General features: G+C 39.8%; 1 protein-coding gene across 1 annotated transcript; it reads left to right on the plus strand.

The window, feature by feature from the left end:
* Positions 1 to 32,395: 32,395 nt before the first annotated feature.
* SAMD5 (sterile alpha motif domain containing 5) lies at positions 32,396 to 94,609 on the plus strand. Its single transcript, XM_003255854.4, has 2 exons — positions 32,396 to 33,087; positions 89,006 to 94,609. The coding sequence occupies exons 1-2, from the start codon at positions 32,629 to 32,631 to the stop codon at positions 89,066 to 89,068; spliced, it is 522 nt and encodes a 173-aa protein (XP_003255902.1). The 5' UTR covers positions 32,396 to 32,628; the 3' UTR covers positions 89,069 to 94,609.
* The last annotated feature ends 49,570 nt before the right edge of the window (positions 94,610 to 144,179 follow it).

Here is a 144,179-nt window from a genome sequence, read left to right on the forward strand (position 1 = left end):
ATATTTATTTTCTTGTGTTTTAAAAAATGCATGAGACATTCAATTCATTAATGAAATATTTTCCACATCATCAAAGCACTGGCTTTGTTTCTGAAATTCTGATTATATCCAAATTTATAACATGGGTCTATTATTTTTTTTGAGCATTGACGTCTAGTGTGATAGCAGAAAACCAGGCCAAAATCTTTATAATGTAAAAAATACATTAGGCAATATTTTATGAGACTACTATAAGGAAATAACATACTAGATTGTGGCATTATTAAGACTGCTTAACAATCTACCACACAGAGGGCCTCATTTAACTTTAAGCTCCTTCCTGCCATTAATAATAATGGCAATCACTTTTTGAGTGCCCAGGAAGTTCTTCAGCTCAAAAGAACTCTCTTTTCACAGTGGATCCACAGAAATGCAGACAGCACATGAGAAGCCATTTATCTCCGCTATTACTATCATTGTTTCTGTTATGTCTCTGGTTTTTACTTTATTTTGACATTTCTTTTCATTTTGACACTGACCATTGGTTTCCTTCCTATATCTCGACCTCTTCCTTTTACTTAAAATTATTATACAAGCCCTCCTGTTTGCAAGGTTTTGTGCTATCTCTTTTACTGCTTTTGCACTGCTTTTTAAAAAGCAGTTTATTTTAGACACTTTAATAATTTTTGATCAAGGATCAATTAGTATGTGAACCTAATGCAGTGAAAAGGGCATATAATTTAGAGCTGGTGGACGTGGAGTTGGTAATCCTTTGTCACTTAATAGTTATGTGGCTATTAAGGACTCACAGCCTCTGTGAGCTTTAGTTCCCACATCTTTAAAGGGATAAAAATGCTTATTTCAAAGAGTGAATGAGGCTCACAAAAGATAAAGTTCTCAAAAGTGCTTTGTACAGTGAAATACTAACACTATTGTTATTTTAAGTCTGAATGTTTCTTTGTCTTCCCTTCCTCCTAGTGTCTCTGAGGCTTTCCACATCTATAATTGAATCTGCTATTTTGTCTTTGTTAATATTCTCAGTTTATGCTAAAACCCAGATTCAACCATGCTCTGGAGCCCACACATTAGTACCTCATTCTATTCCAGTTTATCTGTGGGGTACAGGTGCAGTTCTAGGCAGAGGAGCATGCAACGTGGCACACTGAACTCTGAACAATGAAGTGACTGAGATAAGCATTTTCTTTAATAAGAATTTGTGGAAATTGTACAAACTCTTTCACACTAGCCTCTTAGGTCTAGACGTGCCTTATGGATTTCTCCACCAAACATATCTCTCCTGATCTATTTAAGAACATCTACATGGCTAATCACCCCTCATTAACTCAAAAAATATTCATCGAACACTTACCACGTGCTAGTGTTCTAGGCCGTGAGTGTATAGCAATACACAAAACAGTCACTTTCCTCCCACCCCGAAGAAATCTCTGCTGTCATTGAACCTACATTAAATATTATGTTAGATGATAGTAAGTTCCAGTAAGAAAAACAAAAGCCAAGAAGGGACAAAGTGTGTGAGGTGGTGGGCTAGGGATTTTGTTTATTTATTTGTTTGTTTGGTAATTTAATTAGGGTGGCTAGGGAAAGCCCTTTTAAGAAAAGACTTGAAGGAGTGGGTGCTGCAGATACCTGGGGGAAGAACATTCCAGGCAGTGGAAGCAGCAAGAGTAAAGGTCCTGAGGGGGCAGCATGTGTGCATTTGTGGATTAGCAGTGAGACAAGTGTACCTGGGTGGAATAAGGATGTGAGAAGGTTGGTGGAGCTAGATGTGGTAGCATCTTTTATGGCTTTGTAGAACTTTGTGAGACCATTGGCTTCTACTCTGAAAGAAAAGCAAAAATGGTGGGCATTGAGCAGAAGATAGACATGGCATGACTTCCATCTTAAGAGGATCACCATGGCTGCTGGATCAGAACATATGGTACGGTAGCAAGGGCAGAAGCAAGGAGACGAATGAAGAGCTACTGTCGTCATCTTGGCAGGAGATGATGAAAGGTCGGGGCAGAACAGTGATTCTGAGGTCACCTAAAAGTGTTAAAAACCATGCATAAGGTACTATCATGACAATCACCCAAAGGAGTGGTAGTTGAGCATGCAATTCAGAAAGTCTTTATTTAATAAGGTAGGAGGAGGAACAGGAATCCTCAGAGCAAACCAAATCTAGCTTCAAAGTTGTAGGAGACGTAGGCCTCTGCTGTACTTAGCAAGAGGAACCAAGAAGCTGTTCTCTTCTCTTGAGGCAGCAAGGCAAGGATGTTTGCTTTCACCCCTTATGTTCAACCTTATACTAGATGGCCTACCCAGAGCAATAAAACCAGAAGAAATGACATAATTTGCAAAAGAAGTAAAGCTTCATTTATTCTCAAGTAACATGATTGTCTATGTAAAAATTCGAGGAAACCTGCAAACAAACAAATAAAAATCCCTACTCAAACTAAGAAGTGAATTTAGCAAGGTCACGGGATACCAGGTCAATGTGAAAAAATCAATTGTATTTCTTTCTAAGGCCAATAAATTATCAGAAGTTGGAATTTTTTAAAGCAATGTTTACAATATCTAAATATGAAATACTTAGGAATAAACTTTTACTAAAGTTTACAGAAACTGTACATTGAAGACTACATTTATTGAAAAGATTATTCTTTCTCCATTAAAATGTCATGATTTTTTGTTGAAAATCAATTGATCATATACATGTGGGTTCATTTCTGAACTATCTGTTCTGTCCCATTGAGCTATATGTCTGTATCTAGGCCAATACTAAACTTTTTTTTTTATTGCTGTTGCTGTATGGAAAGTCTTGAAATCAGATATACTTCTGGTTTATTCTTCTTTTTCTAAGTTGTTATGGCTATTCGAAATTTTTTGCAATTTTATGTACATGTTAGAATGAGCTTGTCAGTCTCTACATATAATAATAACAATAGTAATAAAGCCTGGATCTATAGATCAAATTGGGGAAAATTGAAGTTTAACATATTGAGGTTTTCAATCTATGAGAACCAGGAGCTATAATGTTTAAAGGCAGGAAAAGGATGTCCCAGCTCACGCAGAGTGTGTTCTATTTAGGCCCTCAACAGATTGGATCATGCCCACATTAGTGAGGTGTATATTCTTCACTCAGTTTATTGATGTAAATGCTAATTTCTCCCAGAAACACCCTCACAGACACACCAGAAATAATATTTTCCCAGCTATCTGGGAATCCCTTAGCCCAGTCCAGTTGATGCATAAAATTAACCATCACAGCTGGGCATAGTGGCTCATGCCTATAATCTCAGCACTTTGGGAGGCCGAGGTGGGTGGATCACCTAAGGTCAAGAGTTCAAGACCAGCCTGGGCAACATGGTGAAACGCTGTCTCTATTAAAAATACAAAAATTAGCCAGGCATGGTGGCGCATGCCTGTAATCACAACTGCTCGGGAGGCTGAAGCACGGGAATCACTTGAATCCTGGAGGCGGAGGTCTCAGTGAGCTGAGATCGTGCCATTGCACTCCAGCCTGGGTGACAGAGTGAGAAACCCCGTCTCTACTAAAAATACAAAAAAATTAGCCGGGCGTGGTGGCGGGCGCCTGTAGTCCCAGCTACTCGGAGAGGCTGAGGCAGGAGAATGGCGTGAACCCGGGAGGCGGAGCTTGCAGTGAGCCGAGATCGGGCCACTGCACTCCAGCCTGGGTGACAGAGTGAGACTCCATCTCAAAAAAAAAAAAAAAAAAAAAAAAAAAAAAGAAAGTAACCATCACAAGACACAAAAAATATGAACCCCAAGGGAAAAACATGGATAAATTAAACAAAATTTAAGAATTTTGTCCTAAAAAAACTATGTAAAGAAAGTGAAAAGACAAACCACATACTGAGAAAAATTATTCATGATGTATAAATATCTGATAAAAATCATGTATCCAGATTTTCTAAGAACTTTTGTTACCTCATATTAAAAAAACTTGATAAAATAAAATGGGCAAAAATTTGACACTTCACCAAAAAAGATATAAGCACAGGTAAGTATGGTCAATATCATTAATCACAACAGAAATGCAACTGCACATCCAGTTGAAATTAAATACATTCAGTGAAAGTTAAAAGGGCTGACAATGGTGAGTGCTGTGGATGATGTGTAGCAAATCAAACTCTCCCACATCACGTGTCGGAATGCAAAGTCATTCAGTCACTCTGGAAAACATTTTGACAGTTTCTTATTCTTATCGTATGACTCAGCAATTTCACTCCTAGGTTTTTACCCAAGATAAATGAAAGCATAGCATCAATTCATGGAAAGATTAGTGCTCAAATGTTCATAGCAGCAGCATTCATAAAAGCCAAGAACTAGAAAGAACATCAATTTTTTCCTTTGGGGTTGACACAAACGTCCATCAGCTATTACATGGATAAACAGTGGCCTATTCTTTTTTTTTCAAATTATACTTTAAGTTCTGGGGTACACGTGCAGGTTTTTTATATAGGTATACATGTGCCATGGTGGTTTGCTGCACCAATCAACCCATCATCTACATTAGGTATTTCTCCTAATGCTATCCCTCCGCCAGCCCCCAACCCCACCACAGGCCCCGGTGTGTGATGTTCCCCTCCCTGTGTCCATGTGTTCTTATTGTTCAGCTCCCACTTATGAGTGAGAACATGTGGTGTTTGGTTTTCTGTTCTTGTGTTAGTTTGCTGAGAATGATGGTTTCCAGCTTCATCCACGTTCCCAGAAAAGGACATGAATTCATCCTTTTTTATGGTTCCATAGTATTCCATGGTGTATATGTGCCACATTTTCTTTATCCAGTCTATCTTTGATGGGCATTTGGGTTGGTTCCAAGTCTTTGCTATTGTGAGTAGTGCCACAATAAACATACGTGTGCATGTGTCTTTGTAGTCGAATGATTTATAATCCTTTGGGTATATACCCAGTAATGGGATTGCTGGGTCAAATGGTATTTCTAGTTCTAGATCCTTGAGGAATTGCCACACTGTCTTCCACAATGGTTGAACTAATTTACACTCCCACCAACAGTGTAAAAGCGTTCCTATTTCCCCACATCCTCTCCAGCATCTGTTGTCTCCTGACTTTTTAATGATCACCATTCTAAGTGGCATGAGATGATATCTCATTTTGGTTTTGGTTTGCATTTCTCTAATGACCAGTGATGAGCATTTTTTCATGTTTGTTGGCTGCATAAATGTCTTCATTTGAGAAGTGTTTGTTCATATTTTTCACTCACTTTTTGATGGGGTTGTTTGTTTTTTTCTTGTAAATTTGTTTAAGTTATTTGTAGATTCTGGATATTAGCCCTTTGTCAGATGGATAGATTGCAAAAATTTTCTCCCATTCTGTATGTTGCTTGTTCACTCTGATGGTATTTTCTTTTGCTGTGCAGAAGCTCTTTGGTTTAATTAGATCCCATGTGTCAATTTTGGCTTTTGTTGCCATTGCTTTTGGTGTTTTAGTCATGAAGTCCTTGCCCATGCCTATGTCCTGAATAGTATTGCCTAGGTTTTCTTCTAGGATTCTTATGGTTTCAGGTCTTACGTTTAAGTCTTTAATCCATCTTGAGTTAATTTTTGTATAAGGTGTAAGTAAAGGATCCAGTTTCAGCTTTCTGCATATGGTTGTCCAGTTTTCCCAGCACCATTTATTAAATAGGGAATCCTTTCCACATTTCTTGTTTTTGTCAGGTTTGTTAAAGATCAGATTGTTGTAGATGTGTGGCATTATTTCTGAGGCCTCTGTTCTGTTCCCTTGGTCTATATATCTGTTTTTGTACCAGTACCATGCTGTTTTGGTTACTGTAGCCTTGTAGTATAGTTTGAAGTCAGGTAGTGTGATGCCTCCAGCTTTGTTCTTTTTGCTTAGGATTGTCTTGGCTATGCAAGCTCTTTTTTGGTTCCATATGAAATTTAAAGTAGTTTTTTTTCAATTCTGTGAAGAAAGTCAATAGTAGTTTGATGAGGATGGCATTGAATCTGTAAATTACTTTGGGCAGTGTGAACTGTGGCCTATTCTTACATTAGAATACTACTCAATCTAAGGGTACTAATTACAGATTCACACAACAAAAAGGATGAATCTTACATTCATTTTGCTACACAAAATGTAGCAAATCTTAAAAACATTTTGCTACACAATAAAAGCCAGACATTAAAGACCACATATTTTGTGATTCCATTTATATGAAATTCTAGAAATGACAGAATCATATTAGGAAAGCACAACAGTGGTTGCCTGGGGCTAGGGTATGAGTGGGAATTGACAACAAAGGGGAAAGATGAACTTTTTGGGGTGATGGGAATGTTATGTCTTAATTGTGGTACTAGTTACAGGATTATGTATGTATGACAAAATTCATAGAACTATACAATGCAAATGGGTGAGTGTCATTGGATGTAAATTATACCTAAATATGCCTTTTTAATATTTAAACATAAAGGAAGTCCTATAAATGTATTTTTTATTATTATACTGTAAGTTCTAAGGTACATGTGCACAACGTGCAGGGTTGTTACATATGTATACACGTGCCATGTTGGTGTGCTGCACCCATTAACTCATCATTTACATTAGGTATATCTCCTAATGCTATCCCTCCCCCCTCCCCGCTCCCCCCGCTCCATGACAGGCCCAGGTGTGTGATGTTCCCCATCCTGTGTCCAAGTGTTCTCATTGTTCAGTTCCCACCTATGAGTGAGAACATGCGGTGTTTTGTTTTCTGTCCTTGGGATAGTTTGCTGAGAATAATGGTTTCCAGCTTCATCCATGTCCCTACAAAGGACATGAACTCATCCTTTTTTTATGGCTGCATGGTATTCCATGGTGTATATGTGCCACATTTTCTTAATCCAGTCTATCATTGATGGACATTTGGGTTGGTTCCAAGTCTTTGCTATTGTGAATAGTGCCGCAATAAACATACGTGTACACGTGTCTTTATAGCAGCATGATTTATAATCCTTTGGGTATATGCCCAGTAATGGGATTGCTGGGTCAAATGGTATTTCTAGTTCTAGATCCCTGAGGAATCGCCACACTGTCTTCCACAATGATTGAACTAGTTTACAGTCCTACCAACAGTGTAAAAGTGTTCCCATTTCTCCACATCCTCTCTAGCACCTATTGTTTCCTGACTTTTTAATGATCGCCATTCTAACTGGTGTGAGATGGTATCTCATTATGGTTTTGATTTGCATTCTTCTGATGTCCAGTGATGATGAGCATTTTTTCATATGTCTGTTGGCTGCATACATGTCTTCTTTTGAGAAGTGTCTGTTCATATCCTTCGCCTACGTTTTGATGGGGTTTTTTGATTTTTTCTTGTAAATTTGTTTAAGTTCTTTGTAGATTCTGGATATCAGCTCTTTGTCAGATGGGTAGATTGGAAAAATTTTCTCCCATTCTGTAGGTTGCCTGTTCACTCTGATGGTAGTTTCTTTTGCTGTGCAGAAGCTCTTTAGTCTAATTAGATCCCATTTGTCAAATTTGGCTTTTGTTGCCATTGCTTTTGGTGTTTTAGACATGAAGTCCTTGCTCATGCCTATGGCCTGAGTGATATTGCCTAGGTTTTCTTCTAGGGTTTTTATGGTTTTAGGTCTGACATTTAAGTCTTTAACCCATCTTGAATTAATTTTTTATAAGGTGTAAGGAAGGGATCCAGTTTCAGCTTTCTACATATGGCTAGTCAGTTTTCCCAGCACCATTTATTAAATAGGGAATCCTTTCCCCATTTCTTGTTTTTGTCAGGTTTGTCAAAGATCAGATGGTTGTAGATGTGTGGCATTATTTCTGAGGGCTCTGTTCTGTTCCATTGGTCCATATATCTGTTTTTGTACTAGTACGATGCTGTTTTGGTTACTGTAGCCTTGTAGTATAGTTTGAAGTCAGGTAGCATGATGCCTCCAGCTTTGTTGTTTTTGCTTAGGATTGTCTTGGCAATGCAGGCTCTTTTTTGGTTCCATATGAACTTTAAAGTAGTTTTTTCCAATTCTGTGAAGAAAGTCATTGGTAGCTTTATGGGGATGGCATTGAATCTATAAATTACCTTTGGCAGTATGGCCATTTTCACAATATTGATTCTTCCTATCCATGAGCATGAAATGTTCTTCCATTTGTTTGTATCCTCTTTTATTTTGTTGAGCAGTGGTTTGTAATTCTCCTTGAAGAGGTCCTTCGCATCCCTTGTAAGTTTGATTCCTGGGTAATAAATGTATTTTTAAAAGATGGCAACAACTGCATAAAAAGATACCACTTACCACAATAACTGAGTCTATCTTTCCTTTCCACCACACCAATACTAAAAGAAGAAACTTAGATTGGATTAAACATTTAAGTAATTAATTTTTCTTTTATTCATTGAACAATTATTTGTAACAGACTTTATTGAAAATTAATTGCTAACCAAGAAGGCAAGCCAGGACTTTGAGTCTGGGGCTTTTTTCTCAAGCAACCATAACAAAATATCCCACACTGGATGATTTACACAATAAAAATGTATTTTTCACAGTTCTGAAAGATGGGAAGTCCAAGACCAAGAGACTGGTAAGTTAGAATTCATTGTGAGGCCTCCTTTCTAGGTTTGTGGATGGCTGCCATCTTGCTTTGTTCTTCTGTTTCCTTTCCTTTATGCATCGTGGAAAGAGTAAGTGGGGTCTCTCTCTAGTGTCTCTTCTTATAAGGACACTAATCCTATTGGATCAGGGCCCTATCATCATGACTGCATTTAATCTTAACTATATACTTAAAGGCCTGATGTCAAATACAGCCACACTGGGGGTTTGGGCTTCAACATATAAATTTTGGGGAGGAAACAAACATTCAGTCCATAACAGATGGGATATGGCAAAGGAAATGGGGGTAGAGGAGGGATGGGAAGATGACTGTCTAATGGCAGATTCTACCAGTGGAGAAGACTTGCAACCGTTTGGAATGCAATGAAGAGGTGGAGAACCCCACTCAGAGGACTTTTTGTATTTAGCTGGGGCCTATGTACACTGAGACTGAGCTTGGCATTAGAGATGTCACCAGCAGAGACCCCACAAGGGACTGGACAAAGAAATGCAGCCACGGAAGTCCAGGTGTGGTGGCTCATGCCTGCAATCCCAGCACATTGGGAGGCTGTGGCGGGCAGATCACCTGAGGTCAAGAGTTCAAGATCAGCCTGGCCAACATGGTGAAACCCCATCTCAACTAAAAATACAAAAATTAGCTGGGCATGATGGCAGGTGCCTGTAATTCCAGTGACGAGGGAGGCTGAGGTAGAAGAATCACTTGAACCTGGGAGGCGGAGGTTGTAGTCAGCCAAGATCGCGCCATTGCACTCCACCAATCTGGGTGACAAAGTGAGACTCTGTCTCAAAAAAAAAAAAAAAAAAATGTAAAGAGAAGAAAGAAAAAGAAATGCAGCCAGGGCAAACGGAAGCCTTTAGTCCTTCTTTTGTCTTTTTCCAATTTCCTGGTGTACAGAGCCTCTGGGTTCTTCTACTACGACCATGACAAAGTTGGAGGGGGTGGGCAACCTTGAAATAGATTTTATCCTTCCTGCCACCTCATAAGGGTGGCCCAATTTTAGGAAAACAAAGAAATGTTTCACTCTTTTGAAATTTGTGGAGCAATTCCTAACTATTGTGTGTTTACAAATACCTACTATAACCCTGGGACTGCTAGATAAAGAATAAAAAAGAATGATACATACCCTTGTTCGCAAGTAGTAGGGCATACAGACACATGAATAGATAATACACAGTTTAATAAGTGCAATGATGGGGTACATCATGGCATTATGGGAATACAGGATAAAGGGGACTTCCTTGTTGTGGCTAGTCTGAAAAAGCAAGAGGGAGCCCCACCCAAATTTTGGATCAGATGTCAAGATTGATGATGCCACACACACCCCAAGAGGGAATGGGAAGCTTTATTACTTGCATGACACAGGTCTCTGGTGAGAGCAAGGCAGCCCCCTCTAGCAGGGCCAAAATGGCTTGACGAGGCAAGGAAAGAAGACTGGCTCTGGGTTTTTATTGTAGTGAGGGGCTGAGTTTGAATCTCCCACTAGATCCTAAGGAGGGGGAACTCGGGCTTTCATATCAGCTTGGCTAGTTGTGACACACAAGGGGAAAGGAACGGGTGAGGCATCAAACCGTCAGCAGTCAATCATCAAAACTCAAGCCAGACTCTCTGTTGTAGTCTCTAATCCCTTTCAGAGGAGTAGGGTGTGATTAGGAAGCTTTCCTGGAGAAAATTATGCCAGAGTAATATGAATCTTAAGAAAAGAATATTTCTTGCTTTATTATTGTTTATATTTGCTTACAGGCCCATGGTAATTGCAAAAAATTAAAAATACAGCTAAATATAACACAAATTAAAATTCACTCATGGCCTCACCATCCTAAGGCAATCACTTAATATTTTTGTTCCTTCCTGTCTGGACAATTAGAAAAAAAAAATGAATATGGCCAGGCACGGTGGCTCACGCATGTAATCCCAGCACTTTGGGAGGTCGAGGTGGGTGGATCATCTGAGGTCAGGAGTTTGAGACCACCCTGGCCAACATGGTGAAACCCAGTCTCTACTAAAAATACAAGAATTAGCCAGTTATGGTGGTGGGTGCCTGTAATCTCAGTTATTCAGGAGGCTGAGGCAGGAGAATCACTTGAACCTGGGAGACGGAGGTTGCAGTGAGCCAAGATCACACCACTGAACTCCAGCCTGGGCAACAGAGTGAGGTTCTGTTTCCAATTTAAAAAAAGAAAAAAAAATTATTTAAAAAATGATAAATTTTTTCCTGTTGTACATTTTAGTAACTTCAGTTACTTTACATGTACCTTTTTGTCCATGAAATCTTGCTACAATCATTCTTTTTAAAGTTTTTATATAGAAAAGTTAACATTCCTATTCAATTTTCCCTTTCATCACTGGTGATGCTTTAAGCCTATTCTGTTTTTTTAAAAACAGAACTGAAACTACTATGCTTTGTAAAATCTTGCAAATCTATATTTCTTTGTTAGAGAAGTGTTATTTTTACCACATCTATTTTCACTTTGCTGTCAAGAAACTGCTGGATTCCAACTTGACCTGGTTCAGTGCGTCTGTAGAGTTAAGAATCACCAAGGGAGCAATGGTTCCTACCTCACTCTGCAAATAATACAATGTACATTTGGAAATCCACATCCTTTTCCCACTTCTATGTTTCAGGTGCTTAAAGAACTTGTTAAATTCAGAAAGAATCACAAACTTTCCTGTTTAAAAATTTTCAAGGAGGTTTGACAATGATGCTTTAAAGACTGATAGAGTGGGATTTATTTATCCCTATAACTCTCACCTTCTCAAAACTCCTTACTGGTATATTTCAAATGACTTTTTATTACCACCAGTCAGGAGAAAAGAAGAAAAGGAATTATCTGTCCTGTCTTGCCTGTTTCCTAGTCTTCCTTGCTCATATCTGTTTCATTGTACTCTATATGGTAAATATCAACTCACATAGTTCCACTATAAAATGAATGAAGTTAGGTCTATCATAAGGGAAAGGTAGTCACAGCTGTGGGTGTTGCAAAGAAAGCCTCCAGTGTCCAAGGACCTTGAAAGACCTTGGTTCTCAAGGTGGTCCCCAGTAAATCCCTGCCTGGCTCATCAAAAGAAGGCCAACTTTGGATCATGGAATCATGTGAACATATTTCCACTGCGTTTGCATCAGAGACACTTGAGTGAAATAATCAATACAAATGTATCCAGATGGACATTTATTTTTAAAGGGGGAAATGCATTTTGGACCCTTTACTTTGTGGAATCATCAGCTTGAGTATGTTCAGATCTTTGTGCAGAACACAAACCCTGAAACATTTACCATCTGGTTTTTTACAGAAAAAGGTCGACAATCCCTGCCCCAGTTGCCCATGTTCACATAGAGATAATTGTTTATTTATGCCACAATTTATTAAAAGTTGATAGTGGATATGGCACTGTAAGCACTTGAATTAATTAAAAAGTAAATCTTTGCTAGTTACTGATATAATGAGGTTATGCCCATTATCCATTACAAAAGTGTCTGGGAATTGGGGATATCCTGCAGGGACAAACATTGGAATCATGTGTGCGCACACACACACACACACACACACCAGAGCAAATGACTTTGAAAGAAGGCATGTGGGCCGGGGGCGGTGGCTCACGCCTGTAATCCCAGCACTTTGGGAGGCCAAGGCGGGTGAATCACCTGAGGTCAGGAGTTCGAGACCAGCCTGGCCAACATGGTGAAACCCCGTCTCTACTAAAAGTACGAAAAATTAGCCGAATGTGGTGGCTGGCACCTATACTCTCAGCTGCTGGGGGGCTGAGGCAGGAGAATTGCTTGAACCCAGGAGGCGGAGGTTGCAGTGAGCTGAGATGTCACCACTGTACTCCAGCCTGGGCAACAAGAGCAAAACTCCATCAAAAAAAAAAAAAAAGAAAGAGAGAGAGAGAGAAAGAAAGAAAGAAAGAAAGAGAGAGAAAGCAAGCAAACAGGCCTGTGGCCTGTTGTATAACGTTTTCTTAAGACCTCATTTGTTCTGACAACTTAACTCTATTGTGAAAAACATAGGTAGAAAACTTATATACCATTGGGTCAATACACAAGTAAGTTTCATCTTCACCAACAGATGTTAACTTGGGTTGCTGCTGTGTATACAAAGCTATAAAAGTCTAGTTTGTGTCTTAAGAAGCTTAATAAGTATAATATTCATCAACATTTATGGAGCTTTTACTATGGGCCAGACTCCATTCTGAGTACTTTCCCTGGATTATCTGATTAGTTCTGTGGGCAGCCTGTGAAGTGGGTACCATGAGCACCATTTGAAAGAGGAAATCCCGTAGCTCAGAGAGGTTCAATAACTTGCCCAGGGCCACGTGACCATATGGATTTAGTCATGATGCTAAACCAGGCAGTGTCACTAAAAGTTCAGATACCTCACCATTCTCTCTGCCATCTCCCCAAAGATTCCAGCCCTGTGTGGTAGGTGCTCCGACAGGGGGATCCATTGTAAAACTCTAGGGAGGGTGGGGTTACCAGAGAGACCTTCCCAGAACAGGACTTGAGGTTTGTGGTGGGAGGATACATTTTACCCTTCCAAGTTCTCAGCCACAGCCTAAGACACAGGCTTAGCTTGATCTGATCTTTTAACAAATCCTCTTCAAGTTGGAGGATAAATTAAGACCATCGCAGCCTCCATCTCTCCATTTTTTCTGTCATATGCCCATATTAGAGATGCTACGTTTAAGTTTCTTTTTCTCTACCCTCAGTTCCTTATCGGTGCCTTCTATTCTGAGTGACAAAAGAATGTGTTCTTCCCATCATACAGTCTAACTACTGGATGCTACCCCATGCTGCACAAACCCCATGTCTTTACCTATCCACCCTCCCGTGAACAGCAGGTTGCCTCTGTGGCCCCATCATCACAAGTAACATTGCAATGAATATCCTTGTAGACCTTTGCAAGAACATATTTGGGATATATATACATACACACACACATACACATACATATACACATGCTGGAGTGGAATTGTTCAATCTTTAAATGCGTCTTTACTTCACCTCCCAGCAATACACGAAGTCTATCTGTCTGTCTGTCTGTCTGTCTGTCTAGCTAGCTAGCTAGCTAGCTATCATCTATGTAACCTACCTACCTACCTACCCACCTACCCACCTACCTATCATCTATCTATATAGTATACTTGGCATTATACTTGGCATTTTATTATACCTGGCCAGGTAATAGTTGGCATTTTCCAGCATATTCTTCACTTAGTCATGGCAGCATCTAAAACCACAAGTCAGATAGATCATCTCTACATACAAGATGAAGGCCAAGCTACTTGGCATGCAACTGGCTAGGAAACCACAGCCTTCATTCTCATAACCAGCCAAGCGTGTATTCATTGTGTTATCATCAGGGTTTAGTATTTGTGCTTCCCATTGTACAGCAAGTCCTCAAAGGTAGTGAGGGGTGTTACTCACTTTTTATAGCAAAAGGGCCTCTCACGGTATACTCACTACGTGGTTGTTGACTCTACTAAAGAGAGAAGAGGCCTGATGTGGTGGCTTATACCTGTAATCTTAGCACTTTGGGAGGCCAAGGCAGGAGGATCACTTGAGGCCAGGAGTTGGAGACCAGCCGGAGCAACATGCTGAAACCCCATCTCTACAAAATTACAAAAATTAGCCAGGTGTGGTGGCACATGCCTGTGGTCCCAGCTACTTGGGAGGCTGACATGGGAGGATCACCTGAGCCTGGGGAGGTTGAGGCTACAGTGAGCCAAGATCAAGCCACTGCTCTCCAGCCTGGGCAACACAGTGAGACCCTGCCTCAGAAAAAAAAAAAAAGAAAAGAAAGTGAACAGAGGGTTGAAGAATCAGTTTGGGAAGTAAGATGATTATATTTTGGGCAAATGGAATTAAATTATCAAGTTAATTGATAGTGAGAGAGTCATGTATATTTTTTCTTCCGGAAACCTAAAACCTTGGATTTAAAAGCAGAAGAGATAGTTTAGGTACTAAGTTTCAGTTGTAGCTTTTGAGTTGTTACTAGCAAATCAGTGAATTGCATGGGGAGGAAGTAAATTGAGAGCACTACAGAAAAGAAGTTGATTTAGCAGTAAGTGAATAAGGGTCCTCTTCTCAAGAGGGGCTGGAAGAGGAGGCTCAGAAAAGTATAGCTGCAAGAGGGAAACCTGTGGAGGGTCACCAAGGCCAAGGGGAGGGTGGATAACAGAAAGGATCAGTGTCCTAGACTGCAAGATGTTAGGGTCAGACAAAACCAAGCAGAGGCTGCCAGGTCTGAAAATTTATATTTTATCAGTGTCTTCAACAGAGCCTTTTAGTTTGTATTGGTAGTAGGAAATGCACAACCTCTGTTTTTCTTTTGTCTGTAGAAAATATTTAATTCATCCTTTTTGTCTTAACTTGATTGTAGGAAATGTGACACGCCTATATGAAGAAGAAATTCTGAATGTAATATATTCAGGAAAAAAATGGAATCTTACTGAAACATAGTCAGGTTAAAATATTTTGCTTATAGATTACTCTGCACTGTGCAAGGCTTTTACAAAAAAAAAAAAATTAGCTAATTCCCTTAGTTCATCGTATCACATAAGAGTTCCTTTGAAAGTATAGGAGGTATGTGTTTTTTTTTAAAGGAGCTGTGTGTATTTTAAAGAAAGGCACAATCCTGTATCTTTCTGCCACACACTAACATTGACACCATTTGCTTCAAAGAAACCTGCCCTTACCTAGCAATTCCATAAGGAACTGCAAGATATGTGCACGTTAAGTTCTTTCAAGGTTATATAATTTATTGTTGTAGTCTTATTTATCATCTGGTATCTTCCTCAGCAAATTTCCATTTTCATGTGGACCTTAAGTTTTTTGTCAAAAAAAATTTAAAACTTTTCTCTATTAATCTCGTGGAACTTCTTGGAGAACATAGTTTTTTTCAAAGATCTTAAATGTCTACCTCTTCAGAAAAGTCTACTTTATGGGTTTTATATTTTATAAATCTTTCATGGTGATTTTTATAAGTTATTCCCACTTTCCTTTTACCAATCAAAAGCACAATCTTTCAGAATTTTCTGGGAAGAAAAAAAAAATTGCCTTAAGTCATTTCCCATTATTCCCAGGAATAGAATTAAATTAATGCAATAAAACTTAAAGAAGAAATTCATCCTTTCATATAGCTTTTGTGCTCATTTCTTTTATTTCTTTTGTACCTGAAATTTATGTCTCTCTGTGCCTGCAGTCAGTGACTTGTAAATCGTCTTTGCCCATCTGCACCATTGATCTCAGGCCCTGGAAAAAGATTTCTTGAGGCCTGTGATTTCCTTTCCTAAAGCATTTTCAGGGTGGTAGGTTATATCAAGGTGATTTTGATTAGAATGTAAGTTGGGTTCTCTGGAATTCCATTAAGTATAGTCAACTCTTCTTCATCTCTCTAATATCAGGACAGTTACTTCTTTCACTAGTGCAGTAATTGGTGCTCATAACCCCAAGGTACCAGGGGTCTTCAGAATCATCAAGAAGGTTGCCAGTATGCTTTAAGTAGGTACTTTATCATACTAAATCTTTAAAACTTAAAGAAGTTTATGATCCTTAGCTGGGCACGGTGGCTCACCCCTGTAATCCCAGCACTTTAGGAAACTGAGGTGGGTGGATCACTTGAGGTCAGGAGTTCAAGACCAGCCTGGACAACATGGTGAAACTTCATCTCTACTAAAACTGCAAAAATTAGCCAGGCATGGTGGCATGCATCTGTAGTCCCAGCTACTCGGGAGGCTGAGGCAGGAGAATCACTTGAACCTGGGAAGCAGTGGTTGCAGTGAGCTGAGATCACGCCACTGTACTCCAGCCTGGGCGACAGAGTGAGACTATGTCTCAAGGAAAAAAAAAAAGGTTATGATCCTGTATTATGAAGTTTTTATTCATCATATTATTTGGTGAACTAGATAACTCTTCCTTTGCTCTCTGCTAAATAACAGAAAGACTGTTCTACTTCTAAGCTGGTTTGTGTGACTGTTCCGGTTTTTCATTTCCTATGTGAAAATCCTTTCTTGCATTTTACTCTGTGTTTTCTTCCGAATCCAGGTTTGGTTAGAGTAAACCCTCCACTAGCTCTGCACCTGCACCTGAGCATCTTAATGGAACTGAAGGAGAACACACAATCCTGCTGACTGGTCTCACTAGAGCTAATGACCATCAGCTTCAAGTGTGACCCTGGGATTCCTGGCACCCCTGCTCCATTTATCTAGCCCTTCACTCTCCTTGGGATGACTATTTCTGCACCATCTCCAGCTCCCTTGCCCTCCTGCTCTCTCAGCAGATGACCTTGCCTGTGGTCACCAATCAAAATAGAACTTCCACATCCTCCCATTAATAAATCTACAAACTCATTTTGCATCTGTACTCACAGACTCTACCTTCCCAGCTGTTACAAATGCATGGACCATCTGGGCTCCTACCCAAGGCCAGGTCCTCCACTCATGCCTTGGATTCCATCCCCTCCCAGCCACCTAAAGACTTTGTTCCTGCACCACCAGCTTCTTCCTCTCTCCTCTATTGTTCCTTTCTGCAGACCCACCTGGGATCATTTTGTTTGTTTTTGTTTTTTTACACAGAACAAGAAATTGTATTATCTCCAATGCTGGTGCATAACAAATAACAAGTGTAATTAGAGGAGGAGACAGAGGGAAACTTCAGATACCAAGCTAATTTCTGGGCAGGTTTAAAAACCTTTAAAAGTTGATAGAATAACTGTTCATAAGGTATTTTTAGATATAGGGCTTTTTACCTGACAACTTTTATTAACAGTTCTTACAATATGAAGTCAACTAAAGCCTTTCACCTGTTAAGTTAAAACAGCAAGCAAAACAAAATTTCTCGAGTATATAACAGCATTAGAAATGGTTTGTTATCTTTGTACATTCACACACGTTTAATGTCTAGATTTGAAACTTTTTAATTAAGGATGTCTTAATTTTTGACTTTTACAAATGGTCATGACAGTGGATTTTCTTGATTTATACATCACAGTGGCTTTATAAATGATCAAGATATGTGTACAAATGAAATTTCAGATGCTCTTGGAAACACATCTTAAGATATGTAGCACAAGTGATACATATTTGAGTTTACTGATCCTTTTGGGATAATGAAGAATACTCCATTTATCTTACACTGAAAATTTAGCCTTTGATAACTATGGCTTGAATAGATCTTCTCCCACCATTAGAAGAGAGAGACTCTTCCTTTGCTGCTCACCCTTCTCCAGCCCTTGCCCCATTTCTCATATCCCTCGCAGTATGACTCCTTAGAACAATTGCTCATACTACCACCTCCACTTCCTCCTCTGAGTCTCTCGAGCCTGCTCCAGCTGAAACTGCTCCTGACAAAGTCAGAAACTGACCTCTGTGGTGTCCAATTTAAAGTCAATTTCAGTTCTCGCCTCTCAGGAACCGTCAGCAGCATTGGACGCAGTGGCCCATTCCCTTTTTGAAACAGCTTTATTCACAGATTCTAGATCTCGACCGCACTGGCTGTTCTTTTTCCTTCCCTCCCCTCCTCCCGCTCCTCAGAGTCCCTTTTAGGTTCTGCATGTTGGAGTGCCCTAAGTTTTAGTCTTGGCCTTGTTCCATCTAGTCTGTCCTGTGACTTTCAATACCAACTATATGCTGAAATGGCCCAAGTTTATATCTCTGCGACCTGTCTCCCCTAGCTACAGACTCATCTGGACAGCTCCATCTGAGGGTTTGTGTTTGAAAGAAATCGCTTGTTCCTCCCCACCCCCCACTCCCAAAATCACTCATCTTCTATCTTCTCTATCTTAGGATGTGGCAATGCATTCACTCACTTGCTCATGCCAAGAATTTAGAAGTCAACTTTGGTTTCTCTCTTTTTCTCAGTCTGCTTTCAGCGCATATCACAGTGTATCATAAATTCTGTTCACTTCTTACTAACTGTACCACTATCATCATGCCTGTGTCCAAATCACTCTCATCTCTTGCCTGGCCTATGAAGCAGCTTCCTAAGTGGCCTCGCTGATTCTGTTCTCTGTCCCTGTGGTCTCTATTCCATGCGGCAGCCAGAGTAGTCCTGTTAAATCATGAATCAGCTCGTATTGCTCCCCTGCTCAAAACCCTCCAGTGGCTCCCAACACATTTGGAACAAGCTCCAACGCCCTTACAGTGATTTGGCCCTGTCTCCCCAATACCGATTGCTGCCACTCCCACTTTGTTCCAGCACACAGGCCTTCTTGCTGCTCCCGAAACACACCATCCTGGGTGCTGCCTCAGTACCCTTGCATTTGCTGCTCCTTCTATCCAGAACACCTTCTTCCTCCAGGTACTTCATGACATGTTTTATTCCTTTCTCTACTTTATTTTTTTTATCTTTATTTTTTTCATTAAAAAAAGATGAGAAAAAAATATATCATCTTCACCTAAATGATATATTTATTTAAGCTCCACGAGGAGAGAAATGTTGTCTCTCTTGGGCACTGCTGCATCTCTATGCTGAGAGAAGTGCTGAAATAATAATAGATCCTCAGTAGATATTAAGTGACAAGACAGTTAATCAATGGTATAAGGTATTTTCCAAATTTTCAGTTCTGATTCCACCCCTCTGTCACACTGGATATTGGCCATATTCTTTTATATAGAGCTCTTGTATTTGTCTGCTTGGGCTGTGTATCAGACCATTCTCACGCTGCTAATAAAGACATACCTGAGACTGGGTAATTTATAAAGGAAAGAGGTTTAATTCACTCACAGTTTCTCAAGGCTGGGGAGGCCTCAGAAAACTTGCAATCATTGCAGAAGGGGAAGCAAACACATCTTTATTTCCATGGTGGCAGGAGAGAGAAGAGTAAAAACTGAGTGAAGGTGGAAGCCACTTATAAAACCATTAGATCTTATGAGAACTCACTCTCTGTCTTGAGAACAGCATAGGGGAAGCTGCCCCCATGATTCAATTACGTCCCCCTGGGTCACTCCCATGACACGTGGGGATTATGGGAACTACAATTCAAAATGAGATTTGGGTGGAGACACAGACAAACCATATCAGGCTGATATTACAAAAAACTATGTTTTGTTTTGTTTTTGTGGCAGCAACTGGGTGGCTTAAACAACAGAAATGTATTTTTCACACTTCTGGAGGCTAGGAAGTCAAAGAGAGTAGTAAAATGAACCCAATGCAATATCACTCAGCTTCAACAATGAACCCATGACTAATCTGACTTTGTGTATTATGTTATCACTTACTCCCTTCTGGGATTATTTTGCAGCAAACCCCAAGCATTATATGACTTCATCTGTAAAAGTTTCATCTTTAATGTATAAGGAATCTCTACATTTATCAAAAAAGGAAAATGTACATAACTACAAAACCATGATCACAGCTAAACATTAACAATTATTTTTTAAATATTAACAAATTTCTGGTCAGTATACACATTATTTTGTTTTTTTATAATAATTTTTAACAATGTTTGTTTGAATCAGGTTCCAGAAAAGTTCCACATTTTAAAAATTGGCTGATCTACCTTTTATGTCTCTTGTGGAATTCTCTCCCTCTCTCAGTTCCTCTCTTTCTCTTCTGCACCCACTTTTTTTTTTTTTAGGAAACCAGGTCATTCTTTTCTTCACAGTCTCCCTCACTCTGGGTTTTGCTGATTTCATCTCCCATGTGTTCATCCGTTGTATTTCCTATAAGTTGGTAGTTACATTCGCAGCTTTGATCAGATTCAGGCTCAGTATAACTTCTGGCAAGACTACTTCATAGGTGGTATCGTCTACTTTCAGAAGAAAGTAATAATAATGCCTAAATTTCTCTATTTTTTGACGCTATCAGCAACAGCCATTGATGATATTACTTAGATCAGCAGTTATCAAACTTTTTCTTATGAGCGTATTACATTCTTAAAAATTACTGAGTGTCCTGCAGAGCTTTTTTTTTAATGTGGGTTTTATCTATTCATATTTATTATATTAGGAACTAAAGAGAAAGGAGCTTTAAAATATTTATTAATTTAAACTAACAACAAGCCCTTATAAGATGACAGAAATATTTTTATTGAAAATAATTATTTTCAAAAATAAAAAATGTTTAAGAAGAGGGACACAGTTTTAGATTTTTTACATCTTTTTACTTTCTGTCTATTTAATAGTAGACATTTGAATTCTCCTTTCTGCTTCTCCATTCAATCTGTTGCAATCTGTTGCTTTAGTTGAAGTATCTAAAGAACTTCAACCTCACAAAGATGTACATTTGAAAGTGTCAAAATTATTTTAGCATCTTTTTCGGTTAATTGTACATATTTTTCTTTACCAAAACTTGAGAAATGGTAATTTATTAAAGGTTAGTTGCAGTGTATAATCTGAAACCATGTCAACAAACTTTCATTCTGTTACATTAAAATCCCTTGGTTTATCTTAGTCTTTTAATAGATATCTTACCCTTGCCTTATTTTGTGATATTAGTTGGAAAATATTGAGTCACTAATATATGTGATCTTACAAATGTGGAAAAATTTCATTATTCAATGTCAAAGAAACACCACATGCATTAGTAACTATCAATGTTATTAGGTAGAAAAGCCTGTCAATATTGGGAAGCTGTCCAAATAATGCTGGCAAATGGAAGTTTTCCAAAATTCAAATTTTTAATTTAAAGCTTGAATCTTATCTTGAGCAGTAAGTACTGTCAGTTTACTTGAAGTGTCAGATTTATTGTACTCATTTTCAAAAATATATCTGCCAGATCCAAATCTGTATAACCATAATTTTTCTGTCAGTCACTTCTTAAAGTGAAAATCATGTACCATGAAAAATGTGGCTAGTTTAGCTGGCAACTCAAACAATCACATGAGTGGTTTTCAAGGAGATGACCAGCATGGGTCAGAATGCAGCACAAATGCCTCATGTGTTTTTCACATTTTATTACATGGATTTTTTTTTAAGGACTCAAATTTCAAGATTCAATACAAGTAATAATTTTTACTGCTCCATGAAGGAAATTCTTACATTAAACTGGCCTTTCCTCCTGCAGCATGTGGTGGTAGAGAATATAACTGCCAGTAGCACAGTTGGTGCCACCGCCTTGATTTGTGCTGAGGCACCAGCTTTTTTGTCCACCATTGCTTTTGTATCACCAATATAAATGTGAACAAAGGGAAAAAGGCCAATAACGTTTTAGCATTGCCATGAAAATAATATTGAACTTGTGATTTCCCTAAAAGGGTCCTAGGGATGTTCAGCAGCCCATACCCAGAAATCTGCTGGTTCAGATACTTTATTTTATTAGAAGTTGCATTAATGATACTGTAATTTACTTAGCTGGAATATGTGTATAAAGAAACCCCTCCTCCTGAATGATTTTGTTTCCTCAGGTACAGATCATATAGAAAAAAACATAAAAAGTGTTTGATACACTCCCTATATGTGCCAGTTTTCAGAATAAGGAAGTGGTTCTCTAAGATTCTTTAAAGGTTACCAATTAAGGTTTCATTACAATATTAGATGAGCTTATGAGTTTAAACATATGTGATGGGTTTCAACTCAATTCAGTTATCATCCTTATTGGTGATGCTCAAATTATTCCATCTTTGCCTGATGAGAACTTATTCAGGTTGGCCACTGATTTTTTTTTGGCATGATCTTAATCATCTTTGATAAATTCCTTGCTTTCTGATATGAAAAAAATTTCCAGGTCCATTTTGTTCATTTACTGCTGTTGTTGACAAACAGGATTTTAAACCTAGAATCAGGCATTTCTTCAAGGAGCCCTAGTTCCTTTTACTGGGAAATAGTATTCGAGAATAAATTTGGATGCTAGAGATCTCATTACAATTGGGTCAATCATTGCTCTAAATCTTTTCATAGAGCTAAAAATTATGGGTTTTTTTAAAAGAGAAAAATACATTATGAGCTCATACTGATATTTCAAATTAAAATTTAGGATTATAGACTATTTATTTAAACTCATTGATCTTACAGCTGTATCTCCTTTCAATTATGACAAAAATCTTAGATCTCCACAACACTAACAATGATTTATTTTTTATACTGTATTATACACATAACAATCTCAGTATAATTCTCATACTCCTGCCAACGCATTACTGAAAATAGTTTATGATTTATTGCTGTTCTTTTTTCCATAGGGTAACAGTATTAGTCCATTTTCACACTGCTATGAAGATACTACCTGAGACTGGATAATTTACAAACAAAGGAGGTTTAATTGACTCACAGTTCTGCATGGCTCGGGAGGCCTCAGGAAACTTACAATCATGGCAGAAGGGGAAGCAGGCACCTTCTTCACAAGGCCGCAGGAGAGCAAATGAGAGGGGGGAAGCGCTAGATACTTATCAAACAACCAAATCTTGTGAGAACTCACTCACTATCAGGAGAACACCATGGCGGAAACCGCCCCTATAATCCAATCACCTCCCACCACATCCCTCCCTCAACACCTGCGAATTACAATTTGGATTACAATTCAAGATGAGATTTGGATGGGGACAAAGAGCCAATCCATATCAGTAACTCAATCAGGTATGTACAATCAAATTATTATTTTTAAAAGTCTCTTGGAATAGCTCCTCTCAGTTTGGTCATGCTACTCTAAGACAGAGGTTCATTTGTTTTATTTTACTTCTAATTTTGCAAGGTTGCTTTTTAAAATTTCACTTTGTTTTATGATTATGTAAAGTGTTTCCATGGCTCCACAGTCAAATCCACAAAATATATATTCAAAGAAGTCTAGGTCCTGTCCCCAACCCTCTACTCTATTCTGCCCATCCCTTTTGAGGTAATCATTTCTTAAGTGTTTATTCTTCCATTGTTTTATTTTAATTACACAGTCCTACCTCCTCCTTAAATAAAGAGTAGCATGCTATACACACTTTTCTCCATCTTGTTTTTTCCACCCAAACCTTGAAGGATGCAGGGGCTATGAGTGCCAACCTTCACAAAGTCAAAAATCCAAGTAAAACTTTTTAGTCTGCAGAAATGTAACTACTAATAGCCTACTGTTGCCTGGAAGCCTTACTGACAACATAAATAATAGATTAACACATATTTTATAGGTCATATGTATTATATACTATATTCTCACAATAGCAAGCTGGAGAAAAGAAACTGTTATTAAGAAAATCATAAGGAAGAGAAAATGCATTTACTATTTCTTAAATGGAAGTGAATTGTCATAAAGGTCTTCACCTTTATCATCTTCATGTTGATTAGTCTGAAAAAGAGGGTTGGTCTTGCTGTTTCAGGGGTAGCAGAGATGGAAAAAAGTCCTTGTATAAGCAACTGGCGCAGTACAAACTGGTGTTGTTCAAGAGTCAACTGTAGTGATATATCCTGGAAATCACTGCATTCTAGTGTGTAGAAATAGTCTTCAATTCTTTCAACAGTTGCCAAGTACTTTATTATGTTGATGTACCATGGTGTATTCCATCAGTCCTTTATTGATGGATATTTGGGTTGGTTCCAGTCTTTAGTTATTACAGAGTGCTGTGATGAATAGTCTTGTGCATACTATTATCTTATTTTTAAAATTTTTGCTAGTGTATCTTTGGGATAGAGTCCCAAAAGTAGAATTGCTAAATCCAAGGGAAAATGCATATGAAATTTGCTGGATATTGACAAATCCCACTCCAAAGGCATTGTGCTGAGTATTCAGTTATTTTTTTCTCATTTCTATACTTTCCATTTTATCCTCTGTTCCGTGAAAGGGCCGTATGTGCAAAATGACCTCCAAACACTAAATGAGTCAAGCAAGCAAAGACCAAGGCAAATATAATAAATCCAGTTTATCAGTCTGGGGTGTTTTACTGGGGGAGCTTACAGATAGAAGCATGGTCTTGGGCAGCTGCAAGATAGGTAGATCTCTACAATGTTACTCCCCAGACCCAAGGCTTCTACACCATAGGGGAAGGGCATATGTACATCAGCAAGATAATTAAAGGCACCTTCCAGAACAGGCAAGAATGCTATGTGCATCAGTGCTGTAATTTGTGCAATAACATCAAGATTGGCTTGTTCTTTCACTAGAGACAGTACATAAAGTGGAAACCAGGAGGAATTCATGGGACTGGGATTAATCAGAAGTTAACACGGCAGATCAGCATCAAAGATGGAGTTACTTTTGTCTCTACACCCTCCACTTTGAGAAGCTGGGGCCAGGACTCTGCACATATTTCTGCTTTACTAGCTGGCTCCCTATAGAGTTTTTCCAAAAGCACGCAAAAGGTAGACTGAACAGCAGGAAAAAGAATGACCAGGAGACTGGCTGCTTTCTGCTTTGTTTCCTCTTCTTGCCAGCGTCACCCAAACCTCAGTTTTTCACCCAGTAGGGGTAGGTTACAGTTTCCAATTTTCTACATTCCTAGAACCCTCTAGGTATCCACACCAGCCAGTCAGCAGCCCAGCTCAGAAGTCTGAGCCTCTGCTCTGCGGGGGTCCCCTGGGGCTCCTGTACGTCCAGATCTCATTTCCCTTCCTTGGAGGTCTGGGCCCAGCCTCATGGGGTTCTTTCTCCTAACCAAGCAGAAAGCACTCCCTTTTCAGAATTCTGGGTCCCAGCTCAGCAGGGCCCCTCATCCAAGTTTCTATATTCTAATAATCCCAACCTTCTTCCTTTGTTTCCCCAATCTTTAAGGATAATTAATAATCCATTGCTTTCAATGGCAAAAACTTCAATGACTTTTGCATCAACATAACACTTCCTAAAGTTACTACATCTGGGATACTTCAGAGTTTACTTTGTCTTTCAGACTCTTCAATACCTGATTAACAATTCTGTTTCTATTAAATTAAATCATATGAGTGCTATTTGGCTAACAGAGGGATTGTACCATTTTATCTTTATTTTTACCCACAATTTATGAGAATGCTTGTTCTCTCAACCTTGCCTGCTAAACCTTATGATTTGTGCTAATCTAATAGGTAAGAATAGTCTTTCAGTGTAGTTTGAGTGTGCATTTTTCTTTTCTTCTTTTTATTTTTTGAGATAGGGTCTTGCTGTGTCACCCAGGCTGGAGTGCAGTGGCGTGATAATAGCTCACTGCAAGCTCAACTTCCTGGGCTCAAGCGATCTCCTGCCTCAGACTCCCCAGTAGTTGAGACTACAGGCATGCACCACCACGCTTGCCATTTTTTTTTTTCAATATAAATGGAGTCTTGCTATGTTGCTCAGGTTAGTCTCAAACTCCTGGCCTCAAGTGATCCTCCCACCTTGGCCTCCTAAACTGCATTTTTCTTACTTTGAGGCTACTTGAGAATCATTTTAAATGAGGGTTTATTTGTTTGTCTGTTTTTTTCTGAGAACTCTCTGACCCATCTTTCCATAGCCCTGCTGGCCTTTTATTTTCTCTGTTTTTAAATGCTTTTTCTGTATTAGCTATACCAATCTATGGTTACCATATAAATTCTAAATATTTTCCCACAAGGACAAGCTGTAATTTGTCTATTTACTTTGCTAATAGAGGTTTTTGTTCCCATGCAAAGGTTTATCATATTTATATGATCAAAAGTATCAAGGTTTTTCCCCATTGCTTCAAGAAGTTGAATCAAAATTAAGAAAGTTTTCCCCACTCAGGTTATAGAGGAAAAAACCCATGTTACCTTTTAATTAAGTATATTGTTTCATCTTAATCTTTACATTTCTGAAACACGTGGAAGTTATCCTATTGTAAAGCATAAAGAAAATGTCATCTATGTTACTTTTCTGGGCAGGTCCCTGAAGACCCTCTCTCCTTGCTTATGACCCCAGCAAGTCCTCTAAGGCCACAGCATGCTGGCTGAGAGCATACTGCCCCAAGACACAGCCCTGGTCCAAGCTGTGGGCATCTGGGCTCACTAAGACAAGACAGTTGAACAGCTCCAAGAAAGGGTCTGAAATTTGGCTTTCGTGAAACTGTTAAGCACAAAAGTTTTGAAGGGATATTCAAAACATCTCCTACTTTCAGGCTGTCAGCCTTATTTCTAGGAACTGGGCTTTTCTGATGTAGGCATCTGATGCCTCACCTACGTCTTGTATTTGCACATTTATAAATAGGGTCTAAGAGACTATATATATACACATATATATGTGTATATATATGTGTATATATATATATAGCCTCCAAGGTCAGAGATAGTTTCAAAACTGGGATGCACTCCATACTGCCTTGCTCCAAAGCTGCAAAGAGGCAAGATCTCAAGCGTTACTAAGAGCTCTAATTATGCTGGGTTCTTATAATTTAAGAATTCAAGAGTTATAAAGTATATATTCCACTAGCAAGTTTAAACCAGACAAGAAGTACTGAAGATTTTAAAACAAATACATAAAATTACATTGTCTAAAGAGAGAAAACCAACCACCTCTCAGTCATCGGTAGCCATGCAGGTCTCAGGAAGCAGGCTCTATGGGATTGCTTGTCCTAACTCCAAAATGGGAAGAAACTGTCAGATGGGAAAATGCTGTTTAGTCAATTTGCATTGGTCATAAATTGAGTGATTTCATCGTTGTGATTATATACATGACTTGCACTTGTATGAAATAGCATTGACCAATATAATTTCACTTGTATGGGGTTCCATAACCTAACATTTAGGTGCTAAATTATAATAGTTTTGCTGATTTAGAATGAAAAAATAAAGATATTCCTGAGAGCTGCCCATTGTTATCTAACAAAATAGTGCACCTATCATTTTTACCTCAGGAGACACTAGATTAACCCTTTCCTCCTCTTCTGGAATACATTTTAAAACATAGAAGTTTTGGGGATTACCAAAGATGAGAGAATAAAATTTTTGAAAAATGGTTCGTATTTTATTTTCTGTCACAAACATATTCCGTAGCTTGGCTCTCCTTTTGTTAGGGACCTCTAAGTGAATGACTTCTTGAACATGCATTTCCTCCCCTTTGTTCCTTCTTTAAAGAAAGAAAGGCCTGTTATAACAGCAATGAATAATCTAATGGGATCCTGCTGGCACTCCCCACTGCTCCTTGTCTTTCCTTCTTTCATATGTGTGTTGTCACACACAAGTCTAATGTATACAGCTCAGACATATTAAGAGACACCCCCACCCTGCCTGCCCCCAATTAAGTTGCCAACCCAGCACCTCACTCCCAGCCACCGAAGAAGAGATTGCCTGTTACATCACTCAAGCCCATTATTCTCTTTTCTCCCTATGGCATCCACTCCTTCTAGATGCTTTTTAGCTCATGGTTTAAGCAGAGGCAAGACATATTTTGCATTTTAAGATTAATATTATATATCTTTGACTTTTACAAGGCTAGACACCCTGGGGACTGACATTTAATAGATGTTAATGGAATTTAATTTTTACATGCAATAGGTGTGAGCATTTATCTTCTAAAATAGTCTGAAACCTTAAACGGCACCAAGAAAATTCCATAACAAATTATTTTTCACTCTATATCCTTAAATCAAGTTACTGAGCAAAGTAGAAAAGCTATTTTCCGATACTTAGAATTTAAAACCTGAATATAATTATCATTAATTAATCACATGGAGAGGATCAACAGGCATTTTGCCATAGTGATTACCATTGCAAAACGGTTCTAAAATGGTGCCTAAAAAGAAACTTTCTCCATAACCTATTTTCCCATTGATTTTCATTAGGCAAGGCATCCCTCTGCAAAAGTAAGTGTGGCCCCAAACATATTAAATAATAATCAGCATGACAAATATTTTGAAAATTTTTATATAAAAAAACTAACAAAGCAATAATAAAAGTAAAACAAAATTAGAGGTAGTTGACAATGTTTTCTGAGTAAACTGTGTGTTCTAAGGCTGTGACTAGGAGCAGAGTAGCCACTTGCATTTTCAAAGTACATTTTCGTCTGGATTTCAAATACAGTTTAATTTTAAATTTTGGCTAATGTGATCACAGAATTTGGATAACATTACAGATAGAAGAAAACACTGTTTTGTATCTTTGCAATCTTTACAGTTCATGAACTAACATATTTGAAAAAGCTGTCAGTGTATTCTCTACATATTTAAAATGCTGAAGTCTCTCCCGTTCCAATTAATGAAGGAAAACTCTTTTTTTTTTGCTTCAGTGCCTGGCACTGAAGTGCCTACTTAATAAACATTTCATGAGTAAATGAATGATTTTGACAGTAGCCAAGGGCTTGCAGCAAAAATGAGGTAATGCAGTACATTGCAAAGAGCAATGTGAGGAAGTAGATATGGGTTCTTGTCCCAGTTCTGTCATGAACTAGCTGTGTAAATTTAGGTAAGGAACTTGACCTCTCTGGGCCTTGGCTTCCTCCATGCAAATCTGGATGCTGGGTAGGATCTCCAATGGCCTCTAGTTCTAAAAGGCTACAGTTCTAAATCTTAAAATTAGCCAATCATTCTTGCCAGTGTCACTTTGAGCTTTAGCCCTTAGTCTCCACAGAGATAGGCATATTTTAGCATAGTAGCCTCAAGAATGAAATCTATTAAAAGGTTTAATATGCTAATGCAAGCAGTGGAAAGACACAAGCCTCAATGGTTCACCCAAAGAGGACTCGAGTAAGTGTAGAAGTGTACAAGAGAAATAGAAGGGAAACCTGGAAAAAACAAAAAGTCTCTATAGCTCAGACTAGTGAAGTCTCCAGATAGCAGGTTTCCTGAGAGGTCAAAAGTGAGGAGGTTTTATTTATGACTGATTAACAAGTGATGAATTTATAAAGGGCTTCCCTTCCAAAGAGAGCACCAGGATGCTTTATTTCCTAATTGGAGAGTGCTTGCACATAAATAAAGGAGGATCGCTGCTGCCCGTCAGGGAAGCACTTTGATAGGGTAAGCTTGTTCTCGTCTGTGTCCTGATTTACTGTATGACCTTGGGCAAGTCATTCATCTTCCCCCAACCAGTATCCCTAATCGTAAAACGGAAATAAAAATACTCACTGCCTTCCCTGAGGATTTATAAGACAAGATGAATATGTTTAAGCCCCCAGAGGGGAAAAGGCCACATATAAGAAGGCAAAGAACTACCGAACAGTGCTGTTGGACTTTTCATACAACTTGGGAAAGAAAACAACACAATACAACTCTTGAGCTTTAGGCCGGGCGCGGTGGCTCATGCCTGTTATCCCAGCACTTTGGGAGGCCGAGGCAGGCGGATCACCTGAGGTCAGGAGTTCCAGACCAGCCTGGATAACATGACGAAACCCCGTTTCTACTAAAAATACAAAAATTAGCTGGGCGTGATGGCAGGCGCCTGTAGTCCCAGTTACTCAGGAGGCTGAGGCAGGAGAATCGCTTGAACCCAGGAGGCGAAGGTTGTAGTGAGCCGAGATCACGCCACTGCACTCCTGCCTGGGCGACAAAGCGAGACTCTGTTAAAAAAACAAAACAAACAAACAAAAAAACCTCCTGAGCTTTAAGTTTTCTAGTCCAAAAACAAACAAACAAAAAACCCCCAAACAAACAAAAATCCTCACCCCATACAACCTGCCCCTTTTTTCCCCCTACATGTTGCACAGCACAGCACAGGCTGGGGACTGTGATTCGAAGGTGAGTAGCTGGACGGCTGAAGGCTGATGCTAAATTTATCCCCCCAGAATTCGAACCCCTTGCTCCATCCGGAACAGTGAGATCGTTGGAAAATTAGTTTTGATGTCTCAATTTCTTCTTCTGTAAGATATGGGATAATATTACTATTTACCACATGTGTACAGATCTGTGAATAGATGCCTGGCATAATTTCCCAATAAATATTTGCTGACAATTTCTGTTTCTTAGCAGCATCATTCAAACTGCTGAAATATTTTCTTTAAAAAAAAATCAAAGGTCCTTGTGAGATAGTATTGGGATATAAAGAAAAACGTGACAAAAACATTTGTACTTCAAAGGGGAACCAGTATAAAGCCATAAAGCCCACTTCCTTCTGTTGAATAGAACGAGTTTAGGGGCACGGACAACGCCTTAAAATGGGGCAACACGCGGACGCAAGGGGGCACTGTGAGTCCGCTTTGGCGAGGGAGAGCCGGAGGCTCGCGCGGGGCGGGGAGGGGTGCGCGCTTCCAGCATCCCAGCGCCCAGGAGCTTCGCCACCTACCAGGGTCCGAGACCTTAACTCGGCTCCGGAAGGGGCGTCCTGGGTGACCCAAGGTTGGGGCCACAAGCAGCTCCACGGCTCTCCGCGTTGGTCTCTCCCCTCCCCCTAAGCAGACAGTCCTTTCTGCCAGCTGTCCTTAATTTGAGATTCGTGAGTCCCCGGGTTTGGGAAACCAGAACCCCCCTGCAACTGTAGGGAACGTTTTGGGTGCGCCTATGTCGGGTATTTTCCTGGGCAAAAGGACAGAATCTATCATCTGATTCTTTAAGGGGTTCGTGTCCCAAGAGGGGGTTAAGCTCTCTTGGTTTAGGGTAAGAGGGCCCACCCAACCACCCACCCAAAGGCCAAACACACAGCAGGTCGAGAAACGACTCTGAAATCACTCCTTGTCCACTTCCCAAGGTCGGGCGAGAGACTGGCAAGCCCCACGGGCAATCTTCAGAAAAAAAGGTAAGATCCGGTCCTTAAACAGCTCAGGTGCGAAGCTGAATCGCCCTTCTGCGGAAAGAGAGGAGACAGTACCTGCCCCTGCCGTCCCTCACTTCCCTTAGTCCCAAGAAGAGGTCAGACACCGGGAAATGGGGCCCAGGAGCTTGGACTGTTCCACCTGCCACTCAAGTCCCCACTCCCAAGCGGTTGCCCAGACATTGGCATGATGGGGAAACTCGGTTGATTTTGTTACCTCCTGGAGGGAAAATGCCGTGGGCGGAGATGTCTGAGCGTCCCTTGCAACACGAGTTGGGTGGTGCTCTATTGATTTTCACGCGATCCCCGGGCGGGAGCGAGAGGATAGGCTCGGATTCCCGGGCTCCAGGACCGAACGCCTGGCAGTGTCCCCGGGGGCAAAGCCACCCAGGGAGCCCGTGCAGTATACTAGGTGGGGGGCCCGGAGAGAAAGCATAGCGCCGACGAGGGTGAGGGACCGGGCAGAAAGTAGGGTGGGGTACCGGGTGGGACACACTGACCTAGGAGAAAGTACAACCCACCCCCAAACTTTCGCAGACCCGGGAGCTTAGGAAGGGAAAGCCAGGAAGCACAGCAGCCTCTCCTGCCGCCCAACGTGCCCAGCTGCAGCGAGGAGGGGCGGCGCGCACGCCGGCTGGACGCGGGCGGTCCCCACGTTGCGCCCACCCTCCGGGCCAAAACGCCGCCGCTCGGGTCACTGAGTGGCCGCCCACGGAAGAAGCCAGATCGCCGGGCTCTGGGCTGCGTACAGGATCCGAGGAAGGGGGATTCAAACGCGGATCCGGAACGGACACTGAACCCCGCAGCGTCCCCAGCGCCGTGGGGCGGCGGGACGTGTCCTTGGGCTGCCAGCGGACGCGCAAGCTGGAGTGCGGCAGGGTCGGGAAGAAGTGAGCACAGAGACTTCTACGGGTAGAGGAGTCAGATTAAAGAGAAATGTGAAAAGCAACCCAGGACAGCCAGCGGAGCCCAGCAGCGTAGAAGCCACCGGATTCCCGCTGGGAGGACTACAGTGAGTGACACTCGCGAACACTAGGCGCTCCCAGCGGCCGCAGGTCTGCGCGGAGGAGTCGCCTCCCGGCGCGGAGCGGGCCTGCGGCGGCGGCGGCGGCGGCCAGAGAGCGAGATGCGGCGCGCAGCCTCAGGACCGTCCGGGCTGGGAAAACTCGCGGGCGGTACTGCGCAGAGCTGACCCCGCGCGGGTCTGAGGGGTGTGCCCCGGCCCCTCCCACCTCCGCCCCCTCCCGCGCCCGTCGCGCGCCCCTCCCCGCGGCAGCAGCGGCGGCGGCGCATCCAGGGGCGGCGCGGTGCGGAGCGGCACGGCTTGCCCAGCCCAGCAGCCAGTGCCTGCGAGGTCCGCGGCTGCTTGGGGAATTCACTTTGCTGCTTGTTCGCTTCTCCCTTCCTCAGGCTTCTTCTGATGATTTTCCGCCTCCGGCCCGAGCCTTCCCTTTAAAAGGAAAACTTTACTGCGATACCTTTTTCCCCTTGGAGGAGAGGATTAAAAGTTCCAAGAACTGGTGCCGTCCGTGCCATTTGGGCGCTGAGAAGGTGCTCGGCGGCGGGGTTCCCGGTCTCACCATGTGTACCAACATAGTTTACGAGTGGCTCAAAGCGCTGCAGCTTCCGCAGTACGCGGAGTCCTTCGTGGATAACGGCTACGATGACCTGGAGGTGTGCAAGCAGATCGGGGACCCGGACCTGGATGCCATCGGGGTGCTGGCGCCCGCGCACCGCCGCCGTATCCTGGAGGCCGTGCGCCGGCTGCGGGAGCAGGACGCCAACGCCGCCGGCCTCTACTTCACGCTGGAGCCGCAGCCGGCGCCCCCCGGGCCGCCCGCCGACGCCGTCCCCACCGGCCGCCGGGGGGAGCCGTGCGGCGGCCCGGCCCAGGGCACCCGCGGGGACTCTCGCGGCCACACGACCGCCCCCCGCAGCAGGGAGCTGGTGAGCTACCCCAAACTGAAGCTGAAGATCATGATCAGGGATAAGCTCGTCCGTGACGGCATCCACCTGAGCAAGCCCCCGTACTCCCGCAAGGTAAGGAGGTGCCGTCCGGGCGGCCCGGGGCGCGCGGCGGGAGGGAACACGGCCCAGCTGCCTTTGCCAAGGCTTTGCAACCCATTCTAGGTGACGACGAAGAGGCCAGGAGGCTTTGGGTGTCTGGGACCCTTTTCTATGTTCTTTCTGTATCGGCCCATTATTTCGTCCTTCCTGGTGTCTCCAGTGGTTGGTAAGACAAGCCCCCGCATCCAGATGTTATCTCTAAACTAACGACCAAAGCTCCACATGGTCTCTGGTGCTCGCCTGTCAGGAATCGGACTCGCGCTGCTTCTCCTGGTAGCCAGGGGGAATTCCTAATGCCCTCTATAATAGTTTTGGGTTTGAAGAGTACCAGAAAAAAATGGTTAATTCCTGCATTACTTTCTACCTTCCTTTCTCTTTTCCTTTTTTGAGTCTTGAGAAACTCTCAAGGGAAATCGGTGAACTCTTTAAAAGAGTGGGAAGTCAGGCCCTGCCTCTCTCAATTCCATAAAAAATCCCAGCGCTGCTGCAAATTTGAGAAGCGTACCATTCACATGAGCATTTTAAGAGGAAAAGTGAAGGAAGCACGTGTCAGTCCACTTGAGATGATTTCGTAAACTCGTGTATACTGGAGGCAGTAAGGTACTAAGGACGTCGGAGATAATCCAGCCACAGGATGTGCTTCAGAGGTCTGTGCTGTCACCAGTTTGGTTTATTATTAAACCAGATAAGATGAAGTAGGTACAACTGTGACTTCCAGGAAGTGTGAGGGGACCTGCATTTGGGAGAGGAGGACCGAGCACAAGTGAACTAAAGGGGAATCCTCTGCACAGGGGGCCTCAGGGAAGGAACCTGGAAGTTCCGAAATGTGGAGTGGGAGCTGGGTAATTAACAGAAAATGGTACTTCACACCAGAGCTCTGCTTCTAGCTGCGAGTCTGTTCCGTTTAGGTTTCTATTTTAGGCGGCTGTCGGAGTAGAGGGTCCTGACTTGATAGAGAAGTAGACTGCACAGGTAACCCTCAGGATTGCAGAAGGTGCACAGGAATATGAGCACCTCAGCTTAAAAATCAAGACTTAGAAGAGCCCAGGGAGAAAATGATGGCAAAGATACTCAGCTGGTGGGCCACATAAACCCAACTCCCTAATAGGAAATGTGGATAATCTCAGTGTTGTGTGGGCATCTTGGGCCCTGGTAGTATTGCTGTAAAATTTTAGGTAAAGGCCGTAATGCCTGGATTTAAGGAAGGTCAAGGGAAAGCTTTGTAAACAGTAGATAACAATATCTAAGGTAGATGGGAATAAGGGGTTTAATATTATCTACTACGTTGCAGGTACCTTAGGCAATTCAGATAACCTGCTTGACCATGTTAATTGGTTTTTTAAGGAGGATACAAAGAAGGCAGGTTAGGAGGACAGAGTGCTTCAAATTAAACACGTGTTCTGGTTACCCACTCTGACTGTGCCACTGATGTGTGCGCAAAACAGGAAAGAACACTTTTCCTAGGCAGTTGCCTGTATGTAGGAGTTCCATGTATGTCTAGTGTGGATAGAGAGATCTGGTCATCAGTATAAAGGCTTGGTCCTGGACACAGCAGGTCAAAGGAGATCAAAGCCAGTTAGATGTTTGTTATTAGCATCCCAGGATGTAAGGTGGGCTTAGTCTGAGAGAATGTGAGTACCTGGTGAGGGCATAGTTCAAGTCCTGGCAAGAAAGGAATGCAGAAAGCAAAGTGTGTCACTAGAGCTTGCTTATTCTTCAGGAAAAGTGCTGTGTAATGGGGCGGGGAGAGCAGGGACACTGTGGGCTGGAGGTGAGAAGGGTAAGCTTGAAGTGACAGATTTTAGTTCTGATTCTTAAAGAGCAAAAGACAGACCTACATATCAAACTTAGAGGCTGGAAAGGATGTTAAGGGGATGAAACATCAGCTCATAGGCTTTGAACTGTGGACTCCTGCCTAGATCAGTGGGTGATATGGTAGTGCATTTGCATAAGTGCAGTTTACATAAGAAAATGCCAAGTTGCATTGCAATACTATTTATTTTCCATGTAAATAATTACTTCAGTCAACTTTGCTTTAAAATAAATCCCATAGCAATAATGCTTGATAACAAAGATATGCTCCTATTCACTTTCTATACATATTTAATTCTCCTCAAACTGATGGAAGAATAAAATAGAACTAGAAGTGTTTTCATTATCTCCCTCATTGATCCTTGAGTTGGGGACCAAAAAAAAAACTGGTGCTGACAAACTTTATTGTAAGAAAGAGTAACACACACTGAAATAGGAATTAAAATATAATTAATGTACACATATAATTAATATACATATATAGCAAACTGAGCATACAAATGTTTAGTACCAGATCACGTTGATCATTCTGGATTTGTCGCTTATGTGCACATTGCCTCTTCCGTTTTGGATTTTAAATTATTGAAGAATTTGTTTTCTGATGTAGCTAGTTTCTTCATGAGCAGTGCTAGAACTTTTTCTTTTCTTATGTGATCCACATTCTAATTTCTCCACTTTCCTTGGCTTTGTCAAGATCAGAGTGTATAGTATTTTTTGTTTGTTTGTTTGTTTGTTTGTTTGAGATGGAGTCTCGCTCTGTTGCCCAGGCTGGAGTGCAGTGCCAGATCTCGGCTCACTGCAACTTCTGCCTCCTGGGTTCAAGCGATTCTCCTGCCTCAGCCTCCCAAGTAGTACCTGGGATTACAGGCACTTGCCACCACTCCTGGCTAAGTTTTGTAGTTTTAATAGAGATGGGGTTTCGCCATGTTGGCCAGGCTTGTCTCGAACTCCTGGCCTCAGGTGATCCAGCCACCTTGGCCTCCCAGAGTGCTGGGATTACAGGACTGAGCCACCACACCCCGCCAAAATGTGTAGTATTTTTGATGTGCATTTGGAATTCTGCTTGGTGGAGTGGGCTTTAGTCTCCTTTGCAGTCATTTGCATTGATGATGCCTGTGATTTTGTATTTTGCTGAGAATTTTAGATGGCTTGAAAGTGAATTATGCCAAAGATTATCAAGGTAGGGAGAGTGAGTCTCTTACAGAGGAAAGTAAGTTGAGGGGTCTTCCCAAGAATCACCTGAAAGGATTGTAGGATTTGATCCAGGAATGGTCAAGGTTATGCGATTTAGGGATCAGTGAGTTAACACGTAAATAAAAAGTAAATTTTCTTTTGTTTTCCAAAGGGAAGTCTATAGCTTTGAAAAAACAGGAGCTTGGAGAGAGCACCAGGCTTGAAATCAAACATCATTGGAACAGTTCCTCTTCTGCCCTGTGTGTAGCTTCTCTGACTGCTGTGATTTCTACCTTTGTGAAATGGGGATAAAATAATTTTTTACCAAGCTTCTCTATGCCAGGCCTTCTGCTGGACTCTAGGTTACTGTGGTTGGCAGGATGTGAAAGCTCTGCCCTCTGGGAACTTAGCATCTAGTAGGGAAGACTTAAAATGGAATGAACAATAATGATAATGTGTGACGATTGATTTTATGAGAAGTACATGATACTATGAACAGGTGCATTCAACCCAGTTTGCAGGGATTGGGCACCATCGCAGTTTTTCCAGAACTGGCCTATGACCTGAGTACTGATGGTTGAGCAGATTTAGCATGAAGAGGAGCAGGGTCTTAAGGGGAAGAGTGTTCTCAGCAGAGAACAGTGTGTGCAAAGGCCAGGAAGGGGAGGAAGTTTAGCATCAGCAGGAATGGCAAGGAATTCTGTCTGGTTAAAGCACTGAGTGCCTGGAGAAAGTGGCAAGAGATGGAGAGGCAGGTGGCAGCTGGTCTTGGGTGGCCTAGAAGTCATGTTAAAGAATTTGGAGTATATCTTGTGAGCAGAAGGGAGCTACTGACACATCCTGACCAGAGGCAAGCCAAACACTTAGGAGATTGTTGCGGTGTTAGGAGAGAGATGCTGGTGGCATGGGCCACTTATGACAGTAGGTCAGGAGCAATGGAAATAGACTTGATAGAACTTAAATGATTGTTTGGATGACAGGGTGGGAGGGGAGAGAGGTTGGAATGACATGCAGATTCCTGGTTTAAGATTGTGACGTGATGTAGGGGACCCAGGAGAACAGTGAATTTGGGCAAGAAAGATATTGCCTTCAGGTTGAAACATATGGAGTGTGAGATGCCTGTGGAATGTCCCTACATCACACACAGCACACTGCAGCTGTGACTACAGATGAGCAGTAGAGGGAGGAGCCCTGGGGAACAGCAGGATTTCTGAGGTGGGCAGAGGAAGAGGAAGCTCTAAGGGAGGCTGTAAGTATATTTTATTTTCTAGCAGACTTGTCAAAGCAAAAGGCAAGCTCTAGCGTAAATAGTGTGGAGAGATTGACAAGGGTAAGCAGAGGGTAGGTGAAAAGCAAGAGGAAGTGGTGTTCTGGAAGCCACTGGAAGCAGTGATGTTTCAAGGAGGAGCGACAGGTCAGGAAGTCAGATAATGGCCAGGTAGGACAAGAATAGAATCACTTCGTGGGAAGTGGTAACCATGCCGTCGAGGACTTTTGCCACAGCAGATTTGGATGATGGGACCAGTGAGAGTGCAGACAGGGATCACCCACAACTTTGAAACCAAGTTTGATGAGAAGACAGAACTAAGGTTACAGCTGGAGGAAAAAGGGAGACTTTGTGTCAAAGGAAGGGTTTTGTGGATTTGTTTGTGTTTAGGATGAGAGAATCTGGAGTATGTCTGAGTGTTAATGGTAAGCAGCTAGAGAAAAGGAGATGTTGGGGGACAACCCAGGAGACCAGGGTCCTGGAGGAGTTGTGAGGGAATTGTGCCCAGGGCGCATAAGTGAAGGGAGCATTCACTTCGGCTTCCGGTGGTGGGGGAGCTTCTCCTCCAGGTCAAGGGGAGGGAAGAAGAAGCGGTCAGGAGACGGAACTTTAGAGGTGTTACACCAAAGAGCTCTCATTTCTCTTTCTGACTGAGTGGTACCAGTGAGGGAGGAGATGGAAGGATTAGAGGTTTAAGGAGAACATTGTATTAATATAGAAATGTTAGATGTTGTGATCTAGTGGAATCCTATAGATTCCATCATGTAATGTTTAGATATGGTCATAAACATTACATGATGGAATGTATAGGATTCTAAGTACACATATACAGAAGGTACGCTCACCATTCACATATTCGTGCTGTAGGTTACAGGTTGTGCATGACTTTTTGTTGAATCCCGTCATGTCTAGCAATGCTTATAGGGTTGTGGCAGATGTGAAGGGTATGGGGCTGTAAATATATTTTATTTTCTAGCAGACTTGTCAAAGCAAAAGGCAGGCTCTAGGGTGAATAGTGTGGGGGGGGGCGTCTAGATTTTTTCACTGAAAAGTTGCTCCTTGCCATATGTACAAGTTAAAATGGTTTGAGTTAGTATAACATTATTTCATACTTTCGTAGGAGGGTTCGTCTTCATTCATACCCTTAGTGTGACTTTAATGAAGTAACAAGAATCTCATACTAATAAGGCTATTTATGGATAATCTGGAGAGATGGCCTATAATGAAGGAATTTGAAGAGACAGACATAGTAGGAAGGTTTCTGTCACTGGGGCCAGGGTGAAATATTTAGAAAGGAAAGAGAGAGATTGGCAAAGATGTGCTTGTGTCCTTTGGAGTTTTGCCTTGCGTGTTGGCAGAAGCTGAAATGGCAATAAATATTCCTCCTCCCAAGAATGCCTTCTGCCTTCATGACATTACTAGGGACAGATTGGAAGCTGGAAAACTTCGGCTTTCTCCAACTCAATCAGTGTCCTCAAATATCCTCAATCTATATCCTTCCAGGTTTTTTTGTTTTGTTTTGTTTTTGCTTTCGGTGCCTGATTGGAACACTGTGGAAAAAAGTGGGGGCAGGAAGGAGACAAGAGCTTTGATGGTGTGGGGACTTCTGCCTTTTTGTGCTCCTCACAGTTTACTGCCTGTGGAGTTTCCACATAAGTGGACCATCAGCCAACTGCCTGTCCACCCATCCATCCATCAATTTATTAATCTATCCATCCATTCTTCCATTTATCCATCTGTCTTCCATCCATCCATCCATCCATCCATTCATCCATCCATCCATCCATCCTTCCATTTATCCATCCATCTATCCATTCATCCATCCATCCTTCCATTTACCCATCCATCTCTCCATTCATCTATCCTTCCATTTATCCATCCATCCATTCATCCATTTATCCATCTATCCATCCATCCTTCCACTTAACAAATACTGAGCACATGCCATGTGCTAGGCTTTAAGATCAGAATTGCAAGGAACTAGACAGACATGGTCTCTGCTTGTATGTGGAGGCCTAACCCAATGCCTGATGTATAGTAGTTGCACTATGTCAAAGTTGAATGTTATTTCTGCAAACATGAAAGATTGGAGGATGTTGCACTTGTGTTTATTTCAAATGTTAAAAAAAATCACCTCGGATTAAAACCCAAGTAAAGATAATGAATGATGAAATTTCAAATCAAAATGTTTATTCCTCAAGGGTTAATGAAGAAGGACTGGGAATGAAAATGCTACTCCTGTAGGATATTTTAAAAGAAGACCTCTCTCTGCAGCATGGCCAGGACTAGGGTAAAGCAAGTGAGATGACACCAAGGACACAAAATTGAAGGAGGAGCTGATTCTCAGGCTCATGCGAGTCCAGGCTGGGCTAGATGGCTGACCACCATTAACAAAATAAATTAGTTACTGTGAAATATTAGGTATTAAGAGATATTGTATGCATTCCTCAAATCATACACCAAGTCACCTACTCTTCTATGCTTAATACCTGTCCTCAAGAGCAATGTGCTGAGAACCATATCAGTGCACATCTATCAGTGCCCATCTCCCAGACTAAGAAAACATGGCTTCTTGGAGCTATGGCAGCCCGTGGAATTCATTTAAGTAAGAATGATACTGCTTTCTGCTGACACTGTACTGTAGTGGTTCAGTGCAACAGGCTCAGAACCAGACATCAGAGTTCAAGTCCCAGCTCTGCTCCATACTAGGTCACTGTTGGCTCCTCTGTGAAATATGGGCAAAACTAGTGACTGCCACATAGGGTTGTTATGGACATAAGATGAGCTAACACTCATGAACTTATTAGATCGACATTCGTATGTATCCTAGAACTGCCATAAAAAGTGCCACAAACTAGATGTTTAAAACAATAGAAATTTATTCTTCACAGTTCTGGAGGCTGTAAGTCCAAGATTAAGGTGCTGTCAGGGTCTTGCACAAAAACCCTAGAGGCCTGCACTGTGAGTAAGCTCTAAGGCCCAGCAAAGGCTTTAAACAGCATCCATGTCTGCCACTGTTACTTCAAGTACCACTGGATCTGCTGGATCATATGGCCCAAGTGGCAGAGCAGCTTACACGGCAGCCTGGACCTGCTGCAGAACCTTCTTTTTTTCTGGCTCCAGTCAAAATTAGCAGCTTTGGGGTCACTCAGTAAATAGGTTTTTGTAGCACACTCAAATGAGGGATATGTTGCTTTCAAAATTCAAAGAGGCTCACTGGATGTTATGCATCCTTCTTGGTTGTAGGAAAAGCCATATGCAACAACTTATTCTTCATCTTGGAAGGGATATCTTGATTTGCCCCATGTCCCTGGACCCCTGCAGTTTTCACTGAGGTAGAAAGTCCCTGATTTTTTGTCAGATTTATTTTCCACCTTCTGACATGCAAAGTAAGTCTAAAGTAATTGCTTCATTTCAATCACTAGATCCAAACAGCATAATGTCATCCATGTAATGGACAACAATGATGTCTTGTGGAAGAGAAGAGCAATCAAGGCCCCTGCTGGCTAAATCATGACATAGTGCTGGAGAGGTGAGATCCCTGAGGCAGGACAGTGAAGCTGTATTGCTGGCCTTCCAGTTGAAAGTAACCTGCTTCTGGTGTTCTTTACTAACAGGTGTTGAGGGAAAAAGAAACATTTGCCAGATGAACAGCCTGGCTTATGTAAGCACTCACCTGTGGTAGCTCTTCTGTACCTGGGTTTCCTTGGACATCTCAGCTTCCATCATAGTGGCCATGTATCAGCTGTGTACAGAAGGGTCTGCTGACCCGGAACTTATTCCTAATGATAGGGGTGTTTGATGATAAATCAGTGGTAGATTTTTAGTGGAAATGATGCCCAGTTATTTCTGTGTACCGGAGGATGCAATAACAAAAATGATTTTTAAAAATATAAACATTTCAAAATTTAGATATTCAAAATTAGGTAGCAATCTTGAAAACAGTCACTTGGAAGATCACAGTGTTGCTGTTTCTGTGTTGCTGTTTCTCAGAACATTTCTAGACCTCTGATGTCTCAGAACATTCTCTGGAGTATCTTCAGTGGTGGCAAGCCTTCATTCTTATCAGATAGATCTGGTTTGGGGTAAACACCTAAAGTAATTTGGAGTCAAATCAGGCAGTTAAGAGTAATGACATTCATAAAGTGTGAAATGGAAAATGTAATCTTGGCAACAAAATAATGAGGTGGTTTTTTTTTGGTATGACTTATAGAATGGTTTTCAGATTTTATGATATTTATACTCGTTTTCCCTAGTTCTAAACACTTTAAAAATGCTCTTAGTGGGTATCCATGTTTGTAAATATGCAAATTCCTCCAAAAGGCTTTTCAAAACACAAAAGTCAATTCCCCATGTATTTGCAAAGAGCAAGGCACCTGTCATGGTCTCTCCAGATAGAATTTTAGTGTAAAGGTGTCTGTGGCCCAAAAGGGGAGGAATTAGGTAAATCGTGCACAGGTATCAGTAAACTGTGCAGCACTCGATGGTTTAGTCAGGATTTGGATAGTATAACAGTGTTTTTAGGGCTCTTCATTCGCTGGTCCTTCTGTTCTTAGAAAGCCCTCTACTCTCTACCACCTTATCAAGTGTTAACGTGATCATAGCTGTATTCATTCTTTCCTCCGCACTCTTGAGTGAAAAAAAGGTGCTAAAGGCAGGGGTAGCAATATTAAGGCTGCCCTCATGAACTTTGTCTGCTCTTCAGTAGTTATCTAAGGCATACCCATGAAAAATAAGATAGAAATAACAACTATGTATATGGATAAACATGCAATTCTTTTCAAATTCTGTTTAAGTGCTCAGGTTCTAGTTCACCAGAAATATGTTCTGAAACTAATTTTCCTGAAGTAAGATGAGTCAGATGACATGGACTTGATGAGGATTGGTCCCAGAAATAAAGAAGGGCTATCCTGAGGTGAAGACACCCTGAAGATGAAAGAACACTGTCTAGGATGGAATAAAGTACACTGGGAGCCGTAGTTGATGACACACAGCTTCTCAAGGTTATAGCGTGTGCAGAGCTAGAAACAACATTGCATTTCTGGCTATGGGAAAGGCTTGTTATTACTATTGATACTACTAGTATTGAGTTGAAAGGTTTTTAGCAGTGATTTTCTAAGTTTTATGAAAAAATGCTGTTTCAGATCAGCCACTGATTTGGACTTGGGGAGGCCTGAGAGTAGTGAGGGAGTCCCCATTTTCAGTCAATATAAAAACTATTAAGGGCCAATAACTGTGGATCACACCAAAAGGCATTCAACATACAATCTGTCTTACATAAAGACTAAGTGACATCTAATAGTTTAAAAAATATCTCATTACTGCTTCTAATTGAAATAAATGGTCTGATGCTCTCTAAAATCTTACTGTTACATTTCCATAAAGTTAAAAATGCAAACAAAATAAGATCTCCTTGATTTGGAAAATGTCAGAAAGATAAGGAAAACAGTTGGTATGTATTCTCTATTTAGCAAAGTTGTAATGCACAGATTTGACAAATTTAAAGATTTTTTCCCCTAGAATATAACGTAACTTTATAATAAGACTAGAGATGTACCTACTGCATTTGATACCCAAAATGTATCATTTTTTAATACCTTCACTTTTATATGAAAATTTACTTTAATAGTCATGTAATAATACACAGTAATTATTATTGTCCTTATTCCTTCTTTAGTTTTAAAGCAATTAATAATTAAACAAAGGACTACATTTTAAAGTATTAAAATTTAGTAAAAATATTTCATCTGCAAAATAGAATTTGCATTTACCAAACTCAAGTATTATACCTTGCAGTTTGTATTGTTTCACTGTTTTAATTTTTCAACACAAATAAAAACTTCAAGTGGTCACGTAAGAATAAAAGAACTAAATTATCTCAGATTTTGTTTGCTCATTTTTACATATCATAGTGTTATTGTTTATTTCAAATTGACTGTTTAACTCAAGAATATGTAGTCTCATAGGGGAGATGGGGCAGCTTTACAAACTTACTCTTGAAAAGGACTCTTTATCCAAGTATGTGGGTTGAGGGCCTCTGAATTAACTTCCATGTAGAATACAATGCTTATTAAAGGACAAGTAAAATGCTAATTTGAAGCTTATACAAACGATGAAAACTTAACATGCAGCAATTAGCATTTAGGCCAACAGAAGACTTTTTCAAGGTGAAGTGTTTAATCACTGACATTGTTTAAAATTGTCAGCAGGACATTTTCATAATAAAAAGTTTTGTTTTTAAGGACTCCTTTATTCTTATAACTGAAGTGACCCTTCCCTCTGCCTGGTCCTTGAAACGTGATCACTTTAAGAGAAGTTTATTTCTTCTGTATAGTGGTGCCAATGTCTGTCTCACAGAGCTGTAGTATGAATTAAATGAGATAGTACTTATGAAGTTGCTTTGTAAAATTCTAAGAGAACTTTATAGTTTTTTTTTTTGGAGATAGAGTCTCGCTCTGTTGCCCAGGCTGGAGTGCTGTGGCACCATCTTGGCTCACTGCAAGCTTCACCTCCAAGGTTCAAGCAATTCTCCTGCCTCAGCCTCCCAAGTAGCTGGGACTACAGGCACCGCCACCATGCCTGGCTAATTTTTGTATTTTTAGTAGAGATTACTAAATTTCACCATGTTGGCCAGGCTGGTCTCAAACTCCTGCCTCAGGTAATCCACTGCCTGGCCTCCTAAAGTGCTGGGATTACAGCCGCCATGCCCGGTTGAGAACTTTATAGATTTTAAGTGCCCTTACTGATAGTGAGTAAACCATTATGTTTATAACAAAATTTGAAAACTATTTCTGTTAAAAAGCAAACACATTGTGTACGGAGAAAATCTGGAGAACAGTGAAACAGATTGATAATTTTAAATGGCCTATATTACAATTTGTGACATTATACTATATTTCTTTAAAAATAATTTATGTGTCAGAATATGTTTTATACTGATACACAAAACTAGTATCACAGTCTAAATGGATGAGTCAGGCTATTTTTTTGTCAGCAGCTGTCATTTGAAAAATGATTTTCTCCTAATTGACAAATAAAAAGTGTATATATTTTTGGTGTGCAGTGTGATGTTTTGATATATGTATACATTGTGAAATGATTAAATCAAGCTAGCTTATCCATTACCTCACATACTTATGTTTTAATGATGAGAACATTTGAGATATAATCTCTTGGCAATTTTCAAGTATACAACACATTATTAGTAACTGTAGTTCCCATGCTGTATAATAGATCCGAGAACTTATTCATCCTGTCTAACTGAAATTTTATACCCTTTAACCAACATTTTCCCATTCTCCTTCCCTCCCAAAAAATGCTTTTAATACTAATACATATTCAATCTCAAGTTAATACCATAATTAATTTAAACATATCCTTATTGGCATGAAATCTTACCCATGTTACTACTAATTATTTTTTTTTATTATTTGAAAATGTCATGTTTGAGAAGTGGTATTTCATCATTCTTTGAATTACATTTCTTAGATTACCAGTTCATATGGTTTTATATTTGTGGCTTTATATGTACAATTATGTATTGCCTGTTCATGGTACTTGCTTCTTTTTTCTGCTGGTCTTAGACCACTTCTTGTTGCTTTGGAAGAGCTTTTATGCATTAAAGAAAACAATCATTATTTCATATAGGTTGCAAATATTTTTCCCAAACATAAGCATGTAACTTACCGCATAATTTTATGAGTTTTTTTAGATGTCCGGAAGCTTGAAATTCTTATATTTTCTACCTTTTCAGTAATTTTTTAGTGATTTCTTTCAAACTGGAGAAATAGAGAGGGTGCAGTCTCAAACAGAATTGTCAATTCTTTCTTTACTGTTTACTAGAATAAGTAATTTAGTCTTTGTAAACCTGAATTGCCTCATCTATAAAATAGATGTAATATTACTTATTAAGGCTATTGTGAGGAATCAATGAAGCAGTATGTAAAGGGCCTCATATAATGCCTGCCACACAGTAATCACACAGAACATCTGACTAATATTTATAATGTTATACATAGTGTTACGATTGTGAAGTGATTCTCAATGTGAAGACCTTATCTTAAATTATTAGTTCATTTCCTTGCCCTTCTGCGGAGACGTGGGTGTTCTTGTCATAATTTTAAAACCTTCTTTAAATAACAAGAACGACAACTTTTTTTACTGTCACAACCATTAAAAAATAATTTGCTCAATTTGTCATTTGCCTTTTAGTTTTCTTTGTTTAATTAGAGAAAACAAATCTTTTGTGATTGCTTTTATCTTTACAAATCTTTTCTCTAGTTCAAAATCCATTAATTTTCACCCATATCTGCATTAATATTTTGGTTTCATTTTTGCATGTAACTTTCTAATCTGTCTAAGTTTATTTTAGTATGTGATATAAGGTAAAGCTCTATTGTTATAAAATTACACACACATGATAATCTTATCTCCTACTTTACAGGAATTACAGCTCTTATTTCTTTCTTCTAGTGCTATTGCATTGGCTAGAATTCATATAGCCATGTTAAATAATAATGACAACTAGGTATTCTTGTAATTTTTCCAATTTAAATGGAAATACTGAAAGTATTTTGCTATTATGCTGTTGCTGGCTATCAGTTTAACATAGTTTTCATGACTATATTAAGGAAAAGCATTAAGGAAAACATTCTTCTTTTCTTAATTTTGTAGGAGTTTTTATTGGGATTCAATATTTAATCCTATGAAACATCTTTTAGGCAACTTAAAAATAATCGAGAGCTTTTTAAACTGGGCCCAATATTGTGATGTATTAATATTACATTAACAGATTTCCTAGTCTTAAACTATTTTTACGTAACTGAGAAGAAGTAAAAAATGAAAGGATAGCTTTTAAAGAAAGCAGAGTGTGAGATGAGGAATTTATAATAATCTTACTCCAAGACCATTATACATTCTTTTACACTATAGTATCTTTTCTTTCATGAAAAATGTTTGACATTTACCTTCAGTTGTGTAACCACTTCAACGGTTGTTGTCATGATATCATTACAGTTGATTTCCTGCCAGGAACTTTTTGGAAGGTTCGGTCTCTGTCTAGACAGGTACATGAGGCAGCGATAGCAGTGGGGTGTGGGGACCAGCCTTTTGTTGCTCAAAAGGCAGCAGCCACATAGTTGTGGGTAAAGGTTTCCTTTTCTGGCTTTTGCAGACATTCTGTTTTTGAACCGGAGACAGAGACTGTGAGGGGGCAAGGAGTTAACTTGAATCTCTACTGATTTTACTGTTTGTAACGAGGGGCTTTTTTTCTCAATATAGTTGAGGAAATTCCTCCCAGGTTCTGGAATTCTATTCTTCTTCATCCTCCACTCTTCTACTCGCCTCCACTCAGTCCCCCATAGTCGGCTCCCTTCCTGCTCCCACCCAACCCCAGACCGTTTAGTGAAATATACACTTAGGAGCTGCTTGCCAGATGCCATGTCAAATTGAAAACCCTTATAAAAGAAATTGAAATGGCATTCATTCTAATTTGAATCATGGGCTTTGCAAAGAAACAACTCAATGTGTAACAAAAATAAAATTGAAAATTCTTCAAGAAATATTACTATAACAAATCCTTGATTTACATTTAAACATTTATTGAAACATCAAATAAGTGGATTTTTTTAAAAGGTCATTGAAGCAAGGATTAAGAACAGGGTACAGGAATAGTAGTTTCTGGAGAAAATACCTCAATTGAGTGCCAAACTCAGCTGAGTTTGCAGAAATGGATGCACCCAACACTTTCCAAGGTAACCATCAATCATGCAATAAAGATATAGCCACTTTAAACAACGATGTATCAACACAGAATGGAACACTGGTATATTAAGACCCACTCCTCTGGGAAGTTCTTGATTGACAAAAATAGTACTGTGTTAAGTAGCAGCAGTATTTTCATGGCCAGGAAGTAATAAAACTAAAGATGAGCTTTACGAAGAGAAAATATTTTACATGAAAATCCATGGAGCAATTCTTAGGACTTGCTTCCTTCAGGATCAGGTTAAGGGGCAAAATGTGAAATGTGAAAGCGGAAACTGATAATTTGCTAATTTGTTAATTACCTGCACAGCTGGTCCTGTAGTCACTGTCATTTATAGGCATCTGAAGAAAGGATGGGATAGTTGCTGCCTGGGATCACACAAACTCACTGTATCTCTGGCTTGCTTAGGCTTGTACAGTAGGAAGACAAAATCAGGATATTCACATTGAACCCATTATAGATTAGAGTTGAGCCAGGGGTATGCAAGGAATTTACTCTTTGAGACCTACTTCATTACACCTACTTCACTGCAGAGAGTTGGTAGAGAGTCAGTTAGGTTGGTGACATTAACTTTTCAGTTTTGTTGCAGTGTCATTTTAAGCCAGGGATTTTACTGCCACTTTTTGGCATAGCAGTTTGGGCTAGTGTATTTCTCTCTCTGTTAATATGATCCTTCATGTTGATATACTTACCTTGAAAATGGTGGTGAATTGACTCTTCTGCTGTTCGTCTCATAACTTCTCCAAACACTGTCTGTGGCATGACCCACTTTATCTGTTCTCTGTGACGTGACCCACTTGACCTGCTCTCCGACAGCAAGTATGATATTCTTGATCATCCCCCAACATAGCTGGTTTTGGATGAGCATGATAAATTTTAGTAACAGTGGTTTGGGGGGAAAGGGGAAGAGTAATGGGTTTTTTTTGTTTTTGTTTTTGTTTTTGTTTTTTTTTTGAAAGCAGGCAAATTGTAAAAGCAAGAGCTCCTATAATAGTGAACTGAAGCTTTATTCTGAAAACCTTTTCATCATGCTTTGATTTCATTGATTGTAATAATTTTTCTTCTTCATTCAGCTATATGTTAATTAGTCACAGATATGTCTGCCATTCCTTTTCACATCTGGAGCAGACTTCTCTGCTTGCTTGAACCACCTCCCTCCTTCTCCCTGTGGAGTTTAGAAAAGTAAAATATTGTTTTCCATTCGCACCTAGATTCACTTTTTAAAATAAGACTCGCACAAGTTGGGAGAAGCTTCATGCTGTTGGTGGTCTCATCAGATATATTAATAACATAAGGAAAAAGCCTTGAAATATGTCAAATCACAAAAACAGTAGTGAGTTTATATTTATTATCATTTGTGAAGAGTGCTTTACCACATTATTTCCTTCAATCCTCACAGCAAGCCCTTAAGGGAGAGACTGTTTTTCCCATTCCTGTTTTATACACAAGGAAAATGAGGCTTAAAGACCTTAAGTAACTTACACCAAGTCACATAATTAGAAAATTTCATTTGAAAGCCACATGTACTGACCTCAGAGCCCATGGTTCTCATCACTTGCAATTTCTCCAAGAAACATTGCTTTATAAGATTTGGCAACTGTTTCTCTGTTGGTGAAAAATAGGTATGGTATAGGGAGTGGTTATGTCTTAGAGATTTTTATTTAAAAAAAAAAAAAAGAGTAAGACTTAGCAGCCTGTGCCCTCAAGAACTTATTGTGGCAATAACCGCTCAGTCAGTAGGATTTACATTGACTGTGGTGAGTAGGAGGAGTAGCTGTGGGGACCTGTCTATGTGGTTCATGGAGTGGGCATCTAGTATGGCAGGAAGGAAGATTTTCATGGAGGTGGTGATGGTATGGCTGACCCCTGAAGACGTGTGTTGGAGGCAAGTGTGTCATCAATTTGGCCAGCCTGGAGTGGGAATACGTTTTTAAAAGTCCATAGAACACTAATACATGGAGAAATAAGAATAGACTGGAATCTGTGGAAATGGTATTTAATCTTTTAGTAAACTCCATTAATTGATATCCAAAGTATTAGTAGCTAGAGGTTACAAGGGTAATGACTCTAACTTTTCCTGCTTGTGACTTGGCATTGTTGTTACTGGCAATGGAAAGGCCGAATTTAAATCATAGTCATCAACCTTCTAAAGAGAGTAGTTCAGAATTTAATCAGGGTTTGAGCTATGGGGGTTGGTTACTATGTGAGCAAAATCAACACCTGTATCACAAAGTCTGATGAAGAAAGAAGCCTTTGCCAGTCAGCATTAGGGAGGCACTGGTTACTGCCAATGTCCCTGAATGTTCTTGACCAGTTCTGCTTCTTTAGCAGAACTGATGTGTTCACATACAAGAAGAAAAGCACAACCAAGAAAGCCAGCATGCCTTCTGGAAAGCTAGATGGTTTCATGGTGGTGCCATCAATCTCCAAACTAATCTTCAATTTCAACAAGCAGCAGGTATAGGCCCAGCCTTCTGGCCATTATCTTTGGATATACCACAGAGACCACACCTGGCTGCCTTTTGACACTTCATCAGTGTCACCTACAACCACACTCTTCAAATAGCCTGCTAGAAATGAATTCCTAGGGCAGAGCTAGGACATGATGAACTGGGCTTACTGCAGTTCAACTAAAAAGCATGAATATGTGCAGAGGGAATGGGAGCAGTGTTTTGCAGGGAAAACACTTTAAAACTGGAGTTTTATAGGCTTAGGATTTGTGAGTTTCATATTTGTGTTTAATAGTGCATTTTAGCCTATTACATGATTATTAATTAATATTATTACTTACATTCAGCAAATATTAATTGAGCACCAAGAATGTGCAAAGCACTGTTAGGGGTGATGGGGGGAATTCAAAGGTGACAATACTATGAATGTGTCCTAATGGAAATTATAGTCTGGAGAAAGATAAACACACACACATCCACAGATCCATCCGTTTGTAGATATATACGTAAGTAAACATAACATTTCAGCATCATATGAATGCCAAAATGAAACACAAACCTGTGGGAGCACCAAGGGGAGAACTATTCATTTTGCCTGAGGTTTTGGAGTATCTTTCAGCAATAACTGAACGTGAAGGATAGGTAGGATTTTACTAGGCAGAGCCACAGTGTGGACTGTATGCTGGAAGCTAAGGGAACTGGACTGTGAACTCCACAGGGATACTGTCCATTTATAAGCTTTTGTATATTCAGCACCTTGCTATAAATATTTATTGAATGAATGCATGCATGAAACGGCATTAGCAAAATCTCAGAGTGACGAAAGTGCAAAGTTTGGATTGGTGAGTGGTCCACTTTGGGCGGCGATGGGATGGGAGACAGTAGTTACCTGGTACAAATGAAGCATAAGGTTGGGCTGAGCTGTTGAGGAACTTCCCTATGGTACTAATGAGCTTAGAATTTATTCCAGAAACTGGGACCTGTCAGATATATTTGACCTAGAGAATTACCTAACCTTGTTTATTTAATGAAGCTCCTTCACATTTTTACCATTTTTGGATTTCTTTCCCATACTCTCTTCAGGAGTTCCTAATCTCTTTATCCATAGACACCCCTTTTACTGTATCCCACTTTATCCTCCAGCTTTGAAGCTTTGGATTGAAAAGCTTTGCTACATTGTTTCAGTGATAATCAGTTCATTTTCCTATTTTCATTGATCAAAGGCACATAACTCAGTGTACTAGTCCATTCTCACATTGTTATAAAGAAATACCAGAGACTGGGTAATTTATAAAGAAAATAGGTTTAACAGGCTCTTCGTTCTACAGGCTGTACAGGAAGCATGGCAACATCTGCTTCCAGGGAGGCCTCAGGGAGCTTCTACTCTTGGTGGAAGGCAAAGTGGTGATCCAGCACTGAATATGGCCAGAGCAGGAGGAACAGAGAACAAGGGTGGAGGTGCCACACACTTTTAAACAACCAGATTTTTTGAGAACTCACTATACATTTCCAAGGGGGCATGGAGCCAAACCATTCATGAGAAGTCCACCACCATGATTCAGTCACCTCCCACCAGGCCCCACCTCCAGCACTGGGGATTACAATTCAACATGAGATTTGGGTGGGTACACATATCCAAACCATATCATTTGGCCCCTGACCCCTCCCCAAATCTCATCTCCTTCTCACATTTCAAAATACAATCATGCCTTCCCAACAGTTCCCCAAAGTCTTAACTCGTTCCAGCATTAACTGAAAAGTCGAAAGTCTCATCTCAGACAAGGCTAGTCCTTTCACCTGTGAGCCTGTAAAATCAAAAACGAGTTAGTTACTTCCAAGAACTAATTTATAAAGAAAATAGGTGTTTTTAATAAAGAAAGGTTGTTTTTATAAAGAGGTAATTTATAAAGAAAAGAGGTTTAATTGGCTGACAGTTCTGCAGGCTATGCAAGAAGCATAGTAGCATCTGCTTCCAGGAGCTTTTACTCATGGTGGAAGGCAAAGCAGGAGCAGGCATCTTAATGGCAGGAACAGGAGCAAGAAAGCGCGTAGGGGGAGGTGCCATACACTTTTAAACAACCAGATCTTGTGAGAACTCACTCACTATACAAGGGGGGATGCTGCTAAACCCTTCATGATGACTCCAACCCCATGACCCAATCATCTCCCACCGGGCCCCACCTCCAACACTGGGGATTACAATTTGACATGAGATTCGCTGGAGACAGAGATCCAAACCGTATCACTCAGGAACCGGATAAACCAGCAAGGGTTAAGCATGGATTTAACTGCTGACTGTATTAGTTTCCTATGCCTGCCATAATCAAATACCACAGACTGAGTGGCTTCAACAACAGAATTTTATTTTCTCACAGTTCTGGAGGCTTGAAGTCCAAGATCAAGGTGTGGACTTCTGAGGCCACGTGCCCCAGCGTGCAAATGGCCACCTTCTTACTGTGTCCTCATGTGGTCACCCCTGTGTCTGTATCTTGCCTGTGTCCTAATCTCCTCTTCTTATAAGGACACCAGTCATATTGGGACCCATCCTGTGACCTTATTTTGCTGTAATCACCTCTTTAAAGGCCCTGTCTCCAAATACAGTCACATTCTGAGGTACTAGGGGTCAGGACTTCAACATATTAACTTTAGGGGGACACAGTTCACCCCATAAGACTGACCTGAGGAGTTAATCCATGCTGTACCACCTGACTTAGAAAGTTATGTTGTCAGTGGTTAAGTTAATCCCAGTCACATGTGGTTGAAATTGGAGCTTGAATCTAACAGCTGATGAAACTAGATTGTTGCCTAGTGAAAGTGGTCTCCCCTAAATAGTTCAGTGACTGCAGGAGCAGTCACTATTACAATAGCTTTAAGTAGGCTTGGAAAAGATGAACATAAATCCACTGCATATTTGCATGGCATTTGTTAAGAGAATAACCCCCTAAACAAGGGCCAAATAGTACCATTGATGAAATAAATCTCAGACTCCCAATTCACATGGTCCTGACTCCATCACTTTTGATCTGTGTGACCTCAGTCAGATTGCTTCAGCTTTCCCTGCCACTGTTGCCTTATAGATAAATCTAACATAACAGTGTTTCCTCCTGCCTAGAACTGTTCTGAGGATTAAGTCAGAAAATGTATGTAAAGCACTTAGCTTAGTGGTTGGTACATAGCAAGCACTTAGTAAACTATTATGTATTCAGTATTAGCTTTTATTAAAGATGAAAATGGCAGATCTATTCACAGGCATGTTAGCAATAAAACTACTAGGGACATACTAGTATTTGCAGTTATAGTTATGTAAATCAAATAAGTTTTCATAGGTTGGCAATCATGTTTTTAAAAATTATAAATACTGTTCTTCTAACCTTATCAAATAAGATATAGATTTTATTCTTATCTATACCCCAATATTATTCAAGAATAACTTTAATTGGTCTTAATCCAACAGTTCGATGAATACCAATTTAAATGTAATTTAGGTGTATTTATCTTCTAGAATTGAACATTCTCTTCTGCTAATAGTATAAACTTTAATTGTCTTATAAGGTATACACACAGATAAGCTATTCCTTTGTGTTGCTAAGATATACAGGATGATTGGACACTGTTATTGTTTCATTATAGACAATCTCATAGGAAGCCTTCCAGAAGGTTTGCATAAAGGAATATGGCACACATAGAAAATGCTGAATAAACTCATCAGTAATGATTTCCTTGGGTCATTTTTACTTTCTCCCTACTTCATCTCCACCTCTAAGTAAAGCATTTCATTTTATTAATGTTTTTCATACCACTTATTTTGCTAGTATTATACTCATTTTAGAACATTTTTAAATATCCAATAAAAATGAATTGGGCACTTAAAAATATTTTGTACTATAAGACTGTTTTTGAATATTGTCATTAAAACAGTTATTTCAGGATTTCCCAGTTTATACAAGGCATATGGCAACTGAGATACTTATGATCTGTATTAGGTGTTTATAAGAATACAGTTAGTGAAAAAGATTTATTCTAGAAATCAGTTGAGAAGACATTTAAAAATGTCATGTGCAGTTGGGATTCTTCAGCACTTTTTCTTATGTTTTTTTTTTTATTTTTTCAAAGTATGTTTTTACCATATATGGGGACGATTTTTCCCCCGATATTTAGGCTCTGCGTAAACTCCAAACAGAACTATCAAACAAACATATTAGAGGTTTCGCTGCAGAAAGGACAATATTTATTTTTTGTGTTTGAGATTTCTGTGCAGTAATAATTAACCTTAGATTTTGAACTATCATTGGAGGTGTTGTGGACAGGAAACACATTGATACTGGACGAGAAATTATTTTTGGCAATACGGTAACTTACCACCTTGTGTACACAGGCACTGCCCATGTGCAGGGACGTTTTACTTGTCAAGATTTACCTCGGAAGAGCATGGTCTGTGCGCGGCACAAAGGCTGCAGGTGCGGATGGCTTTTTTCTCAGTGATAGGGCATGTCAATTCTCATTTCCTATATGCTGAGGAGCACGAAGGGAAGCAGCCGGCATTGCCCTTTGGGGCCAACCAGCTCCTTCCTTCCCCTCGCATCTTGGAGATACGCCATCCTGCCCCAGTCCCTGCCTCCTGAGCCACAACCGGCTTGTGGTTTTGCTTTTTGTCTTTGTGGTCCTTGTTGAGGTTTGTGCAATTAATAAGCAGAACCACCAGTGAGAGGCAAACCTTGCAGACAGGGGAATTCCTGCAAAAGCTAAGGATCACCGACTGAAAAGAAGAGAGCAAAGGTGCAAATGGCTTGGGGTGGAGTTGAGGAATTGCAGGACCAGGCCATGGTTCCCAAACACAGAGAGAAAAAGCACATTCAGGGTTCTGAGCCCCAGGCATTTTGCATAATCACAGCCTTCTTTGCTGTTTCTACTATTTGATGTCTTAATCCGTTATTCTGGGACCTATAAAATTGTGGAACACAGATCCAAGTTAATCCAAGTTAACCTCTGAACTTGACCTACTTTCATTTAGAATTAGCCTTATTTAAAGTTGTAAACTACAATCATGACTGAAGCACACTAAGTAGTGTTCTGTTTATAAAACATAAACCTTTTTCTCTTTACTGTAGATCCTTTCTGGCTGAAGAGGTCTATATAAGAAAACCAAGATATATTTTTCAGTTATCCCAGGACATTTAAACTTTTGAGCACTTAAAAATGATAGTCTTAAAAGTTTTTTTTTTTTTTTTGTCAATTTTAGAGATGATAGAGGTTCTTTAGGCTCTAAAAAATTACTTGATTAATTTTGGTTCTGATGTTTTAGAAAAATATTTTAATCCTGTTTATGTGAATAAAGTCCAGTCCACATGTGAAATTACACTGAAGCCATAATAATCAGTTATGATTATGTAAATTGTAGAACTGATTTTGGCTAAGCAATTCAAAATCCTGCCCAAAATTGCAGTATTTAATTGTAATCTTAGATTATTACCAGGATAATGGCTGTTTTAAATCTTCTTATTTCCATATAATGTGAAGGCAGGCCCATGCCTTACTCATCTCATCTGCCCCAGGCCCGGCATAATACCTGGTACCTGGCGGGCACCCAGTGAGTGTTGCTCGGAATGGAATGCTCACTTGGACACATTCCTCCATTTTCATTTTGCCCATCAGTGCAAACAAACCTATCAACCAACATTCATGTCAGAACTTATTACTCTCATTATTGCAACTGTAGGATGGCTTCCCATATAAGAGCTTGGCCAAAATCAACAAAAAACATTCTGTGAGGATCAATTGGATATATGAAGTTGATAATGAGGGATATTATAGAGTTTATTTATTTTGTAAATTGTGTGCTACATAGCCTTATATTTTGGTCTAGAAAAAATTAATTTTATTTAAAGATGAGCAATAACATGACCCATAATAGAAATTTGTATGAGATTATATCATCAAAAAGTTTTAAAAAGGAGGAAATAGGAGAATTATACTCAATATAATAGTTTGTCATGGACAAGATAAACATACTGAAAAATTTTGTAGAAATTCAGTGGAGTGGGGCCAGGCATAGTGGCTCACGCCTGTAATCCCAGCACTTTGGGAGGCCGAGGCGGGTGGATCACAAGGTCAGGAGATCGAGACCATCCTGGCTAACACGGTGAAACCCCATCTCTACTGAAAATACAAACAAATTAGCCGGGCGAGGTGGCGGGCGCCTGTAGTCCCAGCTACTTGGGAGGCTGAGGCAGGAGAATGGCATGAACCCCGTGGGCAGAGCCTGTAGTGAGTGGAGATTGCGCCACTGCACTGCACTCCAGCCTGGGCGACAGAGCAAGACTCCGTCTCAAGAAAAGAAAAAAAAAGGAAATTCAGTGGAGTAATCATTTCTATAGAATGAGATCACAAAAGAGATACTAAAACCAACTATAATGTAGACATTACCAGAAAACAAATGTTTGTCTCTTTCTTCATTGCTCTATTACTATCCCCTAGAACAGTGGCTGGCATATATATATATATATATATATATATATATATATATAATTAAAATAATTAATTTTTATTTCAGTTTTGGAGGTGCTAGTGTTTTCTGGTTACATAGATAAATTCTTAAGTGGTGATTTCTGAGATTTTGGTGCACCTGTCACCTGAGCAGTGCACACTGTACCCATTAGGTAGTCTTTTATCCCTCACTCACTCCCTCCCACCTTCCCCCACCTCCTTGAGTCCCCAAAGTCCGTTATATCATTCTTATGCCTTTGCATCCTCATAGCTTAGCCCCCACTTATAAGTGAGAACATATGATATTTGGGTTTCCATTCCTGAGTTACTTCACTTGGAATAATGACCTCCAGCTCCATCTAAGTTGCTGCAAAAACCTTTATTTCATTCATTTTTATGGCTGAGTAGTATTCCATATACCACATTATCTTTATTTTCTCATTGGTTATGAGCACTTAGGTTGGTTCCAGATCTTTGCAATTGCAAATTGTGCTGCTATAAACATGTGTGTGCAAGTGTGTTTTTCATATAAAGACTTCTTTTCCTTTGGGTAGATACCCAGCAGTGAGATTACTGGATCAAATGGCAGTTCTACTTTTAGTTCTTTAAGGAATTGCCATACTGTTTTTCATAGTTGTTGCAATAGTTGACATTTCCACCCACAGTATCAAAGTGTTCCCTTTTCACCACATCCACACCAACATCTACATAGCCTTTATATCAGTACAGTTTATAACATAGTTATAATGAGGTTATGAATGGGTCTACATGCATACATTTTTCCTCCCGGAGAGCCAGTTGTTAAACATTTAGCCCTGCACTACCGAGAGGGCATTTTTATTATGGTTACTTCTAGTTCAGATTTCGGCTAGTAAATGTTAACTAAAGTTCTTTTGAACTGAGATTTGGGGGAGTGGTGGTGTTTTACTTCCTGTGTCATCCTCCCTGTACAGCAGAATGAAAACAGTGCAGCCATGAGTCAGGCCTTGGGTGGGAAGGGGGGCTGGCGGTGCCAGCAGAGGCCAGCACACCCAGAGCCCAGACCCAACATAGGGGCCCAGACCAATCCACCAAGCCCCGAGGCAGGTCCAGGGCTTGCGGGGCATGAAGTTTATGAAATGTAAAGGTCTTCTTTAAAGGAAAAGAATGCAAAATTAGGTAAAGGGCCTGGGAAAACCAGGGCAAGAGGGCCTGAGGCCTCAACTTCATGGTTGACCTACTGATCAAGCAGACAGAGCATTTAAGAAACCAAGGCTGAGCACAGTGGCTCATGCCTGTAGTCCCAGCTACTCCGGAGGCTGAGGCAGGAGAATGGCTTGAACCCGGGAAGCGGAGGTTGCTGTGAGCCGAGATCGCACCACTGCACTCCAGCCTGGGCAACAAGAGCGAAACTCCATCTCAAAAAAAAAAAAAAAAAGAAACCAAAAAGCTTCCAGTCTGACATCAGGAAGGTAGACGACAGGATTTTCAAGAGCATCAGTGGTGGCAGAAGACAGCCAGAAGAGAGTCACCAGGAGTCCAGCAGAATGAGGAGCCCTGTATTAGAGAAATAAAACCAAGAGGATGTGTGTCTCCCCTCTCCCCTTTCCTCCCCCTCCCCGCCTCCTCTCTTATTTTAAGGAATTGGTGACACCACTGTGGGGCAGACTGGCAGCTGCAGATCCAGGGATCCAAGAAAGCTGATGTTGCAGTCTTGAGATTGAGGGCAGTCTGGAAGCAGAATTCCTTTTTTCTTGGAGGACTTTAGTCTTTTTCTCTTAAGGCCACCAACTGATTGGATGATGCCTACCCACATTATGCAGGCTAGTCTGCTTTATTCAGAATCTACTGATTTAAATGTTAATCAACATCTAAAAACTACTTCACAACAATGTCTAGACTGATGTCTTACAAAAATAAACTGGGCACCACAGTCAAGCCAAGTCGACACTTAAAATTAACCATCAGAAGCCCCAGTGTAGATTCTCAGCCTAGCCCATAAGGAGGGCCAGGAGGGCAGGTCGTCTTCTCCCACAGTGTGGACATGACCCCAGGTACCTCGAATAGAGGTGAAGGACTGCAAGAGGAATGTGGAGTTCAGAGCCCTTTGATGCCATTAGCTAGTTTTGTTTTGGGCCCGGGGGCGGTGGGCCCTTTTACCTTTCCAGCCTGAGTTTTCTGCTGGGTGAAGTGAGAGCACTTGTAGAGACATGATGAGTCACAGGTGAAAGGACTGAGTTCTTTTTTCTCATGGCACCCTTTTTGAAGCAAAATCTCATGTGAAATCCAAACCTCCCCAAACAGAGTTCAAATTAGCTTGTCTAAATGAATGGTTGGGGCAAGGATTGTAACCACCCAAGGGTTTCACCTTGTCCGCTGCCTAGACAGAACCGATTCATCAAGACAGGGGAATTGCAATGGAGAAAGAGTAATTCATGCAGAGCCGGCTGTGCGGGAGACCAGAGTTTTATTATTACTCAAGTCAGTCTCCCCGAGCATTCAGGGAGCAGAGTTTTTAAGGATAACTTGGTGGGTGGGGGGAAGCCAGTGAGCCAGGAGTTAGGGTTAAAATCATAGGAAGTTGAAGCTGTCTTTTTGCGCTGAATCAGTTCCTGGGTGGGGGCCGCAAGATCAGATGAGCCAGTTCATTGATCTGGTTGGTGCCAGCTGATCCATTAAGGGCAGGGTCTGCAAAATATCTCAAGCACTGACCTTAGGAGCAGTTTAGGGAAGGTTAAAATCTTGTCACCTCTATCTGCATGACTCCTAAACCATAATTTTTAATTTTGTGGCGAATGTTAGTCCTACAAAAGCAATCTAGTCCCCAGGCAAGAAGGAGAGGTCTGCTTTGGGACAGGGCTGTTACTGTCTTTGTTTAAACTATAAACTAAGTTTCTCCCAAAGTTAGTTCAGCCTATGCCCAGGAATGAACAAGGACAGCTTGGAGGTTAGAAGCAAGATGAAGTCAGTTAAGTTAGATCTCTTTCACTGTCTCAGTTATAATTTTGCAAAGGCGGTTTCAATCCCTTCCTTTGGGTTTTATAACACCTGAATTTTAAGGTATAGGCTATGAAGATGGGAAAAGGCCATTGATCGCTTTGGCTTCTTCCTGCTGACAGGGGACGTAGTGGGAATGGGAGTGAACCCCTAGGTGAGAAGCGTGGAACCGCTTTGTAATTGTCTGAGCATGCGCATGCAGCCCTGGTTGAGCTTCCAAGGCTTGCAGGGCAAAAACATTAGTATGTTTATTTATAGTTTCACTACAGTGTTTAAGTAAACAGCCTACTATAAGGTAAATAACGAGTCCTAGAATGAGAAGTACAATTTTCAATTTTAAAAGCAAAGATTTGAAAACATTAGTTTGGGGACTTTTAACCCGCACATAATTTAGAATTTAAACTGCAGAAAAAACCTTAAGAATAGCTAACAACAGTGTACTATGGTTTTTCTTTTGAAGCATAATTTTTTTCTTTAGTCCCCATTTTTATTAAAAACAAATCATGATAGAACTGATTTGTTTACAAAATAAACTTTAGTCTTTCTGTACTTGGACTGATTATTTGCATAAAGTGTAGCAATAATAATTATTTTTTACTGAGGCTTTTTAAATTGGCTTTGATAGAACTTTATTCTATGAAGAATTTTAGATAAGACTTTTTAAAAGTTGAGCCTAGCCATGGTTTGTATTCTTAAATATCTATGGGTTGGGCAAATTCCTTTTCTCTGGAGGTCCTAAGGTAATTTGGGGTTCCTAGGCCTGTTAGAAAGTGATATTTTTTTATTTACCACAGGTCAGGAACCTTGTACAGGGACTCTGTGTGGACAAGGTATGAGGCCAGATGCCCTAATGGGCTTTAATTGGCTCTGTAAGTCAACTTTGATTCTTTAAAGGAACCATGCCATTTCAGTCAAAGCCTTAATAAAATAACCAAGTTTTTATTTTTTTTGAGATGGACTCTTGCTCTGTCGCCCAGGCTGGAGTGCAGTGGTGCGATCTCAACTCACTGCAAGCCCTGCCTTCCGGGTTCACACCATTCTCCTGCCTTAGCCTCCCAAGTAGCTGGGACTACAGGCGTCTGCCACCACGCCAGGCTAATTTTTTGTATTTTTAGTAGAGACGGGGTTTCACCATGTTAGCTAGGATGGTCTCGATCTCCTGACCTCATGATCTGCCCTCCACAGCCTTCCAAAGTGCTGGGATTACAGGCGTGAGCCACCACACCCGGCCAAGAAAACAGATTTTTATTGTAATGTGCAATTAACTATACTGCCATAAATTGGGAATACTTACAAATAGTTTTTAAATTCTGGAGAAATAAAGTAGAGAGGAACAAATATGCTTTAAGTTTTGTTTACAGGAGCATATTTTACTCATTAAAAGTTGCAAATAGCTTTAAGTAAATAAGTTTTTTTGACTTTGGAAACAAAAGGTTTAGCAATGTTTAATGCATTAGCTTTTTATGAGAGTCCAAGAAGTTTGTTTTCTTTTTTAATTCCAGTAGCACAATTTTTAAAGTTATTTGAGACCTGCACGTAGAGCCTTATATTTGATTATAAACTGCCTTTTGAAAAGGACCAAAGCAAGACAGAATATCTGTGGATGACAAGTCTGTAGCCATTATTAAAGCTATAATTGACTAGGAATTTTGGTTACTTCTGTGGCATACAACAATTTTACATAATTATAATTATTGATAATGTACACTAAATTATATTAACATTATAGAAGTTTTCTGTAATTTTGGAATACATATTAATAACATATTTATACAAATACGGTCCAAAGAAAACCAAACACCATTCACTCTTTTATTTGAATAGGTTTTTTATTCTAATGTTATAATTTTCCAAAGTTGTTTATCAGAAACCGACATTTAAGAGCACCTGTTAAATTTTATAGCTGATTATAAAATTATTTTTTAAAGAGGACCAAAGTGAGACAATAACTGTCTGTGGATGACAGAAACATTTTAGAGCAGCCACAGTTAAAGTCACAATTGATGAAGAAATTTACCTCTGTAGCACATAGTCATTTAACATAATAATTGTAATTATTACTGATAACATATAGTAAGTCATATTAGAATTATAGCAGTTTTACTTAATTTTGGAATATATACCAATAACACATTTACACAAGTATAGACCAAAGAATGCTAAACACCGTTTTATATTTGACAATGCTTTCTGTTTGATTTTTGTACCAAATAAGCCAACTGCCATTTTTGGACTTTAGAGGACCTAATATCTAAAATATTAGGTTAGAAAGAGACATGATTTATAATTTGATTTTGGAAAGTTTGTTAAATATTAAAGGTTTAAAACACTGGATATCACGAAATAGAATTCCTGGTCACCGTAAGTTATACATTTGGCCAAAATGGTAACTCCAAACAAATTTTTAAAACAGAAAGCCGGCCAGGCGCAGTGGCTCACGCCTGTAATCCCAGCACTTTGGGAGGCCGAGGCAGGCGGATCACGAGGTCAGGAGATTGAGACTATCCTGGCTAACACAGTGAAAGCCCGTCTCTACTAAAAATACAAAAAAAATTAGCCAGGCGTGGTGGCAGGCACCTGTAGTCCCAGCTACTTGGGAGGCTGAGGCAGGAGAATGGCGGGTGAACCTGGGAGGCGAAGCTTGCAGTGAGCCGAGATTGCGCCACTGCACTTCAGCCTGGGCGACAGAGCGAGACTCCGTCTCAAAAAAAAAACAAAAAAAAAGAAAACCTTTTCTCTGATAGAGGAAACTCAGCTTTCCAAACAAGACCCAATAAAGATAGCATGAGGCCAACTAAATTTGTCTCTTTTCTTTTCTGCCTTTTTTCCTTGCCATTTACCTAAAGGAGAAAATAAAACCCTTTTTGTATTTTTTAACATTACATAAAAATCGTCTTTGAAAGAAAAAAGTAAATTTCATGTTTGCATTAGTGAATTTTTAATGTTAAGGCTAGTTTTTTAAAAATTTTATATCTGTTCAGTTTTAATTAATTTGACCATAAGCTAAGATTTTTATAAACTTTTTAGAACCCTTTACAATTTTCAGTCAAATAGTAGATTAATTTTTTAAGAAAACCCTGTTATTTGGACACATGGGCCAAGATTCTGGCCCCACAACAGTATCATTTTGATGTTTTAACCTATGGAAAAAAGCTAAATACTTTTTTAAAAAATCTTAGCCAACTTATTTAGACCCACAGAATTTTTTAATAAGATAAACTCATTACAAACCCTTTCACTTTGCTTAAACTTTTAGTTTTGTTTCATTACTCTTTTAGGTTAAAACAATCTTTAAGACCCTCTGAACTAGACAAAATTATATTCCCTTTAACAAAAGCCATATTACTGTGCCTTTTTATAATCTTTTAACAAAAACAGATTTTACACACCTTGCATGTAAAATTGTTTCTCCAGTTGTCTTAATTGTATGTTATAATGTTAACTTTTAGCAACTTTTATTTTTAGTGAAAAACTTGATAAGTAAGTGATTTTAACTATGTACCAGGGTGGATCCTAGGACGTCAGACAGAAATGAAGATAAGGTTTGACTGTTTTTAGCATAGCTAGTGGGCATAGCTCTTTGTATGTCCCCAGGCCTTATTTATAATCTAATGCTCCAAAGTAGATACATCAAACAATTTTCAAAAGTTAAAGAAAAACTTTGACCTTAAAGCATTTAGCAAATCGGATATCTGACCTTCATTTAGACCAAATGTTGACATTTTCAAGACATTTTATTTTACTAATAATTTTTAAAACTGTCTTTATTTCCAAAAGATTACTGAGGTCACATGAACAAAAAGGCATTAAAGTTTTTATTTTTCTGTCAAAATATTTGATTTAAGTGCTTTTTTAAGGCAATTAATCAGAGCTTTTTTATATATAAACATCACACACACACACACAACACATACAGGCAGACAGAAGATTCAGCACTTACAAGATTTTTCATTTGCCAGTTTTGTAATTGGATTACTGGCTTAAGGGTGGAGCGCTTGGAGGAACAGGGCTAGCAAAGCATGCATTTCTAGGGCCAAATAAGCAGCAAATAAGCAGCTGAAGGCAAAGACAGATCCCCAAAATTAAGGGTGCCATTTTATACTGGATCCTGGATCCCCAAAAGGAGGGAAATAACTCCAGGAGAAGAGAGTGTGGTGCATCTACTCTGCACTTCATTGCAAGGCAACCCAAAGCCCATCACTCCATTTTGTAATCAGCCTATCCTTCACCGGAGTCTCATCTCCCAGTCGGGGGCGAGGACGTTTCCTTGTCTTCCAGGTGGCTGAGAGCATGCTTCTCTGATCCAGGTGTGCAAAGAGTCAAGTATCCCTCCATAACTATTATTAGCAATCCCTTAAAGTATATTTCCTACCTAGTTATTACACACCAAAATTCTTTCATAATGCAAAGTAATTTCTGATACCCCCCAAAACTCCAAACCGTCAGATAACACAATGCAGAACAGAACAGAGCCTTTGATTTTGAGAGGGATTTATCTGCTTTTAATTCCTGGGGTTTCATGAGGAAAACAGAGTTGTTGTTGTTGTTTTTTTTTTCCCAAAACGGGGTCTGTGGTGCCTTCTGTTCTTCCCAATCAGTTCCAGGCTACCAGAAGTTATCTTAGGACCTCTTACGTGTGTGTTAAGAGTGGCAAGATGAAAAAAAAAATGGAGAAAAATAATTTGGTTAACTGAGAAGAAAAAACTTTTTTCTAGAAAAACAAGTTCCAAGAAAATAAAAACATAAAGGCCTTTTAAATATATCTATAGCTTGTTTATTCACTTTTAATTAAGCTGGCTTTTAATCATAGTGTTTAAAAAAAAAATCCTTAAAAATTTTTTTATTTACCCAACTTTAGCCATGCCAAGCAGCCAATATTTTTGGCTTTTGAATTTTACCACAGTTAACGTCCCACATGAAATTAATCAGTTTTACTTTACTAATTTGCATAATTACTTTAATAATTTACATAATTAAGGTTATAACTTAACCATGGACACATAGGTGTCTTAAAGAGATGGTAAGCAGTTTCTTTTTTTTCTCTTTTTACAAGATTTAGAATGTCCCCCAGGGTAGTTTAGAGAAAGGAAAATTTAGGACTGCAAATCAGAAGCTAATGGAGGGAAAACCTCAATAAATGGCAAAGTTACACAAATAAAAAACCAGAAAGGAATCATTCCAGAAGCCAACAATAGAACCCAGGCTGCCACTGTCAAAAAGCAAAGCCTTAGCTACTGAGTTGGAGAGCAGTCAGCAGTTTCTATTGCTCTTCCCAGAAGGAGCCTAGAGAAGCCAGTTTCAGGCTTGCAATGGCTTTTAACTGCTTAAGATAATTTTAGGGCTATGACGTGGACCTCAAAATTCCTGTCCTCTGGATGGCGGAAACCAAGAGAAAGTATCCCCACATGGTCCCAAGGTTAAGCTCTTAAGGACACAGAACAAGACAGACGAATTTCATACAGTATTTATTGGTTTCAGAGACCTGTAGCAAAGTTTGTAACTGACCAGCCTGCTGCAAGCTTATAGGGGTCTTAAACCCACATTCTATCCTGTGATACTCCTTTCTCCATTACAGAACACAGAAAAGCAAATCCTTAGCACAAAGTACACCAGACTTGCTACCGCCTAAGACTAGTCTCACAAATCCTTTTTCTGTTAATCAAACCCTTGCAGAAAGACAAGTAGTGAAATTTACCGTTTACCCAGACAGAAAGAGAGAGCGGCGGGGGACCAGAAATTTGGCTGGTAAGAATTTCTTACCCTTTTTTGCCAGCATACCAGGTTTCCAGGCTCCCTTTCTCTGCAGCTTCCTGAAGAATGGAGTGGCTTCTGATGACCCTGCTCACCGCACCATAGCTGTGGGGTTCAAGCCATGTTTTGGTTTGTTTTTTGTTTTTTTTTTGAGAAGGAATCTCGCTCTGTCGCCCAGGTTGGAGTGCGGTGGCACAATCTCAGCGCACTGCAACCTCCGCCTCCAGGGTTTAAGCAATTCTCCTGCCTCAGCCTCCTGAGTAGCTGGGATTACAGGTATCCACCACCACACCTGGATAATATTTGTATTTTTAGTAGAGACAGGGTTTCACCATGTTGGCCAGGCTGGTTTCGAACTACTGACCTCAAGTGATCCGCCAGCCTCAGTTTCCCAAAAAGCTGGGATTGCAGGCATGAGCCATGACACCGGGCCCTTCAAGCCACTTTATGAGAGAGAATCACCCTTTCCTGTTTTATGGAACCATATGCAAGATTCTTAATTTGCAAGATGCTGCCAATGGGCTGCAGGGGGGATCAAATTAACATTTTCCATTCCAGCAAAACACATATAACAAAACAAACATTAGTCACCTTGTTCGGTACCAAGTGTTAACCTGGCAAAGCTCAAACTTTTTCCTGTTGTCTTTGATTCATTCCAGGTGGGAAGGGACGACCTCCAAACCATAATTCACAATGGGGTCTCTGGGCAAGGCAAAGAGCAGATAGTCACCCTGAGAGACAGGCCTGTTGAGCCTTCTTTAGGACTCACTGAATGTGACCAGACAAATAAGGAGGGTTCTCTGAGTTAGACATGCTGGATTTCCATCAGCAACCCCTTCTGAGATCCCTTCCACATATACGAACACACACAAAGACGAGACAGACAGAAGGCCTTCCAAATCAGATCCCTAACCAAGAACTCCAAGAGTATCCCTTCCAAACGATCGTCCTATTCTCCGTCTGAGAAACCTCCTCAAAATCTTCCTGATTGAGAAGTCTCCCAAACCAGGGCTCTTCCTACTACGTAGAAAGAGCCAACCAAGATCCCCCAGGAGCTGAACAGACACCCCACAATGGGGCTATAGACACAGACACCCCATAGTGGAGCTACAAAGAGACACCCTGCAGTGGAGCTACAGACACCCCACCATAGGGCTACAGAACCAGTTTGGAGAAGGAAGGAGGCATTGGCAGTGCCTAGGATACTCACCAATCCAGACACCCTGCAATGGGGCTACAGACAGACACCCCACCATGGGGCTACAGACAGACACCCTGTCATAGGGCTACAGTTAAGGGACGTCTTCCCAGGACTATTTCTCCATTGCAATTAAATCCATGCATATTGGGTTGGCAGCACCCTGCCAGTAGAGAGAGTACCGGAGTCAGTCCCCAGTCCAAGAGAACTAGGTGGCCGCTTGGGCTGGCTTCTGGATCCATTGCTGGAGGGGCGCCACTGAACCAGGGGCAGTTAGCCACAAGGACAATCCCGGACAAGCCCCCAAATTTGTAACCACCCAAGAGGTTCACCTTGTGCACTACCTGGACAGAGCCGATTCATCAAGACAGGGGAATTGCAATGGAGAAAGAGTAATTCACACAGAGCCGGCTATGCGGGACACTGGAGTTTTATCGTTACTCCAATCAGTCTCCCTGAGCATTTGGGAATCAGAGTTTTTAAGGATAACTTGGTGGGTGGGGGGAAGCCAGTGAGCCAGGAGTGTTGATTGGTCTGGGATGAAATCACTGGAAGTTGAAGCTGTCTTTTTGTGCTGAGTCAGTTCCTGGGTGGGGGCCACAAGATCAGATGAGCCAGTTTATTGATCTGGTTGGTGCCAGCTGATCCATCAGGGGCAGGGTCTGCAAAATATCTCAAGCACTGATCTTAGAAGCAGTTTAGAGAGGGTTAAAATTTTGTAGTCTCAAACTGCATAACTCCTAAACCATAATTTTTAATTTTGTCGCTAATATTAGTCCTACAGAAGCAATCTAGTCCCCAGGCATGAAGGAGGTCTGCTTTGGGAAAGGGCTGTTACTGTCTTTGTTTAAACTATAAACTATAAACTAAGTTTCTCCAAAAGTTAGTTTAGCCTACACCCAGGAATAAACAAGGACAGCTTAAAGGTTAAAAATAAGATAAAAGCAGTTAAGTTAAATCTCTTTCACTATCTCAGTTATAATTTTGCAAAGGCGCTTTCAGGATTGGTCACCAGCTCCCCTGGCCAGGCCGGGCAACTGTGAGGAATGCAACTTGAAAACCGCTGATTGGCATCATTCTAACCCCACTCCCCTATCCTAGTTTTTTAAAGCCACTGAACCTATATCTGTCCCAGGATCACAGAATGACAAAATTAAGAGTTGAAGTCATGTTCCTTCTAACTGCAAAATTCTTTTTCTTGATTGAAAGATGTTTAGTTTTATCCGTTTACATTAATTTGCCTAAACACATGTTCTGATACCTAGAAACAACTTTGCAATTTAAAAATAGAGCATTTTGGTAGATCTCTCATTTCTTCCATTGCTAGAGAAAGTTCTAATGAGAGAGTGAGGGCAGAATTATGGAACTAAGTTGAACCTACATAAAAGTGAGAAAATTTTAATTAAAAACAATTTACTATCAGAGTCTTCATAGTGGTGTTTGTGTATTTGATTTATTTGCTTGACGCCTACCCACATTATGCAGGATATACCAAATTGGTTATAATTACCATAATTTATAATATTTAGGTATGTATACTTGAGAAAGGATACCTTGTTCTGAAATTATGCAAGGGCTAGGTATTAAGAATTATGGATAATTTTCTTTACTACTGCAACACTAAGATATGGTCTCTAATGATGAACTTACAGTTGACAAAGACAAATCTGTGAAATATTAAATGCATAAGTTAAGTGACAGCTTGACGCAGCAAATATGGGAAATCAGGATGGTTATTAAATGAACTAAGGGTTCAGAATAGGGAAAATGAATTCTTCAGGATGAGGTGATCTGGACATGCAGTCAGGTCGAGATATGAGTTGGGAGAAGGTTTGGAGGCATTGCAGGAGAGTGTAAAATACAAGCAGACGTGTAGCGTGGGAAAGGAATGTTTAAGGGAGAGCAAGCTCCTCTCTTTTAAAGGTAATAAGAAAGGTATGTTTAAAATTAAGATACTCACAAGAGATTAAGGCCCTTAACAGTGTACTGTGAATAGAAAATTATAATGCACATGATTTATAAAATACTTCCTAAGGTGGCACAACATTTTTATAAGAAAATTGTTGGGTTTGCAGGGCTGTAACCCCCGTTGTGGACAACAGACAAGTTAATGTCAAAATATAGAAAATTTGATTTTAATGAGCTGATTTGCATTGCATGATCAGCTGTATGATGTTAATAGTAAACAGTATATTTAGATATATCCATGTGAATTCCAGTATTTATGGAATATTTATCTGAAATTCTGAAAGATACACTATCTTAGATATTCCCACATAACCATTCTTCTCAGAGTAACATTTATATAAATTTATATGTGTAGCAAAACAACTTGACTTATAGTTATCTAAAGTATTCATCAGAGGAGTATTAAGGGTTTTTAAGAAGTGATTATTAAGTTATAAGCACTTAAACTTATATAGAAAGTTATATTCAGAGTATGGCCATCTCCCACAATGGTTTGGTGGATTATCTTGTATTCATTTCTTATATTCACACAAATAAAACTGTTGTCATAGTGTCCTTGTTACCCTTTAGCAAATTTAGCGACATACCTTTGCCATTTTTAGTAAGGAGATTCATTTATGCTGACATTGCAGGATCTGTTGTAGTCAGCTCTGATGGGTGGAGGTTTTGCAGTGGGATGGGAAGTGATGTACTATTTTATATCCTTTTGTGGATGGTATGATTTTTTACTCTATTTTTTGCATAACATTATTTGCTGTTGAAATGTAAAATCCTGAGTGAATAAGAAACAATTCACATAATTTTGTCCCAGAATGGACCACCAAATTTGGCAGTGTAAAATGCTGTTACTTATTGCTGTAGACAAAATGAACACTTTCAAAGTTAATTCTGCATAGCTGAAATTCTTTGGCAACAAAATAAATTCTGGATACTAGTAGAAAATTTATGGATTTCAATTAGTGTTTGTAGTGTGTCATAATTCCAGTTTTATATTCCATGCAGTTCAGAGTTTTGGGTTTTTAATGGGGCCAGTGCACTAATAATAAAAATGATTCAAAATGCACCCGGTAATTACAGAGATTTGCTGTTGCGCTTGCATTAAAAATGATGATGATTTATGCTTGGTGAAATTGTGGTCTGTGGCTCTATTTAGGGCATTCTTGCTATTAAGCTGCTTATTAGTTATGGTCAGTGATTTAAAGCTTAAGACCTACATTAGAGGGCTGTAAAATTATTTATTCTTTAATAGATAATAGTAAATTTGAAGCAGACATTAGGTTAATTATAATCTTGTACATTAACGAATATGGATTAGTCCTTTGTCTCTTTTTAGGTCTTTTGAAATTCAAGTAAATGCAAAATGGTTGATTGAGTTAGAGAGTTCAGTGAATTTACTTTTGCCTCCTGGTTTGTAAATAGTTAACACCTTTTCCTAATTTCTCATTGTGGGTCCTTCTCCATGCTAAACAAATGCAAGTTCTCGCAATAACTTGTCTTTGTTCCACGTTGACATTCCTTAAATTAGCTGAAAGGATCTGAGAGGGAGGCTTTTTGCCTGATTTGTGGGGGGGCTGTGGCGGATGGAAATGTAGTTAAGGGTAAGCAGACGTTAATTTGGCATTGCAGAAGGGAGTTTGTCATTATTCCTATTACTAGTGATTATGTATAAATTTACATATATGGGTACATATATATTTATACTCAGGTGCACACAAGTACAAATGTGTGTACATATATATGGGTACATATATATTTATACTATACATGTGTACGTATATAGTATAAATATATATGTACCCATATATATGTACACACATATATGTACACATATGTGTGTACATACTATATATGGGTACATATATGTGTGTACATATATGTGTGTACATACTATATATGTGTACATATATGTGTACATATATATTTATACTCAGGTGCACACAAGTACAAATGTGTGCATGTGTGTGTATATATATATAAAACACAGACACACACATATATACATACATAAATCAGGTTATATACCTTTATATTTTATGTAAGACAGAAATCATCTAATATAAACATCAAAGTGTATTAGGATAGGAATTTCTTGTAACATTAATTAAATTTGATATACAAATTCCTGTGTAATGCTTGGGTGTTATGCTAAAACAAGATAAATATCTAAGAGAAAGAGACTGTGTATAAAACTGTTAAATCAAATGAGAAAATATGTGGGTATTATTCAGGATAAGCTAGGGTATGGTTTAATAAGAAAATATCTGCTCCTCCTCCAACCCCCAAATTCGAAACCTTAACATAATAAATGCTTATTTCTGGCTCCTGTGAAGTCTTTAGGGTCTATGGAGGCTTTCTTCCATTCAGTGACTCAGGGGTCCAAGCTCCCTCCATCTGGTGGCCTGTCATCTTACAACATGACCTCTTCAGGGACAAGTGAAGACTGGCTTAGGATGATTTTTAAGAGTGAGAACTGAGCTGGGCGCGGTGGCTCATGCCTGTAATCCCAGCACTTTGGGAGGCCAAGGCGGGTGGATCGCCTGAGGTTGGGAGTTCGAGACCAGCCTGACCAACATGAAGAAACCCCATCTCTACTAAAAATACAAAAATTTACCGGGTGTGGTGGCGCATGCCTGTAATCTCAGCTACTTGGGAGGCTGAGGCAGGAGAATTGCTTGAACCCAGGAGGCAGAAGTTGCGGTGAGCCTGGGTGGTGCCATTGCACTCCAGCCTGGGCAACAAAAGCGAAACTCTGTCTCAAAAATAAATAAATAAATAAATAAAGAGTGAGGGCTGGAAGTGACTTCTGTTATTTCTGCTTACATCCCATTGACCAGAGTTCCATCAAGTGGCCCCAACCTATCTGTAAGAGAGCCTGGGAACTAAAGCCTTTTTTATGTGTGTGCTAAGAGGAAAATAAAATGGCATTAGATGAATACAGTGTTTTGTCTGCTGTAGTATGTAAAATGCTTCTGAACTCTCTGAATATAATCGTGTGAATTTACAATCAGAAAAATGCCAAAAATGCATGGCATCTTTTAAAAAATTTCTTCATCTCCCCATTCCCTTCTGCCCTATGTGCTAAGAATTGTAAAGAAAATTAGCTGGTTGTATCTAGATTCCTATCACTAGTGGCTTGGTACACTGTAATTTATTCTTGTTACTCTGCCTCTTTCTTCAGAGTAGTTGATGGCCTCACCTGAGAATAACACCATACAGCTGGGCAGCACTGGCATTTCCCATTAGTCTGTCCCACTTTGGGTCCTCCTTTCCATCACTGACCTCCTCCCTCTTTCCCCTGTTGAATGCTCTTTCTTTTGTGAGAATTAATGGTGCACATTCTGAAGGTGGGAAAGAGTCATTATTTAGCTGTTTAACAGAACACCTCGGTTGATAAATTTAGTTACATGTTGCATTAGTTTTCTATTGCTGCATAATAAATGGCCACAAACTTAGCTGCTAAAAATAACATCCATTTACTATCTCATAGTTCTGTGGGTGAGAATTCCTGGGCAAGCCCCAAGCTTGACTGGATTCTCTGCTCAGAGTCTCAGAAAGCCAAAATTAAGGTATCAGCCAGCCGGGGCTCCTATCTGGAGGTTTTGCGGGGGAGAATCCACTTCCAAGCTCATTTAGTTTGTTGGAAGAATTCCTTGCAGCTACAGATAGGAGGTTCCCGTTTGCTTTGCTGGCTGTTAGCCATGGTCCACTCTCTGAGCTGGAGGCTGCCCTCACTCCTTTTCATGTGGCGCCTTCCATCTTCAAACCAGCAATGGTAGGTTGGATCTTCGCAAACTTGTAATTTCTCTGACTTATTATTTTCCAGCCAGAGAAACACTGTGGCTTTAAAGGGCTCAAGGTATTAGATTAGACCAACCCGAGAGAATAATCTCCCTTTTGTCATGTACTGTAAGCTCATCGTGGGATCGCCATCTATCATATATTCACAGGCTCCACCCACACTCGAAACGGGCGTGATTACACAAGAAGAGCAATCACTGGGGTCATTCTTAGAAATCAGTTGACTGCATATATTTCTGCCTAAGAAATATAGCTTAGGAAGGAAGTTTTTTCCTGGAACCTGTAGTTTTGCCCAAATGCAGAATTGAAAAGTAAGAAATCTTTCTTCAACAAGAATTAGATACTGATAAGGGAAGAGGAGGTGGCTAAAGCTGGTGGGAGAGAAAATGAATTTTCTTTTAAAGGCTTCTTGATATACAGAAAATACTTAAAAAGCAACTTAATTTAGGTAATGGGCATATAAAATAGTTTACTTGCTTGATTTTCAAATTGAGAACAGCACTCGTAAAATCTCATTTAATAAGTTCAGCAAGAAAAAATATAATAATAGCCAATTAAGAGAAAGAGATTTAGCGGGGAGTGGGAAGTAGAGAGACAGCACAGAGGGTAAAATCCATTCAGAGATCTTAATAGATGAACAGTATCCCTTAGAGGATAATGTTGCTAACTATTATTAAAGATCAGGTTGTGATTTTACATGAGTGGTTTAATAGTTTTTGTACATGTTGCCTCCTCAGAGAGACCGTCATTTCAGTACCCCACCACTCATTATCATATTACTCTCTTACTGTCTTTCTAGAACGTGGCAGAATTTGAAATTGTCTATGTTACATGTCTAATTGTTTATTCTCTGCTTCCCAATTTGAATACAGAATTATGTGTTCCCTGTTAACTTTACCCCAGAATGGGAAATACAGAGAACCAAGTCCTAGTCCCAGGTCTGTCATTAACTTGCTTAGAAGTCAATTCATTTGTGATTCTGAGAACTGAACTCATCTCAACATCTATTAAATGAAGAATGTACAGTAGAGGAATTAGATGATTTCAAATGCTTCTCCCAAAGGTTTCCTCTATGCCTTTTCTTCCCTTTGTTTCCAAAATGATCTGCTTTCTTGATTAGGACTTAATATTTCTAAAAATATTGGGTGGTTATGTGCTGAAAGAAAAGATGGTGCTGTGAAGGTATTTGCACCGGGTTCCCTGAAGTGAATTGTTTCTCTTACCCTTGGCTTTCTCCCCATGAAAATGAAGGCAGAGTGTGACAGATTTTATTTCTCCTCTTGAAATCACCTTTCTTGCATTGCCCCTCCCTGCAGGAGTATTATGTGTCTTAACCCTTTGAACTCTGACATGCTTTGGTTAATGAAAGGTGGGTAGAAGTGTTGTGGCTCTCTTCCAGGCAGAAGCTTTACAAAACTGTGCATGGTTCACAAATTAAATCTTTTCCCTTAGTCACAATGACTGGCAGTGATCCTGGAGTGAAGAAAATGGCACAGAACCATAGCTGACCCACACTGGATTTGTAGCATGAGTGAAAAATAAACCTTCACTGTTGAAAGCCATTGAAATTGTGAGGTCATTTGTTACTGTAGCAGAACTGGCCCATCCTGACTGATAAACGCCTGATACTTGCGTGCACCAGTTCAAATCATCTTGGCCTGAATTCGTATTGCAGCCACTATTGAGCAAACAGCTCTACCTGAGTTTCATCCAGCATCACATAGGTGCACCCTAGCAGCTCGTTGGTTTAGGCCTGTGCTTCTTGCTTTCAGTCCAGAGATTCCTCTAACTTTGTCATGTACTCCTGTGGGAACTGACTAGGCACTCATACATGTATGAACAGGAAGTGCAAGGATATTAACATCCATGAGACAAACCTTGACAAATGAGTAATGGAAGGTGATGGATAAATGTTTCCCTCTTTGTTCTTTTTTCTTGCACAGCTCTGAGATGTATTTCCTAAGGCTCCTGGAAAGGTTTTCCATAATAGAGCAACACATCACCGAGCAGCCAACCCCTTCACGCATTGCGTCGGTTTTGGGCTTTCCTTCCTTTGTTTCACTCACTCCTTCCTTTTACTCTCTGGGATCACATTCCCAAATAAACTATCTACATATGAGCCTTTGCCTCATGTTTTGTTTACTGGGAGAACATGACTCATCACCAGTTAGATTCTCTTTGAATTGAACCAACTTGAACATTATCCACCACCATAGCAAATTATGTACTTCTATAGCATGGACGATTATACTGTACATTTATAGTAACTTGCAAAACACAAACACTTTGCTACTTAGACTGGAAGTTATTGTTAGATTTGCTGATTTAAAAATAAGTTCTCCCTCCCCCCATTAATCCTCTATCAACTGGCTATTATTAAAAAGTCAAAAATAGGCCATATGAGATGGCTCATGCCTGTAATCCCCACACTGGGGGAGGCTAAGGCAGGAGGATCACTTGAGCCCAGGATTTTGAGACTAGCCTGGGCAACATAGCAAAACCTTTGTCTCTAAAAAAATAGAAACATTAGATGGGCATGGTGGCCCACTTGTAGTTTGAGCTACTTGGGAGGCTGAAGAAAAAGGATTGCTTGAGCCCAGAAGTTTGAGGTTACAGTGAGCTATGATCACTGCACTCTAGCCAGGGCAACAGAATGAGACTCTGTCTCTCTTAAAACAAAAAGGTCAAAAAATAGCATGTTGAAGGGAAAGGGAACATTTATACTCTGTTGGTGGGAATGTAAATTAGTACAGTCTCTATGGAAAACAGTACAGAGATTTCTTAAATAATTAAAAATAGAACTACCATTTGATCTAGCAATCCTGCTACTGGATATTTACCCAAAGGAAAGAAATTATTATATTAAAAGATACCTGAACTCATATGTTTATCACAGCACTATTCACAATAGCAAAGATATGGAATCAACCTAAGTATCCATCAATGGATGACTAGATTAAAAAAATGTGGTATATATACACAATGGAATACCATTCAGCCATATAAAAGAATGAAATTATGTCTTTTGCAGCAATATAAATGGAACTGGAGGCCATTACGTTAAGTTAAACTATTCAGAAACAGAAAGTCAAAACCAGCATGTTCTCACTTTTGAGGTGGGGGCTAAAGAATGTGTACAAATAGACATAGAATGTGGAATAACAGACATTGGAGACTCAGAAGGGTATGAGGTGGACGGAGGTGAGGGATGAGAAATTACTTAATGGGAACAATGTACATTATTGGGGTCACCGTTACACTAAAAATGCCCAGACTTGACTGCTACTCAATATATCCATGTAACAAAACTGCACTTATACCTCTTAGATTTATATGTATATATAAACACTCCCATTATTAGTTCTCAGTCCATCCTGGTGCCATAACACACAGATTTTCGTTGGGAGGCATCCATGTTTTTTGACAATCAGTGATTGAGTAGCATGTTGTTAGACACAAATTTCAAATGTGGAAGCACAGTAGAGGGGTTGGGAGAGCTGTCATTCTATAATACCTTGCTTCCCTTCCACTCGAAGTTCTCGGACCACTGACAGTGCCCTGGGGCACAGTTCAGTTGTTAGGTGCCAAGGGAAATATTGTTTTGTTTAGGAATTGAATTGGCCAAATTCTCATAGCGTCTAGGCTCTGTTCCCTTTTTGCCTCCTCATCAGTCTATTCCCTAGAAATCATAAAATTACAGCATGATAGAACCATATCTTAAAATAATCTAGCTAACTCCCTTATTTCATAGGTCAAAAAACAAGAGGTTAAGGAAAATGATCTACTTTGTGGGGTGAAGGAGAGAAATTAAGGGGGAATGTAATTTTGGCTGTTAAGGAAATACCATTTTCTTTTAACATAATTAAGTTCTTGATTGTGATGCTCTTAAATGAACCATGAAATTCTAAGCACTTACTATGCGAGTGTGATTTTTAACTAAGCCTTTTTTTTTCTACCCCCAATCTGAATGTTAAGGTGGCAGATGCATAACTAATCTTAGCTGAATCTATATTAAGAAATCAGCAAGGTGTCTTTATTTAACTTCCATGATGTGTGAATATAATGTAATGTTAAATAGCATGATTTTGCACATTATGTCCTAAAATAAAAACAACTCCCTTAAAGTGATAGTAAAATGCAGTAATGTGAAAGGTTATTTTTTATTTGATCTCAAATGAAATGAAAAGCACGGAAGAAAAGAATTGGAGACCTTATTCTTAAATGTGATTCTTATATATATGTTTTATATATATATATATGTATATATGTATTTTAACATTTTAATTTATATATATTTAATACTTTTAAACCTGAAAAACAAAAGTCAGTGTTTGGGTTTGTATTCTATGTCACACAGAGGAAGCTCCTATCAGCAGAAGAGAGGTTCTAAAATCCTTGTTATCCGAGTTTAAATTTTCTGAAAAATATCCCACCCGTTGAGCTTCTATGTTCTTGCTCTGGGATGTTTCCATGGGTCTGTATTAGTTCCAGGAAATTTGGGTCCTTTCTATTTTATCTCTGGAATTGAGGTTCCCGCAGAAACTACAAGGGATTATCTGTGTTCTTTGCTGTTTAATGTCTTTGCTGCAGTGAGTCAGATTCCTGAAGGAGTAAACAATGAAATGTTTTAAGGCTAACTGTGGGAGATTATGTGGAGAGGAAATACAGCTATTCTGAGAGAAGACATATAAAATGTTGGCCTTTTGCTTCTTGAAATAATACTGTAAAGACCCCTTGCCTGTTGTACATGAACCAATGCAAGCATGTTATATTTGAAGTTGGGATTCTGAGGTTCAACTTTTTCTCAGTTAATGAATTTTTATTTTAATGTAATTGAATTTTCTTTAAGAATCCAGTTTCCACTTCAGAAGATACCATTCCCCTGAGAAAGTGGCTCCCAATCCAAAGAACACAGACCCTTGAGGAATTAATACAAGACTCCTGGAACCTATTTGGGCATCAACCATTGTCAGTGAACATCTGCATAAATAGTGTTTTATATAAATACATTTGAAGGTGTTCTTACATTTTTGGTCGCTTTTAAAGCAGTACTTTTTCTCAATCAAAGTGTAGCAGGAAAATAAGAAAAGCCTAACAGGTGACTCTGTGTGTGTGTTTGTGCACATGCATACATATGCCTGTGTGGGGCGGGGGTGCGGAGGCGCAGTCTGTGTTTTTAAAAACAATTAAAGAGGTCTTTATGCTTTAACAAGCTGAGAACTACTATGGTAGTTACGTTCTATAGGGCATGCTTCACAAAGCTAAATGAAAAATTTTAAAGTTAATGACTAAACAGTGCTTAAAGCATACACATTATTCATGATTTATTCTAATAACATTTGTGGATGACTAACTTAATAATGGTGCTGAACATCCATTATGTTTTTGTTCTAAAGATGTGCCTAAGTATCTATGCCTCCTTAGGGGTGGGTTTACATATCTCAGTGATTGAACTAAGATATATAATTCCGTGTCTTTGTATAGAACAGGTACTGGAAAAATCAACCAGTTACATAGGCTTCCACTGTGCCAGATACTGTTCTAAACAGTCTTGTAGATATTAGCCCATTTATCCTCATGATAACTCTCTGGGATGTAGGGACTGCTGTGGTTCCCATTTTGTAGATGGGGAACTGAAGCAGAGAGTGGTTAGGTTGGGTAATATGCCCAAGGCCATCCATCCAGGAAATGGCAGAGCTGGACTTTGAATCCAGAGTCTGAGAAGATCCCTTGCTCTGTCCTGCTTCCACCAGAGGACTTCATGTCTGTCGTGGCAGGAAGGGATGGGATGACTGCTGAGGAATACCTAGAGGCTGGCTGGTTTGGTTTGAGGTGGTATGCCTCATGTGTTCTCCACTCCCTAACCCCAACCCCCAAATTGTTTTCTCTCTTTCTGTATCTTTCTCTTTCTCATATACAAACTCACATACCTACAACCACTCTGGACCCACTCTTGACGCTATGCCATAAGGTTACCTTGGACAATGGCTGAGAGGTCCTTCGATCTGGGCTTTGCTCCTAAACCTTCCCCTAGGAATTGTCACTGCATAACACCCAGCATGAATGGGTAAGGTCTCTAATGCATGACAGAACTCAGTCCTATTTACACGTTTTCCTGCTTTAGGTAACCCATTTACGCTTCTTCTGAGTTCATTTGGATAAGGTCAATGTCTTGAGGGTTATTCAGATGACTTTATTAGCACTGTTCTTTTAAAGCAGTTAGCCATGGTCTAACTTGAAAGCCACATCACAGCATGTTTTTTTTGTTTTGTTTTGTTTTGTTTTGTTTCTGAAAAGTCTGAAAGTGTTCTTTTTCAGCCCTGCCAAAATTGGAGGCAAGGTAATGGGACAGAAAACAGCACGGGTACCCTGGACTTCCTTCATTCTGGCTGCCACTAAACGTGTGTTAGTCCATTCTCACACTGCTTTAAAGAACTGCTCAAGACTGGGTGATTCAAAAGGGAAAGAGCTTTAATTGACTCACAGATCTGCAGGGCTGGGGTGGCCTCAGGAAACTTACAATTATGGCAGAAGGCAAAGCAAACATGTCTTTTTTCACATGGTGGCAGGAAGGAGAAGTGCTGAGCAAAAGGGGGAAAAGCCCCTTATAAAACCTTCAGATCTTGCAGGAACTCACTATCATGAGAACAGCAGTACGGGGGTAACCACCCCCATGATTCAATTACCTTCCGCCGGGTCCCTCCCATGATACACGGGGAATTTTGGGAACTAGAATTTAAGATAAGTTTTGGGTGGGGACACAGCCAAACCATATCAACATGCAAATGTGCCTGGGAAAGAATTGCTAAAGAGGATAACGGCTGTTGTCTTGCTTCCTTGCCCCTTCCTATCCTTCAAGTGAGGTCATGACCAGTGGAGGCCAGGCTTCAGTGTTTGGGGAACTGAGCTTGGTTGCCAGCAGGCCACAGGCTATTTTGATATGGCAGGCTGGCTGCACTCACAATTGCTGGGTCACTTCAAAAGTTCTTGTGATTGGCAAGGCTGGCAAGCACAGTCCTTCAGAGAAGCATGTTTTTTCCAGGCAGAGCAGCCATCTTTGCAACCCCCTCACCAGACAGGAGAGAAAAGTCACCTCACCTTAATGGCAGGAAGGTTCCAGACTTCCCAGTTCCTTGGACTGAGCCAGATGAGAGCCAAAAGGGTGAATGTAGAGCGATTGCTAGGATGGAGCTATCGTTTGAATGGGCAGAATTCTATTTCAGACTGATGACTTGGTTTGACGCTTGTTGCTGATTTTGTGATACCTACCTTGACTTCTTGTATCCAGAAGTGGTATAGGGCAGTAGTTCTCAAAGTGTTGCCCCCAAGGCCCTTTCAGGGGGTCTGCAAGGTAATAATTATTGCATAACAATACTATAATGTGATGTTATTTGCCTTTTTCACTGGGAGGGCATTTGTACTGGCAGCACAAAAGCAACAGTGGATGAAAATGTTAGCATCGACCTGTGTTATACTTACTGGATTCTTCACCCATATGCACACCCACATACACCTGCCAAAAGAAGCAATTTTTCCTTAAAATAGCCTTGATGAAGCAGTAATTAACATTTATTAAATCTCCACCTTTGTGTACATGAGTTTGAATATTCTGTGTGACAAAATGAGAACTACTCATAAAGCACTTCTGTTGCAAATGGACGTGTATGTAAATCTTGTCTCCTTGCAAACCACTTGTGCTCTTGTTTGAGTTGCTGGCTGAACTGGCTGCATTTTCCGTGTAACACCATTTTCACTTCAAAGAACAACTGAGAAACAAGCCATGCTTATTTACTTGGGTATTTGGCAGATTTCTTAAAAATAACTAAAGTGAACCTAATATTTCAAGAAACGTAATTGACAGTATCTGTTGCTAATGATAAAATTTGAATGTTCAAGTGAAAACAAGAATTTCAGAAAACTTATATTTGCCCCAGTGAGCTTGATAGTTTCATACTGCCTGAAGATTTTTTTTTGATTAGGCTACCTTGGGTGGTGATATTAACACATGGGATTTTAAAAGTATATTGAATAATGATATGTGTCAACATTTGGAAGATCTGTGTAATTCAGAAACTGAATATTTTCCAAATGGCCAATACATGATACCATAAAATCATGCATGGGGGAAAAAGTCAATTAAAAGTAGAAGATTGACCAATGATTTTAATGTAATAAACAGTAAGAAAAGTCATTGATATGGTTTCAAATTTCACATGGCAAGTGACTTAACAAACCACCACTTGTCAAGTTTTGCCATGGTGTTAAAATGAATATCTACAATTATTTATCTGAAAAGTCTGTTCAGATACTCCCTACTTTTTCAGTGACACATCTATGTGAGGCCAGATGTGCTTCATATACTTCAATTAAAAACATACTGCCACAGATCGAATATAAAGAGATATAAAGAGATATACAGAGATATGCACAAATGTAAAACAGTGCCATTCTTAATTTTGGGGAGAATATATGTTTATTTTTCATAAAAGTATTTGTGTTAATATGCAATGCATTTACTAGTGTTGCTATTATTATTACTTTTTGAAATGGAGTCTTGCTCTGTCACCCAGGCTGGAGTGCAGTGGCATGATCTCAGGTTACTGCAAGCTCTGCCTCCCGGGCTCACGCCATTCTCCCGCCTCAGCCTCCCGAGTAGCTGGGACTACAGTTGCCTGCCACCACACCCGGCTAATTTTTTCTATTTTTAATAGAGACGGGGTTTCACCATGTTAACCAGGATGGTCTCGATCTCCTGATCTCATGATCCACCTGCCTCAGCCTCCCAAAGTGCTGGGATTAAGGTGTGAGCCACCGTGCCCGGCTACTAGTGTTATTTTTAAATGAATTAAATATGTATTTTAAATATTTCACAGTTATAACTTAAAATACAGTACACATCAACAGTTATAACCCATAAAACAAAAGCTCTTTGGAATCTTCAGTAATTTTTAAGAATTCAAATGGCTTTTAGAACCAAAACCAGAGAATGGCTGGGATACAACATTGCAGTGTTTCTCAAGTGGAGGTTTCTGAGCTGTCATGAAATTACAAAAAGTTTCCCAGGCTGGGAATAGTGACTTTTCAGTATATAGCTTTAAATACATCAGAGACAATTACTTAAATAATTTTATCTTTAAAATGAAAACTTTGTAGATCTCAAATATGCTTACATCACACATTAAACTCTCATTCTTCAATAACTGATATAAAAACAAAAATACTGGCAATTATTTTCAATTTTAATTTATCACAAATAAATTATATCTACAACGATGGTATGTTATTTATAGAGCAATGCTTAAAAGTGGCCACGAAAACCTTCTCTCTCGTCTTGCAATTTAAAATAAATCACAAATATTCAAGTAAATAATAAATAAACCAGAGGATATTTTGAGCAAAAGAAAAACAGTAGTTCTGTATGTTGACTATTTTCTATTTTTGATGCTGTAACCAATAGTTAAATCTCAGTCTGCATATTAATATACATGGAGTCAACATATAAACATATAGTTTTTAATGTATTTTAACAAATCATATTTTTCATACATAATTTAAACAGTTTGCATCATTTATTGAATAGGAAGAAGTCAAACTTTTTCATTATGACATTAAATATAACTAAATAAGCATCATGCATAACATTTTATATTCTGAATAAAAATAAAATACCTTTTGTCTAAAATCACCTTTGTATCTATCACCAAAATCAATGAACGGATTAAAAAATATTTCTAATGGCATTTAAAGATCTGTCTTTCCTGCAAAGGAGCCTATGTTTTCTAGGGCTTCTGTAACAAAATAATACCACCTGTGTGTGTTAAAACATGTTGTTTTAACTGTGAGAAGTTTGTTTTCTCACAGTTCACAGCCAGAAGTCTGAAATCAAAGTGTCAGCAAGGTCATGCTGCCTCCAGAGACTCTAGGGGAGACTCTTTCCTTGTCTTTTCCAGCTTCTGGTGGCTTCTGGCATTCCTTGGCTCGTGGCTGCACCACTCCACTCTCTGCTTCCACTTTCACCTGGCCTCTCGTTGGTGTATCCCTGTATCCTCTCCTCTCCTTTCCTTATGAGAACACCAGGGATTAGATTCAGGGCCCACCCTAAATCCAGGATAATTTCATCTCGAGATCCTTAACTAAGAACGTCTGCAAAGACTCGATATTTCCAAGTAAGGTCACATTCTGAGGTTCCAGGTGGATGTGAATTTTGTGAGGGGGGACACTATTCAACCATTACAGTTTCCCAATATAAAATGATTGCAGAGCATAGAAGTAGTTTTGATAAAGTGGGCTTTGCTGTTGCACAGACCCACCCTGCCACTGATTAGCAGTTTGACCCTGGTAGTAAATACTTTAAAGCCTCAGATTCTTCATTTATAAAGTTGGGTCGGCCGGGCGCGGTGGCTCACGCTTGTAATCCCAGCACTTTGGGAGGCCGAGGCGGGCGGATCACGAGGTCAGGAGATCGAGACCACGGTGAAACCCCGTCTCTACTAAAAATACAAAAAAAAATTAGCCGGGCGTGGTGGCGGGCCCCTGTAGTCCCAGCTGCTCGGAGAGGCTGAGGCAGGAGAATGGCGTGAACCCGGGAGGCGGAGCTTGCAGTGAGCCGAGATTGCGCCACTGCACTCCAGCCTGGGCGACAGAGCGAGACCCCGTCTCAAAAAAATAAATAAATAAATAAATAAATAAATAAAGTTGGGTCTAGGATCGCCATCACATTGGCTTGTGGTAAGAAGTAAAGGTGATTATGTGAAAGTGTACATTCTCATCACAGTCACTGGGAGGTAGGCACAGAGGGAGTTCACTCAGTAAATATTAGCAGCCGTTTGCTGCTGTTGCTGGGGCAGGCAGGTAATAATAATCATAGTATGTTCTATAAGCATACCGTCATGGCAATTATATTGGTGATAATTGAAGTATGAGTTAGCAGATTAATGTTAATGGTGATTTCAAAGACAATTAGTATACAATAATAGATGATTTTCCTGTGGAATAGGTTGATGAGAGACAGAGACGGAAGGAGGGAGAGAATGAGAACTTTAAGTGAGCAGCCCAGGAGCCTGGTGAGAGCCAGGCAGCAGAAGTGTTGTATCAAAGACCCACCGTATTTTAAAGAACTGCAGTAGAGGTCAGACACTGGCGTTCAGCACACTCCGGCGTTTATGGCTAGTTCTGTTCTGGGCTTGTGTTGTGTAATTATAAGGCCTGTGTCTTGATCACATTTTGGATGGTATTTGGAGAACCTGAATCACAAGACAGAGAGAAAATCTAAAGGCATCTATCACTGTGATTCCCGACAATCCAATCGAAACCTGCCCTCCTGCAGCTGTCAAATTGATTTCCTGTCACAATTCTCTTGGTGGCTATTTTCGAATCTCCCCCCCCGTCCTCCTAGAAACTCTGCCCTTGCCCCTCTCATGGGCTCTTCTGCAGGTAGCCTTGGCCCATCAGAACTGAGAAGTGGTCCATGGCACACTCCCCCCCTCCCTCTCTCTCCCACTCACCTCCAAATGTGTGGGCCCACTGACCCATCTGTCTTCATTCCTTCTGATTTTGATGAGAAATTACCCCTCTCCCCTTTAAGACTAACTCCCCCCTCATCTACCCCGACCCAGGTGATAATTATGGTTCATAATTATCCCTTTGTTTTTTGCATTTAGTCTGTCTCCATGGAATCCTTCCACTCCGTCTGTAAATATGCCCAAGCTCCCTCTTTGTTCTTAAAATTACTGTCCTTTCCAACTACCAAATACCTCCTTAATCGTTCTATTAAACTTCTTGAAAGAGTGGTGACCTAGCCCCCACTTCTTGTTGTGATCAGCTGTTAATTATTAAATAATGGTTGAAAGTACAGTACAGAATTCCCAACGGTTAAATTCCCAGTCATTTCTTCCTGATTGAGATAAGGCATGGCCCTGACTCCAGGCGGTAAGGCGGCGCTGGCCTCAGAAGCAGCTGTCTCTGGGAGCACTGGCTGCCGCCTGCAGACCACAGCCCTGTGGGTTGTTCTTTTGTGTAGGAAGTTGGCATTCTCAGAAGTGTCAGTGATGAGTAGAGCAAAGTACTTTTAAGAAAGTAGGGAATTTGCATAGCTATGCAGTTGGAAAAATTGTAAAATCGGTTAATGCCCCAGGATAGCATAAACAAAGAGGCTTTTGTTTTTTAAACTCTGAATTTGTTTCTGATAGTTTTTTTCTGAAGAAAAGGCAGTAGGAAAATGTCCAGGCAGCCTCTCCACTATACTTTTCCTTTGCTGAAAGCTGCAGAGAAGTCATGAATGAAGGTTAGAACTTGTGTAGAAGCTGCAGAAAAGTCTCGAATGAAGTTTCGAACTTGTGTGGCCCTGAAGAGGCAGCAGGAAGCCCTGAATTTTTCTCTGGGAAGTAGAGAAAATTATTTCACTTACCAAGGACACACCTCGGAGGAAGACAGGACAGTGAGAAGAGTTTATAAGTAGGATGGCATTTGGGTATTTGCTTCTAAAGTAAAAAAAAAAAACAACAACAAAAAAGAAAATACATGTAGATCATAATGTGGATCATTCTAGAGTAGGCCAAACATTTTTCTCTACTATAGAATCTTAGAAAATGTACCCTAGAAAACTCTTTAAATAGAAAAAGAGCATATCAGGACACGTGTGTATGCCAGCTATTTGTATAACCTAACATTGCATCCTTCAGCCCATTGGGGTTCTGGATCCAGGCTGAGCCTTCCCCAGTATTAGAAGCTGAAGAAGATATGCTTAGAGGAAAGATGATCATTAAGACACATATGGGCTCAATGAACATATGTTATCATGTTTTCTTTATTGTGTAGGCAATAAAGACTATCTGACTTTCTAGACTAAACTTTTCCAATAGGAACTTAGTTTAGTGAAAAATTTTTGTGAAAATTATAGTAGGGACGATTCAATCGATCAGCAGTAGTAGTGGCTGACATTACGTACAATGCTCCTATAGGAGATATGAACAAATGTAAAATGTGGGGGTTTTGCCCTTGGAGAAATTTACAGTTACAGTGAGGCTCTCCACGCAAATTCCCACCTTTCTTGGTACTAGAGTAATAGCCAGTGTGACGTAGCTGAATGTTGGAAAACTGAAGTTGAGTTATGTCATGAGGTCAAAAAATCTTGTGTCTTGTCACCAACCACCCAAAGGCTCTGCTTTGTGCCCATGTGTTACCCAGAAGGATGGAAAGCAACACTCCTACCATCATCAATTTTTTTGTTACACAGTTGTCTCCCAAATTGTATGCAAATTTCACGTACTATTAATATACAGTCACCGGTTATATTTCTTCAGCAACCAAATATGGAAAATGTGTGTCAACTGGTTCTACAGCTGCAATTGAGCTACATCCTTTAGAATAATGTCACAATAGAGAAACGACTTCTGAATGGTGTTTAGCCTGCATATCACTCTGATTGCCTTTAATTAGGGGGAAAATCACAAGCTAAAAAGAGTAACAGACTTGAAGTCAGTTAAAAATCAGAGTAATCAACTGAGAAAAAAGTGCAATCTCATAAATCTTAATTTTTAACCATAGGGTAATAGTTTCTTTATTCATTGAATGACTTTTACTGCCTCTCCCTGCTTCTCAGATGAGAATTCTAACACTGATAGGGGATTTGGCATAGGAGAACTGCCTAGCCTCTGAAATGAAAGGTCCCTCAAACCCCATAAAAGCCTAGAATAAATGAAACTGAGAAAGTCACAACCCAAGAATTAGGTTTGGGTGGCTTGAATGTAAGAACTCCCTGATTGAGAGTGGTCTCAAAGTCAAAGGGGGAGAATAGACTAACTGATGTAAACCTTTTAGCAATGTTTTCCTAGAAATAGGGAGATAATAATTTGGCACACTACAAAGAAACTTCTGGCAATCACTTTAAAAAACAACAATAACAAAACCTTGTCTTTAAAAATGCAAAACGTTAGGGGTGTTAAGACACCAAAATATAACTTGGTATTTATTCCTGCAGAGGTTGGCTTTTATGAATTTATTTATTTATTTATTTATTTATTTTGAGACAGAGTCTCACTCTGTCACCAGGCTGGAGTGCAGTGGCTGATATTGGCTCACTGCAACCTCCAGCTCCCGGGTTCAAGCCATTCTCCTGCCTCAGACTCCCGAGTAGCTGGGACTACAGGCACGTGCCACCACACTCAGCTAATTTTTGTATTTTTAGTAGAGACAGAGTTTCACCATTTTGGCCAGGATGGTCTCGATCTCCTGACCTACCTTGTGATCTGCCTGCCTCAGCCTCCCAAAGTGCTGGGATTACAGGCGTGAGCCACCGTGCCTGGCCGGCTTTCATGAATTTTAAGAAGGGATCAATGCCTTTCATGATTTTTAGGTCAACCTAGTATGATAACCGACAAAGAAGACCGTGAACACATGTGAATAGATTATTCTTTTTCTTGGTGGAGTGAAGAAAGAGCTTTTATTTTCTTCATAGGGGTGTGCCTAATAATTTAGGGGGAAAATGAAATATGAGAAATGTGTGATACGTATGGGAACAGCTCTGTGAAATGCATGTTTGTCCACAAGAGTTGTCTTCAGCAGTTACCTCCTTCAAGCTTGTCAGAATTTTAAAACTGTTCATTTCTGTTCCACTTGAAGAGTGAGATCTATCAAGACCAGCCTCTGGAGTGCCACAATGTGATCAGCCAGAAAAGAATGGAGGAGCATTCGGCACAGGGAAATCACTGACGTTTCCTATGGTCATGAAGCAACATATGCTCCACTAATTATTGTTCTCTGTGACTGCTCTCACATCTTGAAACTCTCCATGACCCATTGCGGAAATCCTGTTCATCTGCCCCCCACCTACACCCTCAAAGAATGAAAGATAGCAGATTGCAAGGCTGGACTTGTTTAATGAATGTGATTTGTTTTTGTGGAATCAAAGGCATGAGAGGTTTTGGAGGCTGTTAGTTTGACACTAGATTTGTGAAATGACTTCATAGTCTACACCGTTAGATGGGTTTAATAGGCAGGCTGTCTTTACTTGCTAGATGATAATCTGTCCAAAGGCATTTTCTTTATTTTTCTATGTTTGTAGAGCAAAGTGACCTTTGAAGGTAGGCAGGATCATGTCTCTGACTTCAGGCAGAAGTCTGTTGAACATGGGGCAGACATGGAATCTTGCATTATAATGAGAATGTCTTCAAGATACAGCAGACTCCCTCTGTGGCCTTTTCTTTTCCTGGAAGTAGTCTTGCTGCCATCTGAGTGACCCCTAACACTATAACCTAAGACTTTTCCTGGATTTTTTTCTGACACAAATAGCTTGTTTTCTTGTACTCGATAGTAAATGCAATTTTTGGTGTTAACACCTTTTTATGTATTCATTTATTAGAGCATTAAAAATCAAAGTGTTGGCCGGGTGTGGTGGCTCACACCTGTAATCCCAGCACTTTGGGAGGCTGAGGTGGGTGGATCACGAGGTCAGGAGATCGAGACCATCCCAGCTAACATGGTGAAACCCTGTCTCTACTAGAAATACAAAAAATTAGCTGGGCGTAGTGGCGGGCGCCTTTAGTCCCAGCTCTTTGGGAGGCTGAGGCAGGAGAATGGCGTGAACCCGTGAGGCGGAGCTTGCAGTGAGCCAAGATCGCACCACTGTACTCCAGCCTGGGCGACAGAGCGAGACTCCATCTCAAAAACAAAACAAAACAAAACAAAAAACAAACAAGAAAAAACAAACTGTTACCTTGTTTATATTCAGGTACTTCCCTTCTCTACGGAATTTTCCCTCACTCCTCCTTCCTCCCTGCAAAAGCCCAACAACTTGGTTTGTTCAGATAGGTTGAAGATTACTTTTTTTGCAGTTTATAACAAGAGCTGATGTTTAATAGAGATGTTGGGTTGGATATGGCTTTCTTTTGGCGACTATTTGAATATATTAAATAGTAGTAAGATATCGTTACTTAGTATTACAGCAAAATAGGCTGATTCTCTGGAGAAAGAAACTTCGTGAGCCTGGATAGTAATACTTTCCATCTATTTAGATGTGATTGCCTGATGGTGTCACCCAAACTAATTAATAATGACATATTAGCTAACATACTGCCGTCAGCAGGTGGCTGTTTGAGCAGGGGTGAAAATGGCAGGTGCTAAAACAAATCGCTGTACCCTAGAGAAATGTACAGAATTCTTCTTTTAAAGAGTCCTGATGATGTCTGCAGTATGATTTTTATTTTTTGGGTGCTTACAAGGCTTGGAGAGGTTGCAGAGATAGAGACTAGAAAAACAAAACAAAACAAAACAAAGGAGAACAAAATTGACTTAACCTTTTCCAAAAGTTTTCCAATTCAATAAGCAAGCGGTTGAATCTAAGCAGCACAAAATTCCCAGGAAAGACTCAGGCATCCTTCTTCCTTCTTCCAGCTTTCCTTTTCTTCCTCTTCTTTGTCCATCTAGGTCTGTCAAGGGATTGTGGGCACACAGCAGAGCCATGACAGATGGGCAGTGCACTGTAATCTACTGCTGCCTTTTAGTTTCAGAGGGATCATTGTGACAATGAAGGGGTTAAAACTGTCAACACCTATCAGAGCTTGGAGATAATTAGTGTAATATAAACCCAAGAACTTTGATGGCAAAGACCACACAGCACATGAATTCGACTAGGTTGCTGCTTTGTAAGAAATACTTAATTAACCTCTTTCCAGCTCACGTACAACTATGGTTTTTACATGCCTATGTGAAAAAGTTACTGTTTATATATACAGATGATAATGGTTAAATATGATTGTGAATCATTTTTACTTTGGAAGATGCATTTCGATCTAGCACTTGCAGCTACAAGTTGAATAGATAAGTGCTCTTCCAGCATGAGATAGATCCCCTTTGGAATGTCTCACAATGTATTGACTGTTGCTCTAGTACTAACGCTGCTAACGTGTAGTACTGAGTAATGTGACTTAGGAATTCAAACTATTACAAGGTATATTTTTATCTAACCATTTTTTTAAAGTTTCCACCTCTTAGAAGGAACATAAAAGGAAAATAAAGTAGACCTTTTTAAACAAAATATAGGCTTTACAAGGATAAAATACATTCTTTTTTAATTAGCTTGAAAGAGAAAATTGATAGATAAGAAGCAAAAACTCTTAGGGCTGTTCTTCAAAAGTCCATGTGGTAAGCTGAAAGGGACAAGAATGACTTAAAAATAGGAGCAGAAATCCATGACGGACTAGGGGAAGAATGGGTAAAGGAGAACTTCAATAACCCAGATATGTTCAAATCCACAGGTCCCAATGGCTGGCATCCTAGAGTACTTAATGAATTGGCCGAAGTCATCACAGAACCGCTAGATATCATTTTTGAGACCTCGTGGAGGACTGATGAGGTGCCTGAAGACTGGAAAAGGGCATATTTAGAACCTTCTTTCAAAAAGGGAAATGGATGATGACCCTGGAAATACTCATCAGCTTAACTTTTTGCTTGGACAAATTCTGGAATAATCAACTTAGTAAACTGGGTAACTGGCTTATAATAGCTAGAAATAAGGCAGTGAACTATCGCACATAAAGAAGTACTGAGTTCATTTTTTAAGAAGATACCATGAGATACAGTCTTATGCATTTCTTGGCATTCTCCCTCCCATTCTTAATGAAAACAGATGAGGTTGGCTAAGGCGTTTGAGTCATAACTTATTTTAAGTACAATATAACAAAAAGGTAGATTTCTGACAGTAAGTAGTAATTATATTATTTCCAAATTTGCTTTTAACTTGAGAAACGGTAGCTTTAATTTTTGTATTCAAGCATACATTCTATTTCATTTCATATAGGACCATGTTTTCATAAGATATATAATTCTATGTAGAATAGTTTGGTGAAGGAATTCTTATTTTAATGTGCTTTTATATCGTTATTTTGTATATTGGTACAATGTTAAAGCTGATGAATTAAGGAACATCACCAAGAGAAGACAATTTCTTCTAACTTCTCTTTTTAAATTTAATCTGGCTGAGGTTTAGTATTAGGACTAATAAAAGTGTCTTGCTCTGACATGTATCAAGCAAGAGCTAGCTATTTTACTTCATAGCTAGTTTCTTACACTCTCTGGAGACTGCCAGGGCCGCAGCCCACAGCCTGTTCTGGGCTGCAGTGCTTTATCCCACCTTGCTCTCCAGGCTTCTGACTTCAGGCCTGTGGGGGCCGGGAGGTGGGCAGCCGCAGTGGCCTGAGGAGCCCTGTAGAACTACGGCCGAAAAAGAAAGTAGATTGAGGTGGGGGAAGGAAATTAACTTGAATCTAGAGTTTTTATAATTCTTATTGTTTTTGTGTTTGGATGCTGGTAGTTTTTTTTTTTTTTTTTTTTTTTTTTAAGACAGAGTCTCGCTCTGTCACCCAGGCTGGAGTGTAGTGGCACACTCTTGGCTCACTGCAACCTTCGCCTCCCAGGTTCAAGGAATTGTCCTGCCTCAGCCTCCTGGTAGCTGGGATTACAGGCACGCATCACCACACCCAGCTAATTTTTTTGTATTTTTAGTAGAGATGGGGTTTTACCATGTTGGCCAGGCTGTTCTCGAACTCCTGGCCTCAAATGATCCACTCGCCTTGGCCTCCAGTAGCGCTGGGATTACAGGCGTGAGCCATCACACCTGGCCTGGATGCTGGTAGTTTTATTTTCTGCTTAGAAAATGCAACCATGTTGATGGGACCAAAAACTTAGTTGAAGGAAGCCATGGCAAAAGATGTTGACATACAACAGGCTCCTGAGGCTGTCAGTTTTTTAGAGCTCCCATGTAGTACTGTGTTACGGAATCTACTACTTAGAAGTATGTACAAGATGTAAGTTCCCATCAGCACTGTCATGGTAAGAAGAATAAGAAACTCTCAAAGGAAAAGAAACTTACATTCACTTTTTCCTGGTCCATTTTGGTTCCTAAGAATAGATAGGCAATTAAGAAGGATATTAGGTTTCTAAGGGCAATTTTAACACAATACTGCTTTAAAAATCTGAAGTTTAAATAGTTTAGCTATTTCTGTAGGTTAATTCAGGCACTGACTAAAATCAGTCTCATTATTATATACAAATGTAAGGAAATTAAATTTTAAAAGCATGTATAGGTTGTCCTTAAACTATACAAAAGCTTGTAGTTTCAGAAGGATTATATTCCAGTCAACCTTTCCATCTTTTTTTTTTTTTTTTTCAGATGAACTAGCGTCTTTAAAATTCCTAAGATAGATTCTTTTGAGTGGTAGGGCGGTCTGTATAGTTTACAGATATAATTTATTGTGATAACAAATGGCTTCCTGTTTGACCTCATTTCCAGGTGTTGCATCTGTGGCCGATTTATTTCACAGATGTACATTTGCATATACTTGTTGAACTTTGCTAGGAAGGACTCAATTTTTGACAAATCTATTATTTTCCCTGTGGGCATTATGAGGCAATCTACTGCAATGGAAAAAGGGTTCCTTGGTCATTTCAAGTTTTATTTTCTATTTGAGTAATATCTAACTTCAATTATTTTGCCAAGTTTAAACCTTCTCTCTGTGTCTGCTGTTAGAATTTGAAAATAACAATGCTCTACTTAAAGTTAAGAGTCACAGCAAAAAAAAGCCAATGGATTTTAAAAAGACATCTTCGTTAAAGCTAGGGAAGAAAACTTTCAAGTAAGCAGAGAAGTATTGAAGGATGCCCACAAATTCCTTTGCATTAAAATCAAGATGAGGTAAGGGGTAGAATATAAAAGAAAGGAATTATTTTTACCGTGAATTGTATCTGGAGACAATTAGTCTTAGAAGGAGTAATTTTTTCGTGTTTTTCCTCTTTAAACACCAATAATATACTTAATTTTTGAATATAAAAGAAGTAGCAATTGACTAAGAATAAATATGTTATAAAAACTAGAGGATTATCTTGATTTGCATTTCCTAGAGCATTAAAAGAGATTAATTACAGACTTTTACTTGATAATATTGAGGAGTTTGGAGGGTCGTAGAAAAATTTTCTTTAGTTCATCTTAAAATTTAGGGAAGTAAAAAATGATTTTATTCACATAAAAGATTTCTGGGCATAGGGAAGGCAAAATGTTAAGGGCTCCTTCCTTACCCAAGTGGGAGCTGAACCAGTAATTGTGGGGAAAACTGAATTTATAGCAACAAAGGATAGTAGTTTCTCAACCTGGAGCATTCAAGCAATTTCTCAGTTCAGAGATATTTATAGCATCTTGGTGTTATGCAATAAACAATGACAACAACAAGCATTGAGCTTTCACTTTGGAGTTACTCAGATCTTAGTTTAAATTCTAAAATTATTCTAGTAGTATTTTCCTGTGGTGAATCTGTTAAGGATGTAAGCTATAGTGTAGCTTGGGGAATCATCTTGAACAGTTATGAAACTCATTAAAGCTTCTTTTCCCTTGTCTGTAAAATGGGAAAAATAAATACGTCTATAGTTCTTAAGAGGCTTAAGAGTTCTACGGCTTACACCCACATACAGTCCTTGGCTCAGGCTAGGCATGTAGCAGGTGCTGACTGCCTCTCTCCCTTCCCTTCTTTATTCTCAATTGTCTTATTTCTTCTTATGCAGAAGAGATTACCTTAAAGCTGACTAGAAAACTCAGACATAAATTGACATTTCCTTACCATTGCCTGAAACCCACTGAATAAGTCCCCTTTGATTTCTCTTAGGAAGGATAAAAAAGGCTACAGTACCTGCTCATCATAGGAGTTCAGTAAATATTTATTGATTGAATGAAAAGAATTTGATTTAAGGAAACAATAACACTCCATCCTGGGCAACAGAGCAAGACCCCATCTCGAAACAAAACAAAACAAAACAGCAAATTCATAAAGGCCAGCAGTTTTCAAGTCTGGGGAAATAAGCACATAGACAGATATGAAGGTATTTCATTAGCTGTCTTCTTTTTATGGCAGCTTCAGATTGATAAATTTGAAGTGCAAATGAGTGAGTGGCATATGTATATTTTCCTCTGATTTTATGACTGATTTACAAATTAGGAGGCAAATGGGCTGTTCCCCAGTAGCATCTTCTGGGAAGAATCCAACCAAGATACAAAGCAGATGATGGTGGATCAGCAAACTATTTTTTATGAAAAGAAAAACCAGATGTACCAGGGACTGGAAAGCACCTGCTTGAAAATTGATATGAGCATGTCTGAATTTTTCCCTTATAAGAGCCTGAGTATTGTAACAGGTCTCTTGCATGGGGGGTTGAAAAATAACAAAAAAAGTTAACATAATTAAAATGCTTGGACAAAACATTTGCTTTATATAAATTCTTACATGTAATATTTGATTAGGTATCAAAATAGGTTTAGGCAGGTGGAAGTTCTGAATTTCAAGGCAAATAAGGCATAAAAGGCGGAACATTGCATCTAGGGAAAATAAGAGAAATAAGTGAAAGTCTGACCCTACATTGCCAACTCTCAGACCAAGTACAAAGTATTAGGAGTTTTTTATATCAGCTGACATCTTGTGCTTAGAGTAAAGCCATATAGATGCACACATAGTTACTTTATTAAATCAAATAAGTTGTGCAGAGCAGAGCAAATCCATTAGGCTTTCTCTTTCAGAGTTTTCTAATTTTACTCTTATTAGCTCCCTCAGTTGTCATCAATTACATATGCCTACATCAGATATTTTACACTATCAGATTCTTTGATTAAAAAATCATCTTCAGCTTTACATTATTAATCTCTGAGGACATAAAATCAAATAACTTACTAGTCCATGATCATTAATTACTACTCTTTTAGATATTTCCATAAAAGGCTTAAAGGGAAAAAAAATGGTAGGTAGTTCAGAAAAAAATGGCCAGGCACGGTGGCTCACACCTGTAATCTCAGCACTTTGGGAGGCTGGGATGGGCAGATCATTTGAGGTCAGGAGTTTGAGACCAGCCTGGCCAACATGGTGAAACCGTGTGTCTACTAAAAGTACAAAAAAATTAGCTGGGTGTGGTGGTGCATGCCTGTAATCCCAGCTACTAAGGCAGGAGAATGGCTTGAACCTGGGAGGTGGAGGTTGCAGTGAGCTGGGATCGCGCCAGTGTGCTCCAGCCTGGGCAACAGAGTGAGACTCTGTCTAAAAAAAAAAGAAAAAAAAAAAGAAAAAATGAAGAACATAACCTTTCTACTTATGAAATAGATAATTTTTAAAAATTGTTTAAACTCCTAGAAATTGTTATTTTTTATTACTGCAGTTGAGAGATACGTTTTCAGAGGAAAACAAGAGGCTAAATTCCATGTTAAGAGCTAAGTAGTATTTTTTCCTTAACAATTTTGCCAAAATTTCTTCTACTGGACCAAAAGGAAATAAATCTACAATAAATCTACTTTCTAAATATTATTTAAGATGGGAAATGTCTTTTATAGGTATATTATGTATAATACCCTTAATTAGATGAATTATCCCTTATCATTCCAAAAACGAAATGCTGTGTTAAATATCTCCAGGGCAAAGTGGTATGTTGACTGGGACAAATGTTAGAAATTGTATTGTTCATTGCAGTTGTTTCCCTGTTACCCAAGCTTGTCAATGTTTAGAGATACTATATGGGTTGCTAAAGCCATTATACATAGAAAATTTCTGCCCCTACGGAAGTGTGTGCATGGGCCTTGGAAAATCTACATGTGTATATCTGAGTAGCGAAGCACAGATTCACTCTAATTGAAAGCAGCAGTTTGGTTTTGTAAATGTAATTGCAATTGACACTTTCTTTTTCCTTTCAGTTATTATTTTTTTTAAAGGACGTTATGAGAAGGCACTATGAAAAGCCTAATTGGAACAGCATTATGAACCATGTAATGTATGCCCATGCACACTGTGATTTGCAAACATGTCCACTCTTCAATAAATGTTACGGCTTTCACAGCGGTTCCGCCTTGGCCTCTTTTGTGATCTTCCACATTTTGATGAATGTGATGGAGTTTCTGCATTGTTTAAATTGACAATATGTAAATATTTATGGTACTATAGCATTATGGTCAGCATGGGAAATCAGAGTTCTAACTGGAAAGAAAGGAAAAAGCAGGTCTTCCCACACTGCACACCAAAGTGAAATAAATCCATCTTATGAGCTGGGATCCTTTGGTATGGTTGTTATATATGAGTATGTTGTAGCCTTCTCTTGTGTGATTCTGTGCCAGTCATGGTGGCAGTGGCTCACCACGGTGGGAGATGGGATGGTGGGGGCTGTCGGGTGCTAAGAGGAGCCGTGTGTGGAGTTTCTGTACATGTGTTTCTGCTGTGGTTCCTGCAGCCCTGAATCTCCATCACCTGAAATGTGTTGCGATTCAACTACAGATAAGCAATATTTCCGTGGTCATTAGACACAGAGTGCTGGATTTGAATCCCAGCCTTACTGCTTTCTGGCTTCAGGACCTTTGGCAAATGGACTAACTACTGTGCATGCTTAACACAGTCACCAGTCCCCAGACATTAATTTGAAGAAGTTTTATCACAGTGTTTTGGGTTTTATATAAATGTCATCATTTGCAATGATTTGATTTAACCAAATCATTTAATTTTAATCAAATCATGTGCATGTTTTTATTCCCACTGGATGCAAAATGAGAAGAAAGTAAATTTAAAGCAAAAAAAAGTATGGTAAATATTAGGAGAAATATGTACAAATTTGAATTTTAGAAATGAAAAGGACCTTAAGGATAACCTAGTCTGATTCATAAATTGTGTAGTTAAGAGACTAAGGTGCTAGGAGTTTGTGGCATGCCCATGATAACACCCCAGGTGGGTGGCAGATGATTGGCGTTCTTCCATATCCTCTAATCCTGTCTTTTGTCTGATGTTAAATCCTGGGAAGCATACCTAAAGGGTTCTGTGGCTCCTTCAAAAAAGACTCATTTTTCTAGAATGGACTTAGTTTGAACTTAGATCCCTGGCTTTTAAGATATAGACATAGCCCTTTTGTTCATAAACTAAAGCTCCAAGCTGCACCAGGTCTCTGCAGGGGCCAGCATTGTAGCTTGAAAACCTGATCTTTCAGCCTTAAAACCTTATGCTTCAAGTCCTCCTTGATCTGATAAGCATATTTAGAAAAGTTCATGATACTGGTGGACAGCCCTAAAATGTACTTTTTTAAAATAGGGAAATGTATGCCTGCAGTAAAGTTCACAAATAAGTGTTTGTTAAAGAATAGGATGGTTTATATCATTAATGAAATCACATCACATAAGTCAGCTTTTAAAACATCTTTCATCTGAATCTAGATAATGAATATCTTCTAGTTTCATTCCAGGCCATTCGCTGTCCCACTGAGGATTATTGTTTAATTTAAAAGAGGAATCTTGAATAATTTTAAATGAAAAACTTACTCTACCCGCACCCCGCCCCCTCGCCCACCTCCTAGAGTTACCCTGAGGACAGGGTACATTGATGTAATTATGGACACTTTTTTGACTAACTCGTCTACTTTAAAGTACATTCATGTACCAATAACAGGATGTCTGTGGAATCTCATTTGTTTCTTGGCTGAATAATAAGCACCAATTGTGAACACTGTATATTCAGTGTACATTGTTTTAGATCCCTTTAGCTCGATCAATTTAACTTCAACTCCATTTTGGAAGTTAATTAATCTACATAATAGCATTTGCAAAAATAGCCATTTTGAGTGAAGAATATACATTTAATTTAAAAAAATCCTTGCCTATCAATCAGAAGTCCTTATATCCAGTCTCTTGGTTTTCCTGGTGAGCAGAGCTGTCTAAGTCACTTCCTTTTACACCTTCAGTCTCCCATCTGCAAAAGTGCTCAGTGGACAGCATTGCTAAACACACCCTGTGAAAGGTTTGAGACACAGATGGGATCTGTGAATAACGTACAAGTTTTGTTTTTTTTTTTACGACTTCCACCAGGCCATCAGTACATCTGGTTTGTCGCACTGGGGTTGTTCCCCACTTGGTGCTTCCCTCATTCCTAGTGTATTATCTGGCATGGTGCAGGTGCTCAGTAGTATCGTAGAATGAATGAAGGACTAAGTGAACTTTCTCATAAGCCTAAAGAAACTGAATGCTGAGGTTATGTGAGATGGTTAGACAGGGCATTTCCTATTTTCAGGGAACCTGAAGGAACACTGTGGCTTTGTGTTGGAAGGATAGTGGCTTTCTCCCCCATACATGGGAAACCAAGTTTCTCCTTTTTGGAAGTTCACTTTATGGTATGATTTTGTTATTATTCAGATTTTCTGACTTTCCTGTTTACTTTTGTATAAAACCATAAATGCAAATAAAATTCAAAAAATAAAATTTTATAAACTCAATTAGGTTTTCTGTTGCAGAAATGTAGTAAACATTGTAATTTGTGAAAGCACACGAAAAATACTAAAATGTCACAGTGAGACAGGGTGTCACCCTGTCACCCTGGCTAGAGTGCAGTGGTATGATCGTGGCTTACTGAAACCTCAAACTTCTGGGCTCAAGAGATCCTCTCACCTCAGACTCCCAATGTTGCACTATTTGAATTAAGATTTTTTTTAGGTCATATATTCCTACTGCGAATTATGAGAGGGATATATGCAATTAAAACTAATAAGAATCAATTGATTTCTGCAATTATAGCTAATCAAACTATAGTTAATGTACTTAATCACATACATGTTAGTATATGGTATACTGCTAGACAAAATACCAAGACATTTTGATGTGTTCTGCACAAACCCTAATTTCCCTCTTAGATTACATTTTGGACACATCCCCTTTTAGATAGATTTGATATAAATTTGTGACCCATAATTTTGTCCCTGGAAATAATTATTTCTTCCCTAAAGGATACTTCTACCCTGTACCAAAGTAAAGGCAAAAAAGAGTGAAGTAGTTAAGAACAGTCCAGGGTCATTCAGACCTGACTTTGAATCCCACAAAGCTGCCGAGAATTACAATTGCTTGCCTTAAGAATGAGCTTGCAACTCTGCAGTCATTATGTGTCTTGTTTTCCTTTTCTTCCTCTGATATATACGGATTACATGGGAGCCAGAAATGGACATGAGAGCTTTGAAGTCACAAAAACCTGGATACAAATCCCAGTTCTTCACACCTGGCTGTGGATATTAGTCCATTCTCACACTGCTATAAAGATACTACCCGAGACTGGGTAATTTATAAAGGGAAGCGGTTTAATTGACTCAGTTCCACATGGCTGGGAGGCCTCAGGAAACTTACAATCATGGTGGAAGGTGAAGGGGAAGCAAGGACTTCTTCACAGGGTGGCAGGAGAGAGAAGTGCAAGCAGAGGAAATGCCAGATGCTTATAAAATCATCAGATCTCGTGAGAACTAACTCACTATAATGAGAACAGCATCAGGGAAACTGCCTCCATGATCCAGCCACCTCCCATGGGGTCCCTCCCTTGACACATGGGAATTATGGGGATTACAATTTGAGAAGAGATTTGGGCGGGGACACAGAGCCAAACTGTATCACTATGTGACCTTACATAAGTTACTAAATCCTTTCCAGTCTGTTCTTTTATCTGAAAAGTGAGGTTACTAATACCCCATCAGAGGGTTTCCGGGAAAACTTAGCAAAATGACATGTAAGATAATGACAGAGGATTTTGTATTGGAGGAACACAAGTCCTTACTACATGTCAGCTGGTCAGTAGAATGTGGAGAGTGGGAACAGAAAAGAAGTTTGTGACTCATTAATGAAAATTGTTTTCAAGATATGCTAGAGTAAAAGCTTACATTCATTACTCAATTACAAAACAAAAACATCAAAAAATATGGTTGCCAACACTAAAAAAAAAAAAATTTAATATGTGCCCAGGATAATTCAAAGCACTTTCCATGTATTATCCCATTTAATCTTTACAACAATCCTATGTGATTATTCTCATTTGACAGATGAGGAATCTGAGGTAAAGATGGTTTTTTTCATAATTTACCTAATGTCACACAGCCAGTAACCAAGAAAGTTAGAACTGGAATCTCAGCAGTGCGACTTTAGGCCTGTCTTCTTAACCTTTATTTATCTTCTGTGGGGACTAAACTTAATACAGAATCAAATGTAAGGATCACATATCAAGAAGTAGGACAGAAGAAGATTGACAAAGTTCTCATAAAAGACAGGGTGCTCGTGGGATGAGGAGACCAGGTGAAAATGGTGTCTTAGTCTGATTTGTGCTGCTATAACAGAATGCCTGAGACTGGGTAAAGAATAGATATTTATTTTCTCACACTTCTGGAGGCTGAGAATCCTCCAGCAACCCAATAAACAATTGTTGTTACTGATCCATTTTACAGGTGAAGAAGCTAAGGCACAGAGAGTTTAAGTACCTTAGAAAATTAATTTCTGTCATCTGTGATGTCCTTAGATTTATAAAACACAGACTTGCTGTATTAGCCATAACATGCATAAAGCACACTGCACATATTTGGTGACTGAAATGGAATCTAATTTTATTACACTGGTTTTTAATTGCTTTTCTCCTCCATTCCCCAAGATGTATTAAATTGCCCTTTGAAATAGCCTTACAGATTCTAAGAGGAAAATAAACTTTTTAGAATTTTAAAACTGGAATAAAAATAACTTCCTATTACGCAATTTGATTCTACCTGTTTTGTCTTATGTGATTGATAATCCTCATTTTTTAAAATTAAGAAAACCAGTAGGCAGCTTCATACCAATGCGCAAGATTTCCTACTGCCTGCAAATCTTCTCCTTCATGCCTAAATTGAAGGAATTTGTACTTTACAGTGATGAAATTCTTTTTTCTGTGGATCTTTGGGTGAGGCAAGCTAACATCATCTATACTTTTGTGAATCAATAACCATCCTGCTGGATGCATAACTTCTAGTAGTTCTTATTTTATAAAACTTCAATGTCCACATTAGAAGTATTCCTTTTAGAAAACGTTTGTCATTGCCCCTACCAATGCAAAGAAGAGTAATATTTATACACATGTTTAAAACAGAAGTTAATTCAATAATTTGATAGGTATAATTAATTAAAGCATAGTTTTAGAGAAACATTACAATAATTGCCTCAAATGTTTTAGCCTGTCTATCTTCCTTTCTTCTTTCCCTCATTCCTTTCTTTCTTTTTTTCTGTCTTCCCTTCTTGGAACTGACAACTAAATGAGTTGAATATATCTCTTTTAGCCCACAAATCCTATTCATCTGCTTTTATTTTTCTATGCTTTAATCTCCTTCCAAGTACATTTGAAGAATAAGTAAATATATTTTCTGAAAATCTTGGCACATTTCCTGGTTTTGAACGCAAGAGGAGAGAGTTGGCAAGTGATTTTTGAATGAAAATAAGTCTATACTTACACTTAAAATCCCCAGAGGCGTCATTGATATAAACCAAAATAGCCATTTTCATAAGGAAAATAGCCAGGTTTTATGTGTTTTGATGATAGAGTGTTTTTAAAAAGCATGTAGCAACTGAATATATATGTAAATCTAGTGTATAGTACTTCCGCATCACAAACCATAGCATAACCTAAACCAATAATTGGAAAAGAATAAACCAATGAAAGCTATATTCTAGAAGCAAGTACACTATTACAAAAGTTCAGTCTACCAAAATAACAGATCTGTTAAATGCAATTTTAGGAACAAGGCAAGGCTTCTTACTCTGCCATACAATGGAGAGAAGTTGAAATGCATTTACAAAGCCCACTTTTCAAAGTTATATAGAGTAGAGAGAATCAAGAAGGATAAGAAAGAGCCATGCATTTAGTTTACTGTCCATCAGAAGAGGTTTCTCTCTACTTTATAAATTTTTTGAATCTTGCCTTTGAATTTTTTGACTGTAATTATTAGTTGCTTAAAATTTATTTTGATACCATGCTATTTAGTTGTGTTGTTAGTAGAATGTTTTGTTTCTCTCTCTCATGTAATTTACCTGGCTTCATAAACAGGAAATAATGTTGAGCAACTAACATGTCATACCCATTTCCATTCCCACCTCCTTGAAGAAGAGTGATCCTAAGTTACAATAAAAACATGCTCTGACTAATGCTTCTCTCTGTTCACTTTTGTAGATAGTGAGGGAGCTTTAAAATTCACATCAGTTGTTAAAAATTCCATGAGAATATGTCTTTATAATAAGGGATGAATTTGTTCTTTTTGTTATTCATAAATAATCCTGAAGGATTATCTAATTGCAGAAAAAAATTAATTTTCTCTGTAATTGTCAAATTGATTATAGTAGACATGGAGAATGATAAACGTCAGTAGGTTGTAGGTCATGTTAGGTACTAAAATGCCTCAAAAACAATTTGGTGTTCATAATCATAGGAAAATATATGGCAGGTGTTAAAAGTTGTTTGTGGGTAATAATCATTTATATTTTATACAGGACATCAAAAGTAATATCTGTGAAGTAAAAAAAAAAACCAATCCACATTTGTTACAGATGATGAAACACACTGCATCAAAGGAAAGAAGAGTTAGACATGGGTTTGAATTTCTTTCTTCCACCTAAGTCCATGTGGTCTTGGGCAAGTTACCTTGCCTGTCTCAGGATAATATAAATAATTTACCTAGTTCTATGCATAGTAAATGCTCAGTAAGTGTTAGCTATCATAATCATAATTCGTGTACATATTTGATAAATATTAAGACTGTATGATGAACCAAGCCCTGACAAATTCCTAAACAATCCAGTTTGAGAACAACTGACTGAGCAGTATATCCTGCAGGTACTGCATTGGTCTCTGAGGGAACACAAGGAGGAATAAATAAAGGATTTACCATAAGTAGGAGGAGATAGCCATGCAGAGAACTTAATCTCTATCAAAACAGAGTGGCACCAGTGTCAAATAAATTCCTGATACATGCTTACATACTGGGAAGTAAAGAGAAGATATATATAACTGAGATGAACAGTTTTAAAAGATTGGTAGGATTTTGATGAGCATAAAGGGACAAGAGTACAAGGTGTTTTGTGGAAGAAAAGTGATTGGCCAGTGGCTTTGCAGTCTAGGCTGAGGGGAAGAATAAAAGCAAAGATACGCCTGTGAAAGTTTGGAAGCAGGCTTTGAATTTTTTTTTTTTTTTTGGAGACGGAGTCTCACTCTGTAGTGCAGGCTAAAGTGCAGTGGTGTGATCTCAGCTCACTGCAACCTCTCCCTCCCAAGTTCAAGCAATTCTCCTGCCTCAGTTTCCCAAGTAGCTGGGATGACAGGCATGTACCTGGTTAATTTTCATATTTTTAGTAGAGATGGGGTTTCACCATGTTAGCCAGGCTGGTCTTGAATTTGGCCTCAGGTGATCCACCTGCCTCGGCCTCCAAAAGTGCTGGGACTACAGGCGTAAGCCACTGAATCAGGGCCTGGCCCTGAATCCTTAAATGTTATACTGGGAAGGCATATTTTATTTTATAGGCTGGGTATTTTCCAACTTTCTTTAGGCTTATGAATGATGCCCAACATATTTTCATGCAACAAATATGTGTGGAATCCTTACTCTGTGCCAGGCACTGTTGTAAATGTTAGAACAAACTAGATTTAACTCCTACCATCATGGAGATTTTCTTTCTAGAGAAATATAGTGTGGGCAATTGAATGCTGGCTACTACTTTCTCCTTCACTCAGGAGGGAGTATCAAAATGCAAGTCCCTCATAATTTGGTTATGATAGAAAGAGTCTAACTTATAACAATGCACACCATGCACAAAATGTTGCTTTAAATATAGTTGTTAGCAGATTGTTAGTGCACTCAAAATCAAGGCCAACTCTGCTGAGTGTCTGGACCCCAGCACTGACAACTGCTGCTCAGGTCTTCCAGGAGGGCAGTAGTGTAACCTGAGAAAGAACCAGAGAATGTTAATATCAAGGCCAGTCTCAAGTTCCTCTGAACACTACCATTCCACCAGGTCAGGGACAACCTTTTCCTAAACTTCCCCTGACACCTCCTACTTATTTGTCAGACCTCCTCTTATGTCATAAAGGCCAAAGACATAGCTCTTTCCGTTGTGAATTCACCACTGGGCTTTTCCTCCCTCGTTATATCCTACCCCTCTTTGTTTTATTTGCCATTCTCATTTCTGTAATTATATTTGTCTAGACTAGCACTGTCAAATAGGACTTTCTGTAATGATGGAAATGTTCTATTCTGTGTTGGTCACTGGGGTAGCCGCTGGCTAGCCATGTGTGGATGCTGAGCACGTGCAATGTAGCTAGTGTGACTGAGGATTAGACTTTAAAATTTTATTTCATTTTAATTAAATAGTCATGCATGGCCAGTGGTAGCATATTAGCACAAGTCTAGATGTTCATGAAAATGTCCAATTCCGTGTTTTATTTCCTTGACAATATATATCTAGCGAATTCTTACATTAAGTTTATCTAGCTTTTAAAGACATACATTTCTTTTTTTGCAGCTAAACTACGATTTTTAAAAAAATATTCTCACATAGTTCTAGGAGCAGGAAAGTGGTAGAGAATTTCACTCTTTGTCTACACTTGCCCTTAGAGTCATAGCAGCAGCCAGGAAAGAGACGCTATGTTGGGGGTAAAGCTCTGCGGTGGCTTTTTATTTTAATCTACCTCTTGACATTCTCTAGCCAAGGAAAAGAGCGGTTTTTTCTATTTTTGTCTCTTTTTCTCTTTTCTCCAAAGAGGCTGCCTAAGGTAAGAACTGCAAGAGGAAAGAGGTAGCTCTGCTTAGATAACAGTGTACTTTAAACTGTGATGTGATCCCTCCTCACTGCTTCCTGTTGCTAATGGTTGTGGGGCGAAGGAGAAGGAGCAGACATGTATGGCTTGACAGGTGACTCCATGCATGGCACCATTCATTCATAAATCATATGCAAGAGAAAGAATACATTTGTAGAGCAAGGGGGATAATGGGATCCCTTTTGGACATGTTGAGTTTGAGGTCTTTATGTTGAGATATGTCCTTGGAAGTTACCTATATGTGTGCATTTCTGGAGAAAGATCTGTCCTGGAGATGAATGTTGGGGCGGGGTCATTGGTATGTGCTAATCAAGCCACAGGAAAGGATAAGATGGCCCAGGGACAGCGGGAAGAGTGAGGAGAGGATGAGTGATGAAACATAGCCAGAGCACCACCATTGAAGTGATGGATGGAGGAACAGGAAGGAGCTTTGAACCGGGGAGGAGGGCAAAAACCAAGAGAAGGCAGTCACCGAGGATGAAAGGGGAGACAAGTCCAAGATAAGGAATGTTCAACAATGCCACCTGCTGTGGGACTGTCAAAGTAATGGAAGGACTGCAAAGTATCCATTAGGTTGAGCCCTATGATGTAGAAATCAGAGACCTCAGTGAGAACAGTGTCAGAACAGGTGACAAGGGTTCGAAGGATGGGTAGAAGGTGAGGAAACAAAGATAAAAAGTATAGAGAGCTCAAATATTTGGCTGTGAAGAGTGGGAACTGGAATAGCTATACCTGGTGGGGCAGGAGGATGAGAGGTGGGTGGAGAGTTTGTTTTCAGAGTATGTTTAAATACTGGTGGCAAAAAGAGGGGTTGGTAGACAGTGGATAAAGACACAGAAGGGAATGAGATCATTAAGGAGCCAGCCCTTGAAAAGGGAGGAGGCTGGGGTCTAGAGAACAGGTGGTGAGAGACACATTGACCTAGGCAGAGAGAGGGATGACTTTCAGTTTAAGATAGAAAGGATGGGCTGGACACAGCGGCTCACACCTGTAATCCCAGCACTGGGAGGCCGAGGTGGGTGGATGACCTGAGGTCAGAAGTTCCAGACCAGGCTGACCAACATGGTGAAACCCCGTCTCTACTAAAAATACAAAAATTAGCTGGGCATGATGGTGCGTGCCTATAATCCCAGCTACTTGGCTACCTGGGAGGCTGAGGAGGAGAATCACTTGAACCCAGGAGGTGGAGGTTGCAATGAGCCGAGATCCGCACTCCCCCACCAAAAAAAAAAAGGAAAGGATGGGTGTGGCTGCAGGTAAGTTAATAGGCTCAGGAGATGGTGGTTCAGAGAGGTCCTGTCTGTGTGCCGGCTTTGCCAAAACTAGTTTTATATCTAAGATTCTATATATTCCTCAAGTGACTTTTATGTTTGAGTGGAGCTAATGTAAACATTCTCATAGAAAGCATCCCAGTCCAAGCGAGTTGTGCATTTGAAGTTGGCACAGGGCTTTAGGAAAGCCAACTTGTCCAGTCTCATCTGCAGAAGGACTTCTTAGCAGCAGTCAGTTTTGAAGCTCTAAAGTGAAGGGGAGCTTTAGGTATTTCCCCTTGACTAAAGTAAAAGCCAGAATCAAGCACAATACTTGTTTTGGCTTTTTCTCTCTGACGTTTCTATTTGAAGTGCATGATTCTAATTTTGAAAACTCTATAAAAATGTGTCCTGGAATGCCTAAGGTGCAGAGCCCTATGCAGAGAGTGAGGCTTGGGGTTGGGTCAGCACTGTGTTCATTGGCCCATTATTCATGGTCAGCAGCACTTGTTTGTGAGGACAGTGGGGTCTGTAACGTGTGCCTACCACAGTGTGCAGCTCAGACGTGACCTTTGCAGGTCCTAGAAAACACATGTGTTTCAGGCACGTGGAGTGTGTTTGGATCTGGGTGGCATCAGCGTCTGAGAAAACCTTGTTATGCAAAATGAAAATATAAATAAACATTAAAAGACTTAATGATTTCTTAAAGCAACATACCCTTTCATTAAATAAAAACAGGACATATAAAATCCATATCTAGTTTTACACATAGACATTTCATTCTGTGAATATCTCTCTAACATAAAACTGAGCAGCTGTTTCTCCAGATGCCACATCAGGGCTCTGAAGGGAATTGTTGCTAAATCCAATACCATACTTAGCTAGATATCGAAAGAAATGCTACAAGATGTATCTGATCTAATCAGTAAGCCTCAGTGAACTAAAATTTAAACACACAGCATGGAATTAATGTGAGAATTTGGATTACATTCTAAACAAGTGGAATGTAATTGCTAGGCCTTTGAGCTTACCGCATTCTAATTTTTATTATTTAAAACGTATTAAGGATCCATCACAAGAAACCCTGTTTGTTTTTTCTACAATCAGTTGTCATTGTGGCAGCCAATTGTTTTGAGAGAGAAAGTACAACATCATTATTTATGAGAAAGAGCTGACACACACAATCCATATATTTAGCTGACTCTAATATGCCTGGACCAGCATATTAAATTACATAGATAACTAGTTGAAAGATAGATCTAGAAGGTTACAGGTAATTTTTAATGCAGGAACCATCAGCTCTGTACTGAAATGAGAAAATACTCATCAACTACTTTATAACCTGTTGCCATTCTGCCCCATAGAGTGGTAAAATGAACAGCGGGAGAAATTTATGCTGTAGGTCTATTGGTCTAGAACGAGTGACCTGATAAAAGGGAAAAAAGTGGAATTTTCAAACACACACACACACACACAAAATGCCTATTTACCTTGAAGAAATTTATTAGTAAAAACAACTAGTCAATCATCTTTGACAAATAAATGATAAAGTTCTTGAGTATATTTCCATTTCTAAAACAGGTATAAATAAAAGTGTTCATTTATATTGCCAAGTTTAAGAAAGACTTTAAAATACTCTGAAGTACTTCAGAGCATATGATTTTAGAAAAAAAAATATGTATAGTCTACACGTCTAGGAAAAATACTGGAAAGTCAAACGGCAGTGTGTTAACAATTCCTATCTCTGATTGGTGTGACTATAGGCATTTTTCTTATTTTTCCTTTATTAGTGAATATCAGCATTGAGCATGTATTACTTCCATACGTTAATATATTATTAATATAACCCGCTAAACAAGTAACACCCTAAGCATTTCGTACACTGTGATGGGAGGTTCACAAACATCATTCAGATGATGTTAACCAAGCACTTGCTTTTGTTTGTCAAAAAACTATCTTTGCCTTTATCTTGTGTTATATTGATGAGGAAATTCTTTAATCTTTATGATTTGATCTACTGCTTCTGTCACTCTTTGCCATGGATGCTTCTTATCCTCACGCCAAAGACCACAGCATCGGAGTACTGGACAGTGGCCACTTAGCCTGCAGCTGGCTCAGCACATGCCCTCCCCAGCTTCCCAAAGGCCTGGACTAGCCAGTGCTGCCCTGGCCTCACCACCATTGCCTTGGCCAGTTCCTAGCCCATAGTCCTTATTATCAGCTAAGGAGGATCCGAGACAGTGCCAGCTGTAGGTGGCATTTGTTCATCTGAGTCACACAGCATTTTATCGATGATGAATTAATAGGTACATTACAATTATATACATATTTTGTTAGTGTAATATGCCTTCTTAGAGTAAATAAATGAGGGTATGTATTTTCCTTTAGAGAGTTTCAGACCACTAATTAGATTAGCTCTGTAAGTTAGCAAAATATAACATGTGTGTTATCCATGGCAGATATGTTACCAGCTAGAAAACCTTTATTAGAAAATGTGACAGAAAGGAAAGAAGGCCCATGAGAGAAAAACCTGTTGATTTTGCAAAAGTAGCTGCTGATAAAAATAGATGTTACAAACCAATGATTCTTAATACTTCAGGATGTCTAAATGTATGAGTATACTAGAAGTATTTGGAGGATGGGAGAGAGCTCTTCTATAAATTGTACCCACTCATGTTGACTCTATGTGCTTTGTCCCCAACCTCCACTCAATGTCTCACCCACTTCCATGAGCCACTCTTACTTATGAGAGGTGTGTTGGGGCAGATGAAAGATTGAGACCCATTAATAGTGACATAAGAATCTGGAGAATATCATGGCTCTTAGATGGAGGATCTGTTCTGGAGAGGGATGGAAGTGAGTGGAAGATTTTTAAACATTGACAAGTTCAAGAGAAAAATTATAGAGATAACTCCAAATGCCACTGTAACTATTATCAGAGGGAATGGAGACAGGAAAGGATGAGGCTGGTGACATTACAGCATGAACCCCTTCCAATAAGTTTAGTCAGAAAACATTTCCCCAAAGTCAATAACTGATCTCACCAAACAGAATAAGAGTTTGCTCTTAAGAGCTGTGATGGGCTCAGTACTGACTCTTACAAACTCTATGTAATGGGCAAGAACTTAGTAATGGGAAGGCACCGAGGACTCCTGTTTAGAAGGTGCATTAACTATCTTAGGCCACTAGGAATTTATTTAATAAATTGCTATTCTAGCATAGGAAATCACCCCTTCATGGCCTGAGAAAAAAGTGTTCCGTAGAGTAGCAATTTACTCCCTTCTTGGCAGGAGGAACAAGCCCCATATACAATATTAAAAACCAGCCATTTCTTCATCGTTTAATAAAGAATTCTGAGTTTTGGTCTTTAATTACCTGCATACAAATTATATTTGATGGATTTCTGAAGAACTTTGATTTTCTTAAGACCTCATGCCATTTTGCTTTTGAGAGAGAATATATACATACATTCACACCGTGAAGGCTAAAAACAGCTGGTGAAAAAGTAAAAATTCAGTGTTGACATAAATCCTGTTGAAAGCATCTCAAAAAAGATAAAGGTTGTAATTTAAATCAAAGTTTCTTCATGTCGCAGTTCAGAGCAACATGGTCATGACAGAAAAAAAATGGGTCACATCAAAGAATAAGGGGGTGAGTTTTAGTTGGGAGCTGAGATAGCAGTCTTCCTCAAGGATGGCCATTGTAGGGCGCCATTATTAATTAAGGTATCTGCCAGTCATCTGGGCTTCAATCATCGCTTTGGAAAGGGCAGAAAGCCCCAATATTTACATAGGGATCATACGCTCATATTCACAGTGCTGCTGCTGCTTCTCTTGGCAGCCTGTGACTTGCTGGCAAAATGTCTTCAATTATGGGCAAACTGCCTAGTCTCATATCATCACAAACCAATTTGTCAGGGTGTGTGTATTTGGAAAGCTCTGGAAACAGAAATATTTTACTTATTTTAAGAGAGTGGGGAGAAACCTTAGTACACATACATTCAAAAAATACCAAGTCTTACGAAATTTCACCCTCAGATAAATATGCTTGTGCCCTCCACAAGGGAAAAAAAGTAGAAATATCTATATTGATGTTCATGTGAAACAGCTCTATGGATATTGAGAGAGATTGTGGAATGGAGAGGCTAAAATCTCTCCACCTGGACTCCACATTTAAACTAATCAACATTACCATGGTTTTTCTTTAAATAAGTCCATATTGTCTAGATATTTTTAATCACTATTTCTTCAATACTCTGTGATAATTGTGGGAGTTAAAGTATTAGTTATAATAATTTATATTTTAAGTAACAAAAAGATATAAATAATATAAAGATAAATAAATGATACATGGAATGTGGAAAAGCGCCTATGGTAGCCAAAATAAGATAAAGTAAAAGACAATTAATGAAATAAAACCCAAAATGAGGAAATATATTAGCATTCTTCCAGTTTTCTTTCTTCTCACCTTTCTCTTTCTCTGATGTGTTATAAAATAAAATTTCAGAATTATGAGAACTAATAAACAATTATTTGTACATAAGTTATATTAACACTAATTCCATTGTTCCTCATCTACAGTTTTATATATGATATTTTAAGCTTTGAAAAATATCTGCTTGCTTGCAGAGTTGATTGTACAATGAATATCAACAAAATGAATGTTATTTTCCTGTTAGATTTGGTTTTGGGGTTTGAGTATTTATTTATTTGTGTGTTTATAATTCGTATCTTTCCTGCTTGATTGTAAGTTTCCAGAGGGTTAGGACTATGTCTTTTTCATCACTATATTCTCAGCGCCTAGGGCAATTGTAATTCCTGCTAAAAATATTTTTTCAATGACTATTTTTGTTTTTTGTTTTTTGAGACAGAGTCTCATGCTGTTGCTCAGGCTGGGGTACAGTGATGTGATGGCTGCTCACTGCAACCTCTGCCTCCCAGGTTCAAGTGATTCTCCTATCTCAGCCTCCCAAGTAGCTGAGATTATAGGCATGTGCCACCACGCCGGCTAATTTTTGTATTTTTAGTAGAGATGGGATTTCATCATGATGGCCAGGCTGGTCTCAAACTCCTGACCCCAAGTGATCCACCTGCCTTGATCTCCCAATGTGCTGAGATTACAGGCGTGAGCCACTGCACCCCGCCGTTTTCAATGACTATTGATGCTGTTCTAGAAAAATATCATCTGGTATAAAAAATTGAAAATTTTGTAAAATAGATAATTTCAGTTGAGAGATCATCTACTCCCATGTTATAATGGCTATATTAATATGCCAACAGGGATATGCTTTTCTGGCTGGTGAATTTACTATAGAGTTACTTTTTCTCCTGCAGCAGTTTCAAGACTTGGTAGGACTTTTCCTCTTCTGGGCTCTCCCTTTGACTATTTGACGTAGTTTGTTCTTCCCAGTCTACCAGAGCAATCACTCGTTTTGTTAAGTTCCTAGAACTTAACCTCCTTTCTCTATTTCATGTCTAAGTTTATAATAACAAATAGAGCTGAACTGTGAGGATTTATTTTTCTGAAGTATGTTCTACAACTTGGAAACTCTCAGCGTTTGAAGATTTGCATTTTTCAAAATATGTTGTGGATCTACTGTTTCAACTTTTTAAATTTAGCTCTCTGTACATAGATTTCTTCGAAGGAGATACGTGTGTGCTTCTAGGGTTTATAAATGAAAGCAAATAAATTAAGGTGAAACAAGCAATAATGTCAGGCAACTGAAGGCTAAGGAACAAAGTCTAGGGTACAGTCACTTAAATCTCCCTCATTCATTCTCAAAAGGAGTCATTATAAGCTAATTAACAAATCTCGGTGGGAACTTGAAACATAGATACATATCTTAATTTGTTTTCAAATAGTTTAGATAAATGCACAATATGAATAATATTGACCAGTTTTTTTTTTCTTTTACTTTTTTTTTTTTTTTTGAGACGGAGTCTCGCTCTGTCGCCCAGGCTGGAGTGCAGTGGCATGATCGTAGCTCACTGCAACCTCCGCCTCCCAGGTTCAAGCGATTCTCCTGCCTCAGCCTCCCAAGTAGTAGTCCCAAGTGGAGACTACAGATGCACACCGCCGTGCCCAGCTAATTTTTGCATTTTTAGTAGAGACAGGGTCTCATCATGTTGGCCAGGCTGGTCTCAAACTCTTGGCCTCAGGTGATCTGCCTGCCTCAGCCTCCCAAAGTGCTGAGATTACAGGCATGAGCCATGGCGCCCAGCCTGTCCAGTTTCAATGATTCATTTCAGTTCCCCAAATAAAATGTGTTTTTTGTTACCCTGTGATGCAATTTTGAAATAGCTTTTGGAAGCTCACTACTGTAACAGTTTGCTTATCAAGACGTTATACCAGGCTTACTTATTATAAGGATCACTTAACTTACGGAAACTGGTATTGGGTTGTTTTCCCCATCCATCTTTTTACTGATTTTCGATTCATGTATTGAGTACTCAAGTACTCAGTACTTCAATTCATGAAATATGGGCATGATTTCATGTTACAGACAGCCTCGCTGGGGGACTATACCTTCGGATTATGCCTGTGGTCCTGGCATTATTATTATTATTATGAGATGAGGTCTCACTCTGTCGCCTAGGCTGGCGTGCAGTGGCACAATTGGAGCTCACTGCAGCCTTGACCTCCTGGGCTCAAGTGATCCTCCTGCCTCAGCCTCCCCAGTAGCTGGGACTACCACGTAGCACCATACCCAGACAATTTTTAAAAATTGTTTTTGTAGAGACAGGATCTATGTTGCCCAGGCTGGTCTCAAACTCCTAGGCTCAAGCAATCCTCCTGCCTTGGCCTCTCAAAGTGCTGGGATTACAGGTGTGAGCCACCATGTCCTACCTGGCATTATTATTTTAACAATGCCCGTTTTCACTTTCAAAAATTTAGACAGTAATTTATATGTTAGTCCATCTATAGGGACTTTTAAAACACCCTCCACATATTTTCCCCACTTCTCTCCACCTCTGATTCTCACAGACCAACCCTGTCTTTCTCAAATGTGCCACAGAGACAAACCTAGCTCGGCCATTATGAAACATAAAGGATTAGGAGTTGGAGCCAGACTACCTGGGTCCAAATCCCAGCTCAGCCATTTTCTGTCTTTGTGATCTTGAGCAGGCTAGCCAGCCTCTCCAAGCCTCAGCGTCCTCATCTGAGCCTGGGGGGATGGTAGTAGCACTTCTTAGAAAGGCAGTAAAATACAGCAGTTACGAACCTAGACTTTCATATCCAACTGCATGGGTATGAATCCACCATAACTTAAGGCTATGACAGCATTAAACACATTGGTATATATATTCTTAAACTATAGCTTGGCACATAAAAAGTGCTTAGTATATGTTAGCAATTGTTATTAGTGCTCTGAGGATTAAATACAGTATAAACGTGATGCCTAACACATAGTCAGCACTAACTTCATGAAATCCAGTAATGTCACTGGATACTTACCTGGAATGTCTCTGGTTTCTATCCCTGCCTAATCCCAGCAATAATGTATTCTTCACAGATATTCTAAATATGTGCATACATTTGTATGTGCATAGGCCCGGAATTAGAAACTCTGAGCAGATATTGCTTTATCTCTCCAAATAGACTGTTCAGGGCTGCCAAATTGCAGTTAAAAATCTAGCAAAATGCCAGCACATTTCGAATAAGATGCAAATATGAAATTCACTTACTCTTAAAGGGTATATAAAGGCTTTGCTAAATTAGAAATGCAGAGAAGGGAGGTTTATTTATCCTGTTTATTTGAAGTGAGAGCCAGAATCATGATGGTTTAACAGTCCTAAATATTTCCTTGGGTTTTTGCAGGAGAGAGAGAGATTGTATTTATCTCTTAAAGGCCCATACCTATCTCCACAAAGGAACTGGGAGTAATTTTATTTATTTAATGTTTCTCAAAGAAACCCGTGATAGCTGCGTCTGTGTTTTTCTCATTTAAAAATCCACCTACATAGCATAGTGTTTAGCTCATTGTATGCCCTCAGTAACTGTTGTTTGTTTGTTTGTTTGTTTGTTTTTTGAAACAGAGTCTTGCTCTATTGCCCAGGCTGGAGTGCAGTGGCGTGATCTCAGCTCACTGCAACCTCCGTCTCCCGGGCTCAAGCAATCCTCCCACCTCGGCCTCCTGAGTAGCTGGGATTACAGGCACGCACTGCCATGCCTGGTTAATTTTTGTACTTTTTGTAGAGACAGGGTTTCATCATGTTGCCTAGGCTGGTCTCGAATTCCTGAGTTCAAGTGATCTGCCCGCCTCAGCCTCCCAGTGCTGGGATTACAAGTGTGAGTCACTGCGCCTGGCCTCAGTAACTGTTTAATATACCAGGACTAGATTAATGATTGGCTTCTTTATTGGAAATAATACTGCTCTGGTAAAGAGAATGCCTTCTCAGAAATGATTTTCACCTAGAAAAATCTAATGATTACCTACTGGTATCTGTTTTCCTGTAAGAAGTAACTAAATGGTAATAAATTGTTTTATTTTTAAAATGTGGTCAAGGACTTAAGATTATTTTGACATTGGATGTTATTTATCTTTGTTTAAATGTATTCAAGGTTAAAATGAAATGAACCTTATAACTTTATGTGACTTTTTCTCCTGGGTGTATTAGTGCTATTCGAGGTCTTTCAAAAAGCTGTTAAACAATGTAAAACCACGGAGACAATAGATGGAAAAAATTACTTATCTAAGACAGATTCTTACCTGTATTGTTTCCGTAAGAGCATCAATTTATGGGAAAAAAAAAACAACAACAACAAGATGGGGAAAAGGTCAACAGAGCAACTACCTCTCTTAAAATCAACCATTTCACAGAATGCTCATATTGATAAGAAAAGCACTTCACTCTTCAACCATGATGGTTTCAGTGCATAACTCAAAGAAGGTGTAACTCCAGTGGCATATAAAGCTGCTTCAGAGCGTGCACTACCTGATTGTCCCTGTATCCCTCACGTGCCCAGCACGGGACCCTGCACCTGCTGGCGCTCAGGAAGCGTGCGCTGAATTAAAGGGTGTCGCTGCACTCGGGAGGGTCGGCCACAGCTGGATGTGTCAGTTTTCTTTCTTTCTTCCCACTTACATACTAAGAACAGAGTTCACTAATGTGAAATCTGCTTGACCTGCTGGAGTATGTGACACTTTATGCATAGTTTTAAACATTTCCTTATGACCAGCTCACATCTTATGGCTTGCACTATAAGGACGGGCATTCTAGCACAAAACCAATTCAGTCATACATCTGGATAACAGGCTATTCAGTTTTCCATTGAAATGGGGATTTTATTCATTTAGAAATAGGGGATTTTCACTAGTTTGAAAAACCTAAGGATATAAAGATGTCTGAGGCATTTTTGGAGAATGACTGAAGCTGTGACAAGCATATAGCATCTATATTTGCAGGTCACCCTGACCCCCAGGGAAGCACCTCCTTCAGGTGCTCCCCCAGAGCCTTCTCAGAGTTCCTGTGCCACCTCTGAGAAGGGCTCAGGAGGCAGTGTCCCTCAGCAAGCAGCTCTTCGTTCTCTAGAAGTCTCCCCAGTTTTTCTAGCCTGGTGGGTAAGATAGCCACAGGAGCATTGGGAAAAATAGATGAGAGTTAGTGCTGGAAAGGAGTAGAGAATTTTGCTCTCTCCTTGGCCCTGACATGCCTCATCCTTTATGTTCAACGAGATGGGCCCAAGCGATCCTCCAGCCTCAGCTTCCTGAGTAGATGGGACTACAGACAAGTACAAGGCAGGCAATGTTTTTATCTTTATTTTTCTGTAGACAGGATCTCACTATGTTGCCCAGGTTGGTCTCGAACTGCTAGGCTCCAGGGATCCTCCTGCCTAAACAGATATTTTCCTTAACAAAGACCTACCTTTTCTCCTATGAATTGTTCCATTCCCCTAGTGGCTGCAGAAGGTTTCTCTCCCACCATAGAAATGAAGAGGCAGCTAGAATGAAGTAGGGTCAGTCCAGGGAAAGAGGTGGGCACAGGCTGCCATGGGAGTGCGGGAGAGGCACTTCCCATGGTCACAGATATTCAGGGATGGCTCCCAGACGAAGAGGGACATCTTAGTTAAGCAGCCAGCACATCCCAACACAAGAAATTGGCTCCTGTGGATTTAAAGAGTGAACATAATTTAAAGAATGACATCCAAATACGTAAAGCTCTACTCAATTCAGATAGACTCTATGCTCCTAAAAGCCTAGGTTCATGTGTTAATAACACCCGGCAACTAGATGATGGTGACGATGATGAACACGTTCGCTCTGAAGGATTGGGCAAGATGCTTAGCATTTCTATGCCTTAGTCTGGTCTTCTGTAAGGCAGATAATAATACCCATATTGAAAGGATGCATGAAGAATGTGTGAGAGAACGTATGTTAAGTGTCCAGCCTGGGATCCGACATGGAGTAGGATTTATAGATGGTTAGCACAGCTGTTACCAACATTCTTTTTTCTTACACTATATTCAGGATCCATAACATTCATCCACCATTGAGATCTTGAACCTCCTTAAGCCAGAGGTCGGTCCTAGACTTTTGGAGCTAGAAGAGACTTCAGGATTATGTAGTCTAGGTGTTTGATTTTTTTTTTAACAGCTATGTGGTAGAGTCCTGGGATACTGCAGAGGTAATTAAGGTTGTGAGGGATTGGGTTTGGGTTCATGTGTCGGGGAAATGGTGTGGTAGAGGGAAGTGGCTTTATTAGGTCTGGCCAGAAGTTAGTGGCTGGGACTGGAATCCAGCACTCATGCATTTGCTCATTTATTCACTCATTTATTCATTTTACTGAACATTAAGATCTTACTCTGTATCATACACTAGGAAAATATATGGCTTTATAGTCCCCAGCAAATTAGACCCGTCTCCCTATCCTAACAGAGCTGAGAGTCTAGTAGGGAGACAGACAACATACAAATAAATATCCAAGTAAATGTATGATAAATGTATGATCAATACACTGAAGCAAAAGGAGAGGGAGGCCAAGGGGAAGGGGTGAGAAACCTACTTTAGATTAAGGAACCAAGAAAGGCCGTCTGTTCAAAAAGTCACCGATTTAATAGAGCTTATAGAAGTGCCATAAAATGTTTGGTCAATCAATTTGGTATATTCTTTATAGCAAATGTGTTGGAAATAGTAACCAGTTCCCCAGCTGTGTATTGAAGCATTAGTATTAGTCACTTGCAATTGCCTGAATCCAGCGTTTTTCAAGCTGCCTTCATCTGAGGGTCTTTCAGAGAGTGACATAACTTGAACACAGATTTCAAAATGATTAAAACTGCAAAAGCATGCATCAAAGTTAGACTCTGCTGTGCTCGCTTCTCCACAGTCATGTCTTGAATTTACTTTCCTTCTCCACATCTGAAGGCTTAGAGGACACATCCATTGTAGGAGCTCTAAGACTCTTTTGCGGACTTATCCCCATGAAAGTAAAATAAAAAAGCAACATGCAGCCGGGCGCAGTGGCTCACACCTGTAATCCCAACACTTTGGGAGGCCAAGGTGGGCAGATCACCTGAGGTCAGGAGTTTGAGACCAGCCTGGCCAACATGGTGAAACCCCATCTCTACTAAGAACACAAAATTTAGCCTGGCTTGGTGTGTGGGTGCCTGTAATCCCAGCTACTCAGGAGGCTGAGGCAGGAGAATTGCTTGAACCTGGGAGACGGAGGTTGCACTGAGCTGAGATCGTGCCACTGCACTCCAGCCTGGGTGACAGAGTGAGACTTGGTCTCAAAAAAAAAAAAAAAAAGCAACAGGAGCAAAAGAATAATGTGCAACAATGAGCAACTTCCATTTCCTGGTCTGAATTAGACCATTTGTGAATTATCAATAGCTGAGCACTTTGATCCCTTTTTCCCTCTCCTTTGCTCATCTCTCGCTCATTTGCTTGCTAAGATGCAATCAGAGTTAGGTAAGAGCAGAATGTGGAGAATGAAATAGTCTCTATTCCTTTTTGTTAACAGCTGTTGTAAAAGGTTTTGGGAGCAGAGAAGATTGAAGGTAAAATGAGACTATAACTAAGTTCACAGATAATGTCATTGATTTTAATTATGCCAAGTTCTGAGTAGCAGACATAATTGAGACCGAGTTTTTTCTACAAGTTTTTATCTAATCCATTATATTACAAAGGCAGGTATTGGTAAATTGCTGTTTCCACTTTCAAGTCTATTAATAAACAGATATAATAGAGTTATGATGACAGCAGATTCCTTTTAGTAGTCAAAGGGGAAAGACAGACAGGAGGATGGAGCAGGGGGAAGTTCAGAGCCCATTCAAACTACAGCTTTGCTTGGGGAAGATAACTGTAAACATGCTTCACTAACAGTCAATCAGAAATGGTCACCAACCAGGCATCTCTCAGAAATTTGGCCATATGAAGAAGATTGGGGTCCAACCTGATGGTCTTCAGGTAATTCAAGAGGCTGAAGTAGCCTCTGAAGCCTCATAGGAAGACTGAAGTAACTTCAGTATCATTTTATTAACTATTTGTATATTCTTTCCTCAGAAGTTGGTGATCTTCTGCATCTTGAAATGTGACAGTTCTGTTTACCAGAATTTTTATTCAACTAGTACATCCCTTTTCTAACCCCGGGTGGAAAATATAACTTATCCTACTTGACTAAAACTACAGATGAAAAACTTGCCGAAGCTATTAATTTTATGTGTTAGAATAAGTTTCATATACTATCTTAGTATTGCTGTACCTGTTAAGACCACACTGCATAATATAACGTCTTGAGAGTTGCTTTAGCTCAGAGATTCACGCCGCCTTGAGCAGCTCCTTAAAAAATGCCTGATACATTTGGAATGTTTGCACAAATTATGAGATCTGTTTTTCAGAATAATGACAATAATAAGCATTGCTTTATTCACACCATGCAAAAAGCTTTATATGCAACATATAACTTAGTAGTCACATCAAGCTATGAGAGTACTCTTATTTCCCGCATTAGTTTGAAACTTAGAATAACTTTTCCAACAGTTAGCCAGTAGAGCCCAGATTTTAATTATAACTTGACTCTTCAAGCCAGTCTTTGGTGAACTGCTATTATTAAGCTGCTAGAATAAATGTGCCCTGGACTATTCCCACCCCCTACTCTATTTTTAGTAGTGACTTAACTACTTTTTTTTTTTTTTTTTTTTGAGACAGAGTCTTGCTCTGTCACCCAGGCTGGAGTTCAGTGGTGCCATCTTGGCTCACTGCAACCTCCACCTCCTAGACTCAAGAGATTCTCCTGCCTCAGCCTCCTGAGTAGCTGGGACTATAGGTTCCCACCACCACACCCAGCTAATTTTTGTATTTTTAGTAGAGACAGTGTTTCACCATGTTGGCCAGGATGGTCTCGATCTCCTGACCTCCTGATCCACCTGCCTCAGCCTCCCAAAGTGCTGGGATTACAGGCGTGAGCCACTGTGCCCGGTCTAAACTACAATTTTTTTAATTAGTAGGCAAGCCATCCATATTTCTCGTGTTTCAATTTGCTTACCTGGAAAATAGAGATAACAGGGGCCCTATATACAGCTCCATATTACTCATATTATTAGAATGCACATGAATGTAGGATAAACTTTTAGCAGCACAGAATGTGCAAGCCAGGGATATCAATGTACAATATGTTTGGAATACATGCTGATTACATGATGAGTTTAGCTGTAATCCTTCCTATGTTTGTCAGTTTCCCAGTTAAGTAAGAAACTCAAGGCCATGGAAAAGTAACTGAAAATTGGCTGGAAAACCAGTTTATTTAATGATTTCTTTTGTCCTCATTTGCTTTCTCCACTTTGCCAGGATTATGTGTTTGTCGATTTTTTTCTCCATTTTTTAATGACTACTGTGATTTTTCAAGCAATATGTCATAGTGTAGATGGGTTATTGGCCGATGACTGTCTTTGCTTCAGTGCCTTCAGTACTGTAAACTTTCTTATAAAATATTCTCGAGTATTAAGCTTAGTATGATTTTTAAACATTGATTTAAAAGTAATTTTCAGTTGCATATTTATTAGACCTACTAATCTGTGGTTATGGCCGTAATTGCTACTCTGGCAAAATTTTGGTTTGTACGTATATATGAATTATAATGGAGACTAATGTTCATTCTCTACAAATATATTTTTCAGAGAAAATGGGATTATCATTTGCTGTAAGATTCTCATGTTAATAACTCAATTTGAATAATGAGCTATTAAGCACTCCAGTATTTCTCTTTCCCCAATTATTAATGAGCTGTTACCAAAAACTCTATAAAACTATGAGAATGATGAACATCACTTAGATTTACTCTAGCCACACTTCATAAACAATATTTCTTTTACAATTATTTTTAAAATTTACTTAACAAACCTGCCCATTCACTAACATTTGTACACATCTGCTTCATTGGTTAGATAGGTGTTGTGGAAGAAGGGTCTATGTCTGGTTTGATTTTATTTGGAAAAATGCCGTGTGGACCAGTTGCACCAGCTGTTGGTGATGTTTCATTACATTTATTCAGAACCTTCCCATTTCAGAGGAAATGGGTTACTTTTGGGGGCCATGTGCTTTAAGTTTCAGATAAATGTCATCTGAGGACTTTTCTTTCATGCCTTAAGTCCTTATGGTTCTGGGTTATGGTGGGAATGTGGGGAGTGGACACCCAGCTGAGGAATCAGGTGGATTCATGATAGCACGGGATGCCATTGTCTAGTTAGCTAGCGAAAATTTTGGAAGGATATTTATCATACAGATGGATCTTTAGAAAAATCACCATTTTCTCAACTGTAAGGTTGATGATTTTTAGGATTAATTAGTAGGATTATTAATCCAAACAATTAAATTCTCTCCTAAGAGTACAGCTGTCTGACTAATTAATCTATTAATTAATCAGTGGCTTCTCCAGATGTCTGTTGAGATACTGTCCCTTGAGCACTGCTGAGATATGTTTTCAGACCATGAATTAATCCCTTTCACTTATTCAACTCTACAGTAAAAGGAGACTATTTATTAAAAGAGCCCAGTTGTGGGTTTGCTGTGAGCAAAAATCTATTTGTAATTACTTCAGGTTATCCTTCTCACTCACGTATGTGACATACTTCTGTGTCGTGAATTGATAACGTTTGATAAAATCTTAATAGCTTTTTAGATGTATTTCCTCTCACCCTACTGGAAAGTGTACTTACAAAATTAAACATTGCAGTTGAAAAGAGAAGAGTCATCACGTTCTAAAACACGATTTATTTATTTCAATAAAGCAAGAAAATTATACCAGTAATTCTAGTCATACAAATTTCATGATCTCTTCAAGAGCCATTGTTTTCCAAGGCAAAACTTTATGTTGCAACCAGTTTTTTCCTGACTCTTGCTTCAAACTCACGTGAGCTCCAGGTTCCCTGAACAGTCCTTTTGTGGCTGTAGCTAGGAATCACCAGGGAGTCATGATCCAGTAGCTTACAGGGTGACTTCTTCCTCTGGGCATGACTGACCCATCCTGTCCTCTGGTCACCTAGATACTGCCCAGATAGAACCACCCTGCAGGCCAGGTCACTCAGAGCACCCCAGCCCTGCACAGCTGCTCCTTTGGATGGCTCCCTCCTTCCTGGTGCCATGCTACTTTGGCTGGATTATGCCAGGCCCTCCAGGCAGAGTCACCACACCATTGATGCAGTGGAGTCCTGGAGCTGAAAAAGTTGTCAGATATTCTTTTTTCTTCTCTTTTTTTTTTCTTTTACCAATTATTTTATTTTCTTTTATTTATTTATTTATTTATTTTTGAGACGGAGTCTCGCTTCGTCGCCTAGGCTGGAGTGCAGTGGCGCAATGTCGGCTCACTGCAAGCTCCGCCTCCCGGGTTCACGCCATTCTCCTGCCTCAGCCTCTCCGAGTAGCTGGGACTACAGGCGCCCGCCACCACGCCCGGCTATTTTTTTTTTTTTGTATTTTTAGTAGAGACGGGGTTTCGGAGGCAAGGTCTGGCTCTATTGCCCAAGCTGGATTTCAATGGTGTGATCATGGCTTACTGCAACCTCCGCCTCCTGGGTTCAAGCAATCTTCCCACCAGAGCCCCCCAAGTAGCTGGGACTACACACATGCACCACCACACCTGGCTAATTTTTGTACTTTTTGTGGAGACAGGGTTTCACCATGTTACCCAGCTGGTCTCCAACTCCTGAGCTCAAGTGACCTGCCCGTGTCACCCTCCCAAAATGTTGGGATTACAGGCATGAGCCACTGTGGCTAGCATATTCTTTTTAAAATGAAAAAGCATGGTTCTCTTTCCCCTGCTTTTTTGGCAGCAATGTAGTACAGCAGAAAACAATATAGATTTTTGAATCAGAAAGCCCTGGGTTCAAGGCATTCATCTACCCTGTGTCTACATAGGTTAAAAAGTGGATAGTCATGATGATGCTGACTTCACAGGTAGCCACGAGAAATTGCTCTGGGAAGACTGAATAGAATCCAGGCATCTCGTTCTCCTCTTTCTGGAATCCAGCCCTTGGATCCCCTGCAGAGTTAAGAACATCCTCTTCTGTACATCTGACGTGTGTGCATTCATTCATTCGTCAATCTGCACCTACTGTGTATCTATTATTAATATTTAGCACTGCGTTGATTTATGTCCTGAAGGTGTGTCCCAAGTGCATAAAGTTGGGGAAGAGGACAGGAGAGAAGAAAAAGCCTGAGTAAGAGTTGAGCTTATGGATTCATTTGAACTGAATATGCACAAATTAAAAAGACAAAGGCTGAGGATGTTCTTCTGGGGAACAGAGACATTTCAAGGGAGGGTAGGAGAGTTGTTCAATAATGAACGCTGACACTGCGTCATGGAACACTGAGGACATGTGGTCAGTGGAGCGGGAGGAGAACTGAGAACCACAGCGGGGGAAGTTGTAGATGAGGGAGACTTCCAAGGGGCAAGTGGAAGCATACCAAATGGTTCCAAGTGTCCCTTTGATTGGGCAACTGACAATGGTTCTGGTTGATTGTCAGTTGCCCAATCAACCAGATTGATTGGGCAAGGCTAGGACTTCTGTGACCTTGATGGAGTAACGGCAAAGAATGCCGAATTGCTGTGGGTTGAGAAGTGAATAAGAAGGAGAATGTATGGGTTTCTTGAAAGAAGCCTGACTCTAAAGGCAAGAAGGCAGTAAAAGAGACAAACAGGGCTAAGAGCTTTGTATTTTCAGACTGGACAATGTTGTGATAAGTTTCAGATAATTTTGCTTGCCACAACAATTTAAAATTTGCAGTGAGATAAGGTTTCTAAAACTGTAAAATGTCAATGAATCTGTGAGCACAATGTTAATTATTAAAGTATAAATTCTAATCTAATCTAGCCATAGAAGTTGTCGGAAATGGAGGGAAAATGTATTTTTTAAATTTTTTAAAATTCTTTTTATCCAGATAAATTTGAGATTTTGACTAGTGAAATCCTTTGGGGGGAAAAGGACATGTCCACATACTTTTCTGTGACCTCCTTTGAGGCCTCAGCATTCAGCTTGGATGTTTCTTTCCTGAGTTAGAATTAGAAGTGAAGAGAACCAGAACCATTGTCAGTTCATATTTCTGTTCCATTTCTTGTCACGAGAGATTTGTGCAATGAACACAGTTTTGCTTCACTGCTTGGTAAAGCCAAAAACCTCACTACCAGACTGATCATTGGTTGTTTCTCTCAGTTATTCTTGTAAAAGCGTTATTTACATGTATTTTATTGGACCAGCCTGACCTCTGTGGCAATAAGGAAACAAATGCTAAATTTAGTGTACTGCTGGGGCTCCAAGAGGTCCCAGCAGGTGTATATGGGACCAGGAGGTATATATAGGACCAGGAGGTGTGTATGGGACCAGGAGGTGTGTATGGGACCAGGAGGTGTGTGTGGGACCAGTCATAGTCACCCCATCCCTCTCCCGCTGCCTGTTTCTCCTGGAGCATTCTGGTTTGGGGAGTGAGAGCCACTCTACTTGGAGGAAAAGTGACCAGGGAACATGAATCCTCTTTGCAGTGTGGTCAGAACAGTTGCTAGATATTGAGCCTCTGGGTCCGTGAGGAGCTCCTTACCAATGCAAAGCGTTGTAGCAATGGTTCCTTATGGATATTCTATTTAGTTAGGAGCTGTAATGACTTCTGCAGCAGTTCTCCCTAACCCCTCCTCTTCCAGGTATCTCTGCTGTCACTCCAACCCTGCTCTAGGGAGTTCACTTGGGAGTCAGCCTGTGCCTGCATACAGGCTAAGGAGGATTCCATACTTCGAGATGGCAAACTTTTCTTTGATGCTTCTTCTTGGCTTCAGATAGATTTTTTATTCCTTGATAGATAAAAGAGGTAAAGAAACCGTGCTGAGCAATGACCAGTCTCCCATTCTTGGGAGTTTCACATGGAGCTTCCTCCCACCCTCCTGTCTAGTTCACAGGGTTCCCTGATCTCAGATTTGTCTTTCTCTTTACTTTCAAAATTAGATAAAGAAACATACCTGTTCTTGGAGTACATCACTTCTCTCCACTTTCCCTCTCCTGATTTAGAATCCTATGTTTTGACATAATTTATCATGGATTGTCACCCTTGATGATTAAAAATGGCACTAATGAGATGAGGCTTGTCAAGACTTGATCACAGGGTCTCTATGTTCTGTCGGATGGTGATAGGAATCTTCAAGAGACTTTGAGAAAGCAGAAAGTGTGAGAACAAATTATGGATTCTTGTGGATGAGGGCAGAGGTGAGATGAGGCTACCTCGAATCAGATGCCTTAAGGAAATCGAATGCCACTGTAGCAGTTCTACCCTTGACTGTGTGTGAACAGTGCACCAGGCAATATGGAGTGAATGCTAAAACTTAAAACTAGATCGTCACAATCATAGAATCTTCAAAAACACAGGTGGGATGTTCTTGCTGTGGTTGGGACCGAACTATGATTATTTATTTGGATGACAAACATAACATGAAAGGCTGACAGATTTATTAGCTTTCTATTGGTTTCATTTAGAATACGCAAGCTGACCCTAGACAGATGAGACCAAGTCTGCATGCTCCTCCAGTGGAGCATGTTTGAGATCCATCTTTTATTCTCCTTCAGTGTGGTGTGGCCAGCAGCTTGGCAGCAGTTCATTAGGAAATGAGTATCCAAAAATAAGCAAATCACAAAATCCATCAGGTTTCTCCCATATGAGTTTATAGATTGTGAATGTACATTATTTGTACATACCCTAAACACCATAAATCAGATTTTTTTTTTTTTTTTTTTGCTGGACTGCAGGCAACTATTTCATTCAGATATTTGGATAATCAGTTTATTTTTATGTCTAGAACAACTTCTCTAACTCATGTAAGGACTTATTTTGCTGTATGATTTGTATCTGACTGTAACTTGTGATTTAAAAAAAACATTGTACATGTGTCAGTTTAATATTGTTTTAGAGAGTGGGAACTTTGGTATGTCCTGAGTGCACACTTTGATCCGACCCCAACGGAACACACGTCCATGTACATGTTGTTTGAAGATAAACATACCGTAGATTATAATGCTCAGTGCCGGTCATGAATTGAAATACTTGTTAGAAAGATAAAAAATAAGAAACAAAATTAAATAATTAAGTTAAAGCATTATTTTTTTCTCATGTTACTGTTCTTCATGCCTCATATGGTACTAAAGGATTAATCATGGTATGTTGCCGGTGGACCCATAGATTTAACACAGCTTACTTCACCGTGAATGCAATTATGCATTTTGGGGTTTTCATGAAGAAGCAGCTGCCAGAAGGAATGGGTGCTAGGGAGTGTTCATATTTCGTGAAAGCTATCTTGGTGCATTGCCTCCTTCACTTGAATTAGCACTGAATTGTCCTAAAAGAAGGGGCTGAAGACTCAGCAGAGTTGGAAGAGACCCCCAATCTCGTTAGTATAACAGCAGCTGCCTGAATTTGCTCACATCAAATTGCAGCAACTTGTTTCATTCTGGTTTTGCTGTCTTACTTTGTAAGAGACACAAATGCATTTTACATTTTAAAAATATCCTCACACAGACTGAGAACTACATAACAGCTTGAGAACTGGTCAAACCTCTCACTTCTTAGATATCTTTCATTCCCATTTGGGTTGGACAGGCTAAAGACTGAAAGTGTGTCATTTTTGACATAACATTTTCAATTCTAAACCAAACAACTGGACTGGAAAGGGTAACAGTGCTGAGTTAATGCCATTAATTCTGCATTAAAAATTATACTAATGTATTTTTTTCCAAATTACCTATAGGGATAGTATATAGGGATAGGTCATATTTCAGAAATGTTCCTTTGCAATGTTTGAAGTGATCCTTGTGGAAACAAACATTGTCACAAAAATTCTCACCCAATAGGCCAGGCATGATGGCTCACGCCTGTAATTCCAGCACTTTGGGAGGCCAAGGTGGGTGGATCATCTGGGGTCAGGAGTTCAAGACCATCCTGGCCAACATGGTGAAACCCCGTCTCTACTAAAAATACGAAAATTAGCCAGGCGTGGTGGTGGTCACCTGTAATCCCAGCTACTCAGGAGGCTGAGGCAGGAGAATCGCTTGAACCTGGGAGGCAGAGGTTGCAGTGAGCCGAGATTGCACCACTGCACTGTAGCCTGGGAGACAGTGTGAGACTCTGTCTCAAAAAACAAACAAACAAACAAACAAAAACCAACCAAAAAAAAAAAAAAAACCACACCCAATAAAATGGAGTAGTTCTAGAACAAGAAAAATTAATAGATAATTAAAAATAGAAGAGAGAAATATTCAGGCCAATAATGCTAAAATGAAATGTGTGGTTGCGGAGGCTGAGGGATGCTGAAAGCACAACTCTGTCTGGAACTAATGGAAAAGGGGCTACATTATTTGAAGTTAAGAATCAACTGAAATGGAAGGAATGGATGGAATGGAAATACATTTCCTAAGTATACACAAATTACTGTGCTATAATTTTAAGGCCATATAAAAGTAAAGATGAAATTGAAAAGATAAGACTACCCAAGTTCAAGATTCTCATTCTCTAAAAAGAAACAGATCTTATGTTTCTTCTTGGGGAATTACATCAAATATATTAACTGAAGTTATTTCAGGGTAATTACAACAGAAATTAAATTGAGTTTTGGGGGGATATTAATAAAACAGTCTATTGGCAGCACAATTTCAGGCCCACAGATATATTACTCAGTATAATATTTTCAGTGCCCTATACAATAATTTTGCTGAGCATGGAGGTGTACATAGATGTTGTATTGATGGGTTTATATTGATGAACAGAGAGATCCTTTTTCATTAGATTTCTAGCTTTGACCTTTTAAAAATTACTATTATTAGAGTCAGACATTCCCCAAAGGCAATCCTTACTTCAAAACTACAGGGATCAGTGCTTCAAATTTGCTCTAGTTAGAAACTGACAATAGTACGTTGAGTTGGAGGAACGACAAGAATGTGACAGCCTCTCAGTGGCTGCATCTCCTAGCACCAGGGCCTTGCTGCTCTTCAGTTCTTTTGGGAACCAGTGAGGGCAGCTCAGTGTCACAGAACTAGTTATGTGTAAAGCCAGGTCTGGAACACAGGTTTCCCAGTTTCCTAACCAATACCTTTCCACTAAGCTGTTCACAAGAGTTCATGTAACTTGACATTTGGCATATTTATGAACAGAATACACTCATTTCATTAAAAAACAAAACAAAAAACAAAAACAACAACAACAAAAAACAAGCTATCTTCCTTGCTGGGAGCTGGAGGCTTTGATTTTTCCATGTTTATGCAGAAATTGAAAGCTGGGCAGGATGGAGTTAGTCTCTGTATGCTTCTAGCTTTCGTTGATACTACTCTCTAATAATCTTTCTAGAAGACATCCTATCTTAGCTTATGAGGCTGCATGTATATTTTTAGGCCTTAATTTCCCATAGTGGTTGGATTAAAAATACACAATTTTAAATTTAATAACCCTGGTGCTTAATCTGGAATATAGGCTTAATACTATGATAAAATAATGTTTTGTTTCTAACATGAAGACTGATGACTAGAAAAATTGCAAATTTAGCACAACAGCCAAAGTGAGTTATGCCAGACTGACAAGATTACTTTTTACATAAGTGTACTAACTTTTTTTTTTTTTTTTTTACTAAATGATGGTTAAATATCAGGACTTATAACTTGAGTTATGCTTAGATCAGTGAAAAGTCTCATTTTTAACATTGCCCTTAATTGTTCCTCCTATAAAGACCTGACAGTTTTTGACGAAAGAAAGAGGACAGCAAACATGTTCTGCAGTTGGAATGAGCTTGTGAGGAAATGATGCCCCTTTCCCTCTACCACGTAAGTTCCAGCCAAGAGATAGTTTCCCTGTTAGGTTAAGTGCTATGTAATTACAAAATCACGTTCAAGAGAGGGAAAAATATAGTTGGCAGAACTGGGGAGTTTTGAAACACGTGAGCCCATGCCAGCAGCATTAGGTGGGGATCCAATTTCAATTCTGGTTTTCAAGAATGCAACTAGTTTTGGCTCATCTTTCGTTGAAGTGCCAAGGAGCTTTTGCTCAGCTTGGTTGGAAGAATTCTTTTGATTCTCCAGCGCATTGACTTAATTAAGCTTCAGCATCATGGAATATGTGAACAAAAGCTGGCAAATTTACTGAATAAATTTACCTACTATGTAATTGCCTTAATGATAGCTTTCTACATACGTCTTCTAGAATACCTGCAGTCCACATGTGTTGATGTTAGGAAAACTCCAGGGTATACCTTATTGGATTAGTGGAGCATGGAGAATAGCAAATGACTTAAAAAAAATTTAATAAAAAAGATAGTGGGGAACTAAAAATGTTTTGAGGAAGAATTTCTAAAGCTCTAAAGTGTGGCCATTGATTTATATAAGAGGGATAATCAGAGCCTTGACCACTAAAATAAGGAATTTATGCTCTGGTTACATTTCCACATCTAAGATTTCTCTAGTTCAATGTCATGCTCATGTTACTGTTTTTAGCATTTTATTTCATTATTATTTTTTAACAGACAAGGACTGGCTCTGTTTTCTAGGCTGGGGTGCATGATCATATCTCACTGCAGCCTTCAACTCCTGGACTCAAGCAATCTTCCTGCCTCATCATCCTGGGTAACTGGGACTACAGGCATGCACCACCACACCTGATTAACTTTTACATTTTTTTTGTGGAGATGGGGGGTCTCACTATGTGGGCCAAGCTGATCTTAAACTTCTGGCCTCAAGTGATCCTCTCACCTTGGCCTCCCAAAACACTGAGATTATAAGTATGAACCTCCATACCCGGCCTTGTTTTTAGCATTTTAATTTCATAAAATGTATTGATAAGAATGGATGGTAAAGAATCTGTAAGTAATCTTTGTAGTCTTAAACCTATTCTGGAAACCATAGTACCACGTAATATGCTTGGAAAAGAAATACTTTTCCAGGTTTTTCTATAAACAAAGCAATGTACAGAAAATGGAGTGAATGGGAGGGATTTAAAAAATATTAACCTATTTTTAAAACCCATTGAAATTCCATTAAAATCAGAGACTTAGCCCCTTTATGCTTTCCTAAATTCCACAGAATTCACATTAATTTAATTGCAATTTATGCAAATTTATCATACAGAAATCCAAGATGGAGTGATGAGTTGAGCCGAAAGATAAAAACAATTACCATCAGGACTGTGTCTGATGCTGGGCAGTGTACCTTAAAAGGAGAAAAATTCCTCTTTTAAGCTGGGAAGCCAAAATGGCAAAGGGAATAAAACTGTTTCCCATGGGGTATGTTTGAGGCACAAAGTGCTTATCACAGAGGAGACTCTAGTGGGCCCAGAGCAGAGTTGGCACACAAGATACAGCGGATATTTGATGAACGCATGACTAACAGCGTTCAAAAACTCTGGGATTATCATGTGAGGGAGGAATTAGATCGGTTCTGTTTGATCCCACAGACAGAATTAGGTTCTATTCTACTCAATAAAAGGAAGAACTTTTACCTTCCGGCTGCTTACAGGAGGACGGGCATTCTCTCAGGGGGATTCCTGCCCAGCACAGACTAGATGACCCTATGGCGTGGGTGCAGTAGAGAGGACCCAAGAAATGTGTGGAAGGTGGGCACGGGTGGCTTTGTTGGCCTTCGGTGACTTTGGTGGCCCCCTTTGTGTCTGATGTACTGTAAAGTGATCTTTTGTTGTTGGGTTGTTTTCTTGGATTCCCACTTGATTTCCTTCTTGGCAAATGTTGAGGCTTTAATAGTGCTCTTGGACTTACTAAATAAAACTAAACAGAACCAAAAAAAGCCATGGGTGAGATTAGGCAGGCCTGATGGCCCAAGGTAGGTCCTTAATTGCAATAATCTTTATGTCTGCATGGCGCAAGGAACATCTGTTACCACTGCATTTTTGTTTTTTATTTTTATTTATTTATTTATTATCTAAAAAATGACAGCTAACTTAAAAAAAAAGACTTTTTAGAAAGAGTCTAGGTAGTGGGTAACAGACAGAGGAATCACAGTAACAACTGCAATAGTAAATACTTTCAAACCACTAACTGTGCCAGGCACCATTCTAAGAAATATATATATATATATGATATATGATATACATATATATGATATATGATATACATATATATGGTATATGATATACATATATAGATATATGATATACATATATATGATATATGATATATGATATACATATATATGATATATGATATACATATATATGATATATGATATACATATATATGATATATGATATACATATATGATATATGTTATACATATATATGATATATGATATACATATATATGATATATGATATATGATATACATATATATGATATATGATATATGATATACATATATATGATATATGATATATGATATATGATATACATATATATGATATATGATATATGATATATGATATACATATATATGATATATGATATATATATATACTCTCAATTAATCCTCACAACATATTTATAGTTCACTTTACAGATGTGGAAACTGAGAAACAGCTTAAGCACAGCTTTTTCACAAGGTTGCACAGTAGTAAAGTCAGACAATTCCAGAGAATGTATTTTCAATGACTATTACATATAGTTAAAGGAGGAACAGAGAGAACTGTATTATCCAAAGTCATTCAAATCTGTAGCAGCTTTATCCAAAAAAAAAAAAAAAGAGAGAGAGACATATATGAAGTCCTTGTCTTCTGCTTTTCAAGTAGCAAGTCTAACACCAGACTTACGGCACATTTTAAAGCAGTGGCTTGCAACCATGGCTGGACATTATGGTCATATGATGAGCCTTAAAAAAATTCTTTCATTTTTAGAATTTTTTTATTAACTCTCATAGAATTTTGAATTTTTTTAAATAGAAAGTGGAGCACACCAAAAAAATGGAAAAGTATTACATGTTCACGGATTGGAAGAATCAATATTGTTAAAATGTCCATACTACACAATGCAATCTACAGATTCAATGCCATCCTTACCCAAATATTAATGACATAGTTCACAGAAACATTAAATAATCCTAAAATTTACATGGAACCACAAAAGACCTAGGACCAAAGCTATCCTAAGCAAAAAGAACAAAACTGGAGGAATCATAGTACCTGACTTCAATTTATGCTATGGAGCTATAGTAACCAAAACAGCATGGTGCTGGCATTAAAAACAGACACTTAGACCGATGGAACAGAATGGAGAATCCAGAAACAAGTCCACACACCTACAGTGAACTCATTTTTGATAAAGCTGCCAAGAATATACACTGGGGGACATCCATATGCATATGCAGAAGAATGAAACTAGACCCCTGTCTCTCACCATATACAAAAATCAAATCAAAATAGATTAAAGACTTAAATGTAAGACTTCAAAAAATAGAAAGGATGAATAAGACCTACTATTTGACTGCACAATCAAATTAAGTTATGATAGTCAACCATAACTTAATTGTACATTTTAAATAATGTAAACAGTGTAATTGGATTGTTTGTAACTCAAAGGATAAATTCTTGAGAGGATGGAGACCCCATTCTCTATGATGTGCTTATTTCACATTGCATGCCTGTATCAAAAGAGCTTATGTACCCCATAAATATATATACCTACTGTGTACTCACAAAAATTAAAAAAAATAAAGTTAAAAAATTAAATAAAATAGAAAGTGATCACTTTTTAAAGGATACTTGTTTTCTTGTATCAAATGGGTAAGAGCTACCTTTTAAAAGCTATTATTTTTCAAGTTTCTTGTTCCGAGCTTAACTGTGTTCCCCCACCCCAAATTCATATGCTGAAGTCCTAACCCTCAGTACCTCCGAATATGATCTCATTTGAAGATAGGACCTTAATGAGATAATCAAGTTAATACAAGGTCATTAGAGTGGGCCCTAATCCAATATGACTTGTGTCCTCATAAAAAGGAGGAGCACCTCGTGAATGTGAAGATGGCTGCCTACAAGCTAAAGAAAGAGGCCTGGAACAGAACATTGCCTCACAGGACTTGGAGCCAACTCTGCCAACCTCACTCTAGGACTTCCAGCCTCCAGAACTGTGAGACAATCAATCTCTGTTGTTTAAGCCACCTAATCTGTAGTTCTTAATTATGGCAGCCCCAGCCAACTATTGCACTCACTGAAAGACATTATTTCCCATCACTACTGGATTGCTAAAGGGAGAACATATTTGCTCTTTTTTTTTTTTTGAGACGGAATCTCACCCTGTTGCCCAAGCTGGAGTGCATTGGTGCGATCTCGGCTCATTGCCACCTGCAACCTCCGCTTCCCGAGTACAAGCAATTCTCCTACCTCAGCCTCCTGAGTAGCTGGGATTACAGGTGCCCACCACCATGCCTGGCTAATTTTTTGTATCTTTAGTAGAGACAGGGTTTCACCATGTTGGGCAGGCTGGTCTCAAACTCCTGACCTCATGATCCGCCTGCCTCAGCCTCCCAAAGTGCTGGGATTACAGGCTTGAGCCACCACACCCGGCCAGGGAGAACATATTTGGTGGATCAAAGAAAACTACTTGTCCCATGTAAACATTTCTTTTTTTTTTATTTTTTAGATACACCTGGATTTATAATAGTCTAATTCAAAAGAACACAACTTGTTGTCTCTTTTGTTGTTTTCATCAGACAGTTGGGAAAATAGCCACAAACCAAGTATGAAGATCGCACATTATGCTGTGTGCTGTGCTCTATAAACAATGAACATAATTTTCTCACTTATGAGATACTTTCCATGCTGGACACAAATCTCCGGTTACACATCTTACACTGTGCGTGTTCAGGTTTCCATTTACATTTATATGTGAAAAGTATTTGGGCTGGCTGATAAACATACAGTGAAAGGAAGGAAATGGATCATTTACCTGAAGCATTTAGTCTGTTGCAGTTCCTATTATTCCTAACCGATCTACCCCACTGATGTAAGAAATAGGAGAAAAAAAATGTCCCCTCTAAATAAGAGACTGTATTCAAGACATGACCGGCGTTGGTGCTGACAACACTCCTGGGAGCGATTGCCATGGCAGGTGACGTTGTATGTAAGCGGTGCTCCAGGGAGGTGATTCCAGAGCAGTCGCTCCCCACTGCCATCTGTTATGCAATATATTTCCTCTAAAATTGTATTCAAGCATGGAATTGAAATGTTTATCATTACCAGTAGTTTCCTAAAGTAAGGCACTCACTTGCTGGACATGACAAAGTAACATCAGAATGTCTCTGAAATTCAAATTGCCCTCTAGTCCTTTTAATCAGACCCACACACTGACTGTCCCGGGAGCATCCTGATTGGCCTCAGTCTCACGAGGTTGACCAGAGACCTGAATCTGTTGCTCTGATGAGTGTCAGGCCCTCATTTCTCTTATGGTTGCAGGAGGTTTGATCAGGATTTGGGGTTGGGTCCAGGAGGATGGCCTGGGATAGGTGACCAGCTGGAGAGAGATCGATGCAGAGAGAATCAATAGGATTAATAAAAGCCAGAATATATATATATTTTTTGAGACAGAGTCTCACTCTGTTGCTCAGGCTGGAGTACAGTGGTGTGATCTCAGCTCACTGCAACCTCCGCCTCCTGGGTTCAAGCTATTCTCCTGCCTCAGCCTCCCTAGTAGCTGGGACTACATGCATGCGCCACCAGGCCCAGCTAATTTTCATATTTTTAGTAGAGATGGGATTTCACCATGTTGGCCAGGATGGTCTCGAGCTCTTGATCCACCGCCTCGGCCTCCCAAAGTGCTGGGACTACAGGCACGTGCCACCACGCCCGGCTAATTTTTGTATTTTTAGTAGAGGTGGGGTTTTTCACCATGTTGGCCAGGCTGGTGTTGAACTCCTGGCCTTCGGTGATCCACCCACCTAGGCCTCCCAAAGTGCTGGGATTACAGGTGTGAGCCACGGCACTCAGCCAAGGCCAGAGTTCATCATAAGAAGTTAAGAAGCCTGGCTCCGGAACTACATACAAACCCTTAGAAGGAAAGTGCAAGAGAGGAATTTGAAAGAAGAGATGGAGAATCATATGCAAGTGGAAGCTTGTTTAGAAGCCACGTAGAGCTGGGTGCAGTGGCTCATGCCTGTAATCCCAGGACTTTGGGAGGCCGAGGCGAATGGATCACCCGAGGCCAGGAGTTTGAGACCAACATGGTGAAACCCCACCTCTACTAAAAATAGAAAAATTGGCCAGGCATGGTGGTGTGCGCCTGTAATCCCAGCTACTCAGGAGGCTGAGGCAGGAGAATCGCTTGAGCCCAGGATGCGGAGGTTGCAGTGAGCCGAGATCACCCCACCGCACTCCAGCTTGGGTGGCAGAACAAGACTCCGTCTCTTCAAACCAAATAAATAAATAAATAAATGAATCACCGCGGAAAGTGAGGGACAACCACTGTGACCTGCAGTGGGGGTTTTCATAATGTGAAACTAACACAAGAATTCACTAACACAAGAAGGGCACATTGAACTCCTCTGAAGATTTGGAGTTGAGCCAGTCTTGAGCTTTGCTGCTGGTAAAATTCTTTAGTTAGGAGGAACAGAGACTCCTCAGTCACCTGAAGTACTACAGCCTAGTTATAAGGATCTGTGGCCAGAATCTCACTCAGGGAGGTTGCCTAGAACCCTCGTTACAGTCAGCTTCATGGAGATGAAAGTGTAATCTGGGAAAAGGACAATTGTCATTGGGCTTTAACACAACTGGAACTTCTGATTATCTTCCCAACACCTGAGCACAACAGCTGTAGGTACTTGCTGGAGTGCTGGGCCATCGATGTAGCTCATCTCCCTCTGATTCTGCTTTCCTATATATGCCTTTCGGCATCTATGACTATTACCAATTGTTTATCTATCATCGTGTGTCTCAAGTTCAAACTCTCTGAAAGCAAGGGTAGCATAGGTTTAGTTGATCATATTATGGCCTAGTTGCTGTCCAGTGAATAGGTGGATTTATCTTGGGTCAGTTCCTAACCCTTAACTCTAACCCATCTCTCGTCATGATGGGGAGATCACATGGTTTCCATATGGTGACACATGGAGGAACACTGTCTGTTGGCAGAGACTGTGAGTTTGGTACCATTCTGAGAACTGTTTAGCGTAAAGCATAACCAGCCCAAAAAGTCACAATGTGTGCAACTTTTATACTAACCTAATGGCCTAAATCATATTTTTTTAATTAAGACTTTCGCACTCCTATTTTTTCAATAAGACTTTTAAATCATTCTTTATATTTTATATTACCTCTGATTTAAAAACCAAACCTTAATTCCATTACTGCTTCTGAAGGATCAAGTCTACACTTCATTACTCGGCATTGAAATCCTTAATCTGGCCCAAACTACTTTCCTAACCTCCTCCTCCATTAGTGTTCTATTCTAACTTTTTCTACCATCTCAAATTGCTCTTGCAAAATTTCTTTACCTATTCAAATCCTGCTCTTGAACTTTTTTATTTTTGAGAAATATGGTAGGAACAATGCTAGATTTGACCTCAGAAACCCGCAGAAGCGTACAGGAACCTGCTGTGTAAAATTGGATAAATCACTGGTTCTCCCTGGATCATTGTCTTCATTTATAAAATCCATTGAGTTCTACCATGTTATGTAAGCTCCTTTCTTCATTTTATGCTTGCTGTAGGTCTGAGCAGTGACACGACTCAGTCTTCCCTCTAACTCTGTTTTCTCCTTCCTGAAGTTATCACAAAGTCTCAGCTTTTATGGAAAAATTTGGCTGGGTGTGGTGGCTCATGCCTGTAATCCCAGCACTTTGGGAGGCCTAGGCGGGTGGATCACTTGAGGTCAGGAGTTAGAGACCAGCCTGACTAATATGGTGAAACCCTGTCTCTATTAAAAATACAAAAGAATTAGCCGTGCATAGTGGCATGCGCCTGTAGTCCCAGCTACAGTGAGCTGAGATCACACCACTGCACTCTAGCCTGGGTGGCAGAGCAAGACTCCATCTCGAAAATAAAAAATAAATAAAAATTCATTATGATTATATCTCATAGAAGCATTTGTCCTATCATCTGCTCCCCTGCCTTTCTGCACCCCCTGGAGCAGCTGTGTAGTGCAGGAGGAGTGCGTCTGGTCAATGGGTTTTTGTCCTGCGAATCTGTGGGTTTCTTTCCTTAGTGAGCCCCTGATCCTCTTACATGTCTTCTGAGAGCCCCAAGCACTAAGAGATAGTCTGACCCACTGTCAAATTTCTGGCCCCCTTTCTGGCTAGTCGAGACTCGGCACTCACCAAGGCTCAGAGACAGGGATTGTTCTCTACTCCTGACAGTTCTCTCCCACTGCCACCTGGAAACCACTCTTTTTCTTCCCCGATATCCTGAACAATGACCACCAGGCCCGCTGCCTGCTGTCTGGGTAGAGGTATAATGAAACCTCCAGGAACTTAGTAGCTAATATTCCATTAAATATTTGTCAAGTGAATTCACTCACACAAGAAGAGGAATAAATGGACATATAAGGCAAAGAAAACAGAGAATGAGATTGAGAGAAACAGAGAGATGGAGAAGAAAGCGTAGAGGAGGAGGAACAGGAAGAGCAGAAGGGAGAAGAATGGAGAAAGAAGAGGAAAAGAGGTGGCAGAAGAGGAAAAAGGGAAGGAAAATGATGAGAATGCATCTGGGCCTTAAATAAACATTTTCCTCCCTCTGTCCTCCAAGGCTCCACCTCCCAGCTACATTCATCCACCAAGTGTCTATTGGTCTTTGTCCTCTCCTGTCCTTCTGGTGAGTGCTCTATAGAATGAGGGAATCAGCACTTCATGTCCCCCAGGGAGCACCAACACACCACAGGTGGCAAAACCAAATGTGTTTTAAAGAAGACAACATGAGCAGAAAAGGAGCTGCTAATTTTGTCTGGGGAGATCGAGAAAGCCTGATGGAGGAGATGGTGTTGGGTGAGTTCAGTAAGATCAGCAAGATTTGTGAGGCAGCGAAGGTGGCATCTGACACAGAGTGAACAGCCTGTAGAAAGATAAGCTGACAGGCCGGGCACAGTGGCTCATGCCTGTAATCCCAGCATTTGGGAGGCTGAGGTGGGCAGATCACCTGAGCTCAGGAGTTTGAGACCAGCCTAATCAACATGGTGAAACCCTGTCTCTACTAAAAATACAAAAAATGAGCTGGGCGTGGTGGTGGGCACCTGTAATCTCAGCTACCTGGGAGGCTGAGGCAGGAGAATCACCTGAACCTGGGAGGTGGAGGTTGCAGTGAGCCGAGATTGTGCCATTGCACTCCAGCCTGGGCAACAGAGCTAGACTCTGTCTCCAAAAAAAAAAAAAAAAAAAAAAAAAGATAAGCTGATAAAAACCAGCAAACGACTGATACATGCAACAACGTGGAAGAATCTCAGAACTACAGTGTTAAGTAAAAGAAGCCAGACACAAAAGAGACACTCATATGATCCCATGTCTATGAAGATGAAACTCTGTCTAAACTAATCTGGAGTAGGAAGCTGGAAAGTGGTTACCTGAGATTTGGGGTGGGGAGGGGTTGGGGATAGTATTGCCTGGGAAGGGACTGGAGAGAACTTTCTGGAATGTTGTCAGTTTGCTATGAATAGTGAGTACATGAGTACATACATACGTTAAAATTCATCAAGCTGCATACTTACTTCACTTAAGGTTTTTGCATTTTACTGTAGAGTTGGCCCTCTGTATTTGAAGTTTCTGTGTCCATGGATTCAACCAACCACAGACTGAAAATATTTGGGAAAAAAATGTATCTATACTGAACATCTACATCTTTCTTGTCATTATTATGTTATAAACACATTTATATTTAGATTATTTAGAGAATCCAAACAATATCATATGACAACTATTTACATACCATTTGCATTGTATTAGGTATTATAAGTAATCTAGAGATGATTTGAAGTATATAGGAGGATGTGTGTAGGTTATATGCAAATATACACCACGTTATATAAGGGACTTGAGCATCTTGGAACCAATCCCCCACAGATATTGAAGGATGACTGTATATAAATTATACTGCAATTTTTAAAAAAGCTAAGCAGAATAAAAGTATACACGTAAAACAGTACATTTAAAATACCAACAGTCAAACGAAGCATATTAGACACTAGCCCTGATTTTATAATTTATATTTCTGGTTTTTAAAAACTCATTGAAATTTTAAATTAGGCTATATTAATGCCATGTGAATAAATTATAGTTCTGATTTTAAGATTAGATTCAATAAATGTGAACCTTTAAATAGTTATTAACTTAAAAATAGATCACTGATAATATTTGTCTCATGCCTTTTGGGCACCTATTTTCTACAATGTTGGGAAGAGCATTCATTTTTATTTACATCAAAATTAACAAAACTGAGAAAAATTAAGATATTACTTATTTTGAGGGGTAGATGCATGAAATGAATGAATGAAAATTATTTCATTCATGGTTGTGAACTCATTTATAAAAGCCCTCCAGAAATAGCTGAAGAATTTGCCATGCATATATTAGAGAAATCCAAATATTAATAAATATTAGTTCATTGAAATACGCCTGAAATGTGTGTCGGTATAAACATATCTTCCTCAACAGAGTGGTATGAAAATATTGGCTGGAATGATTTAACTGAAATGTTTGCAGTTGAGTATTTTTAAAATAAATAAATTACATTAACCACAGTTTGAAATATACCAAAGACATAAATTCCTTTACTATGATTCTGCTGTTCTAGATGAGAGGTCACGACTTTCATCTTGGCTTTTATGTTGATAAAACAAAATGCTGCAGAGGCTCCGGGGAATGAGGAGTGGATCACATGTGTGGTTACATTCAGGGTCCACAACCTCATAGGTGGTGTGATGTTGGGCCTTTGCCTTAACCTTTCTGAGGCCCAATGTCCTCATCTGCAACTACTTGTGCAGTCCCTGTGAGGACTGAGTGATAGGACAAGCTGAAAGCACACGGTCTGGCATATAATAGATGCTCAATAAATGTTCCCCTCCCTCCCTCTTTTCCTGGGAATTCCTTGGTCACTATGACCCGCCATTAGCAGCAGTGACTGCATTCATACTGTTGCTCTTCGGCTTTAATAGTTCTATTCACTAGCCATATGATACTTTCAGAATATTAATTAGTAAACAGAGAGGGAGTGATGTTTGGTTCAGATAACATTTGTTCCTTTGTTTGGAGTGTTAATAAATAAATTCTAGTTTGTATTAGTCTGTTTTCATACTCCAATAAAGAAATACCCATGGCTGGGGGCGGTGGCTCAAGCCTGTAATCCCAGCACTTTGGGAGGCCGAGGCGGATGGATCATGAGGTCAGGAGATCGAGACCATCCTGGCTAACACGGTGAAACCCCGTCTCTACTAAAAATACAAAAAAATTAGCCAGACGTGGTAGCAGCGGGTACCTGTAGTCCCAGCTACTCGGGAGGCTGAGGCAGGAGAATGGCGTGAGCCCGGGAGGCGGAGCTTGCAGTGAGCCAAGATCGCGCCACTGCACTCCAGCCTGGGCCACAGAGCGAGACTCCGTCTCAAAAAAAAGAGAAATACCCGAGACTGAGTAATTTATAAAAGAAAGAGGTTTAATTGACTCAGTTAAGCATGGCTGGGGAAGCCTCAGGAAACTTACAATGATGGCAGAAGGTGAAGGAGAAGCAAGTACCTTCTTCATGAGGCAGCAGGAAAGAGAGCTAAAGGGGAAGTGTCACACTTTTAAACCATCAGATTTTGTGAGAACTCTCTGACTATCATTAGAAGAGCATGGAGAAAACCACCCCCGTGATTTAATCACTCCCTCTCTTGATACATGAGGATTGCAGGTCCCTCCCTTGACACGTGGGGATTACAGTTTGAGACAAGATTTGGGTGGGGACACAGAGCCAAACCTTATCCTAGTTGGATAGAGCAAGTTGAAATTATGGGACAAAAGTTTCTCCTTGGTAATTTAATTATTGAGATCTAGTTGAGGCTCTTCTTGTGGATCTCTCTTTCTTTGTTATGTGAGGGGTATCATATCCTGGATGGTCTTTCTTTAGGTGAGTCTTATTTATACCTGATATGAAAAGATGCTGTCCTCTGAATCAGAGATTTGCAGAATTATGCTAACTCAAAGGTTTATAGGCAATATTATTCTTCAGGGAGAGTATACCTTGACAAGCAGGTGAGAGACGCTCAGGAACTTCAAGAAAATCAGGACCTCTTATGGTGGTTGTGTGTTCAGCCCTGGCCGCCATGCCCTTGGGCCTCAAATTATGGAAAAGTACCTGGAAAAAGCAACTTTTCTGATTCATTGGCCTTTGGAATTGTTTTGTGACTTATAGACTCTACTTAGAACATAATTATGCCATTTCCATCTTCACAAATGTGGCATACTCTTGAATCTAAGCTGCAGGGATAGCTTTATGAAATGAAATTGCTCCATAGTGCTTTAAATGGAAATTGCTGCATCAACTACATGGCAGTATCTATTCTGGAAGCTAATTGAAATTGCTCTGGCAGATGCCGGAAACAAATGCTGGGTTACATTAGCTTATGGGGGTCACTTTCTCCACTGTGTCACATGCAGAACTCATCACTCTGTCCTGGATTCTGGGAATGCGCACAGGGCTAGGGCTAGGAGAAAGGGAATTTGGCCATTGCCCTCCATACAGCACATACTTCCAATGGCATCCAAGTCAGTCTGTGACTGACAGATGCCTTGTATACAATAATAATGCCTGTTTCCATAACTACCACCCAGGTTTGTGGATATTGATTCAATGTGAAAGTGTTTCAAAGATAAAACTTACTGAGCAAGTGAGTAATTTAATTTTTTAATATTGATTCTGTCATTATATCAATATTCATTTAGTCTTTTGTTCAACAAACATTTATTGAGTACCTAATAAGAATGGCCAAACTTTATATTCAATAAATTTCAGCTTAGAATATACTCCAACAGGCTACTGTTTATGTTTTGACTCATTTAATCCTCATAGTAACCTTAGAATCTCTATTTTATAGGTGAGGAAACTGATATAACTAAGGCAAAGAGGTGAAATGAGTCCTTCAAACATTGGTTGAATGTTTTGAATGTGCTCGGCACTGGGCTGGATGCTAGGAATACACAGAGCAATAAGACAGCGCCATCCTCATTGGCATTAACGTGTAGGTTTGGAGGAAGGATAAGAACAGAGAAATTGACCAGCCTGTGTTTAACCTAAAAGGTGGACAGGCGGCTCAGTGTGAGGGGGAGTCTCATGAAGGGATAATTGGTAGCACTTGAGACTGAGTAGTGGGGTACCATGATGGGGAGCAGATTCCCAGAGATTGGGAGAAAGGTGGGACTGATTGGAGCCTGGGGCGTCTCTGGGAAGTAGTCTGGTCCTACAAGAGTACTTTGCAGCCAGTGGTGAAGATACAAGAGGTCAAATAAAGTAAGTGATGAGAAACAGAACAGATAGGGCAAGGTAAGATCAGAAACTCAGGGTGACTGTCACCTCTGTGTAACCGTGTTATGAGGAGACGGAGAGTACCACTAACACCCAGTCCTTGGCGGGAGCCCATTATCTAGTCAGTCTGGAGAGCTTCAGTCCCTCCCCTGACCAATGTGAGGCCTGCCCCTCAGGGCACCTGACTGCCTCATGAGCTCAGCAAGGATATTTAAAGAACCCACCCAAGCTTGTTCCTGTGAGCTTTCGCCTTTTTACAAAGTCATCTGAACAACACCTTTCTACTTAGGAGATTCATCTCTTCAAAGTACTATATTCCTGAATCAATGTTTTGTCAACATTTCTAAGTTACTCCATCTTTTAAAGAGGATGTGTCTTATGAGGAAGTTGGAATTCTTTGCAAAAACATAGCAAAAAAGGGAGCTATCATTCCAGACCATTCAAAAATGACATCTTTCACAACCTTATTTTTTTAAGTGTGAAGCAAGACATCTAAAATTAGAAAAAAATAGAAATCACCATGTATTTGAAATGAATTATTGACATGAATTCTGCATTTATAGCTGACTTCCTAGTGGCCGAGATAAAAACAGAGAAATGCATTGGGTTATTTACTTTTCATATTCCTGTAGAAAAGAAGCACACACCTTGATCTTGAGAAAAACTTCCCGAGTTTTGTATAAGATCCATGGCAGATATGCAGATACTCATGAGGCAGATATGCAGATACTTATGAGGCAGATACGCAGATAGTCATGAGGCAGATACGCAGATAGTCATGAGGCAGATACTCAGATACTCATGAGGCAGATACGCAGATACTCATGAGGCAGATACGCAGATACTCATGAGGCAGATACGCAGATACTCATGAGGCAGATACGCAGATACTCATGAGGCAGATATGCAGATACTCATGAGGCAGATATGCAGACACTCATGAGGCAGATATGTGGATACTCGTGAAGATACATTTAAGTAAAGATAGTCCTTGATAGTCCTAAGGTCACAAAGGAATTCAGGAAGAGATCCTTGTTATCTGTCTTTAAATAAATAGAATCGAAGAAGGAAAATTGTGCAATTTCTGCTTTTCTGTTAATTCTAAGAGTGAGGAAGAGCTGGCCCCTTCAGAAATTCTTTGGAAACAGACCAATCAGGGGAAAGCTGTTGGCAGTATCAGGGCCTACAGGTAACTGTTGGCTGCAAGAGAGGCTGGACCATCATCATGGTTACCCTGTGTCTGGAGAGGCCATCACAAAGTGGAGCCTACTGCCTGACAAGCGGGAGGCCACCTACTTGATAACTCCTCAAAGGCTGATACCCAGTCCTGAGAGTTCTCCAAGGCCCTGCTGGCTGTCCCTGATGGAGTCACTGCAGAGGCTCTAGTGGAATCCTAAGAGACAGCAGGAAGCTTCAGCTGCCTTCTTTTATGGTTAATGACTTAGTGATACATTATTACCATTTGAATTGTTAAGGCTTCTACGTGAAATATAATGTTTTTAATCAAAATAAGTTGAATGCTGTTGTTTGGTCCCCGGAGCCACGTGTAGCCCTTGTGGGAATGAGCAGTGACACTGTTCTTGGCATCACAGTGCCCTTCCCCGGCTTAGGGAAGCCCCGTGGATTCCATCCTTCCTTTCCTCGAGCTTCTCTTTCTCCATCCACCACCCGCTCTCCACGCCACTTCTGCAACTCTGAGCACTGTCCTGCACAGCTCCCTTGCTCATTTTCTTCTTGTCCTTCTCCCCATCCATGGAATGATTCTTGTCTCTTCTGCCCACAGATTCTGGCCCCAGCCTTACTCCCGTATGACCCCTTACCCGGCCAGCTTTGATCACTTCTCTATTTAGCGCCGCTCTCACAATGAAGGGCACAGTTCACAGCATTTGATTTGCATTTCTATGCCTGTAACCTGTATTTATTGTGCACCAATTATGTGCAAAGCCTGGGCAGAAATTCTGCCTTCAAAGAATTTATAGCAGTGAAGGAGATAAGCCACAGGTATACCTAATTCTGCTTCAAGGTAGAAGAAGTAAATGCCATAAGAGCCATAAGATACATTACAGAGGGAGAAAACACTTCTAGAAGGACCCAGAGTGATTTCATGAAGGAGACTGTGTTCCCCAAAGAAGAGCTTTCTCACTGGTGTGCTGGGAGTTGAATGCAGGTGAATTAAGTAGCCATCGCCACTGCTGGAAGGACCTGGCTGGCTTGGAGGCTTACCTCAGGGGCTGTACAAAGAGCTTCATGTCCGATGTGTGTCCCCAGGTGGAGCTGATCAGAACAGCTTCTTAAAGAGGGGGTCAATTTGGATGTTGGGACTGTGTTTGAGGAACAGTTAGAAGGGAGACAAAGTTAGAAGAAAGAACCGTGGCTCCTGTGTGTTTGCGTATGTGAGTATATGTTTGTGTGTGTATGACTGTGTATGTGCCTCTGTGTGTGTGTGTGTGTGTGCACGCATGCACATGTGTGTGCATATAGGGAACAATACGGAATATAGCAAATTGCAAATAGGCAGTCACAAAGGTGGGTTGGAGCATCATCACAGAGGGTCTTACGTGTCAGCCTAATCACTTGAATTTTACTCTGAAGTTAGAGCAGAATGATGTAATCTGGGCCAAGCTTCTTGTATGCTTTTACATACTTCTCAGGTTAAAAGGGGGAGAGAGACTGGAGATGAGAAGACCTTGGAGAAGGGTTATGAAATTTTAGAAGTATGAAATAATGAAACATGAAATAAAACAGTGACAGTGAGATCATGAGGTTGGACAGATGCCGGAGGTGTTTTGGAAAGATAATCAATGGAGCTTGACTTCTGACTGGAGGAAATCCAGGGCATGAATCAAGGTTGGAGATGGGGGCAGGAGAAAGGGAGAGTTGGGGATGATGCCAGAGCCTGGTAACTGGATGATGCTCACAGCTTCAGCCACTGTCAGGAATCCAGACAACAGCCATCCCTCCTTCTCTCCTGCTGACACGGAGCTATCCCCCATCCCAGAGAATGACTCATGTTTGGCCTGAGCCTGTCAAGGCCATTCATTTTTCTTTGCTAGTGATGGTTTGGGAGTAGACGTATGACCCAGGTCAGGTCAACAAGCCAGATAAAAGGATAAGTCATCTAGGGGTTCTCTGCCAATGGAGAGCCGCCGAGGAGCAGCCTTTTGTCCCCTGCTCTCCCTCCCTTCTGTGGGTGCTGTTTTGTACTATAATGATACCTGGGGCCATGGCAGGCATTTTTGGACCATGAAGGGGAGGCCAAGAGAATCAGGGACAAACCAACTAGAGTTCTGACCTTGTTGAGCTCAGAACCAACTGGAGAGCCATGTGTCTTCAGCCTGTCTGCTAAGTGAGATCAGATGCGTCTGGACTGTTAGTATTTTCTTACCTGTAGCCAGACATATCTGAATGGATAAAATAATTCTCAGGAATGTGAAAAGGGAGGAGGAACACGTGATTGTGCTGGTGCCAGTAGATGAAGAGAGAAGATGAAGAGTTTTGCCCGGGCTCTGCTTTCTTGCTTTCCTAGGTTGTCTTCTGATTCTCTCTCGCTAGCTGGAGCCTGACATTCCCAAAGATAGGCAGTGTACAGTCATCCCTCAGTATCTGTGAGGAATTGGTTCCAGGACCCCCACCGTGGATACCAAAATCCTCAGATGGATGCTCAAGTCTGTGATATAAAATGGCATCGCCAGGCGCG

The sequence above is a fragment of the Nomascus leucogenys genome, chromosome 3, assembly GCF_006542625.1.
Source record: "Nomascus leucogenys isolate Asia chromosome 3, Asia_NLE_v1, whole genome shotgun sequence".
Classification (NCBI taxonomy): Eukaryota; Metazoa; Chordata; class Mammalia; order Primates; family Hylobatidae; genus Nomascus; species Nomascus leucogenys.

Excerpts from the sequence above, each read along its gene's own strand:
- SAMD5 (XM_003255854.4), top strand. The coding sequence starts at position 32,629 with ATGTGTACCAACATAGTTTACGAGTGGCTCAAAGCGCTGCAGCTTCCG. Across the intron at positions 33,088-89,005 it reads AGCCCCCGTACTCCCGCAAG|GTCCCAATGGCTGGCATCCT; the intron begins GTAAGGAGGTGC and ends TCAAATCCACAG.